Source organism: Larus michahellis, chromosome Z (assembly GCF_964199755.1).
Source record: "Larus michahellis chromosome Z, bLarMic1.1, whole genome shotgun sequence".
Classification (NCBI taxonomy): Eukaryota; Metazoa; Chordata; class Aves; order Charadriiformes; family Laridae; genus Larus; species Larus michahellis.
Window position 1 is genome coordinate 57912075 of NC_133930.1, and position 121896 is coordinate 58033970.

At 38.8% G+C, this 121896-nt stretch overlaps 1 protein-coding gene across 2 annotated transcripts; it reads left to right on the top strand.

The window, feature by feature from the left end:
* Positions 1-53568: 53568 nt before the first annotated feature.
* Positions 53569-118769, top strand: SLC12A2 (solute carrier family 12 member 2). 2 transcript variants are annotated; one of them, XM_074569190.1, is made up of 27 exons: positions 53573-54307; positions 72392-72511; positions 76299-76374; positions 76895-76990; positions 78803-78942; positions 80559-80669; positions 83689-83797; positions 84239-84366; positions 84454-84538; positions 88271-88419; positions 92054-92161; positions 93159-93282; positions 94680-94781; positions 98311-98466; positions 99524-99623; positions 102821-102932; positions 105041-105181; positions 105390-105496; positions 107449-107528; positions 108852-108992; positions 109678-109725; positions 111270-111392; positions 111570-111681; positions 112163-112249; positions 114432-114567; positions 116028-116095; positions 116992-118769. In XM_074569190.1, the coding sequence occupies exons 1-27, from the start codon at positions 53708-53710 to the stop codon at positions 117125-117127; spliced, it is 3495 nt and encodes a 1164-aa protein (XP_074425291.1). In that variant the 5' UTR covers positions 53573-53707; the 3' UTR covers positions 117128-118769. The 2 variants fall into 2 exon arrangements, with proteins under 2 accessions (XP_074425292.1, XP_074425291.1); XM_074569191.1 differs by lacking the exon at positions 109678-109725 and having other exon boundaries at positions 53569-54307.
* Positions 118770-121896: the final 3127 nt, after the last annotated feature.

Here is a 121896-nt window from a genome sequence, read left to right on the forward strand (position 1 = left end):
GGTATAGGGAAGAAATTTTTTTACAATGAGGGTTGTGAGACCCTGGAACAGGTTGCCCAGAGAAGTTGTGGATGCCCCATCATCATCCGATGTGTTCAATATTAGGTTGGAGGGGCCTTTGAGCCACCTGATCTAGTGAAAGATATCCCTGCCCATGGCAGGGGGGTTGGACTAGATGATCTCTAAAGGTCCCTTTTAACCCAAACCATTCGTTAGTTTTATTGTATGATACTTTTCTGCTTCTCCGTTCACAAAATTACAACCTGCTTCAGTTTGTTCCCTCATTGCTTTGTCTTGGGAAAATGGTTTGACCTGAAAAGTGTCAGATGAGTTACTGCTGCTGAGTTACAAGACGACTTGCCAGACTATGCTGCACAAAAGCACTTTCCTTATTTAATTCATTGATTGTCTGAATAATGAGAAGGCTGAAACAATCAAGTCTTTACTGAGCAGCATTGAACAATATGACCATTGAGTACATGTTTTCAATGTAAAATATCACCTGAAGATTCCTTGCCTTTTAACAAAACTGATCATAAATCACAAAACAAAAGACAATGCTTATTGACCTCAGAGAATGTTGAATTGCATGGTTGAAATAAAACATAGATTTGGCTTTCGTTTGAGACAATACTGAAACATGATATTACTCCAACCTTATGCTTTTGCACTTGCTGCTTAGATGAGAAGTGGCAGGCGAAGAAGAAAATTTCTAGCAGAGTTTATCACTACCTATGTAAACAGGAAATGTTAGCCACACAGGGGCACTGGTATGTTTACCGTAACAGCGCGAAGGACACAGATTTGCGACATGGAGAAAGATAGCTCTTTCTGTCAGGGCCTGGAGCTTTCTATGTGGAGAGTTTACATCACTGACCTTTATTTATGAAAATTTTGTTGTCTCATATACTCGGTGGTGAAATGTCCAGCATTTCTTATATGAAGCCCTGCTTCAAATGCTATGTAGGGAGAATACTTTACATAAACAGATAAATGTGGATTTTATTAAGCTTGAGTTTCCCCCTGAAGTTGATTTCAGCTGTAACTGTAGAGTTTTTTTCAGTTGGTATTAACAAAACCAAAGCAGTAGTGAACCGACTTTTTAAATAATAAACTGAAGTTTACTATAATTGAATTGTAGAGGTAATTGCATGTAGAAATATAAGAGGAAAATGTCTGGTAGACTGAGGGAAACTGTTTTTCTGTAGAATATGTTTGACGATATTGTCCCTTATTTCCATGCACCTATCCTAGTAGCCTGTGAACTCAAAAAGGAGTAGTAATCTGGGTTATGTTTTCTTGTCATTATTGGGATTTCCTGGTTTTATCTTCCCTGAGCATTTGCCTTTCTGCTATAGCTGAGTGACTAGACCAAATGTATGAACAGTCTTGTGGGTTGTCCAGTCCTGTTCTGGCTAACATAAACAGTAATTTCACATTTATTTGGGGGGTTCATAGGACACATAAATGTAGCACTAACTAGTTCCACCAGATTCACAGCATTCTTGTGCCCAGATACCAGCACGAGGCTCCTCCAAAGAGCCACAGAACCAGAACTGGTTTCTTGACTTTTCTTCAGGTAAGAAATAAAACAAAGTTGTTTAAAAATAAGCAGGGAAGTACAAAATTTAGAAATCCCCAGTCTCAAGGAATAAAAAAAACCTCAAAAAACTCGCTAGGATAACCTAAGTGGCCACTTTTCAAGGTGATTCAGAAGTTTCAGAGCAGGGGGGCAGACAAAAAATTGTGTTACTCCCATTGGTTTAGGTATTTAAATCCCTTTAAAAATCTGGCTTCAGTCATTTGTACTTGCAGCCATTATTTTTCAATCTACATTTTTTTCTGAATTTCTTTAGGATATACTGTGAATTGCTGTGAATTCTATACTTACCTCATTTCATACGCTTTCTTCCCACTGTCTTCATCCTTTTGTTCTATATTATTTTCAGGAACTGGGGAAAGGGGTGATTTTCAACAGTATGGAAAAAAGTCAGGTACTGGATTTGAAGATCTTAGAATTTGTCATTGTTTAAGAAGCTAATAAATCACCAGATATTCAAACTCATTCTACAGTGAGCCCCAGAGATCTTTCAAGCGCTATTCCAAATTCCTCTCTGTCAGTGTCACCATAGTTGTTATCTGTTTGCAGTAGCGATAACAAATCTGTCTTCACATACTTGGTATCAAAATATTCAGTGGTAAAAAATTCAGATAAAAAGGAATTTGAACTCTTCAGACACAGCTGGTGTAAGTTTAACTTCAGAAGTTTTCCAGCAGGAATCTATACTTAACAGCATCAATTGCAACAGTTTAACTGGTTTTTTTACTTTTCTAAGAATATTTGTAATAAAGTGACTAGAGTAAAAGGAAATTTCTCACTTACGTCAAGTGAAATTAAAATTGAACAGACCTTTTTTTAAAGTTTATTTTAAAGGAAAGCATGACAGAAGAGCCCTGTAGAGATCTCAGACCAGTGTGGGAGAGAGACACTATGCTTTGTTTGATTCTGGTGTCATCTACTCAAGTTTCACTGTAGCATGAGAAGATAAAGCAACTGGGATGAACTTCAGAGTAAAGTGAAAAGAAGATGCAGCAGCTGGTAGCAGATTTTAAGTCCAAGGCTATTCTGGTGCCTAAAATCTCTTAAAAGTATTTATCAAAAGTACCAAATGGTAAAAATGTCAGGATAAATCTTATGGAAACTTCTGAGAACTAGAACTTTCTTAATTGAAATTACTGAGTTTACAATGGGATGTCAAATCAGCTAACATCCACACAGTTCTCAGAAGCATAAGTACGATAGTATGTTTCCCAGCAATAGAGAGAACTTTTTCCTGATTTCATATATCATTTAGAAAGAAAAAAAAAAAAAAACAAACACAAATTTCAAAGCCAAATCATAAAAGGGAGCCTTCATGATAAGTTTAATCATATAATTAGCAAGGTATGAATAACCTTGGATGAGGGACACATGGTATCGGTTAAACTGGAAAGAATGCGGCAGTCACACTCATTAAAGAAAGCACTGAAAAATAAACAGAAAAACTAGAGTTCAAAGTTACGAAGCAACTGCATTTAAAGGAAGAAATGTCAAACTATGCATTTCTCTTTGGGAGTCCTAGTTATTGAACTGACTACAAAATTATTGCTAAGCAATAAATTAGCCTAGGAAGTTTCTTTAGATATTCTCTCAATTCCGTTGCTATTGCTTTTTATTTTTATCTGGAACACATTTAATTAACACTTAGTAAATGTTCATAACACTAAAAAAAGACAACCTAAAAAAACCTAAAAAAACTGTGGTGGGATAATTCCAGTCAAGTGGGCAAATTCCCTAGGGATGTTAGGATTACAAAACTACATGAGAAAGCATAAGATCCATACTTTCTCTCGTGTCTGTAGTTGACTAAAAAAGGAAATGGAAATGGCAATTAATGTTCCACCTTATTCAGACAACATGGTGGGAGTGATCCTTGGGGAGAGAATATTTTTTAAAAGGGAAAGAGAAATTTCAATAAATCTAGAACCACAATGTGTCTGACCCCTGTACAGAATGCCGACGAGCTGACCAACAGCCTTATGAATGTTATGGGTCGGTCAGAGTTGCAGTCTAAGCACTTTTCTTCTTCTCCCTCAGATGATTAAATCCCACAGGCTGGGCAGAGGTATGGTCCTGACCACACTTCATCAGCAGCTTAAGTTGGAGGAAAGGGGAGGCATGTTACTTCTTGCAAAGCAAGATCTTTTTATATATACACCAGTGGGCTCAGGGAAGACTTCTGATTCTTATACGATCTATTGTTTAGTGGCACAGTATAAAACATACTAAAATATGAAACCGTATTCATCCTCTGCGATGTAAGGATAATCCTTTTTCACAACAGCTTAAACGCAGTCTTTCTGCTACAAAGATTTCAGATAACCTAGAGTCTCTCCTACAGACTCTGCAATCTCTCCTACAGTCTCTCCTAGAGACTGATGTACAGTCTCTCTTAACTGCCACTCATTATTATACTCAAGTCTTTTTTCTAGGTCTATAGCTTCTTTAAGTACTGTAACTTATTTCATTTAGTGAACCATTTAATCACATTATGATGAAGAATGTTTAGGTAGACTTTGTATCATTTTAGGGCATGGAAAGTGAGCTGTATGAAGAAGGACATTAAGAGATATCAAACCACTGAATGGATCACTTTCATGTGGCAGTTTAATTTTGTCGCATGCCATGAGATGAGCTATCCATAACACCCCCTGGGCCCTCTGGACTTTGAGGCTGCTGCTACTGTATAGAATCAAACTTGGGGTTGGTAAAAAAAATATATATAATCAATTTTCCACTAGAGAAACCTGCTGTGAGAGAAACTTTGTTAGACAAATCACAGCAGTTTTGATCTAATATTTTTTTGTAAAAATAAAAATAAAAATTTGAAATGTTTAGAAAATATCCAAAGGCCCATTTTTGTATTTTAAATGTAAGTTTTATTGATAATTTCAAAATAATTATTTGCATTTGAAATTTCTTACAGTGTTTCGAATGAATTTGAAGTGCAAATGAATTTATCACATTTATTAAAGTAAAATACTTATGTTGATCCTGTTTGGTCTTTCCAGACATGACATTATTCATGATCTTGAAAGCCAACTTTCTGATAAGTGGTAACTAAGCTTGTGGTAGAAAATAAAAATTCATAAACTATAATAATTAGCAAGATTTATAATCTTGCATAAAACAGTGAGTAACTTCAGTTAGTCACAGAACAAACACCCTGTAGTCACGTAAGAATTTAGTAAATTCACAGGAAAGTAGAAGCTATTACAGAGTCAGCAAATCTCCTTCTGGAGTGATAAAGCATCGTTTTCAAAGACACTATCATCAAGTTATATGCACATACTCATATTAATGAAAGACTATAACCTGCAACTTCATTTCATGGATCTTGTATTGATTTCACTGGGAGTCTTGAATATCTATGATCCAAAGCAAGTGAAATGTACAGAGCAAACAGATCTTTACATTTCTACGTACTTTACAAAGACAAGCAAGCATTACAATTCTTATTTGGCAGATACAAAAGATTGTGACTTAAGTAAGGTTACAGAGGCAGACAGGCAGTTACAAGGCTGGGGAAAGAGCCCCGCTCTGACATGCTCTGAAAGCCCTGTCTTCCATGTTTCCCATCAGAAATTATCCAACTGTAGGAGAGTGGAGGTTCAGAACAGCCTCTGTCTACTTTTTGTACAGCATACCTATAAAAATCCTGCAGTGCAATATTTTAAATTTTTAGAACAACTGTACTATTGCCGATTATCACCCAGGTCCCGGAGCAAAGAGTTTAAGCATCATTGTTAAGCCCTTTGACTTCAATGAGCTTTGAGTCAGTTGCTTTTTTGTATGCATACCCTTTATTGTAAGTGTTTTCTGATGCAAAACAGAGTCTAAGCTGGTTGCATTGCCTACTTGCATACAAATCCTGGACTTGGTATTTTTTATGGTTAGTTACCAAATCCAGAATCATGGGACTTGTTCTAAGTATCAAAAGCAGCATCATATCAAACCGCTTATTAGCTAACATAATATATGTGATGATGTGATCCTGTGAGGAATTTGGTACCCTTAAACATCACTCCTTAAAAGTTAAGCTGAGCACTTCTGCAAGTCGACCACTATTTTATTTCACAGGCAAAAATAGACAAACACTAATATGAGGTTTTCTCTGTTTAGGATAAACAATTATTCTGATTGCACTCTACTCTTAATCATTTAGTTACTTTTTTATATCTTTTTGTTTCAGAAATGTTTAGTGTTGAGATGAGATCATCCCATACATACAGACATGCTAATGACTAGTATAAACACTTGCAGAAAGAAAATCTCAAATGAAAACATGGCACAAAAAGAAAAGGCTTTGGCAGTAGGTCTTAACTACGGCAATGTAGCTACAAATATATTTTGGGGGAAAAACCTGCTTTTCGTCAATACTTGGCTTATGATTGGAATGCTTTTCACATTAATTTCATTCCAAGTTGTTTACAAGGGAGTGCGAGTGAGAGTGAGAATGAGAGTGTTTTATCAGTGACCTGGGAAATAAATTAGAGTACTCATGACAACTATTTCTCCTGAATGAAACATAATAAAAAAGCACTATTTCTCAAAGATGTAACCAAATAAAGAGTATGTGGAGGGGATATATGGGAAAGGCAGTTGGGGGACACAAGCAAGTAGAAGAAATAGGGATGGTCTATGACACCCCGAAACTTAGAAGCTGCTGTCTGTGTTGAAAAATGAGCATTGTCATTAATATTAAAGTTGTAAAACAGGTTGTCAGATATGTCTGAGGACTATGGAGATAGTAAATGATTAAGCTTTTCCTAAACCTTGAATTAAAAAAATGTTAATTTTTAAAGAATGCGTCACTGAAAAGATATGTTTGTACAAGGATGCAAATAAATTTTCACTTCACTATGTTTTGGTTCCTTCTAAAGAAAAGTATAATGAGTATATATCAGTTATGAGAAAACAGAACAAAAGTAATACAGGAAGAAAAGACCTAATAATTGCACTGATGTGTGTAAAATGAATTGTTTGAATACAAAACACCACAAGCATATTGGTGGATTTCTGCTCACAACTGACAGTATGGATTGATTTACTATGTTATTTATTCATGTTTATGTATTTATATTAAAGGAAATGGGGCCTGATCCTCGGACTTTTGAAACTACTGTAAAGTGTTCCCTTTTCATTTTACATTCACTGTACGCATCTCATGGAGAATAAAAGAGCAATACTTGTATACATGGCTTATTGTAACAGATAACTATTGGGAGGGAGGACTTTTTTTGGTGGTGGTGGGGTTCAGTTTGCTGCACAGAGGACATGGGGCTTCAAAAGGAATTCTCATAAACCTGTCTAAAACAGGGAAAGGATTTGAAGCCTTCATTGCCCTGACCAGCCTCACCAGGCATCCAGCCTCCAAGATCTGCATCCATTGGCCCAGGAGCTCCATTTAAGCTCAGGCTCCTTACCTGACCTGTGGTCAGGTCTTTCCTGGACTTGCAGACTGGACTTGACAGGTTGATGTTTCCTTGCAGTTGTCTGATGATTTCTGGATTCTTGGTGGTCGCTCTTGTTGTCACTAGCTTGCCCTGCTCACCTTGCTCAGGTACGGTCAGACTGCAGCTTTTTTGGGACCTGTGGCTCCCATCTCACTGTCTGTTTTGGAGCAGCCCCATTCTTGCTGTTCCCTGGCATATAAGTCAGTCTGTAAATCTAGGGTGCAATATAATCTTTACAGCATGCCTTACAGAGAAAAAAGGAGTTATGAACATAATAACAGTATCATCTATTTGGCAGTTGTTTTTCCATAACTTATAATTCTTTATTCATGTGCCATGACATGTGAACACGGCATTGTGACAGTGAAAAAGGAGACTGCAATCAGAAGTCTTCTTCACCAGAAGAAGTGGGATGAGAGGTCAGGAGTCAGTCTTTGTGTCCATGTATGCCCATTATACCATGTGGCATACTGGTGCTCACTCAGAAGAAACAAGGCAACAAAGTCTCAAGGGAGACGATCATCCGGCTTGGAAACGGCATGGAAAAAGGAATATGTTTTTAAGGTGCCTTTATCTTCTTTGGTTAAGGGGATTGGATCTTAAATCTTTAGCCTTCCTTTGAAGTTATGGGTCATGAGAGGAGTACAGAACAAGGTAGTAGCCATCTTGGATAACAGAAACAAGACAGCCTTCATCTCAAAGGAGGGAATGTTCAGCTTACTCTAAGACAAAGATACATAAACTGAGGTGCTAAACAGAGAAGGAACTGCAAAACAGTATTTTTAAAGATCATATTGTTTTCTTCAAATCTTGCCTATCACCAAAGCTCACTGAGAAGTCTGGCACAAGAGCTAACATCTCATTTCCACAGGCATGCTGGAAATGAAAAACAGCAATACTGTGACCTCTAATCTAAACTGCCTCAGTGTATATGAAATGTAGAAAAAGCAGACCTTCATTCAAATTGCAGGGACTTGTTTGACGGCTGGAGAGAAAAAGGGCCTTGAATACAGGCTCTCTCCCAGACCATTTCCAATTTGGTTTAGGAGCTTGCATGCCCTTCTGCATGCAAGTGTTTGCAGTAATTTTCTGTAAGCATAGTCTCCTTGACGTTGTAAGTACAAACATAGGCATCTCTTGTGGAACTGCCAATGGAATAGCCAATGTAGTCGCTTGAACCACCCATACTTCAGCCAGCTGTATTGCTGTTTTTCCTTAAAGGCAATTATCACCTAGGGGTTAACAGTTTTTTCTTTAATTCATGAAAATAACTCAAGATGTGGATAGAAGCCTCAGTGGGACTTTCAAAAGCTGACATTTATCTTTAAACGAATTAGATATGCAGAGTTTTTTGCAAGTTCTGCACAGGAATGTAATCTTTAGGTGCCCTAATTCCTTTAAATACCAGAACCTTGAGGAATATCAATATAGGCTTTCAGGGACATCCTTCCAGTAAGTAATAAATCATCTTTGTAGAACAAAACTGATTTTTTTTCTGCTGTTTCTTTTATATACGTGCTTACTGATTTAAAGAACAAAGGGATAATATCAAGCTATAGAGAGGGGAAAACGAAGTGCTATAAACTCTAGCAGATTATGTAGAAAAGAAAAACTGTGTTTCAGAGGTGGTTTAACATCTAAGTACTTAAGCATGGCTAACAAATACAAATGATTAAAATGTGTATACTACCATTTCTTCAAATTAAAACAATGTGGCAATATATGCAGAACATATAGAATGATATTTAAGTTTTATTTTTTAACTCTTGCTAGAAGAAAAGCTCAGACTGACATTTTTGCCCAATATTTTGTATAGCTGTAGAATGGAAAGCTAACTAAATAAACAGCTCCCATCAAGTGAGAACTTTATTCCCGCTTGTCATCTTCGTGGGTCTGCAAAAATATTGCAACTTGCAGGCCATCTCGTCTCTCTGTAAACTTCTCCCCACATAATGTTCAAAAAGTTACGGTTTTGATATATTTCGTGTTTTAAACCTGCAAGTACTAATGGAATACTAACAGCACTTGGAATGAATGATCACTTCCCAGTTTACCCCTAGTACACTTGACACTATTTTCACTTCAGTCACTAGTGTCACGCAGTTCAATCACACACAGCAAGAGGTAAAGACACTCCCCTCTTGGCCTTCTTTTTCCTTCTTTGCCCAAAACACAGGAATTTCCATGCAGCTTCCATTCTCAAGAGACCACCCACCCTCAAGCGCTGACAACAGTTACTACATACTTGCTGTGCATTTCCCAATAAGGAATGAAGCCAAATTCTTTGACCTTTCATTTAGCTTTCACAGTAGTTTTGTTCCACGGACAATGCATAGTCCTGCCTAGCTATGTTCTGCAAGACTGGCTGTAAAACCAGTTTTAAGGGCAGGCATTTACAAACAGCATTGCCTACTCGCTCGTTAACCTCTCAAACAGTCAGAATCCAGAAAATGAGTGTGGTAGCTCTGAGTTTAAAAATAAACAATTTGGACTATTAGCATGGTCCCCCCGCCCCCTTCCCCTCTGCACCCTGCTTTCATGGAAAGCATCGTGGTGGCATGGCGTAAAGCCAGCAGCTGCCACATGCTGAATTCTGTATGTAGCTCTGAATGCTCCATATTGAAAAGCAGTAGGATAAGAAAAGGTTCACATAATCCCAGCAAAGCAGATGATCCACGAGCAGGAGTGGCATGGAGGAGGGAACACGTACACTGGAGGTCCTCGCTTTGGAAAAGGCTGAAAAGGATCCAGACAGCAGTCCCTAAAAATCGCTAGGGACAGGGAAAAGGCAAGTAAGCAATGACTGTTGATTGGCTCTTCAAATACAAGAATTAAGAAACATCTAACAAAACTACGGTCTGGCAGGTTCAGCTCAAACAAAAAGGAGGTAGGTTAGGTAACTTCTTACCACAGGAAGCGGGGAAAGATGAGAATTTTCATGTATTAAAAAAGTGAGCATACAAACAGTGGCAGAAAAATTAATCGAGGCCTATTAAATATGCTGGAGGAGTCCTCAGAGAGGCAGTTATGGGAGTCTGTGACTTTTCTGGGAAAGTATTATTACTAAGTGATGTTAGTATCCTCTGTTCTTATTTTAGGCACCCGATGTTGGTGGCCATTTCCTGCACACTCTTCACTACTCCAGTTGTTTTTGTGCTTCTTTGCAGATTTGAAAAGACAACACTGACACCGCTTGTTGCTGTGATTTTTTATTTAATTTCCGCAAGTATCACTGCATCTGTCATGGTGATTGCAGTGCTCCGTCACTGAAATTAAACTAGGTATCAAACTCTTTTCCAGACAGGAGGGATTCCCAACAGAGCAGGTTTGATTCACTCCAGCCTTTTGGCAATAGCTGTCCTTACCCCTCAGGATAACTGGGAAGTCCCCATTTTTCTCCCCCATTTTGCTACACTCCAGTGATACTCTGAATTTGACTGCTTTATGCTTATCTAGCAAAATCAGTGAGGCCAGCCTCTCAGACAAGAACTGTCAGTTACGTAATAGCTTCCCTTCACAATAAATCAAGTAGAATTTCTTTAGCATATTTACTCTTACACATTTCAGGGATTATTTAAAGGATTCCATGCAAGTAGCCATTTCTTTGTACGTACTACATAGCGGGTTTTCTCCCCTTTGCAGGTAGGGTGCAGCCAGAATTTGGCTTCTTGCTGGCAGCTTCCCTTCCTCACGGGCTGGAGGACTGCAGCTTGAGAGCCTACTGTGGAGTTCTGTCCGTTTAAAGTTGGTATTTATTGTGACCTTACTAATTTATTCTGCCAGGAAGGTTAAGTGAGCGGCTTTACAATGAGGTAGCATGTGTGCTAACCTGTCATATATGCAGTATTGTAGCCTAAGTGTATATATATTTGTATATATATAGTGACCTGAAAATTTTCTTGCCTGAAGAACAGTGCTTTGATCCTTTGGAACAGAAGTGGATCCTACATTTAACATTATGTAACTTTTGTGCAACTCCACAGTTGCTATGTTCCCATTTTTCAAATTTTCTTTGTCGTCTATGAACACGGTAATCAAGCTGATCACATAGTATTCACGCTTTTTGGTTCTCCTAAGGATATAAGGAAAAAATGCACCAGCTAACGGACTTAAAGAGTGAGCAATTCACTGTAGCTGCCAGGGGGAAAGTCAGAAAAGCCTCCTTAAACTTTTTTGGTTATGAAAGGGATGAATTACTTTTTCCACATTTCTGTAAGTAGAAAGTAGTAGCACTCCTCTCATTCATGTAATGCAAGGGGTACAAAGAGATTCCCAAAAGTCAGACTGAGGATATGTTCCAGAATTTTGACTTTGACCCTGCTCAAACTAACAGGAAACACTGAAAAGCTTTCTCACATACAGATTATTCTGTTCCTTTGATAAATAAATATATCTAACTATAACTAACTATAACTATATAACTTTAACTATATAAACATAAACATAAATAAATATCGTAAAACTTCACCACCATTTATAGGTGCAGTTTTGTGATTCCAAAAGTAGCTGCAAGCAGAGCCTCTAGAGCAGGCATATTCCCTACAGGGCCAAAGCAAAATTCCTATGGTGTGATCAGAAATTATCTTGTGCCTCAGAGTAACCTCCGCGGAACTCTTTTTTTCAGCCTTGCTCTGTTGTTGAGACACCCAGTCATGGGAAACGGCGATCAAAACCCTCCTCCTAACACATTATGGGAAGAGTCCTTTCAGTTGCTACCATGGCTACGAGATCTAAGCCAAGGTCATTGTTTGTTATGATTGTAGCTGTGCTGTGCTTGGTTTGTTTTTTTTTTTTTAATCAGCAGCTGTTGCATATCAGTGAAATTAAATCATGTTTGAGGCATATATAAAGTGTAGGATTTTTCTAAATCAGGTGAGTCACACTGATATTTCTGTCTTCTCTGTGGTCCAATCTCTGATCCTCACTGTCACCATACTTTAAACACAGATTAACACCTCTAATTCAAAAGGATATCAGAATGTGTACCTTCATATAGATAATTTGAAATAAACTGGTAGTTACTGAAGTAAGTCTCCTTGCTTGCAAACTTTGCCATGTTTTAGAGATGCATTTTCTAAAACTAATGACATTGCTGGCAATCTGTATTTGTGCTTTATTTAAGTCGTATTATCCCCTGAATTAATCAGATTTATCAGATTTATTCTGGGTAGATTTAGTATCAGCCATTCACAAGCAATTTCCAAAATAAGATCAACAAAGAGGCATGGTGTAAAAAAATAAGGACCCTTCTCTTTTTAACTGTAAGGTTGATTTGGCTATTTTTTATGATATTTTTAATTTAAAGAAGTTACTTTGAAGTATCTGGACTGTAAGAAAATCTGTCACGTATTTTAAATGAGGCCTCCATGCTAAGGACCACTTCCATATATCTGGTTAAACTGTCACGTAGGATGCGAGGAGCTGGTCCAATGCTACCTTCTTGTTTTTCAGCCCCATTCAGGCAGCAACAGAGGTAAACCCCAATTCCTAGGGTAAATTAAAGCAGATCCAGCATGGCTTTATTATATATGAACTGGGATTATTTCTTCAAGTAGCTCTCTAGTGACTTAATGCTTATAATGGTTAATATTGCTGTAGTAGTCTAGCAAGGGTTTGATACAGAGAAGAAGCCAAGGCAGTAAATGTGACATGGTGTGATATTAGATAAGACACTAACTTAATTGGGGTAGTATTTTCTAAACATAATACAGAGAACTAAAATATAAAAAGCACAATCAGGTAACATTTCGCATGTTATTTACTTTCTGTTTCTAAAAGCTGCTTTCATGAGTAACTTTACAAAATACATGATGATAGTTTTCACTATCAGGTATTTAGCACAGAAGAGGAATATTGCCAACAAGTATATTCCTCTTCAGAGAATCTTCCATACTTCTGCATTCTCCTTTAAAAATGGTGTAAAACAACATACTTGGGATCTCTGGATTAGTCTCTAAACATCCACTTCCTTAAAAAAAAAAGATATATATATACACACATATAATCAAAACTGTGTTTATCTTCCATTTCATGTGGACAGTCATCTACTACATGTTCTTAAATGCATCCATGACCTTAGTTAAACCTTACTATGCAGGCTTTTATTTTCCACCGTTTCCTTTCTGACAGTGTTGACAGTAAGCCAAGTGAGCAGAGAGGATTCCTATCTTGATACATACTGGAAGGTTCATTAAAGTACATCTCTTTTCCATGACTGAATTACTCAGTTTCAGAAAGGCATATGAAATAGAATACTTCAGAAAGAACATCTAAATATTTACTATCTCTTTACTCTCCAGCCTTAGCGTGTTGCAATATTTCTGAATGTAAACAGACTGAAGATTTGTTAGTAGGGAGAATACTGTATGACAAATTCTTGGGTAAAATTATTTACAGGAAGATAGGAAGTGAGTCAGGAGTCTCAGGAAAAAATAGCTATCTTACAAGCATCTGAAAAAATGTCCAAAACTTTTTTTTTTTTCAGATGGAGAAAGGAAGGGGAAATGTATCAATAGGACTTACAAATCACAAATTCCTAACTTCCTTCTTAGCTGCATTCCAGCTTTGTCTTAAACTTTTAGTGCTAGGCACCAATTGGTAAAACAGGCAAAGGAAAGAAATTGTTTGGCTTTATTCTGTGTATTTAATACTCCTTGATGTAGACGCTGAATAGAACTTGAATAAGTAATCTTCTCTGCTTCCAAAATTCTTTGGAAATATCAATAGAACTGCACTGAAAAGGTTTCTAAAAGCTGCTTCAGGAGCCTTTCATATGCTATGCAGAATGCATTTTCATATGCTAAGCAGAATAACAGAATAGTTGGTATGTAGTGACTACAGTTTTACACACTAGGAGGAATCCAAAAGGTTCATGAAAACAATATTTACTTATTTCTAGGTTTTATCTTGGTAGGAGCAAGTTTGAACACTAGAAAAAAGACAATTTTATACTCTTCCATTTGCTCTAAGGAAGGTATCAGGGCACACAGCCACTAAGTAACACAGTTTAAACTTAGATACTTCAAATAAATGGCTTTCTAGTTGAGGGAAAGAAGATTTAAAGACGATCATTAGGAACATTCTTTTGTGATGACCTGCCATTCACATGTGGCGGTACATGGGACGGATGTCTCCCTGTGTTCTCAACTATCTCCCTCTCCTTCGTGTCCAAGAGACACTAAAGAGGCTGTGAGACTCTTGCTAAGATAAGTGGGAAAAGTTACTTTCTAGTCAGAAATTTCAGGTGGGTGAAGGACAGAGGAATACTGAGGATACCTTTGATGGTGAATTTTTGCTTTGCTAAACAAGTGAGAGGAACTCTCACACTAAGACTCAAGTTTGCAGATGGCACCAAGTTGGGCGGGAGTGTTGATCTGCTTGAGGGTAGGATGGCTTTACAGAGGGACGTGGACAGGCTGGATCGACAGGCTGAGGCCAATTGTATGAGATTCAACAAGGCCAAGTGTCAGATCCTGCACTTGGGTCACAACAACCCCATACAATGCTACAGGCTTGGGGAAGAGTGGCTGGAGAACTGCACTGTGTAGAAGGACCTGGGGATGTTGGTCAAGAGCCGCCTGAATACAAGCTGGCAGTGTGCCCAGGTGGTCAAGGTGGCTGGTAGCATCCTGGTTTGTATCAGAAAGAGTGTGGCCAGCAGAACTAGGGAAGTGATCATCCCCCTGTACTTGGCACTGGTGAGGCTGCATCTCACCTACCGTATTCAGTTTTGGACATTGAGGTGCTGGATTGTGTCCAAAGATGACCAATGAAGTTGGTGAAGGGTCTAGAGCACAAGACTTCTGAGGAGCTGCTGAGGGAACTGGGTCTGTTTGGTGTGGAGAAAAGGAGGCCCAGGGGAGAACTGTTGTCTCCTCTTCCAAGTAACAGGTGACAGGAGAAGAGGAAACAGCTTCAAGTTGCACCAGAGCAGGTTTAGCTTAGATATTAGGAAAAATTTCTTCACTGAAAGGGCTGTCAAGCATTGGAACAGGCTGCCCAGGGAAGTGGTTGAGTCACCATCCCGGAGGTATTTAAAAGACATGTGGATGTGGAGCTTAGGGACATGGTTTAGTGGTGGAGTTGGCAGTGTTACGTTAATGGTTGGACTCAATGAACTTAAGATCTTTTCCAGACTAAATGATTCTATGAACATGAAAAAGAGAGAAAGGGCTTGTTTTTCCAGATAGTATAATTAAGTAACCCACACACACATTTAATAGGGGCAAGTTTCACTACTGGCATAGTGGCAGTAGAGTCGTTACTGCCCTACAGAAAAGTTTGTCAGTTCCTCCACGTAGAGGACCTTCCACGCTGCAGAGAGCAGCTGCTTTTAAGGCCTTTTCTCAGACTCAGAACATAGAAGGGGCGTGGATCTTTTTCAATTAAACTATTGCAATTCACTTTAAAAATCAGCCTTTTAACAGTAATTAGATCCAGCCTGACATCTTTATTTCCATTTTAGCAGGTCAGCTTGTAGTTCCACAGTTCACAAATGCACTCAATTAAATCAAATGGGGAACATCTCTTCCTCTTAGCCCCAACAGAGCGCATACATCCACAGCTCTAAACCATTGTTCTCAACAAAGCAAGCTCCTGGAAAAGGTAATGATTCCCTGACTACTCCAGTATCCAGAGAAATGGAGGTAGACAGCCTGACTGTCAGTTAATTCACACAGATTGAGAATGGATTGAGATATATTTGGAAAAAGAAGTACATGTCAATCAAATCCTAGTTATAGAGGCCTTTTTCCCCAGAGTACCTATAACTTGTTTTTATTGTAATCCTCAGATACACATATGTCAGCAGTAAAAAAGCCAGCTCAAATGGCAGTCAAGGCTTTAAAGAACAATGCATGCCTATATATTAAGAAAATGCATACACAGATTAGTAACAAAGTTTGGATTTTTTTTCAATACAGGCCTGCTTAGATTATATTACTAAGATTAAATTCACTGCTGCTCCCCAAAAGCAACATCAATAATTGAGGTATATGCATATTTAAATCCAGAGCTGCTCTTGCCTAAAATATCTCCAACTTTGATTGTGACAGAATAACTCTATTCCATTGTGCGATGGTCCCAGACTGTGATTTGGCAAAACAAGCACAAAATTACCTCATTGATTCTCTGTACTCTTCTTAGTTTATTTCAGACTTTTCAAAACTGCAGAAAATTATTTTAGGTGTGTAACCTATACATTAGATAGTATGTGTTCCCTTAGAAATATTATTCATTGAAAACAAGTATTTAAAGTATTTTCATATCAGAACAGCTGAATCCCTTCTTTTATAGTTCCCAGAACGGGTGATGATCACAAAATGAATAGCCAGCCAGTATTGATATGCTATCATTTGGTGCAAGACTTTGTGCATTATTTACTGCCCATTATTGAAATTATATTGTACATACAGAAAGATTAGTTTCCTCCTAGGTTTTCCTCCAGTGGTCTCATGATTTTAGGGCTTCTTTTAACATGATTTAATCCGCATCCAAGGTCCTGTGTCTATTTCCTCTTGCAAATTTTTAATATGCTATTTCATTCTTGGGTACTTATTATCATTAATGACTTGCCTCTTGGTTGTTTATAAATGTTGCTTAATAACATCCTGTGAAGATAGTTGGTAGTTTTCTAATTGGGGAGGGGGAGGAGATTAGGAAAACATTAAACCTAAAATTAATTCAGATTACACTGTTTTATAATGCTTAACAGGTAGGTTTTTTCAGAATGTTTAGCATGTAATAGATCATTGAAAAGTCAAACTCTTGACTTCAACTGCAACAACAATTCTCAAGTCTGCTGCAGATTGGATCCTACGTGTTTGAAATTTAGCTCCCAGAACGCAAGAAATGCACAGCATCTGGGAAAATATGACTTGACCAGCATTGCATACCATCTTATTATTCAAGGTGACATTCAAGTACCATGAATATGAAACTTTTTTTTTTTTTACTGGAATTTTTTTTTGCTTGATTTGTTATCCACCTTCGATTACATGCAGTTAAGTTACACAGTGAGACTCTAGATGTCTTATAACTTGAAAGATGGTACTAGCAATGTAACTTATGCATTATGCATTCTGGTACAGATTTACTATTTGTTGAGTAAACATTTCAGATTTTGGTCTTTTTAGCTTTGGATAAAACTTATAGATTAGTTCTGCTATTAGACTAGTTATTAATTATTGGAATGCATTTGAAAACTCAACGGCTCCCTATGGATTACTAGCAGTGTATGTTATTTTGATAACTGAGTTTGAATACGCTTACTTAAGCTTGCACCTCCAATTCTGTGATGTATGATTCCTGAATACTGAAAATGACTTAATGTGTATTTGTATGTACATCTGGACACAAATGCAATTGTATGGAGCCAAAGTCCTGGTCTCCAAAATACCTGTTTAAGCCAAGTATTTCACAAACTCTCCTCCTAAAATGAACGTAATGGATTATGCTGTTCTTTCAGCCATGTAGCTGAAACAACAGTAGGTCTCATTAATTAAGTAATGAGAAGGGAAAGAAAGAAAAGAATCAGCTTATCAGCAAATACATTCAAGAGTTTAATCATAATAAGGTGCTCTTACCACCTTGTGAACTTTCAGGATACAGGATTGAGCAAAATGAGTACAGCTTTCATTTCAAAGGTCAGTTGCTGTTGAAATTTCTCTTTCACAGAGAAAATAATTTATTTTACCCTCTGAATTCTCACCAGGCTGAAAATTGTCAGCCAAATCCAGTTCAACTCTGATTTTCAGGTCCTGATGGTCCAATATGTATGCCTTTTTAACTGTTGATTAGTGAGAAACTACAGAGTTTTAGAATCATTTATCTAAAGCTCCTTTGAAATTGGATAATTTCCATGTATAATCATATTTCAGTCTTAATTGCTCTAGGTGCCAGGCTCCTCTTTCCACCTTTGGATCAGGAGCATGCTCCATTATAATAGTTTAATTTAAAAGCCAGAAAGCCATTTAAGACAGATGATCATCCCAACAACTGTATACAGCTTGAAGATGGCGGTGAGGAGGGAAGGGGGAAGAGAGCTACATTGTAGTTTTAATTACATAAATAAGCACTAGCACAGTTTCCTGATTCATCTTTGCTTACGGCAGTGGGTTTTGAAATACCATAGGAGTATTTAGAGGACTTCAAGCAGGACTGAGTTCTTATTCTGTTACAATTGTGCAGACATAGTAAGAAACAGTCTGTCCACTGAAAAACCTCTGGTCTAACCTGAAACGATAGTAGAATCATGAAGACAAGATAAAAAGTCATAGCAAAAAATATGATATCTGATTTTTATATAGGCAGCTGTTGATTATCATAGTGTGTTTATATACTTGGGTTAATTTTTATTCATTGCATCTTTCTGTTGATATATAACAACCATATATGTGCGGACTCTTCCAATATGATAGCATACAGAAGCCCAGACTGCATCATCTATATTACAGAGTTGTTACAGACCTTCTCTTGTCAGCAACGACTGTCAAAGAAACTAAGCTCTTTTACAGATAACTAGTTAACACTAACATCCCATAACATCCTCACAGGTAAACTTAGGAAGTGTGAGTTAGATGAGTGGACAGTGAGGTAGACTGAGAACTGGCTGAATAGCAGAGCTCAGAGGGTTGTGATCAGCGGCGCAGAGTCCACTTGGAGGCCTGTAATCAGTGGTGTTCCCCAGGGGTCAGTACTGGGTCTAGTCTTGTCCAATATATTCATCAACGACCTGGATGAAGGGACAGAGTGTACCCTCAGTGAGTTTGCTGATCACACAAAACTGGGAGGGGTGATGACACAGCAGAAGGCTGTGCTGCCATTCAGCGAGGCCTGGACAGGCTAGACAGTTGGGCAGAGAGGAATCTAATGAAGTTCAACAAAGGCAAGTGTAGGGTGCTGCACCTGGGGAGGAATAACCCTGTACAGCAGTACAGGTTAGGGGTTTAGCTGCTGGAAATCAGCTCTGCAGAGAGGCACCTGGGAGTCCTGGTGAACAAGTTGACCACGAAGCAGCAATGTGCCCTTGCGGCCAAGTAGGCCAATGGTCTCCTGGGGTGCGTTAAAAAGAATGTGGCCAACAGTTCGAGGGAGGTCATCCTCTCTGTCTACTCTGCCCTGGTGAGGCCACATTTAGAGTACTGTGTCCAGTTCTGGGCTCCCCGGTTCAAGAAGGACAGGGAACTGCTGGAAAGAATCCAGTGGAGGGCTACAAGGGTGATCAAGGGAATGGAGCGTCTCTCTTGTGAGGAAAGGCTGAGAGACCTGGCTCTGTTTAGCCTGGAGAAGAGAAGACTGAGAGTGAATCTCATCAGTGCTTATCAATATCTAAAGGGCAGGTGTCAGCAGGATGGGGCCAGACTCTTTTCAGTGGTGCCTAGTGACAAGGGGTAACGGGCACAAACTGGAACACAGGAAGTTCCATCTCAACATAGGGGAAAACTTCTTTACTTTGAGGGTGGCAGAGCACTGGAACAGGCTGCCCAGAGAGGTGGTGGAGTCTCGTTCTCTGGAGACATTCGAAACCTGCCTCACATGGTCCTGTGGAACCTGCTCTAGGTGACCCTGCTCTGGCAGGGGGGTTGGACTAGATGATCTCCAAAGGTCCCTTCCAACCCTACCATTCTGTGACTCTGTGATCTGTGAAAAGATGTTTATCCCTGCTCGTTACAAAAAAAAAGCCTGAAAACATTCAAGGCAGGTTTAAAAGCTTATTTTAGTAAGAGTAGTAGTGTATGAATTCTGCAACATGTGTTAGCAGTTAACCCTCATGTTACTGCAGCAGATTGACTGGAGCATGAGAGTTTCATTTCTCATGTGAGTTAAACCAGGTAAATCTGTGCAGCTAGTAAAAACTACAAAAAATAGAAGTGAAAATCCCTTAGGTTCTCTTTGGCCTTCTGTCCATTTAAGGAGAAAGTAAATCTGGCAGCATGAATTTTCCACAGAATTAAGACAGCAAAATAAAGAGAATCCATGAGTCACAAAAGATGTAGCTTCATGTTTTATTATGCTTTCTTTTTCTCTCGGGACTACAAGGCATTGTGCTTCTGGAATTAAGATACTCTTGACTCAAAAAAGAAAATGTGATATTCTTCTTGACCCCCTGCACAGGAAGCTATTAGAATGGTATTTGTTTTCAGTGACTAAGCACTGGGTTAACCATGCCCTAGATTAGCAGAGCAAATCATCTGTTCTGGTTGAAAACGTTTGGCTTTTGCCTGTAAATAACCAAGCACATTTTCAACACACAAGAATCTTCAGTTGCACTAATTAATTCATGAGACAACACAGTTGAAGAAAATGTGTCCTGTTGATTAAGTTCTTGGATGGGAATCAATGGCTTCATTGCTTGGACGTATTAACTTTCTAAATATCATCACTGTGGGTTTCATTACAGAGGACACAATAGATTGCACATGGCTGAGTAAGATATACCCAGGAAGCCAGTCACTTAGAATTAATATACAGTCCTCCATGCATTAAGCTGTCCTGCTGGTGTTCTGCAGAAGGACATACTTGAAGGCCCTGATTCACAGCTGACATTCAGTCTGACCTCTCTTTCACGTCGCATGAAATAAATACGACAGGCTGGGTGTTTGTTTGGTTTTAGAATATATGCTACTGTGACAAACTGACAGGCAAGATGATCAGACCCAGGGGAGGAAATAAGGACGTGTGGTTTTTGTAGTTTTGGGAAAATCAGATGGTTTCACAAAAACTTTTTTCACTGACAAATGGGAGATTTTTGAAACTTAACTAGAAATGAGTTGTCAGCTATACTTTCCTCCTCTCTTTTTTTCTTTCTGTCTCATCATATTATTCTTTTTTCCCCACTGATAACAATGTAATGTAGTATTCAGGGCTTTTCTTTTCCCATTCCTATTTGAATCTTTTTCAAAGTGAGGAAAGTTTTCTGAAAGAAAAACAGATTACTTATATTTTTTCCTCTGATTTTCATATTTTTATAGCTCAGGAGTTACCTGTTCTGCCACACTCTGTTGCAAAAGAGAAAGAAAAACAGAGAAAACTTAATTTGCATTAAAATAATCAGAGCATTCTGGAATGAAAATCAGTAAATATTTTTACAAAAAACTCTTATCTTTTTTTTTAACCACTCCAGTTACAGGAGGTGTGGAGTTTCTAGAATACAACATAAGTATGAACTGTGCAAAATCTTGAGACACTCAACTTGAACTAAATGTTGCCTTCATTTACAAAAAGGAAGGCTCTTTGTTGGTGTCCCTAAACATGGTGATAACACTGATTGGAGCGCCTGTCAAGTGGGCTGTTATTGTGGAATTGCAGTGTGTTTGGGACACTCCAAAGCTACAGTGTGTTAGCGTATCACACTATCCTTTTTTGGCTTAGTGAGTCCCTTCCTTGGTTCTGTTTTTCTTTTCCTATCTGTTCTGTACCAAAAACTTAACTGCCTCAAATTTTTGTTCCTGTTTTCAGTGCTTTTCTTCTAAATTTTTGTTCTGTAAGGAGAAAAAAAAAAATCTTTCTGAAATAGAGATGAAATTGGTTGATAGTTACCATTCAGACAGACATGCCTGACTGTACAAATCACCTATGTAGCAGCTTCTGCCCTCCTATTTGGTATAAACTCGGGGACAAGAATGCTATGTAGTTTACTCTGGCAATGGCTTCAAATGACCATGCAGGGGCCTGCAGGCTCCTGAAATGTTCTCCAGAATGTCCTCTCTTGGCACACCACTATGTTAAAGTACAGACTCCCCTGGAGCTGAGCAACAGCCTACCTCCCTCAGATCTTCCCTCACCCTGTGGTGGGTACAGGACACAGCAGACCCCAAGCACTACCACTGCCTTAAAAATGTAAGCATTGCAAGCAGATTCTTTCCTCAGACACTCTGCAAGTCTACTGTACCTTTTTTACTGGTTTTTGTGTCAGAGTAAAAATTAGAACAGCAAAGATAACATTATATATTTCCTAAAGTATTTAAAATTCCTCTCCAAAGACTGCCATTTCTATAGCATCCTACATAGATTCCCATTTCCAGAGTTAGAAACAGTTCTTTCACTTGGCATTACTTGGTAGCTTGAATGGACACGCAGTCAAAAATTATTTTGCTCTAACTAACAGGGAGCTGGATTCCTGATGTTCAGAATATGAAGAGTGTTGAAAAGATAAATAACACTGCTCTACTAACATCTTAATGAACTTACTGAAAAGACCATCTGATGTCTTAAATCCACATTTCACATGTGCTCAACAGTTTTATGTTTCTTTTACATTCCTTTGAAGTCCTTACATGCAAAAGTTCATCACAGAATATTTTTTTTAAATCTCAAATATTAAGAGCAGTTGCATGTCTGACTCAAGGCATGTTACTGACTGCTGATATATGGCATATCAGAGAGAAAACAAAGTACCAGGCCTTTATCATAAACGCCACCTGCTTCAGAAACTGTCAGTCACCGGCCTTTTGAACTTCTTATTTCATTACAGACATGACATTGAGAAGGAGAAAAGGGAGCTGGGGAAGGACAGAAAGATTTCAAGGCAAAAGCTCCAAAAACAAACTGCAGTTTCCTTCCAGCCCAGGGAGTACACCAGAAATGTCCCTGCCTGAAACAAAGCGGAGGGAGGAAGGGTGAGGCCGAGTTTTGTGTTGTAAAGTCTATTTCAATTCCACACAAGCATTTATTATGTATCAGGCCTGAAACATAGCTATTTCTGCATCAGCACAGAAGAGAGCAACTTGTTTCAACATTTCCTTCATAAAATAGTTTTGCAGTTTTATAGGCACATGCTTAGATGGACCATTTGCATGGTCTGTTTAATTTGTGAGCCTTACAAAAATTATGAAGAAACTCAATTTTCAGTATAAGCCCCTTTGTCAGGGATTTTGGTAATACCTTAACAGGCTGGTTGGGAATTGAGTATTTAACTCAAATTTTTGAAAATTCTGTCCTTACATTGTAGTTTCAGGAACTGAATTCCAAACCCCATAACTCCATCAGGCTCACTGTTTAATAAAGTGAGATTGTTCAGAGAGGTTAATTATCTGTTAGATGATGTTAAAGAAATAGCTCATCCGTGATGTCAGTGTTTGTATCATGGTGTAGAAGGCTAGGAACAATTTTATGGAAATTTTATGTCATAACAAGAAGTTCTGTATCCTGGAAATATTAATACTGTGTATTGATATTTTTGTTCACAGAACTTCCCATGGGTCAAGCTTGAGAGCCATAAGCAATGTTGTTACTTACTCTTGATTTTTTCTGGGGCAACTTACGTGGTGTATGTAGTTTGAAATACTTCTCAGATAGTTTTTTGTCCTCTCATTCTGGTTATATGGATGCAGAGGCATATACTGAAGAGTCTTCAAAATAGGTCCCTATGAGCTGAGAGCAATATATGTACCTTCAGAAAGCTCAACGAACCAGGGTGCTAGGATTCTGGGAGAAGAAATAGGATTGATTTAATTGTTTGCATTGCTGTTGTCAATGTGCAAAGAAGCTTTCTGATTGAAGACTGTCATATCAGTAAGGTTTTTAATAAAATAGGAAATAGTATCTTAAGGACACTTGTGCTGTTTAAGGGAAAGTAAGTGTTGTAAGGCACGTTGGAGACCTTAAAAAGCAGCGTGGCTTGTGATGATTGTAGTTCATATTTACGTCACTTCGGTTGTCACAGACTCAGAAAAGCTAGACAAACTGAGTCATCCTGGATAATATCCAAAACCTCCCACATACAACCTGGAAAAAACCTGTCCTTTATAAGTATATACCTATATCTGTATCTTAAATATTCTACCCATTTTCTGGAGTTACTGCCTGATATCCTGTTGTCTTCATGTTGCAAGAGCCTAATTATGCATGGCAAATAATATACCATTTTCTACTGTTTTTCTAGTAAGAGCTTAAAATCCTTAAAACAGGTAGGAGGAACCTTCTTAATAACATACACATTACTGAGAAAACTAAGAAGTTCATAGGAAATCACCGCTGTTCTGGTACACGGAGCTCACATGTTTCTGTCAATTCTGGAATTCAGCTTCTGATATAAGCCTGAAGTGAATATGAATGAAATATTCTCGAAGTACTTAATACATGCCAGAACTGCCACTGAGCTACAACTGCACCTGACTGACAATTTCCCATCAGTAACTCCCATGAAAAGCGGGGACAGTTACACAGAATCAAGGCAAACTCTGAAAACCCTATGGACCTTCAGTATACATGACTTACAACTGCAGCAGGTCTTGAATCATACTAAAATAAAAGCATCATTTAGTTTTTTGCATCAGAGCTGTAGAACCCTATGCTCTGCTATGCCTTTACAATTCTTGGAAAAGCTGCTTTAGTCAATTTTTGCAGAATCAGGAATAGATGCCTTTTTTTTATGCTTCCCCTGTGCGTACCATGGATGATAAACCCTTCACTTGAAATCATCTCATAGATAGCTGATCTGTATAGTACGTAAGAGGGAGAGCTTTATAACTATACCCCTTATTGCTACCTCACTGGGTACTACTGACTGCCAGTCTAGCTTGTCACTAAAGGAATTTGAGTTGTTTAAATGTCATGATGTTTGGATTTCTTTTGTTGATGATCAAGAGGGTATTGTGTGCTCAGATGAAATATCGTGACCTTGGTAAAATTGTCACACCTAATGTTATCACCACTGCAACAAATTTCACATGTTGTTTCTGGTTCTAAACTCCAAATAAAATGTTCTTTTATGGTATCTAACAGACAATGGAGCCTCACGGCAGCTTATGAACTGCTGGATTCTTTTAAAAATTATGCTGGCAAATGTTTAAATGTGGAAAGTGCCCCTTTTAGAAACTTGTTTGCCCGCCTACTAGATTCTCATAATCTCCCTTTTAATTGCTGTATATTTATTGGATTCTGACAGAAAGTTGCAAAACATGCCTCTGATGATTGCATACATTCAAACACATTTAGATAGCACTTGCCTTAAGCAACCAGTGCTGTGAAAGCAATCCTTATGTAAAAGAGGCCAAAAAACCCTGTAAACTAAAAAAGAGAGGATGTTCTGTCATCTTCAGAAACACACAGTCAGTCAAACACTAATGCCAAGCATGCTAAAACAGTGGAAAAACCCCAAGCATTATACGTCAGCATTCCAGTGTCTTTCACAAATGGTTCTTGCAGCTTTATACTCATGCGACAAGAAGACACAAGACACCAATCTTCTCCCTAACTGTAACAATAAAATCATACGCCACTTGGAATACGTAATTTATTTTCTCTGTTTTATATGCAGGATAAATGTTTCCTCATGCATTAAAATGCTCTGAAATATAAGTGGAGCAGTGCAGTGAAAAAATCACTGGAATCATATCATAATCATACTGGTCTAAAGACAAGTGAGAAGTAAGGCATGTAAGGGTAGCTTTGTCTCTTATATTTTATTTAGCCAGCTGGAAAAAGATTTGCACAGAATGTTCTATCATCTAAACAGTTGACTTGACTGGTTTAACACATCATCATTTCCTTTTTTTCTACAAGATCATCGGCATTCACATATCACCTTGCCATAATAATTAATATTGGCACCTGGTTCCCTCTTACTCTAACAGTAGAAAGCAGAAGAGAAGTGCCAGTTATGCCAAGAGGAAAAGAAAGAGGGGAAGAAGTATAGCACAAATTATAATTTTAGGGAAAAGTGGTCATAAGCCACTAATATGATTAAAACAAGGAATTCCTTAACAAAAGAAAGTTCAGGGACCTGTTTCTCTCCTAAGTATTAATTATGACACTGGTGTGTCTCAAACAGAGCACTTCCAGTGCACGGCAGATTCTGCTTGCAAAATCCATTAAATAATAATACGAGAAAGTGTGTGACTGGCTACCCAGTAATTTGAACATGTGTGCCTTCTCTCCGCATGCTGGCACTGCCTCTTGCTCAAATTTAGTAATGCAGAAGATTAAAGCTGTCAGTTATATATAAGGGTTAAGAAGTCCAAAAGGATTTATGATCTCTGTGCAGTCTCCAGGGAGAATAAGCAGACTGTTCCCTGCCAAAACACTCCTGAGCTGCCCTGCAGTGAGGAGCGTTACAGGAAAAGTACCAGAGTTAGACAGGGGGAGGGGGAATAGCGAAGGAATAGGAAAAAGCAGCTCTTAGCATCTTACCTGCTATGTCTGCTCTCCATTCATACTTCAGTGTACCTCCTCTTTTCTTTCAGGAAATGTATTGCAAAATTGACTTAAATTTAATGTAAAGTTGACTTAATTCAAGTTCGAGAACATCAGTATATCTTTCGCTGCATATAGAAACTTCCTTAGAATAATGAACTTAAAAAAAATTTAATGAAATAATGAACTACTAAGAATAGTGAACTACTAAAGAAGGTTGCTCCTCTCTCTATTTGCGTGTTCATTGCCAGGAATCTAGCCTCAGCTAATACTTATAGTTTACAAGTCTATTGATGGCTGAGACAATTTTTTGGTGCTCTAGTGCTCTCCTGGAGAATAGTGCTTATCAGACTGTAATTAAAGATTACTGTCTTTCAGTGACTGAAAATCTGGAAATACAATTTGGTTTCGATTCCTATCCTTTAGGTATTAACTAAAGGAAAAACTTCTGGAATCATCACAGTCCAGTCTCTTGTCAAAACATAATCATATCATCTGCATCCCTCTCCTCCCCCTCAGTAACTTTTGCACAAATTTACCAGTCAGTAGAGGTCTTTCAATCACTATTTTTTTAAAGGCTTTGCGAATGGGTTGTTGAGAGGACAGAAACTGCAGCTGAGGTAAAAAAACTGTGATTTGACTACAGATCTGCAGTTGAGACAAACTGCTTATGTGCCCCAGCTGTGTGAAGCCTCCAGCTAGAGGAACACGTATCTTTTTAAACTTCAAAATCAAGCATCAACCATCCTATCGCTTGCTGAGCAGTTTGCTTTTCTACAGCTGCATTCAGATTGTGGCAAAGGTGAGGGTGATGATAAGGGTTTACAAGACCTTAAGCTCACCCATATGCTTATTTGCATGATTCGCGTCTTTTGGGTTAGCTCTTTAAAAGCTGTCCAGACAGCATCGAATCTGCTGCATACAAGCACGTTTGGTAGGGGTCAACCCAACCTTGAACGTGAAAGGGGGTGTTGTTTTTCATTGCACCGCTCATCCCCAGTAGTGATGGAAAAGCAGCATTTTGTCACTCCCAGAAGGAGAGGAAAACAAGCCAGAGGGAGGGTTTCACTATCTGGCGCAGGGAAGGGCCATGACGACTTCACTCGAATAGCCTTTTCAAGCATAACGTTGCATGTCCTCACTTGTGTAGCAATTTATATCTTGTTTGCATAAGGTGTGTGAATGAGATGCATCTTTCCTGTGAAACGGGAGCATTTCTGAACAGTTATGTAATAAAGGTATTAGTGTGCCCGTCTGCATGCATAATGCTGAAGGAGAATAGTGTCTGAAACGGTAGGGAACATGAAAAAGCTTAAAACTCATCTATAGCTCCAAATTAAATTTCTGTGCATCTTTGATAGGAAATTGCCAGTCTGGTGCAAGTTACGCACAAGCAATCTGACCGTGACTTTGAATATGCTATGCAGTCCTGAGTACTGCTAAAACTGGGTAGGCAGGGCAAGAATTCAACACCGCTGTATAATAGGTTGGCTCCAAAACACGCCTTAGTATATCTGTGAAGTAATTTTCTTGTAATTTCATTGGGTGTTTTAAGTAAATGAGCATCCATGTGTAACAAATCATAAACAGGAGAAAAAACCAGAATGACCACAGATTACCTAGAGATTCAGTCCTACCTGAACTGTTTAATTTGGCACAGTTTGTGTTAAAGTAACTGTCCAAATGGCTCATTGAATCTGGATCATTACATTGGAAAAGAACTGTTCTGGAAGGAAATTAATGACTTGAAGGTACAATCTAGCAAGCCCCAGGATACCGATAATTGTTCCAAGCAAATAGGCGGTTTCTTTATGGAACACATGTATTTTTGGATAGCACTAAGACAGTGCCATAAGGAACTGTAGGAGGATAGCAGATTACAAGCCAGTATCTCAGAGAAAGTCAGAGGCAGGAAACAAGCAGAAGAAGTCATGGTGAGTCTGTCTAGATCCAAAAGCCTCTTTGGAATGCCTCTGAAGTTAGGAACCGAGAATATACAGAAGAGAGACAAGCTAATATATTTTCAAATTATATGATGCTTTTATTGTTATCCCCATCCCTTCCATGCCAGAGGTAACAGCTTCATAAATTTTATGACTCTTTCTGTCAGGAAATGAACTGAAGCATCCCCTTTTTCTTTTAGTTCCAATGCTGAGCCCTGGTGTCAGTCCTGTCGTCCTTTGACACCTGACTTGGCTTCTCTTCCAGGCAATGCAGGATTTTTTAGCCTTGCCTGAATCCCTTGCCATCGTGGCTTCTCCTCCACGTGGGCCAAAAGTCCAAGGCAGATGGCAGTTGACTGCATTCTGCCTCTAGCCACTGACTGAAAATACATAAAATTCAAACGAAGAATAAATATATGAAATACAGTAAAGCCATCACAAAATTATCAAGAATACAGTTCCTCCCAGCACTTCACTGTTAGAAACTAAAATCAGAGTAAAGATAGCTGGAAAAAATCTTAATATTACTCCTTTCCTCAAGGACAGTCTAAGGATTTGTTGTTTAAATTATTTCTTTACTTTCGTAGTCTCAATCAGGTGACAGTAATTTCCCTGTATTCCCTGCCAAATTCTTCTACGGTTTTCCTGTTCTGGAGTATGTCATTTCTTGGGATTTCTTTCAACTAATTTCGCCTGTTAAATGTCTTGTATAAATTCAGCATCTATGTGACTTCTCTAATGGAAAGACAGGCACTTCCCGTCTATCTTAGATTTCTATCTTAAAGTGCCATGAATCATCCACTGGAGGTGCTTATCTCTCTCCATTAGTGTAGTGTGAGAATAGACAAATAATTTAAACTTGATGTTTAAATTTAGATGGACAAAGTTAGGGGTGATAATTCCCACCCTTGGAAACTTTAATAGCAGCTTAGTTGACACTTCTCTCTCTTATTTCCAAATGAGAACAGTTTAGGAGTATTTCTAATTGCTGATGCCATACAATTCTTGACGATGATCCCAAATCAATAGGATGTGAATCCAGTTTATAATTATCTGTTGAGAATAAAAAGAGCAAGCCAATTTTTTTTTTGTTCCGTGGAAGATTTTAGTGGCATTCATGGACAGAAGGGAAATTTGTTACTGATTTGGGGCAATTTCTTGTAAGAGAGGCAGATACTTTAATCTTCATTGGCATTGTTTTGTAGATTGAATCTCTTAACAAAATTTAGCACACCTGATTGCTATTTTACAGAAGAGGCCAGAGGCCATATTTTCAAGCTGCAGATACTAAATCTATGGTATCTTAGTGGTGAAGAAGCATGTGTTTAGAACTCAAATTTGCTGAAGTTAATTATGGGGGGGTGAGCCTAATTTCCAAACATATTATAATGTATTATCAGCAATTAAAATAAATCAGTCTGTAAGTGAATAGCTTTTGTGACCTCAAAAAAACCATTGTGGCCAAACATTGTTTCTTAAAGGTATTTATCATTAATTACATTAATGTCCAGAAGATGTTCAGAACACGTTCAGAACACACTAACTGACTTGACATTTTTGGTTTTTTTTCTGGTCAATATTAGGACAATTCTGCCTATATCAGTAAGGGTTAGAAAGGGGAATATAACAATTTTTCAATGACAGCTCTGTTTAATGGTAGTGCTTAGTCTGAGACACATGCCATTTAATTTTCTTATGTTGAGTTCTGATACTCCTACTGAAGTGCACAGGAGCCTCGATTATCACAGGAAAGTCAGTTCCTAGATATCTTTAATTGACTTTGCAGGAACAGGGAATGCTTTTGAAAGCTCTGATGTGAATGGTTATTTGAGGTTACCCTCAAAGACAGCAGCAAATCTAGGAACAAATCCTACTTATTCTCAATCTGCTGTTTCGAATATTTTTTCTGGTTTCTAGGATTGGCTTTCTACCACAAAATCAGAGCAATTATAATTACAAAATACCAAGATCCTGTGCCTTAAATGCAGTGTGTATTCAAGGGAGTCCTGGATCCATAGATGAAATTCCCAGAGAGATCCACAAATCGGTGCAATACTTGGTCTTGTTTACCTCCATAGTTCACACATTTTCTTCTTTTGCAAATCATTAACTTAAAGAATTAATTTCTTATGAATAATTAAAAAAAAAAAGCAAACATTATTTGATCATGACTTTGACTCATGACCTTGACTCATGACCCTGCTCAGGCAACAAAGCAAAAGCTGAGGGCTACATAACTAAATATGTACATAGAGAAAAGAAAGCTTCACGGAGTTATCATGCCTCTTTAGAAAGTGGCTGGCAGATAAAATTAATACAGAAGAGCTTCAGCAGTGAGTTCTGCAGTATGGCCTTTCAGGCCATCAAAAAGCATGTGCTTGACGCAGGTTTCCCTGCTTTTTGTAAGGCAAGGGCAAGAGAAAAGCTGATTCCTTGAACTTAGCTGATGCCGAGAGTGCAGCAATGTTTTTCTTCTTGTAGGTGGGAGAAAGCTTACCATCACTTGATCCCTAAAAGTGCACTTGGTGAGAAGCACTATAACATTTAGGAAATGTCCGTCCTTACAAATTCCAATTGTTTGTATTACTTTGGAGCTATCTGCCATCTTGCTAAAAAGTGATTTCATCTGAGAAACTTGCAACAAGTTACAGCCAAGTGTCAAAGAATGCAAACAGTAAGACAGAAAGCGTGGAAGTTTAATATTTACTTAGTGTTTTAAAATAGAACATCTATTCCCACATATGTAGGGTTTAGAAGCCATGGAAAAGGCAAAGCAGTCATCTGAGAATCAGTGCTCCATGCAGCTTCTTTTACTCTGTAGCTTTCCCCTTTCTGCTTTTCAGCTTTAATGAGATTTCACAAGCAATTATGTTTTCAGGTTCATTTACACATTGCCTTCTACTTGTATAAGTCCTTTTTTTTGTCTGGAATGTTATTGAGAGGAGAGATAACTGGAAGATGTGTGTAACTTCAAACACTTTCAGATTTGTACGCAGTTAAATAATTTATTTATGTTTCCCATGACTGACTGACAGAATTTGGAAAAGGGCCCAAATCAATACAGTTAAATATATGCATTGTGTAAATATGACCACATCCCAAAGAGAAACATTAATACGGAGGGCATTGGACACCAGATAGATAGGTTTTTGCTGATGTTTTGTACATCAGTACATCCTGTAAAAAAGAAAGATAACTATATAAGCAGGTACTTCTATGGCCTGTTTTTCACAAATTGGAAAACTAACAGTATGTTTCTAATTAATCTACTTGAGTGCAGGTTAGGCATTTGCTTTAGTCTTTTATTATTCAAAATCTTGCCCACAGATACTTAGAAACTGTTTTCTAAATACATGCCTTTATGTTCCAGGCTGCATTTCAGAATAAGGTTAGCCTACGCCTGTACCACAAACTCCAGGCAGTCCTGCAGGCACTGGCATTTCAGCCTTTCGCTGGGCGCAGAGGTTCCTACACACTACTTGGGAGATCTGGTTCTCAAAGAATGGCCTTTCAGAAGATAAAGCGAGCACAAGCTTGGAAGAAAAGCTTAGGAAGGGAATTTACTACTAACCTGATTCAGCCAGCTGATAGGCATGTGTCTTTCCCAAAATAATCAGCCTTCAAACCTTTCCTGGTGGTAGTAATCATTCAAGAAGCTTAGTTTGGATCTGCTAAACCCCCCTACCTATCACTTGCTCACACCAGCTTCTTCCCATGTATTCCTTAAGTTCCAGGTGTTTTCTGCATGAGTCCTCTGCTGTCTCTCACCTATTAGGGACCTGTCTTCTCTCATGATACTGTTATCAGGCATGTTGTAAGAATGCCAATGGTAAGGAAAGGCTGCCTGGGGCTCATGTTGTGAATAGTTCAACTGTGACACCCATAACGGTCTATCTCACATGGCCATATATGCTAGACTGAAAGCTCCCACCTAGTCCTAATCCTCAACTGTGCCAAGAACTATGTTATCGTGAGACCCAGCTGCACAGTCAGCCGCATCCAGTCCAGCCAACATCCAGCCTAAATCCATTGGAAGCTCTTGCCACCTGCCTTTAAAATCACAGAGCTCTTTCCTTTAGGCCCCTCCATGTGTTTTGTGGCGTCCAGCCTTTGTGAACATTTTGACAGATGGCTCATAACAAGAGGAAGATTGGCTTAGGAATTGTACATTTTCAGCCTAGATAAATAATCCACTTCGGGGGCCTTGGGACTTCTTGAAGTTGGGTTCTGCATAATGTTTTGGCCCTGGGGAGGCACACAGCATTTTCTAAATATGAAAAGGTAGAAAAACAAATGGTAGCGAACAGTCATCTGAGTAATTCTGAGGTTTTGTGCTGGACCAAGATGGGAATGAAACCTGAAATTGCTATCATAACTTGCATGTCAGCCTCTCTTCATCTTTCTTTTTATTAATTGTGTTTGTTCCAGTAATGACTAAAGAGTAAACACGAACAGGGCCTCACTTATCATTGTACAAAGTTAAATATGTAGAAATGTATACTGTTGCCTTTTTAGTACTTTATATCTAAAGTACCTTTGAAGGCTCTCTGAGGTACACGTTGTCCTGCTTGCAGCCAGCCAGTCAGTAAGACAAACAAGCATTCTGTGCTATGCAAAACTGCTGTTCTGATAACATTGCACCTCCTAATCATTAGACTGAAAGCAATTTATGAGTGTACAAACATGCATATCTTCAAAAAAGAAATATCTTGTAAATGTGGAAGTAAAATGATATGAAGATTGGGACAAACTCTAAATGACTAGAATCATTCTGCTCAACACAGGTCAGCATAACCCAAGTAAACTTAAAGTTTAAAAATGCTCGGCAACACCTTGCATGAAGTGATTCTCCAGATCCACCTTGTTCATATGAACACTTGATTGATCCTCCGGGGAAGGGTCCCTGGAACAGGAATAAAAAAACTGCTCACTTCTGCTCAGGCAAATTTTCAGAATACTTGCTTCTGCTTCACCTGTTAGTTTGTAGGGCTGTTGTGAGCATTTGGGTGACCCTGTCCATGCGCACGCAGTAAGAAGGGACTCATGGTGTTTGAAAAGCAAAGACAGTTGCACAGGTACAGAAATACTGGCAACAGGCTGCAAGGGAACCACCATCTGTCCAAGGGTGCAAGGCTCTAAGACCCTTTTATTGACAATGTCACTGTGAAAATACGAGTGTTGTTTCCAACTCGCCCACTATTGGACGCCTTCTGAATAGTTTATTACCTCTAATATCACTACACGTACAACTTCAAAAAACCTCAGCCTAAGGTACATTGTTTTGTCTCCCTCTGTAAATGTTTAATTACTGGCTTACAGCATAATGTCCAGTTGACACAAGCGTGTACACATCCTGGTGTCTACGTTTCCATTACCTTATAGTCACACAATATTTTATGAATGCTGTGTTAGAAGACATTTAAACATTTTGTATCACAGGAAAATCCATGTGCAGCATATTGGGTATTTTCACAAAGATATGCAAAAATCCATACAATTATCACAATCTTTTAGTGTATGATAATTAAAAGGCAATTTGATAATACTATAAAAATACTGATATGCATAGGAAAAATATAAAAAAACCAAATTCTCAGAATTCAGTGATCCCCTTTATATAAATTGGACACAGAGAAAAGATATTCCCACATTATAAAATATAACAATGCATGGAAATACTTATACTGCATTTACTTTAGACAATGTAACTCCAAGCTCTTCTGAAGTATATAACATTTTACCAAGATATGTCAAGTAAATTTTTCATTTTTGGATCACAGCAATACAGCAAATCTAACCCAATATTCAAAACACATCAGAATGCTTATAAAATCGTAACAATTATGCCTGACAGATATTTGTAAGTGGCTTGTTTGAATGTGAGATAGCGTGTTCCATTTTTAACATTTTTAGTAGAAAACAGGGTGAAAGAAAATGCGAAAGTGCTCATCAGTTCATGAACGTGTGGAAAAGATGGCACAGTCTCTGGCTCTGTTATTATTACAATCAGTGTTTCTGCATAGCCCCACTTAGACTCCTGCGCAGCAAAGTGCTTTAGCATATGCCAACATTTTTGCACCAAATAATTCTATTCCTGCTCACCAAAACATCCAGTCATTTCTAACAGAATTTAAATATGTATAAGAATTATAAGTTTAAATGTTTTGCTCAAAGCAGCTCTTCTGACGCAGAATTTTACGTTACCTGAATGGAAATGCCACGAATTAAACAGAAGCAGACTTCTTTCACTCTGGGGATTTTTTTGATAGATCGCTTTTAAATTAACTTTACTCATAGAGAACTTAGTTTGATGTTGCTCTACTGAAATTAATCAGTTTTGCTATCAATTACTCATGAAAGTTAGATTTATATTTTAAAATAAAATCATATTTCCATCCACTTCACAGTGAATGCCACACTAATAAAAACAGGTTTTGTCTGATGCAGATTTCTAACCTTTAACAATGTAGATGACAATGTTTTAACGCAATTTCCACCACAACTTAATAAGCAGCACATTCCAAACTCCAAGGAAAATCTTGTATTCCCTAAAGTGCAAGTTATCGAAGTACTTCGTAATGCTAATAATAGCCTTCTGGCATTAACTACCTAAAACGCAAATGACATCTGCTGGCTATTTGTTAATTATGTTTTTGAATTGCTTATGGCTACACTAGAGGATATATTCCAGGCTCTGATTTCTATTAATAGACGCCTGCTTTGGAAAGCATAAAAAACCCCTCTGTCCTACCTACCCTCTTTATAATTAAGACAGCAGGTCCCCTTCTTTTAGATCATTTACCCTGAACAAAATACAACAAATTGCTGCTCTCCCATAATATATACGGAATATCCACGTGAATGCAGAATGTGTAGTCCTCTAAGTTTTGTGAAACCATTCGTGAGCACTCAAGAAATGTGGAAGACTAATTAATTTGAGACGGCAGTTGTATTTAGTGCTTTCATAGACTTCAGTGTTCTGTAATCCTTCAGGAATAGGTTAGGTTCAGTTCAAAGGGATGTTTATCGTAGCTATCTAAATGCCTTAAGATTAGACTGGACTGTAAATAACATAAAGTGAACTTTCTTACTAGGCATCTATTAATTTCTCTTTTGATCACTCGGAAACAATTCAAGTGCAATCAGGGTCCGAGACAAAACCTGGAACTGTGGAGCTATAACATTTACATAACATTTTGATAATGACCATTGAATTTCAGAAAGTTCTGTCAAAAGCTCAGGTCTGCTTTTGTTTTACCTCTTCAGGTTTACTGAACTGACTGAGACAAAAGAAAGGCTATAGGTATATAAACTTTCATCCTGGTTTTAGGATCATTAAGAATGTAACAGCTAGTCCATATTACAGGAACTCAAATACTGTTCCACCATCACTGTTAAGTCCCCAACTCTTTCTACTCACAGGAGGAGGAAGAGAGATGATGAAGGGTTTCCAATAGAAAATGTAAGATATATTTGGAAAAGTAAGAAGATGTAAATGAGAATAACAACAATTTAATCCTGAAAATGCTGTAGAATGACCTCTTCAGGAGATGGAATATTGTTATTATAAAACCAGATATTTTAAAAGTTACAGTACTTATTCATAAACTATTATAACTATGTTGTAAGTAATATTATTAAATGAATTGTTCTTTTTGCATAACCAGGAGATAGCCTCTTAGAAGTCTTATCTTGTTTTTCCAAAAATGTCCTTGAAAAGTATATTCTCACTGCAGACACAAACATTTACATGTTGCAACTCGTGGTACAGATAAAAAAAATTCCACAAAAACATATTACGTATGTATTGACAAGTTGGATAAGAATGTAAAGACCGATCCAGGACCATGTATCTGCTACTTTTGGCACGGAATAAGCCTGACATTACACCTGCCCTGGCTAGGTGAAAGATTGTCTAGATATGAAAAGGCAGAACAAACACTAACAATGAAGCTTTCATGTGAGAAGCTGGAGAACTATGTGGTGTGAGGGTAGGGCAGATACAAACGTCTGTTCAAATGAGCTCTCCAAGGGCAGAGCATCAAAGCTAGTTAAACACCAGAAGAGAGTGAGCCGGTGGGAAGTCTACCGTTGCAGGTTTTATTAGCAGGTTAGGCAAACATACATCATGAAATGTCATTGGTGCAGGTGATTTATCTTACTCCAAAGCAACAATTACACACCTCAAAATCTATTTTCCTTCCTCCCTACCCTGCTTATTATTGTTCTCATGATCTTAGTCCACTGCATTTTTTTCTTGGTCAAATTTCTCTCTCTAGATCATCTTCAGCTGTTGAAACCCAGGGCTGCAGTAACTCTACTGCTTCCTTTTAAGAGAGAAAAAGAATCAAGAAGAAACCTGGACACACTGAATCCAGAGGCAAAGGTTTTATTCTCCAGTGGTAGAACCCTGTGTAAAACAGCTCTCTTCTCACAAACTGGTGACAAAAACCTGCCCTCTCCTATCCTTGCCTGACAGTCTCTGCCACCCTGAGTCTAGATGCAAGTACCAACATACCTCTTGGGTTTGTGTGACAGCTTCCTAATTTTACAAATTTTAAGAACTTAGTTGGCTTATCTGCTCTCCATAACCAGTAGAAGGAGCTAGGACCCCCCAGGGGGTGATTAGACCTTGGCTAGGCCAATTGCCTTCTAGAAGTGCTCTCCCCACCAATTTCAGGCTGACTCTGGGGAGACAAGGCACCTGAGCTGAATGGATTCATTCACTTCGTGTGAATTGACGCTTCTATGCACTAAAATAAAGGGATTTCCTCAGAGAATGGGATTGCAAAACTAAAGGTCTCTTGGAGTTAACCTTTAACTTGAATGGCTAATCCAGTGTTTTGTATACCGAGGATAGGCAAGTTCCTAGTGTTCCCATAAGAACAGGAGGAGAAGGCGTTTTGGCACAGTCAAGATGTAGGATGTTGGCATTGGGAGGCAGTTCAGATGGGAGGTCTGGAAGAGACTGTTCTGTTGCTGTCTTTGGGCAACTCTCGCTCAGAGTAGTCCTGCAATGCAGACTATCTGCAAGGAGAAATGAGGAACAGAAGCAGTAAATTTACACACTGAGAATGGCACTTTGCCTGCTGAAAGTTAGTTTATGCTAGAGACTTTGTAAGCCTGGTGTGGGGAGCAAAAAAAAAGACCTGGCCTTTAATGACTGTGGGGAGAGAGAGAGAGAGGAACCAAAGGAAGAAAAGGAACAGCCTTATCCCAGCAGGAAAAGAGTGGGGAGAGGGATGGGAAAGAATTTTCCCTGCATCTTTTTGCAAGTCATAACACCACTGAGGAACTGTCTGTTTGATTTAGTTCTCTGAAGGTCATTTGCACCCTGGAATCCTTGGCAATAATTTGATGGACAAGGTAGTTAGACCTGTATTTACAAGGTATGAAAACCAAAGTACAGCATTTCTTTTGTGAAATTAAGAAGATAACAAATGACTGAGACCTAATTAACCACATAACATTTTGGGCAAATACGTATGTGTACATATGTAATTTTCCAATACGGTACTGCCTAAATCAGAGTAACTGTCATACTTAATTCATATTTAACTAAAGAATCCCTACTTTCATGCGTAATAAATAATGAATCATTTTTTTCAGTTTGTATTTCCAGCAAAGTTTTAATGCAAAAATGCTGATGTTTTATTTATTTATCCATACTGCCTATGAGTTACTGGGATACATTTCAATTAGTGTATTGCTATGATGAACCGCTACAGCTATTTCTGAAAAATCACTACTTTGAAGAAATGCTAGTTCCTATTTAGAAAATAAATCTTAGGAAAATAAAGCTGGCATAAAGATATCATGTTACAGACCTACTAACCAAATTCAGAACAAAGCAAAAGGGTATCTACTACCAAACCAGTCTCCAAATCTGACAAGAATTTTAATAGAGGTTATAATATTTCACAGAAAGGGCAGGACTAAAGTAAACAGATTGATAATAAATTTTGACCTTAGATTTTGTGTTGGGTTTTTTTTTGTGTGTGTGTGGGTTTTTTTGTTTTTGTTTTTGTTTTTTATTAAATAATAAATTAGCCAAGGATTTTGGCATTATTCAATTTTTATCAATTGGATTAAAAAAAATAGCACAACATAATTGTAAGTTAGAATTGAAACAATCTCACTACAGAATAATGGAAAAATTAGCTAGCAGAATCTATGCTTTATCTCAGTACTGTGTTTGTCCCAATATCTGCAGAATGACTCCACTGGTAAAAAATAGTTCTGAAATTTGACCCATGTTCAATTCAGAATGCAGGTGAAGAAATCAAGAGTGCCTTCAATTGTGTGTGTGAAATGTTTAATGTTCAATATGACATTAGCCAGATTAAAAACATTAATTTTGGTACATCTGGATAGTACAGAAAGAGGGACAGCAACAGCTGCAAAAGTTTAAAATGTATTATGTACCGTAACTTTTTGTCCTGTATTTGTAAACTTTCTGCCTTTGGCCCTGACCTTTCCTTCCTGTGCATATTGTATAAACAAAAAACAAAATTCAAACTGCAGAACTCTCAGTGAATCATATTTGTATTTATAAATTATCTTAAAGGAATCTTCATTCAACCACCAAAAGAATATTATTTATCAAAAGAGTAACTTTTTTCCAGAAATATAAGGACTACCTTATGCAAAGTATTAATGGCTAATACAACCATTTTAATGTAAAATTGTTGTCTAATTTCATTTCCTCAGTGGTAAAATCATTACATTATATAATGTTTTAAAGTGACCCTGGTTTCTTTGAGAAAAGTCATCCCTTTTCTTTGGAAACTTGAAAAAAAACAACTGAAAAAAATTTAATGAAATATCATCAGAAATATGGTTGAAGAGAAGATGTCAATACATGCAAAATGATTAGATTATGAAATCAAAGTTGCAGTTTTCACAGAGCACTGCTCAATTTTCAGATAATCTTACTAGGGAAGGCCTTTCTAGTGTCTTCTATATATTTAATAAAGCCTGCACTTCCGTATGAAGATACCATGGTAACCTTTCATAAATTGACAAGACTGTTTATTTGTATACAGTTGCCAAATGCCTGACACGACTATACTTCATCAACCTATTGTCAGGGAATCAAGGAATGAGCGGAACGACAAGTGCTGCCTTCCAAAATGCCATATTCAGCATTCACCTGTTTGATTTGGTAAAACAAGAAAACACCTGCTTTCCTATTGGAACATGAAAATTGGCACATTAATATTCTACCTAAATATTGACAAATTAGCAAAGTAATGCTGGCATACATGTTCTAAGAGAAGTAGGAATTTTGAAAAAAAAAATTTTTTGGTCTAATATCATATTTCTGAAGTGTATATTCCCCTTCACACAAAATATGCTGTGTGTTATTTCCTGCCATATCTGTAATTAGAATTTAAAATTTAACAAGAGTATCCCCCAAATAATACGCAGAATATTTCCTTATACTTAACACAAGAACAAGCTACAGTGCCTATGGATGGACAGTTCTGTTACACATGATGGTGTATGTGTTCATCTGAGGAGCAGGAGTTGTAGGGTCAAGTAGAAAAACCCTGTATGAATCTTAAAAGAATCTTTTATGGAATTCATTGTCTGTGGCTCACAACTAGGCTCAGTTGATAGAAAATAAATCCAGGGAAATTCAATATAAGTGTCATTACTCAATTCTATTTCCAGTTTCTATTAAATACATTTCCGTACAAAAAAAAGAGCAACTAAATAAATAACCTCAGTGAAAACATTTAAACATGTCCGGTGAGAGGTGAAATATTTCAATCCGGAACTCTAAACCTCCTCATTAGCTTCCTTTTTTTTTTTTTTAATCTTTTTTTCCATGTACCAAACCACAAACTAATGTTCAATGAGGGATTTCTTTTAGCAATCTACGTCTGTTCGGCATGGCTCTTAAACAAACTGCTTGACCTTAGTGGACCTGGACAAGTTTAGTGCTGAATACGCTCTTCAGTGCCTTGCTGAATAGCAAAGGAGATAAACACAGGCTTGCATGATTTGCTAAGTAAGTTGGGCGTCTAGCTATGTATATAATATAGCTATTCAGTTGAATAGCTTTATTATACATCCATTTATTTCAATACAGTACAGGTCATTAAGCAGTTTTAAAAACTCAGTGGCCTCGAGGAGTACTGAAAACTACAATCTGGGATCCAATACCTTTCAGATTGCTAAAACCTAAGACAAAGCCCAAGAAGAAAGACAGAAGCAAAACAAGACAAGAAATTTTAAACAGAATACTAGCAATAGCTTTAGGAGAAACAATCAGATAGGGAGTCACATTTTCTCTTGTAAATGAGACAAGACAGTGACAGAATGGAGGCAAATTCTCTTCTAAGGTGTGTCTTTGCTATGGGAGGTAGCTTGTCACACAAAGAACAACCTTGTGAGGTTTGTCATTACGGGGCCAACCAGGAGGACAAAAGTAATGAAGAATCAGCTATCATTTCCATTACAAACCAAAAATATTTTTTTAAAAGATCATACCGTACAGGGAAGGAAGGAAAAACTACTGCTTACTGACAGAGCAAAGACACAAGAAGAAATACTGAGCAATGCAAAGAGACAAATTTAGATATTTTTGCATTTTGGCATTCTAGTTGAGAAGGATAACCAGATCTCACAATTAGAGGATGTGCAGAGACAGCTGCAGGAAAGTATTTCTACTGCATTTCCTTCCAGGCCATTCTGCAAGATTAAGGAGTGCTTATGATATTAATTCCCTTTGACATAAATGGGTGATGACAATAGACTGCAATGTGTGGGGGTGATGCTTGCCATATGTTTTTTGACACAGTTGAAGTAGCTATTTTTGAAGCTGGATAAAACAAATTTTACAATATGACATGCGGGATAGAAATGAGCTATAGTTACACTAGAAGTCTATAGTTACACTAGACCTCTTGGTCTAAATGAACTGTTTACAGAATGTTTTGAGAATATGAATTGGTTAACCAATCAAAGCAGGAGGAAGTTGGTATCTGTTCTGCTGGAATTTTATGTACCTTTTATCAAGGGGGAAGAAAATCAAAAGAGTAGATTCTCTTTTGAACATTCCTACCATAATTTTCATCAGATTTTGTGCCACCAGTTTAGTTTTCCAGAATTTATAAAGGTACCTGATGATCACTTTTGCCACCAGCTGCCTCTGAATCTCACTATATAAAGTGAGATAATGCAAACATCACCTGGAAACCTAGTCTCTAACAGTGATTAGGGCCAGAAGCAAGCATAAGGAAATTCAGAGCAACGATTAATACACTGATTTGGGGAGAAATTCTTCCTAATCCTTGTTAGAGTTCACTCATACTTTGACAGAAACTATTAATATCTGCAAAATTTTCCTCTCCCTGAAAACTGCTCCTGTTTCTATTGGTCATTTCAATGACTAGTCCTTTCTTCCCCCCTATTTAAGTCTATAGCATCTGCATCAACAAGTTAATTATGCTGTGTGTCATTACTTTTTAACTTAATTGATTGTCCCATCCCAGTAGAAAGATAGACTGTAGCTCCCTATTTTCCCTCTTCCATTGCTTTCCAGCATTTTGCACATATGTACCAAGCCTCTTTATATTTGACCTCTCTAAAGAACCACAGCCTTTTTAGTCTATTTCTCCACTTCTAAGTACTTTTATTCCTCTAAAATTGGAAACCTTAATCTATTGCTGGGTTTTTTTTACGCAGACTATTCAGACTTGTCTGTATGATTTCAAATGGAGATGAGTTACCTATCGAATATGATTATAGCATTTTACTGTGTTTTTATCCCTTTTTTAACTGCTGCTGCACTGTGGTAGGGGTTTTATTAAGCTTATGTTAACACAATTTAGATTTTTTTTATTTGAATCATTCATGTTTACTTAGAAGTACCATGTACATGCTACCTTTTCCACTGAATTTTCACCAACATGAAATTTCCTTAGCTGTCACAGGGACCATTCATTCAGTCATTGTGAACTTACCCTAGGAGAAAAATTCAAAAATATTTTTAAGGATAAGAAGCAAAATGTTTGGATTCTACCCTATATAAAGACATGGGGCTACATTGTATAAAACTCTGGTGTAATGATTTTCAGGGGTTAGTGATAAACTCTTTGAAAGGATGCATTTAAAGACTTCAAGAGCACATACAAAAATACACCAAGAAAAAGGAACACTTGACCACAGTATTTAGCATTGTTCAGGAATACAATAAATTATACAGCAACTTATCCTGCCAACATATCTTTAAAAAGCTACACAAAGGGCCTACAACTGATATCTGTAATGCAATCTGTAGTTCTAAGATAAGTTCTAAGACTGAAAGCAAGGGGAAAACAACTGCATTACTACAAACCTGTGTTTTCAGCTCCCACTACTTATAAGATTATAATGGATTTGACTGCCTTTGGTGTTAGTAATTTCCCAATGAATCTGTGGGTGGAACTAAAATGTGGAAATGAAAACTGAGAGGGTATTGTATGTTCAAAATATCCACCTCCACTCACACAGTAGATTTGATTCAAGCTGTCACCTTTCCATGCCTCAGTTTTCCCATTTGTAAAATGGTTCAAGTCAGAACATGGTCTTTTACCATTATTAAACTTCTTCTCCCCCCTTAGTTCCCTTGTATTCTCACATTAATTTCCTCTTCTGAAGATGAAAGGATAGAAATCATTATTAAAACTGCTTATGAGCAAGCTTACTTGATTCCCTCCCAATGGCCGTGCTCCTACGTGCTATCACTCCCAAGGCTGTACACATGCTGGGACATGAGTCCCCTATGCAGCCATCCTCAGTGATGCGGTAAGGTCTATCTTCCTTGACCCATCACCCAGGATCTTATCCTTTGATGCCCACCGAACATCATAAGCATCACAATTACGTATCATACCTTCCCAAGTATTTAAATATGAATTAATGTTAAATGAGTAAGAGAACATACTGGTGACATATGGGAGAAGTAATGTAATCTTCCTTTCCCATAACCTTAACTCCCTGGACACGTAAACTCTATAAACTCATAAAGCAACATGAAAAAATGTATAATGAGTGGATAAATAATATTTTATGCTGCTGGCATATGGGAGATGTTTAGTTTGTCATATCAGCAGTGGGTATAAGGATTTCCTTTAAAACAATTAGACTTCACCCTCCAGTCTTAACTACTCAGTTTTAAGCAGTTATTTTACTCTATTTTGTCGAATACCTTTATGGCACCAACCAGCAAGAGCCTGGAGTGAAATTATGTTTAGATTTCTACCCATCTTAAATAGCATCCTAGAATTAATTAGTACCCATGTTCCTGGCATAAATTTGGTAGTATAAAGGAATGAAAAATTCTTGCATTGCAGGAACACGTAGAACACATGAATCTCTTTGGCAGTGCCTACTCGGGTTCCCACTCTTGTTAAAATGCATGTTAGAACTTCTGTTGATGAGTGGTAGATCTCAAATCTAATTCAATTTGACTTAACGAAGATCGGCATACAAGACTTGGCAAGTTTAAGCTGCTGGACTGCTACATATAAGAATGATTCCACATGCAAAGAAAGTATCATTGAGACATGAATGGGATCAAATAACATCAGGCAGTAACCATGAAAAACTCCGTAAGAAACACTCAAGCTAGTAGTTACACATTACAGGCAAATCATGACAGTTTGGAACGTGAGAGGTAATAAAATCATTTGAACAGCCATGGTCAAAAAACAGTAAAATAAGTCTATACAAACCTGTCAGCATCACTTGGACTACAGAGGCTGTGAATGCAAAATGTCATCCTGTTGATTTCTGTACTTTCCATTAGTTCTGAATTATTGTTTACAAGTATAACCTTACTTTGGAATACTAGGATTTTCTTGTTTTCCTTTTTTGAGAATACTGCATTATAATCATCCAGATGTACAACAGCTGATCAATATTTAAATCATGTATTTGGCTTATTTTTGATCTGATAAAATACAAATCAAATCATTTCAGACAAAGGGGCATTGCTGCCCACGGCTGGGGGACATGCTGTGGGTACAGGGGAAGAGCAGCTTAGGGTCCCATAGGATTTATTATGGGATGTCTGGGGAGGAACCAAGGGTGGGAAAAGGGGGTTGAGGTCATCTGAGGAGGACCAGGAGTGTGAAAATCAGGGGCAAAGGGGCAAAAAGGGCCAGTGGCCAGTAAGTAGTTGGCTGTTGGGTACGCTGTCAGCCATGCCCTGCGCCTGGGCAGCACAGCCTGTCCCAGATCCTGGCTAGAGTCCTTCTGTCCTGAGTGGTGGCTCTATGTGTGCATGTGTGCGTGCACACATGTGTGCGTGTGCGTGTGTGAGCACACGTGTGCAGCACTCTGTTGCAGCAGTTGCTGTGGGGTTGCAGCCCTGGAGGCTTTATGTCCTGGTGCCAGCAACTGGGGAGACTGGGACCCCAGGGCAGCTGCTGGTCAGGCTGAGGGTCTGAGCCGGCTGCCAGAGGGACCCACCTTATCCACAAATGTCTTTGTGTTGTCACTCGTGGAGCCCCATCCTGCTCTGCTGGAGAGAGGAGCAGGATGAGACCCTTGGTGCTGCCTGTGTCCATGCGAGTGTTCTGTGTGTCTGTCTGATCCGTGTGTCCAGACACATGTATAGGTACATACGTGGTGTACACGTGTGCTCTGTGTGCGTCTGCCTGCTGGGAACGTGTCTCCAGCCTCGCTGCTGGTTGGAGCTGGGGACACGGAGCTGAGCAGCCTTCCCTCTCCCAGGCCCTTGGATCTGGCAGGATATATTTGCTCACATATTTTGTTTCCTACACTTTTTTTTAACTTCTGTCACTTCACCAACCAGTCGCTCAACAGTAACTACAAACAGTGCTGGGATATTTCTTGAAATTATTAGATGGTTTCCCATAAGAAAAGCTCAGAAAAAAATATTCTAAAATAATATATTATAATAAGGCAGAACAAAACCTAAAAGTTCTCCAAACACCGAATGAAGTAGGCAAGGTGAAAAAAACAAAAGCATGACTGCAGCAAAAATGATTGGTAACTTCCAGTCAATTTTGATAATGAGGGTTTATAGAACATGAAAAAAAGAATGGACTGACTGTCATAATACAAGGAGAATTAAATGAAAAGAACTAAAAATTAATTGTATGAGTAGAATGTGGTCAGCTGGCTTGAGCTTCTGGAAATATAGACATCTTCTCTGTGGGCACTGGTGGGCTGCTGGCCAATCCACTTCCTTAGGCTTCTTTACTTAGTGAATGTCTACTCCAAATCAGAAGCTAATGAATGGGATACAAAGGTATGGAAGTTATTTTACCTTCAAGAAACATGATTAAGCAACAAAAAAAGCCACGTCACTTTGAAAAGGAAAAATGAGAAACAGAAATCACTTAGATACACCCCTGAAGAGTAAACCAGGTCCTTATCCCTGTATTCTGTCTATCTCATCTCTATATCCAGAGAACAATCTCCAGAAGTTTAATGTTTGAGACAACTTCTTGCACACAGTTCTAAAGAGCAAAGAGATGAACAGAAGGAACAAAATCATGCAAAATGGACTTAGCTCCTGTAGAGGTGTTCTGGAAGGAAGTAGCAGAACAGGTTCCCAGCTCATGGAGAAATTAAACAGGAGGATCTCTGGTGAGAGAGACTGTGTGAGCTGTGTCCTGAGCTACTTGGCTGCAATCTGCATGCAAGGTTGGAATTAAAATTAGTACTCTGTGATACAGACTGAACAGTTACTGAGCAGTGATGAAATCCTTTCCTGTGAGGGTGGTGAGACACTGGCACAGGTTGCCCAGAGAAATTGTGGATGCCCCATCCCTGGAAGCTGGCTGGGTTGGATGGGGCTTTGAGTAACCTGGTGTAGTGGGAGGTGTCCTTGCCCATGGCAGGGGGGTTGGAACTAGATGATCTTTAAGGTCCCTTCCAACCCAAACCCTTCTTTGTGTTGGTCTGTCCACTTTAACATTTCAACAGCGCCTCAGTGCTACCCTACAGCTTCATCTACTATAAAATTCCTTAGAGACTGAGACACGTAGAAATGACTAAAACTAGAAACATAACAAAAAAATTCAGGAAGAGTATAATTTCGGTTTGAAGATACATTGGACTGCAAAAAAGCCCATTTGTTTTTTTGTTTATGTTTCCAGAATTGTTGCAATATGTTCATCTATATTCTCAAGATATTCTTGACGAACTGCCTCTAACCACAGCAGTTTAAGGTAACAATATCCATCTCCCCTTCTGCCTAACACATGTACATACAGACTCGATTTTCAAATACTGGGCAAAAAGAGAATGAGTCAGATGTTAAGTGCTCTGAATGATATGTGATAATTGAAGTCTATAATTATAAGGTCTTCACATTTAATCTCACTTGGTCACATGTAGACCTTGGCAATGGTTTCTAGAGCCCGTGGGGCTTTGCTGGTCTTGACTGGACTGATACAGGCACAGGATAAAAGGCAGTCTCTTCCATACTTACACAACCAGAACTTTAAAGATAAACCAGCACCCTAAAAGTAGACATGGAAACTCACAAACTCAGGGCAGGCAGCAGGTGCTCAGTCTCCTTCCTCCAGCTACCAAAAAAGCACAGCATCTTGCAAAAATTTCCATTTCTGGATGGAGATGAGATATAGCCTCCGCCTCACTCCTAGAGTAAGTATATTGCTAACATAGTATTAAAAACCGAAGTCCTTTGAAGAAGCTATCCAAAACCTATCTTGCGTGTCAGTCTTCAACCTGATAATGTTAGAAATACTCAAATACTAGAAATAACTAGACTCACTATGAAGGTACTCTTGTTACCACCCAGTCAATAAAAACAAGGCAGTGTTGTGTTAGGGCAGTGGAATTTTGAAGACACACACAGACACATCAAAAGCATGGTCAGAACAAGAAAGGCCCCTGAAACAGATTGTTCCACCAGCACATCCGGCTGCCAGCAAACGGGTTTAATTTCTGAGTGACTTAATCATAGGATTTATCTGGCAACCTTTCAGAAGTGTTGCTGCAATTACCTTTTTTTCTTGTAAGCTAGGATTAGTATAATACAAATACAGGTACGACACCACATGACAATACAGTATTTGTTAGGGGTTCATCCAGATTTCTGAGAAAAGAAAGACAGTATTACTTAAACACTGATTTGGATGAACACCTGTAGTAATTATAAAGAACACAATGAACAGCACAGTAGTAGAATACAAATATTAACTGTGCCTCTATTTGTTATCAAACAGGAAGGAAAAAAGAAGGAAGGAAGGAAAGAATAAAAAAGAAGAAACAAAGTGAGGAAAAGAAGGAAAGAAGAATCAGGCCAATTCCCAGTGCTGACTGGGAAAATGTGACATGGGATCACGATGCAGAAACAACACTTCTAGATGCTAACAATGACCATATCAAGGAGTAACGAGGTAAGTGGTAAACAAGAGGGGAAAAAACCCTCATTATGGTTTAAGCAGTGCACACACAGCACCTGTTCCAAAATTTTAGCACTGAAGAACTGCTTTGCAACAGTGACAATAGCTTGCCCTGCAGAAATAAAAGGTATGTAAACCCCCCAAATCCACCAGATCTATGCTGAACAACAAAAAATTACAAAATGAGTAAGCTGGTCAATGACAAAGCTGGAGAGGAGACCAAAAAGAGTTAGGTTCTTACAGGTGCTGACTGCTAAAAAATATAATTTTGGAGAGACAGAAAATTTATACCCCCAATCAACAGTGACTTGAGAAAAGTTGAGACGAAGCTGGTACCACTAAACAGCAGGAATAAGGCAAGTTACTAGAAGAAAGAAGTAATCCTTTGAAAAGCTGAAGTTGTTTCTAAATATATTAAATACAAAACAAAACAGATAATTAAGCATTACTGCCTGAACAGAATATGCAGAAAAAAATAAAAAATGAGTAAGAAATCATCCCTGACATGTATCCGGAACAGCAAGCCTATCAACAGTCTAAGGCCAATGGATAATGAAGATATAAAAAGAGCACTCAGAGAAGATAAGGCCCTATCAGGCAGGCAAAATGAGTTCTTGTCATCTGCCTGCACTGTGGAAGAAGCAGGAGATGTTCCCCTGCTGGAGCTCTTCTTTGCAAGGCATGAATAGGAGAGATCTGCCCAAACAGTAACAAGGCAACAGGTCCAAATGGCACTCAGCCCTAAGCTCTGGAGGAGTGCAAAGATGAAACCGCTCAATTATTAACTCTGATGCACAGCATCTTAAAACCAGCTTTGGGCCTGAGGACATGAACTTTGAAAATGAGATAACTATTTTTAATGATTTGAAGGGAGATCTGTGGATCTACAGGCTTATAAGTCTGATGCCTGTCATCAGACAAATCACGAGATACTGTAACAAAGCACAGAATCAGGGGACACATGGGCAAATACGATTTTTGGAGTGTTAGCACAGCTCTTGTACACTGGAAATATACCAGGGTTTTCTGAAGGCAATCACAAGCAAGTAGTTAAGATTTAGCTGAAACTATTTACATGGTTTTCTGAAATAATTTTGACAAGGTCTTTTGCCAAAGGCTTTTAAGCAAACTAAGGATCAATGAAATACGAGGGAAGGTCCGTGTTTTGATAAATAGCTGGTTTAAACACAGGAAATAGTTCTAAGTGGTGTGTTCACACACTAAAAGGAGATCCACAGTACACTCACAAGCTGAACGCTGTGTGCACATCTCAAAAAGGATCTGTTAGAACCAGAGAGGAGCAAGGATATGCGGAACAGTGTCCGCAGGAGCAAGGACTTAACTAGAATTCTGCTTGGAAAAAAGGCAAACAGGACAGAGATGTAGTCAAGGTCTAAATGTCCATGATAATCATAACACCACAAAGTGGATGCATTTTCCAGTGTTTTGTATTGAATATCAAATGAGCACTACAGAGTATCCAGTGAAGCTGGCAAACGGCAAATTCAAAGTAGAAAAAGGAAGCAGTTCTTCACACCATGGGGAAGTCCCTGCCACAGGACACGGGGGAAACTGCATAACGCCAGGAGGAAACCAAACAAGTCCATGGAAGAGAAAGCCCCTCTCGCTTGCTTAGCCAGGTCCTAACGGCAAAGTGTTGGAGGCTGGGAAAGTACTGGTATGACCTGTGCTTGCCCTGTTCTTACGTGGTCTTTCCTTTGTGGCCACTGCTACAGGCTGGGTACTGGACTAACTGAACGCTTCGTTTGACCCAGGACAGCTGTTCTGTTCTGATCTTCTTAGGTGGAGTTTCATACATGTTAAACTCATTTTACCAGTGCTGGCAGCCATTCTCACAGACCCTTCTGATGCCCTGCCGTGCCAAAAGGATATGTCTGGTGACGAAAGATACCGCTAATAAGTCAGCCATCGAGCCAACTGCATCTGATATTTTCTCCAGTAAGTATACATAAATATTAGTGTGTAAAGTGTAAATAAATATTAATCAAATGTATTGAAGTTTTGAAACTTCAAAATTTAAATTTAGAAAACCAAATTTAGAATTTTCAGTAGTGCTTTTGCATCTTTGACAGGACATTGAAACCCTCCACAACTCCTCCTTCCACACTTTGTAAAGAAAAAAAAAATTGTTATCGTTCTGTGGTAAACAATTTTAGCTAGAGTAATTTATTACTCACTTTTATTTAATATGTTATGTTTTTGATTTGCTCACTAATGACACCCAGATTCTACTGTGTTAATGTTTTAAGTAGTGGTAAGTCAGAAACCAGTTAACTAATTAAGAGCTTACAGTGAATATTCTTTTTGGTGTTTTTTTGTTCTTCAACATGTAGTTTTCAGTACCAATGGCATTTTACCTGGCAGTTAATGGGAGTTTGTGTGCCTTTTGTCTCCTTGACTGTTACAGATTCTCTTACCCTTCTCACATGAAGGCCATGTGAAGTCCCAGGACCTTTATGAAGACTTGGTTCATCTTCCTCTTATTCTTGTCAGTTTTCCATACAGTAGTATTTCTTAATCTCCCTGGTGCTTTTGGTTCTGAGAGGTGTACACTTTTCTCATCCATCTTCTTCTTATTCTTGGGTCCTCTATTTCCTTGTCTTTCATGGGGACTGTGGTAGCAGCCTCAATTCTTTGCTTTCTTCAAAGCCAGTATTTAGCATTATCTCACATTACATTAGATGGACGCACATCACAAAGTTTACTTGCTATGAATGCTAAACCTTGTCTTTTTCTTTCACTTCCGTAAGGTTTCGCCTTGTGTGGAATCATGTGCCCCTACTGTCTTTCCACTAGGATGATAGACTCTTCTCTCTTAGGGCTTCTCTATGCCCCATTTTCTTCCTATTAGTATATTCTTCCCATGCAGTTCCCTCTTCCTTTTTCTAAGAAGGAACCTCTTCTTGAAGTCTGAAGTGCAAGGATACTCCATCTGCCACCTCGGTATGAGCAAGGCCAATCCAATCACTGAGTCTGGGAATGCAGAACTGCACCACACGTTAAATGTTTGAGCATTGCATTCAAGTAACATAAACAAAGACAAAAGAAGAACTGACATGAGGCAGTGTGGGCTCCACAGGTGTAGCCAATACCTATCAAGCTGTACATATCGAATGCTGTTTGATTTAAAATGCTGTTTTGATTTAAAATAGTACAATCCCATCATCACCAACTGTATCATGAGTATGGGATTTCACAAGCTGCTTCACTCCTCTTTCCTGTTATTACTTATCTATGCAGGAAATGCACAGAAATAACCATTTTCAAATCTGTTGGTGGTGGACCATACTCAAAATGTATGGTGGTGGATTTTCTTTCGGCATCATTTGCCATTCTAGTGCTGTTTGCTTTCAATTCTGAACCACAGTCCTTTATTCTGAGTTGTTCTCTTTATAATCCACTGTTTTTCAAGTCCTTACTCCCTGACAAAAGTAAAAATTTTGCCGTGGTTTAATATTTTATTTTCCAGTTCACTCACAGATTTTTACTCTTTACACTCTAAAAATTTGCTGAATCATATCTTTTTTGATTTGTTACTCTTGGGAGTTTTGGAGTCCATCAAGGAATTTCTCAAACAACTTTGAAGTATATGATTTTTGTTCTAGAACAGTGTTTGAACAGGATCCCTGTACCCACCTTTTCAATCTACTAAAGTGTCCTCAGCTTTTTTACGCATGTACACATCCATTAAAATTGAAGTACTTCTTCCTTAACTGTTAAAAAAAAGCAAGCTTTGTTTTATAATTCCAGTCCTCTTCTGTTGGATTATGTCACCAAGTTTGTTGTTAATTTAAATAATAGAGATGTGGTGAGCAAAAGAATGGATGTTGGCGCTGAGAGTTTGCTAGACAGAGGGGAAAAATACACAAAATTGTACATCATTAGGAAAAAAGATTTGGAACAAAGAAGTACCAACCAAAAATGTTTTTGAAATAAAGAGATGCCATTGCTTGAAAGGACTTACTTAAGTGAATGTTTTCTTGATGCTTTTTAGCAACTCAGTAAGATAAAACTGTTTTGGCAACTGTTGCCCAACTCTCCTGCTATTCTGTGAACTACTACCTTCAAGTATAAAGACAATAAAAATACATCATGGAAAATTGTTGGTGGATCCCTTTCTAATTTCTTACTACGGAAGCAGAAGGATTTTACTGATGTCTGAGGTTTCTTTTTCACAGCCTCAGAACTAACCTCCCATACTTTAATGGATTATCCAGACACCTATGCTCCACTGAGAGGGGAGGCAAGAATGACTGCATTTTTTAAATTAAAGCACTGCTGGAGCGTGTCCAAAGAAGAGCAATGAAGCTGGTGAAGGGTCTAGAGCACAAGACTTACGAGGAGCAGCTGAGAGAACTGGGGTTGTTCAGCCTGCAGAAAAGGTTGAGGGGAGATCTTATCGCTCTCTACAACACCCTGAAAGGAGGTTGTAGCGAGGTAGGGGTTCGTCTTTCCTCCCAAGTAACAGGCAATAGAGCAAATGGAAATGGCCTCAAATTGCACCAAAGGTTTAGGATGGATATTAGGAAAAACTTCTTCACTGAAAGGGTTGCCAAACACTGGAACAGGCTGCCCTGGAAAGTGGTTGAGTCACCATCCCCGGAGGCGTTTAAATGACAGGTAGATGTAGCACATGACATGGTTTAGTGATGGACTTGGCCATGCTAGGTTAACGGTTGGACTTGATAATCTTAAAGGTCCCTTCCAACCTAGATGATTCAATGATTCTATGTATCCTTTGGGGGAAATAATGCAATTTATGAGAATAAGGGTGAAGAGCTGCAACACGGGACACAGAAAAAGACGTATCACTGACATTAGATCTACTATGAGAGTAGAAAATTACTTTTACAGCACACTCAGAAGAGATCTGGAGGCTGGAAGATTAACGTAGGGCTCAAACGACCGCCCAACTTCTGCTCTCCTTCAAGGTATCCGCGGGCAAACATTCCTGAAGATGCCGGGCATTTACCGGTCCTCGCTAACCCGCAGGTGCACATCTCCGCTGCGTGTTTACTCATCCAAGCAGCACATCCGGACCCTTTACATCCGGACAACGTTACAGAGAGCAACCAGCTGCCATGCGGCAAACATCAACACGAGGCGGCTCAAAGCGGGGCCGGGGGTTTTGCAGGGCTGTGAGCCGACGAAGGGCCGGCGGACCCAGATCTCCATCCAGGGCCACCTGGCCTCCATCCCGCGGACCGCCCCCCGCCCACGCAGCGCCGGGGGGCGAGGAAGAGTGCAGCACGCCGCTCCTCCTGCCGACCACCCGGGGGCCGCTGGGCTCCCGCCGCGATTGGGGCGAGGGGGACGACAGGCGGCCCGCGCATCCCCCGCCGCTCCTCTCGCGAGATGTGGCGGCGGCCGGCGGGCTGAAAGGCTCCGGCAGTCAGGCAAGGGCCGGGGCGCCGCGGCGCACCACCCCCCCCCCCCCTTCCCCGGGTCGCCGCGAGGCGGATGCCGCAGCCGCCATACTTTGAGCCAGTAGAAGCCGCCGCCCTCCCCACCAGCGCCGCCGGGGAGCCGCTCCCGTCGCCGCAACAGCAACCAAGAGCGGGCGGAGCCTGGGGAAGCAGGCGGCGCTGGCGGCCCCCCGCATCTCGCCTCCGCCCGAGCTGGGAAGCGAGGTGGCGCTGGCCGGTTAGCGCCCGAGTTCCTGCCTCCGCCGGGCGGGGATCAGGTGGACCGGTCGGAGGGCGGGCGCGGGCAGTCGGAAGACACCGGATGGTGGTGGGGAGGGCTGTTTCCTTAGCGGCTCCGCCGCCCCACACCGGCCGCGGCGCCGCTCCCTCCCGCTTGCAGCCGCGGGCGGCCTCGCCCCGTGCGGCCGCTCCTCCCCGGGCGGCGCTGTTAGAGCGGCGGGCGGCGCCTGGGCGTAGCGAGGGAGGCGGAGAAGCGTGAGAGCGGCCGGTGCGGGGCGGGAGGGCGGCGGCGGGGCCGGCTGCCGCTGAGGGGGCGCGCGGCGGGGCGGGGAGCGGCATCACCACCACCTAGCGCTGCAGCGGGGCGGGGCAGGGCGCGCGCGGGGCGACTGGCGTCGGCTGCCGCGAGCCGCAGCCCCGGGCGCTGGTTGGCGGCTTAAAGCGGCGGAGGCGCAGCCGCGAGGGGCGCTCAGAGCAGCCGGCGCCGCGCGCAGTGCTGGATCGGGCAGGCATGGAGGGCAGGCAGCAGCAGCCGCAGCAGCAGCGGGGGGAGCTGCTTCCGCCCGGCCCCGACGCCCCAGCGGCCGCGGGCTCAGAGCGGCGGCCGGAGGAGGAGGAGGAAGGCAAGGATGTGGCGGGCGGCGGTACGCTGGGCAGACCGCTGGGTCCCACGCCCAGCCAGAGCCGCTTCCAGGTGGACCTGGTGGCGGAGGGCGCCGGCCGGCCGGCCGAGGAGCCCCGCAAGGCGAGCGGGGACGGCGGCGCGGCGGGGAAGGGCAGCGAGGAAGCGAAGGGCAGGTTTAGGGTGAACTTCGTGGACCCGTCGGCCGGCGACGAGAGCCCCGGCGAGCCAGGGGGCGGCAGCTCGGAGGGCGGCAATGTCAGCTTCCAGAACGGCGGCGACACGGTGCTGAGCGAGGGCAGCCTGCACTCCGGCGGGCACCACCACTACTACTATGACACCCACACCAACACCTATTACCTGCGCACCTTCGGCCACAACACCATGGACGCCGTGCCCCGCATCGACCATTACCGCCACACGGCCGCCGACCTGGGCGAGAAGCTCATCCGGCCCAGCCTGGCCGAGCTGCACGATGAGCTGGACAAGGTGAGCGGCCGCTGCGCACCATCCACCCCCCACCCACCCCCCCACCTTCCCCGGCCGCCCCCTGGCGCCGGGCGGGCCGCGGTAGCGGCCCCGGCGTGTGTCCCCGGTGTCCGCCGGCTGTGGTGGGAGGAAAAAAGCCAGAAACTGGCTGAGCCTCGGGGAGGCGCAAACAGCGCGAATGCACCGGGTCGCTTGCGTCTTTCTCCCCCCCCCCCCCCCCTTATTTTTTTAATTTTCATGACGCAATGGGGGTTTTTGCCCCCCTCCCCCGTATTTTTGGGAGAAGGTCCCCGTGCTGAGAGGTAGTTACAGCTGTAGGTCCGCGGAGCAAATGGGTTTTCCGCAACCGAGGGAGGATTCGATAACAGGCGCAGCGGTTTTCCACCGCCGGTCCCTATCCCCTTCAGCACACAGGGAATTCGGGATCTGACAGAGGTGTTAGCCTGGGAAGGGGAATGAAAGCGTTTGGAAGAGGTGGTTAAAAAAAAAAAAATAAGAAGGATGTAGTCGCTCTCCGTAGTGGCAAGAGGCTTGTCGCCTAAGCCGCTGAAAACGCGTGCCCGTCCCTGCGCAGGCAGCGCCGGAGCAAACCGCCGCCTGGCGTGATGCTGAGGGCTGCACAGGCACAGCCCAGGCTCCTTCTCCTCCTTACGGAGCCCTTTCTGTCGTGCTGGGTAGCCCGGCGTGTGAGGGCGTCGTGATCGAGGCTTCAGAAATTAAGAAGCTGTGTGTGTGTGTCAAGCTTCTTCTGTTTTGGACTAGTCGGTATGTTACTGGAGACGAGTTACAGTGAAAGCTTATTTGCATCGTAGGCTGCCTTTATTAAAAGGCAAGCTTTAGCTGAACCTGGTATTAATTTGATGTATTTTTTTTTTTTTTTAGATAATGATTGAACGATCATGACTGAACTAAAGCCAGATCAAACTTGCAATGCTGTTTTCTTGCAGTCTGAAAATTGCCTCTTGGTGTTTGGCTGTGCTCTAAGTCCATGTTCTAGTGGTTTTTTTTTCTGTTGGGTTTACGGAAATAATGGAACACTTGTGCCATATCCTAATGAAGTGAAAAATATCCTGTTTCTAGAACTTTTTTCATCCTTGTAGGCGGAGTTCCCTGAGAAAATGTATGTTCTTTTGAGACTGTCCTGTTTCACACCATTACTAGGCAGCTTAGTGCGTCTGCACTGCTCTGTGGGGTTTTTTTGGGGGGTGTGGTGTTTTTGAAACTGACTTTTCATCTGTTCCGGTAGAAATAATTGTTTGGTCTGTTACAGAGGTACTCCCTTGCAGTGTCAGAGGTTAGATATAAAAACAATTACTAACCATAACAGCAAATTACTCTTGCCTTTCAGGTCCTCTCCTGATGGAGTTAAATTGTGTTCTGCAGTCTGATTCTAAGTTAGTATGGAATGAAAGTTGGCAATTACTGTCTTGTGCATGGAGTTAGGTATGCTAAAAATAAACCACGTAACATATGTGAAAACACTGGGGGAGGTTGGTGGGTTTTTTTTTTTTGTTTGTTTTTTTATTACGCCCATCCCTCCTGATTCTGACTCCTGGTCCGTGATGGGATGACCAGGTTCTTAGATTGTAAGATATGCTGTTCTGTAAACAGAACATTACTTGAATTTCTAAGCTTGGCAGATAGGTTTGTGTTAATTGCAGCAGTCAAGAAAGCTCTTAGTGACACCATTAAGACGTTTCAGTGCAGAATCTACCTTATTCTGGAACTATAGTTTCTCCAAGTGTAGTTTCTTCGTATTTCATTACAAAGCATGGCAAGCAATTTTCTGTGGTATGTTGTGGCATTGAGGAGCTGTAGACGACCTAATTACAGGATCATTATCAGAACAGTTTCATTGTGAGCATTAATTAACTCAGATTATTCGTTTCTCAAATGTCAGAAATTTGCTCTGCAGCATGGATAGGTATCTACATGAAGATTTTTTCTTTTTAAAGTGGTGTTCTGTTTGCTCTGCCCCTACCTCCCCACCCCTCCCAAAAAAAAGATGGGGGGTGGAATATGCTATTTCAGTTACATTTGATAGTATACCTCAGTATTAATTTTAAAACCTGCCGTGATATAAACTTCGGAAGTTGAGTTGATAGTAACTCTGCTGTTTTGTCAGAGTTATGTGTTAGCAAGCATTTAGGCTTGTATGAAGATGGGAAGCAATTATTTTTGCTTCAGACTTAGGGAAGCAGTTTGCAAGATAAAGTTGAGAACACAAAAGCTTTTAATAAGGATGTGTCATGCATACTAATAGTATTGGATAGCTACATTTTTCACAGTCTCTGGAGTGTAAAATATACCACATCTATGATTATGTACTTGATTTCTGGCCACAGAGTGCTGATAACTTTTTAAATCCTGGTGGCGCTGTACTTTTATATGAGAGATGTTCACAAAGCTATTGTGCTTTTTTCACTGTGTTTCAGGGGGCGTATTGTTTCCATTCCCAAAGTCACTTCAGTTCCTGCTGACTAACAGTAAGGGTCTCTAGCGCTGAACAATACTATGCATTAAAGAAGATATTCCAGTAACTTTGAAGAACTTGAAAGATTGTGCTTGCTTTTTAGCTGTGTTTTTTGTACTAACTTAACTTGTACAGCATGGATGTCAGACTTAGTAGGGCAGCTGGTATAAACGTCCTAGTACCATTACATAAAATTTGCACTACGTAAACCCCTGCTTCTTGACCCAGTGCATCAAGGTTCGCAGTTACTTTGTGTTACGACTGATACCAAAATTTGTTCACCGGCAATGTGGTTCATTGCTTTGGTGGTGGCATTTTCATCTTGCAGTTGAAGTTTGTGCTATTCTTTTTTTTCCTTCTAAGAGGTAAATAAATGTTGTGAGACAGTGTAATGTTTATGCTAGTGCCAATTATAGAACAGATTTTTTTTTTTTCCTTAGTTTTGTTTACAAGCTTCGTATGTCTAACTCTGGTACTGATTCTGTTCTCACATAAAAGCACTGTTGGAGGAAGATGCACTGTTTGAGGAGGATGCACTACACATACAGAAGGGGTACCTTTTGACAAGGGTTTTTCTTGCTTTCTCAGTAGGATAGGTGTCTAACCAGCTCAGGTTTCACGTGGTTGTTCCGACAGTGGCTTTCCTAGTAGTAAAGGAGTTGTTCCTGAGACCGGTTGTGGAAACACAGCTGGATCATGCTGCACTACCCTGAAGTAGATGAATTGTAGACTACTGATTTTGATCTACCATGTTAAATTTCAAGTGAGGGGTCTTGTCTCCATGTATCACTGGCTGCAGATAGCAAAGGTGATCAAACTGTTGCTTACCCAATTGGTGTGCATTAATCTTACTCTGCTTTAGAGGGAGGGAATTTGGGGATGCTGTTACAGTTGCTAATCTCACAGATATGGCGATGCTTTGCAGGAGCATTAGTCTCCAGAGATGTAGAGGTGAGAAGATGGTTATTAACAGGGCGGTGGGAGGGAGACAGCATACCATGAAATGTAGGGTTTTGTTGCAGTTGCAGCAGTGTCCCCTGCCCTCTTGAGGAGATCTGCCTTCAGGCAGTAGGAAGATTAAAAGTGTCCTAGCTTTTCTTATTTTTTTTTTCTATCTTACGGTTTAGGAATATTTGTTTTGCCTAGGTCAGCTACATCTCTAAGTAAAGGTATAGCCTGTAGAAGACATTCCATCTGCCTTTATGGCTTCCTCAGTGTAAAAATTACCATGCTGTAATGTCATAGACCTTATGATTCTGGAAGGTAAATACTTTTAAATTACTCAGAATTGGACTGTGATTTAGTAATCCACCACTGTGCATTAGTTTGTAATTCTTCTGTACAGTATTGCCTTAGTTGGAGAGCTTTTTTTTTTTTTGAAGAGTAAACTTCACAGTATGTGAGGGATTCTGGTTTGATATGTCTTTTGTGCAGTCATTTACAGCTGTGGTAAGTAGATGTTATGTGAACCAAGCCCTCTGCTGGTAGCTTTGTTCTGTTTGTTAGATACTCACTAAGAGTAATAGTTGGTTCCCTTGGCAGGATAGAAGATAGTGATCTCAAAGGAAGATCTTTACACCACCCCCCCTGCCAGCCCAAACTAAAAAAGCAAAACAAAAAACCTGTTTAAAAACACAAGTGTGCTTTGCGTCATCCTGCACAGAAAACCACACAGCTGTCCCCTACATATGGAGATAGGAGTAAGAAAGAAATTACTGATAGTCTTCATGCAGAATTGAGGGGGTTTTGTTTGTTTTTGCTCTAGTTGGATGACTGATTTTTATTTTTTTTAAACTATCTTTCTAGCTTTGGTTTTTATTTTCTTGAACATTGCAGTTTTTCCTCTTATGTGACAGCTTAAAATGTTTATCTTACAGAGCATTTTCACTGTGCTTATGGCACTGCTTTTTAACAGAGAATGTATTCTCTCTTGAAGAGAGAGACGGCTGCACCTCTAACGTTTGTTTGTATTTTTTTATTTTCAGTTCTTGGTTTGTGTCTGCCTAGCCTGTAAGGAAAACAGAGCTCAGCTAAAGATGCATAAAAGGCTAAAAGATGATTCTAGATGATTCTAGGGATCAAGTTAGATGGCCGTGTTATGTAAGGTATATCTCCAAACACTGCTTCCTCCCCGGTCCCTCTGCTGGGAGACTGAGACCCTCTTGCAGATAGTTTTTATTGTACTACCTTGCTGAATCTTGCTCACAGTCAATAAGTTTCTTAGTTCTTGAGTCATTGTGATTTATTTGGATAGCTTATTTTCCATCTTGCCCTCCTTTATATTTGTAAGCAGAACTTGAATTTTCTTTCTGAACTTCATTGAACTAAAATAAGAGAAGCTCTCTAGTGTTGGTGTCTGTGCTTTTGGAGACCCTAGAAGCCTGTGATTTGTAACTGTTCTCGTTCATCCCTGTTGAAGAACAGTGAGCTCAATGCATCTTTACTCAGATGAGGCTTTGCTAGCATCATGCAAAGTGATGGTTATATGCTTTTTCAATCTGTGTGGAGAATCCTCACTTTGCTTATCCTGATATCCTACGTAATTACCACCATCTTCATCAAGGGAAAAAAAAATTAATATACTGCTCCATTTGCAGCAGTAAATCATGTTAGTCCTTCAGTGTTTGTATTTTGTAAGGACCATGTGTATTTTGTAATTTTACGTTGCTTAATGCTTGAATCTCCCTTATCTTATCTCTGTGATGTTTTTAGTCCAAAACACCTATGGAATACTGAAACTCTGAACTGTCTTCAGCAAACTGCTAATATTGTTCTTACTACTTTGTTTTTGTTTTGTTCTAGAGAAGCTGGAAGTAACTGAGCACTGTTAATAGGTTATATAGTTCGACAGCACAAGTGTGGGCTGCTGCTGAAAGGGATAAACTTTTGTGATCTCTGTTGTGGTGATGTTTGTATTTTTGAGTTGGATCTGGGAGCTGATCTGGTTTACAGAAAGCAAACACCCCCTGCAACTGCAAAATTTTGCAGTGGGTGTGATTAGTTCCCTGATCCAGTACACCAGTGGTCTCCGCAATCTTTTGACAGCATGGTGGTATCAATAAACTATTTTCAGAAGAAAAGGCATTGTAATTTGCCAGAATAGTACAACTATGGAAGGAAGGAAGGAGGGAGTGCCTGTTAGGAGGAGCTTGGATGTTGTTGTTTGGTGGGTTTTTTGTTTGTTTGTTTTTTTAATAAACTGAGCTTAATTGACAGATTGTCAGTATCAGTGATTAGTTCAATACCGGTAACTGAAAGAAGAGCAATAACTTATCTCTAGCTAGGTAGATTTTCTTTCAGCAAAAACTATTTCAGAACTAGTTAAAGAGGAGGGTGCTGCAGAATTAATCTTGAGTTTAACTTTTTTGCCTTTTGGTATATTGCATTTGATTAAACCTCAGATGATTTTCATTCTTTAAGAACATTCTTCCAGATGAGGAGGTTGGCAAGATCAATATCTTGGAGTAATTCAAACCAGCATATTACGTCTTCTGTTGCAGCCTTTGGATTTTTTCCTAAAGCCGCATATAATATTTGTACATGAGCAACCACAAACCCATTTTACCCCCCTTTTTGATATAGGTAACAGCAATCGCAATGTGGTCACTTGTTCACTGCTGAGAACTTTTATAAATAGTTAACTTACACTTGTTTGCCTTTCAGTATTTTCGAAGCTATCCAGTTATTACAGCTTGAGTGCATGGAACATCTTTGATTTATTTCTACATTTCAGCATGCTGATTAGGCCTGATAAAGTTACTGAAATTTCTTCTTATGCATACAAACTAATGAACATGCATTGTTTGTGCCTGATAAACTTGCAATTATTTAAAAAAGTAAGAATTCCTAAAATTCCATTTTAACAAGGAAGCTTATCTCTTGCGTCTTCATCTTGCTAGTTAACTTTCTTTCTTCAAATAAACTGCTTTTATTTCAGATGATTCAGGTTTCTCTTTTTTTAATTCAAAGAAAACGGCAACATCTGTTTCAGCTGTAAAGAAACTGTGATGCTAGGTTAATGTTTCAGCTTACTCTGAGGGTAGAGACGGTAGAGAGACTCCTAAGACTACTCTGCCTAATACTGCTCTTGAGCTGTAAGCAGCTTGGCATCTTTGTTGTGAACATAGTGCTGTGCCACTACAAGTAAGTGCTGTGTTGCATGAATAGACCTTGGTGCTGGCTCAGGGGCTGTGCCTGTAGCTGTATCCAGCTCTTCCAGCCGTGACATTAAAAATTCGGGCACTGCTTAATTGATTTTCAAGATTATTTCATAGAACCATAGAATGGTTTGGGTTGGAAGGGACCTTAAAGATCACCTGTTTCCAACCCCCTGCCCTGGACAGGGACGTGACCCACTAGACCAGGTTGCTCAAAGCCCCATCCAACCTGGCCTTGAATACTTCCAGGAATCCACAGCTTCTCTGGCCAACCTATTCCACTGTTTCACCGCCCTCACAGTAAAGAATTTCTTCCTAATCCGTAATCTAAATCTCCCCTCTTTCAGTTTAAAACCATTACCCCTCATCCTATCACTACACTCCCTGATAAACAGTCCCTCTCCACCTTTCCTGCAGGCCCCCTTTAAGCACTGGAAGGCTGATGTAAGGTTTCCTTCTCCGGGCTGAACAACCCCAACTCTCTCAGCCTGTCTTCACAGGAGACGTGTTCCAGCCCCCTCATCATCTCCATGGCCTTCTCTGGACTCACTACAACAGGTCTATGTCCTTCTTATGATGGGGGTTTCAGAGCTGGTCACAGTACTCCAGGTGAGGGCTTACCAGAGTGGAGCAGAGGGGCAGAATCGCCTCCTTTGACATGCTGGCCACGCTTCTTTTGATGCAGCCCAGGATGCCGTTGACTTTCTGGGCTGTGAGTGCACCTTTCTGGGTTATGTTGAGTTTCTCATCAGTCACCACCCTCATGTCCTCCTCCTCAGGGCTGTTCTCAATCCATTCTCCGACCAGCCTGTACTTTTGCTTGGGATTGCCCCAATTCATGTGCAGGACCTTGCACTCGTTGAATTCCATAAGGTTCGCACAGGCCCACCTCTCAGGCTTGTCAAGGTCCTTCCTGATGGCATCCCTTCCCTCCAGTGTGTTGATGGCACCATGCAGCTTGGTGTTGTTGGCAAGCTTGTTGAGGGTGCTGACAGCTGTTCACGTTGCTGATAAAGATGTTAAACGGCACTGGTCTCAGTATCAAACCCTGAAGAAGGCTAATGAACAGCCCGCTTGAATGGGCTGTTTAGCCTATTGTAAGACAATAGGTTAAATGTAATTTTTCATGAACTTACTACACTTAGAATTAATTAAATTCCCTAATTAAAGTGGGCAGATTTATTAAGGTTACTTGCTTCCCCATCACCCACCTCTTAAATGGAAAGTGCATCTTTCTGTTTTGCAAAAGTAGATGAAAACTGAAAGGTGCTAAGAGCACGAATGCTTCAAATTATCAGTTTCTCTGGGGAGTATAGAAGACTTGGGAATTTGCTGTGTTTAAAACAAGTTCTTGAGCAAGACTGAAATGCATTCTTTTGTACTTTTTCTTTGAACACTGTATTTTTCAGACTATACTTGAATATGCAAGAGGCTTGCCAATAGGATTTAACTCAGCTCTTAAGCAATCAAATGCTGCATCTGCTTCATTCTGGATAACAAGAAAATTGTATGAAATGCTTAAAACGGCTCCAACCATTAGAGATGTATTGGGGTTATGTTTTTCAGATAATCAAGTGGAAACTACCCATGTTGAGAAGCTGGATCTGTTTTCCTGAGAAGTGTGATTTCTCTTTTCATGCCAGTGAATATCAAAATGAATATGATGGTGAATGCACAGTAATGAATAATTGCTTTGATAATCATTCACAGTACAATGGTTCTTCTGGAAAGGATCAAATACATTGGTGCAGTAGGGAAACTAGTAGTTTGGTTCTGGAGAGGGCGGGAGAGGACTGATCGATGAAAACCAGAACTGACATGTATTCTTGAGGAGTGAAGTAGACTGACTACATGTATTTCTTTTTCTTAAGCTGGATGGGTTGGTTGCCCCTACGTTTCTGCAGCAAGTCATGCCTACTTTTTTGTGAGTAGATGTTAATGGTGCAATTTCCTGTTAACTAGAAGAAGTGGAGGGACTAGCAAGGGAAGTTTGTATCTTTTTTTATGGTGGCAGACCACCTTGAGTGTTCCTTGACAGGAAGGCCTGCCTTTACCTACAATGTTTCTGGGAGTGCAGAGCATAAGCATTGTGGGTCTGTCATAGGGTAGCCTCACTGTATAGCTGCTGAACAGAGGTCTTTTCTCATTTGTCTCTAATTCTCCTGATCATCTTGCCTGGAGTATTCATAGTGTCCTGTGCTGAAGGAGGGATGTACAAATGAAGATGTAGAGAGTTTTCTTTATATTGCTGGTTTTGCAAAATGCTCTTGTTCTTTAAGTCATGTTTTTGGTATGGAGAAAAAACCCCAACTATTTATATTTCAGATAGGATACTGCTCTTGCATACCTGCAGGTGTCAACAAAACTACTCGAAAGGATTCCATTTGGTCACACCATTCAGGTTGCAGGCTTTCAAATGCCAGCCTTTGCATGGCTATCTAGACTTCAGTGCTTTCCTCTGGAATTTTTCTTATGTAAATAAGGCTAGTGCTTCTCTGTTAGGAATACAGAGATTTGAATATGAATTTCCTATGCGATGTTATGACAGCTAGATCAAATGGTGTTGGCACTTGCTGTTTCCAGAGGCACTGATTAATAATCTACCTTGATTTTGATGTGATGCTTAGGAAAGCATTGAAACTTTTTTTTTTTTGCTTATAAAGGGATGAAAAGTCAAAATTCCTGCTGATGCAGTAGAGAAAGCAGGTAGAGGAAGGGATGAGATCACCCTTGGAATATTATGCAATGTTCTAAGGCCTGGATTACTTAAGTGACATCACAGGTTAGTGGCTGTGGAATACTGCTGTGACAAGTTCATCAAGATCAGTCAAGGACCAGATTGTGTTTATTTTCACCACTTCAAGTAACTTGTTAAGTATGGGCAGTTTTGCTGTTGTTTCATTTCCAAATTGATTTCAAACCTTTTCCTTCAAGTGAAAGTCCTATCAGATTGCAGTTTGTATCCATTCTGTATTAGGAGGGGAAGATCATAATCACCTCCTTAAAGAGAGAAGTCCATAGCCTTCATGTAGTTAGTAAGCTTAGAGATAGGTCAAAAATTCGTATGCATGTAAGACATTAAGTGGTGGTGAGCTTTATAAACAAAGTTCCTATCTGTCCTTTGCAGACATGTTACCTTGCAAGAACAATTATTTACTCCTAAACTTAAATCAATTGCCTGAGTAAGCTTCTTGATTAATAGTCTTGCTAGCCTAGTTAATAGCTAATACCACTTGTAAGAGTTAGGAGGAAGGATGCATGATTTTCTATCACCTTAGAAGAATTAAAGTAAAAATGTCTTTTAAAATCAGAATATACACACACACACAATATTGCATAATATTTCTCTGTTAAAAGCAGTATTGAGTTGCAAGACACTGAAATACAAGGTGATGGCAGAGACATGTAGCTGGCTAACTCTTCAGTTGACATGTTAATTGTAACTATAAATTTCTTCTTTTTAAAATTGTTCCACTCTAATCAAAGTACAACAGACTTTAATTTCAGTTTAAGATAACATTAATGCTCTGTGTTTTAGTGCAATCTCTTTCAAAATCTCTGGAAGTGGATGCCAAAAGCATTTGCTGCTGTATTTTAAATTTGTAATTGTAGAGAAGGTAATATAGTCAAAAGCACTTAAGTTTTGGTCTCTTGGCTGCAAACTTGAAAAGGATTTCCTTTCAATGAGGCAAGTAACCAATGGTTGAAGCTGTTCATGCTTGATTCCAAGGGAATCCCGAGTTTTAAGAACGGATCATGTTTTATCTGGGTAACTTATCTCAGGTTGCTCTAGGTAACTGCTGGGTGCCATTTAATGGGTTAGTAGGCTTTTTTAGCTTATGACTGTAAAGATACTGGAAAGTAGCAGCATTTTATGTGTACTTCAAACAAGGAGTGGGAATTATAAATTCTATTAGCAAATTTGCTATAATTCATTCCTGGTTTAAAACCAAGCAGTAAAGCACCTAATAGGACTGCTGAATTTTCTGAACTGCTGTCAACAGCTCACCATTGCACAATAACTAGCAGTGTTCCCTGAAAGCATGTGGGTTTTGAGTTTGTTTTATAAAAAGAATGCTAAGAAGGTGTTTAGGCAGACTGAGACATCTTGAACTTGTGTACTACCATGTCTTCTTTTGCGTGTGCTACCTGACTGGGTTTTTCCACTGGTAGCAATACTAAGCACTGAAGCTTCCCATCTAACTCCTGAAAAATCTGAACACCTGAATCTGTTTTGCTAGTTTGGCAAATTTGTTTTTAAATAACCAATTATCAGAAATTTGTAAATTGTTCCAGGTGTCTGTGGAAGATACTCTGAGTAGCCATCTTTAAGTGAAATGTAACTGTGTTCACTTGGATTACCACTCTGTTGGAAGTACCAAAGATTTAGACTATTACATCTCTTGGTGACATGTAGATTAGTGATGTAATTAAGATGTAGAAAGTGGTGACCTGCTTTAGTTTTACAATTCGCAATTTCACTGCTTTTTCATCAGAGTGAGGGCTGTTACAGAGCATTAATTGAGAATTTGACACACTAGTTCTCAAGTTTCCATACTAACTCATTATGACCCTGTCATAATCCTTATGCCAGCTGAGGACTGGTGAGGAAGAAGCAGAACTGCAAGCAATATTTAAAGTCCAGGTGTATGACATTTATTTTTTTTTCTTGATGTGCTCATTACAGAATAATTTTTCTGGTTTTATAATCTTTTCTCTTTCAAGTGTTACTGTGTAATGCAGTGATAACTTTATGCAAGTATTTAGGCTAGGCCAGAAAGAGAATTCTTTTAAGGCTAGTGAGAGATGTAGACAGCATGTATTTTTTTTCCTTGTTACTTTGCTTTCATAGACATTGAGTTTCAGTTGTGTTAATTTCCAGTTCCTAGGTCTAACAGAATTGTTCTGCGTTGTTTGATAGGTCTAAATAGCAAATTGCCTTTCTTAATAAGTAACTATTTCACTCGGAGATTGATATTTTCTGGTGGATATTGATATTTACTGGATAATTCTGGGGTTTTAATGCGAAGGAGGCTTAGGTAAATTCATTTTGGCATAAATTAAAGCAATGAGGATATCTAACAAAGCTTTATAGTTAGCACTTCTGATAAAGATCAGTATAGGGAAGAAAATAGCTGTTTGTCAACAACAGTATTGCTGGTGTTACTAGCTTACAAAATAGACTGTTCCTGCCAGTACTGACTGTCCCTTAAGAGTGTGTTATGTAGAGTAAAATATTTTAAAATACTGTATTTATTTTAAAATACCTTTTTAGAGCTGTTTATTTCATTTGCAAAAAAAAACCCAAAAAACTTGGAAACTGTGAGAGCCGGCAGAGGTATTTTTCAAACTTGGTATAAAAACTTGCTGTGATTTTTTTTTTTTTGTTAGTCTACAGAGCAAAGTTAACAACAGTCTCTCAGCCATTTTGAACAGTGGTTGGTTGAAAAAATGGTTACAAACAATAGTCAGCATCACCAGATGAAGTCCAAGACTGGTAAGAACTTATTTTTCCTCGCATATTTAGGTACTGAAATACTTTGTGTTCTCAGTCAGACAACCAAATTTGAGACTTCTCTTGATAAAGTGTTAATCAAAGGACTCTCTTGTGTCCCTGGACAACAATATGCTTAAAACTATTCTATAGAGTTGTAAACATTTGGGAAAGGAAACTCACTGCTTTTGGTTTCTCTCACCACTGGTTAGATAAAAGTATTAAAACAAAAACAGCTTATCAAAGACCCTTAGGTACAAACTGTGAATATCATGACTGTGAACATTAGCATGCTGCAAAAGCAGTGTTTAAACAACAGATATGTTTGTTACAGTTTAGTGTCCTACAGTCAACATTTAATAGCTGGCTTATTCTGTGGTAGTACAGTATCACACTTAAATATATTTGTACCAGTGCAAACTGTTGTCAAAAGTTGTCACTGTCTCATCAGAGCCAAACACCTATGTCAGCAGGACTATTCTATGTATACGATACATCTACCACTTTTTAAACCTTTTATTCAGATCATTAGAAATGTCACAGGTGAGGTGGGAGGAAGAGTCTGAAAGTTCATTGCAGAAGGGAAAGTGGAAAGCTTGCTCATCCAAGAAAAGATACGTAGTCTTTAAAAATCATGGGAAATATTAGCATCTTCTGGGGTAAAACGTTTAGTAATTCTGCTGCTGTTTGATAACTTCCTTTAATCTGTCATTTTTATTTTATCCACACTTTGGCTAAAGTACATTTGAATTAGAAAAGCAAAAGCAAGTGTTCAGAAGCTTTTCCTCCATGTATGTTTTGAGCAGTGTTAACTCTGAAACCCTTCTGTACTGCCAAGTTTTGTACTTGAGTAGCTGTAATCTTAACTGTGTGCAGCGATGGAGTTGGGCTGTTTAGGAGTATAATCTCTGTGAGTACGATTCTTCCACTGTTGAGGCAGCTGGCATGCTACAGCTGGATCTATACATTTTACTGGTTGCTTCCTTCTGCAAAAAGGAATTTCTTAAAAATGGCAATGCCTATAAAGTTAACCTTTGTGAGTTGAAACAAGAAATGGTTATGGTGAGACGTAGTGAACAGCTTGGCAACGACACTGGAAGCCGCATTGAAGGAGCGCAGAAGGTGTGTGCAAGTCTCTAGCTTTTGTGAAGGAGGATTCCACTGTTCGTGATGATTGCTGCAACGCCTTTAACAACAAAGCTCCTGTCAGGTAAAAGCATGATCCTGTTGTTGTGGCTTCGACTGTAGCTGGTGAGAACAGAGATGTATTGCTGTACAGAATTGTTCTGTCAGTATCTCGGTTGGTGAAAGATGGTTCTCAGGCAGCTTCCCTTATTTTCTGTTCTCAGTAAGTGTTTTAAATGACGAGAGCACCATGCTCAATATCAGAATGTGTACGTACAAAGCAGTTTTAAATGTAAGGAGCTGTTCTCTTAAGTGTAGTGGAATGTCATTTTTATATTTTCTTGCAGAATTTGGAGCTTAAAAAGACTAGGCTCTTGATTTTCTTTAACATTTTGAACACTAGCTACTTAAACCAGCTTCAGTGCTGTAACTTACTAAGACAAGTAAAAGCTACTGTTGTGAACCCTTTCTATGGAATTTGCATGGGGAGAAGCCCATACTATATGGCATGTACCAAACCCATAAATGGTCAAACTTGAGAGATTGAAAAAGAGTCTAGTCTCGAATGCTTCTTTGGCCTCTTCTCTCTTCACAAGAGCAATGGCAATAGGGAGGATTAGCTAAAGAAGTTATTTACTACTTGGGACATGCCAAATCAGGCAGGCTGCAAAGAAAGCAGTCAGCCTGAAGGAGGGCTGTGGAATCTTAGATACAAACTTGCTGGTTATCATGCCCTTTACTTGGGGCTTCTGTGTTGTGGTACTTGAAATAAATACCTCATACGATTCAACATGGCCTAAGTATGTTGTCTTTACGATAGATAAGTTTACCACAAATAAATGTGCTGCATGACATACACCACTATTAAGAACTCTCAGTAAAACTAAATAGCCATTTTTACCAATGAGAATCTTTTCCATGAATCGGTGTATTTCAAACTGTGTGTGAAAAATCTCAGATCTCTTCTAGCTAACAAGTCTTTTCTCATTATTAATCCACTTCTAATAAATGTGGAGGCTATTCACAGTTGGCACAAATAACTTACTGTTATGATCCAGTACTGGAGATGAAGTAGTAGATTATCTGTGCTTTTCAGTGCACTAGTGTGATACAGCAATAGAAATTCCTGTGTAGGAACAGAATTTAACCGTTTCTTGGCTAAATTCCTATCAGTGTAAGATAGAATTGTCAGCATGCAAGTGTATCTTACTTTTTCTTTAACAGTGCAAGTGAACACCATAACTCTGAGTGTTCTTTGGACTGATTAGATAAAAGACCACATTTTGATTAAAAAATTGTGCTAATAAGAGCATTTCTGATCTGAAATGCTAAAACCTTCTCTTTTCTTTCCCCTTTTGTTACACCCCCTCCAAATCCACAGTGTGTTAGTGTTTTTTACTGTTTATGAAGATCTTATCGTACATGTATTGCTGTTCTAAAATAGTGCTAGTGTGGTTTTTTCCATTCAGTATGTGACTTGAGTAGAAGCATTGTTTTCTAATGAGCACAAGCATGAAAAATACTATGCCTGCTTTATTTACAGCTGAGACCACAGTGGTGCTTTCTTAATCTTGCATTAAAGGACTGAACTTGGAGCTTTGTGTAGTGGAATTCTTTTGTGCCCACACTCTGTAATATCTGTTCTCACTGGTACTTTATCGGGTACCCACTAGCACTGATAACCGGCAATAACCTTTCAGTTATTACACTTTACGTGTGCTTCAGAATATTTTCCTAAGAAATATTGCATAGTGTGGAGAGACAAGACATACAGAACAAAACTTTCTTGTGTTTGTAGTGTGCATGTCTTGGAGCTGATCTGGTAACTGATAACTCAAAATATCATTTGCGAGCCACTGTCTCCTTCCCAGAACACAACAGGCCGAGCTATGCGCTTTTTTGAGCACTGTAGTGAAATGTGTAGCTATCACATAATGGTTGAGGTTAGAAGTGACCTCTGGAGGTCATCTTGTTCATGGGTGCAGGTTCTAGCAATACCTGGCCAGCCATGGTCATATGCTGAAGTATATAATTGTCTGTTATGCTAGATACTAGGATATTCTCCACCTTCTCTTAAAACCTAAATGTGCAGTAAACAAAACCTAGCTTGTGGAAAAAAAAAAAGTGTTGTGACTCAGTATTGCAGCATTAATAGTTGCATATAATGTGTCAATATTTTAGGACATGAAGATACAGATTTCTTCCAGCTGTTCCTTGATCCTCCCTGACCAGTCTTTTCAAAGAACGATTTTATTGTTTTTTATTAGAGATATGGCATGCCTTTTTGTAAGACCAGAAGATGTTATCAAATGTTGGCAGTTTTTTTGGCCAAAGCATAAAAACTGCTTGGGTAATATAATTGTGACTCCCCTAATGCAACGTCATTAAATTGAGTTTGTTGCAAGTATAATGTGAAGCTTTTCTATGAGAAGTAAGAATGGATTTTATATGAAGGAATTGCAATATACAGTTACACTGTTGCATGCTTGACTGGAGGTTTTGTTGTCATGGTTGTGAATATTTATTAATCGGTCCCTTGTTTTAATGTTTTTGTTGTGGTTTTTTTTTCTTTTTTCCTCCCCACTTGTGAAGGTGGGTGGGGGAAAAGTGGGGAGAAACTTATGGTAAGTGCCGCTGGAAACAGCAGAATCTGATGAGGGAGACATTAATACCTAGAAGGATTTTGAGGTTTATTTCAGCATTTCTGGAAAGTTATCTGAAGGACAAGTACTCAAGGGTATCAGAACAGGGCGGTACGTCGGCTCATTATTTTCTGTCATGAGCTTCAAGTGCATCCGAGTTGGATGAGGAGCCTGATTAGAGGGCTTTCCATTTTCTTAGTTCCGGTTTAGGTAGGTCAGCATAGGCTCAGCCAATGAGTGGCTTCTGGCTGTGTGTTTTAAATTAAAACTAGTTAATTATTATTCTGCTTCTAGAATGATAGAATTAATTCTATGTAAAATCTTAAATGTAGCAGCATGGTAGTTCTCTTTTTTTTGATCCTTGCTGTTTTTCTTACCGCTCTAAATGGATCACACACCACTTCTTGCTTGATTTGGTTTGAGTGCCTGAATACATATAATCAGCAAATCAGTAGATTCATCTGGTCAAAGGCTGTGCAAATTTCTCAAGAAGTCACAGCCCTTAGTTCTCTTCTATTCAGAAGAGTTGCAGTTCAGCAAACTGGGTAATTCCCTGTTATGTTTCTTTTTGTTCTCTGTTTAATGTATATAATACATTATATACATATATATATATACACACAGACATATAAACAAATATATAACACATGTATCTACTTTTTTAATTCCTTCTGGAGACAAGAAAGCCTATTTAAGAAAGCTGTCTGTTAAAGGTAATGATCTGCAAACTGATCATGAGTCTGCCTGGTGGTGGAAAGCTTATGCCATAAAGGATCTCCAGATGTGTTGCACGTAGACCTGTTTTTATGATAATTTCATAATGCAGTGGGAGAAGCACTGGCAAGAGTCTGGGATAATGAACTTTGGATAAGGTTGATATAATCTGATTATTTTTTTTTAAATCTGTTTGCATGTTTACTGCTGATTGTAAAGGGCTATGTATAATACCCTTCCTAAGTGACAATGCTATAAATATTTCCTCTGGATTCCGTGCTGATGATATATTTGGTGTTATTGTATCAGGAGGAGGAAGAATTTAATAATGTATCTCACAATAAACTTTCTTACTGTGTTCAGAATGGGACATACTTCTTGAAAGCATAATTTGGGTCCAGTCTGTTTTGTGTTTTACTTAGCGGATGGGAGTTTTGCCCTTTACCTCATTGGGATTGAACCTCTAATTGCATAAATGTTTTCTAAGCCTTCTGGGATGCAGGCCGCTTCACAAATACTGCTTGAACTGTTTTGTTGAATAGTATTCTCTGAATGGTATTTGGGGTCTTTCTAGTATATTCGTTCTTTGTACTTGTTGCCTTGGATAACTAACACACTTTGCTTAAAGTGCTTTCCTGCAGGTTTCCTGCACCAAGTCTAGAAAACCTTTGAGTTGAAATGTTTAGGTGTTTGCCTGGCTTAGCAAAACAAAACTGTCTCTTGAAAAGCAAGCATGCAACAAGTATGTGTATATACACGTATACTTTTAACATATATCGAACAGTTGAGATTTCTGCATTGTAAGTCTGAGAGTTGAATTGTAAAGAAAAGCCACACATTGCTCTTTGTCCATGGGACTGATGTTTTCTGCATTTTTCATCCTTCCCTTTTGAACAGGGAAGAGACTTTTCTTCCCTCCTCCCTGAAATGACACTCTCCCACTCTCCTTTCTACCAGCATCATCTTGCAATGAATAGTAGAATAGTTTGCAGGGAAGTGAATAATTTATTTCCTGAAAAACTGATCAAATGACAGCTAAGTCTGAACTACAGAAAATGCTATAGCTGAGATCAGTAACGTGGTAGAAAAGTATATGCTTCAGATTAAGAAACAAAACTTCCTGTGCTGTAGAAGTTGCAGCATTTGAAGTCTTCTAACTCTTCTTGTAAAAGACCAGATATGTGTTTCTTAGGGCTGTAGAACTGATTCTTTAAAACACTTATTACTCTGACTGCTAACAGTTTGCTCTAACTGAAGCAGAATACCTAAGTGGTCTGTGTAAATTTTTTTTTTTTTGTTCCTTGAAGTCTGTGAGATGGTCCTCATGCAAGGAACATAAAGGAAAATCTTAAAACTTCTCCTGTGTCATTCTTTAATTTTTCTGTTTACACAAGTAGACTTTTTCTTTTTTTACAACGTATCAAATGCCCTTTCTACTCTGTTAATCACATAAAAGATCAATTTTTTTTTATTTCCCAGGAGCCTTTTGAAGATGGCTACGCAAATGGTGAGGAAGGGACACCAGCTGGAGAAGCAGCTGCCACTTATACACCTGATAGCAAAGGGGTGGTCAAGTTTGGCTGGATAAAAGGTGTACTGGTATGTTTGATGTATTGTACTTCAGTTTCTTAGAGATACAATCTTTCTAATAACCTTATTTTTTGAGAGGAATTGTGATACTGCTGTATAAGGAAAAGATATGTATGAGATGTGAAAAATGCCATAAATTTAGGAAGGGTTGCTCTTACTTGTACTGAATTTTAAGGATGCAACTACTTCAGGACTTCGGGATTTTAAGGGATCATGGTTTTATAGCACAGGTTTTACTGTTTTGAAGTTGCATAATTTCAAAGAAGGAAAAAATTATATAAGTATTCATACGTAATAGAAAAACTGCATATTAATCTTAAGTGACAAAGACAAATGCAAATGTAGAGAATACATTTAATGTGTGTTCACTTTCCATCTGTAAAGTTTTGGACTGAAGTGTTAGAAAGCTTGATTTTTATCTATTTATTTTTAGAGAAGCAAAAAATACTGAATTGAGGAGAGTACCTCCCTCTATATGGCAAAAGTTCACCAGGATTAAGTATTTAAATTTTGTTGAACTATTACAAAAAGTCATCATCTTCTAAGCTGTGTAAGTCTTAACACTAAATACAATATACTCACGGTGGAAAAAACTTGAGTCTGTCCTCATTTGCAGTTGTGAAAAATTAAGGGTGACATGGGGGATTTTATTACAAGTTTGTATTAATTTATTTTTGATATTTTGGAAACAAGAAAATGTGATTAATATGTACTCTCCAGAGCTCTTAAGAACTTAAAGTGGTGGCTGCAAGTGCAACACTTGGTTAAACTGTTCTGAGCATTCAGAATACCTGACTTTAGTTCTGCAAGCTGCCACTGTGTATTAGCAGCTTCCTTACAAGTCTTGAAGTAGCCATATTCTCTACCTTGAGGGAAGTCGGGTGCCTGTGGTAGCTGTGAAATGGGTATTACGGACTTCTACTGATGTACCCCAACCAAGGACAGCGTTGTTAATTTTAAAGCAGGTATGAAGCTGACTTTGAATTTTTTCCAAACCCAAATTCTGTATTGGACTATTTTTTGAAGCAACAGTGCAAAGTATTAAAGGGATAAAAATTGCTGATCACTTTCTTCCAAAGTCTGTTTAAAAGTTTCAAGAAGGATGATCTCCTTTTCAGTGATTTGAAAGTTGCAGTTAGCATTTCCTAGTAGGCTTGAGCCACCTTGGTGAATATTACCAGCTCAGGTGATCTGCATTTTACAAAAGCCTTTTTAAATCTCTGAAAACTTTTGATTTTTGCCCTTTGGAGAGGTGCTTGTCTCACTTCTAGTCCTAATGACCAGCTGAACCTTTTGTAAGTACTGTACTCTTTAGATAAGAGAGAGCCCTAAGCCCTTGTTGTGGTTTAGCCTCAGAAGGCAACAAAGAACCACATGGCTGCTCTCTCGAGCTTTCCCTGCCACAGGGAAGAACTGGGGAACCCCTTATTCCATACTATCTGCATCATGTCCAGATCTTACAGATTCTAATGAATTGCCACCACTTTCCCCTGTCTCTTATTTTTTATTTACATGTATTTTTATATATGTACATACATATATATGTGTATATATATGTACATATATAGTCATACAGATATAATGCCCTTAGTCTATGGGCCATCCCTTTAAAATGTCCTTTAGAACAGCTTCTCAGGGCAGGTGAGATAGTGTATGGTGCTGAAATGTTGCATGCTGTATTTTTGGATCTTGTGGCTGGTGTGCCCAGTGTGGCTCATGCCCATGGTCCATGGGCTGAAGGTGTAGATCTGAATGAAGCTGCTGGGCACCAGCTGCTGAGGTCAGTTCTGATCCCATCACCACTGCACTTTACTCGTTTTTTCATCAAAGTCCATCTGTCATCAATTTAGGTGATTCTTACTGTAGTACAACTGATAGCAATTATAGTAATGAGGACATACAGTGGCAGGGTTATTTAGCAATTAACATCACACAATTTGATTTATCGGCTGTTCTCATGCAAAATCAGATCCCCATGAGTACACATCGAGCTTCCTGATCTTTATACATCACCCACCACATGCCCCCAGGTCCTTGGGCAAAAGCAATCCCATGGATGGGTTTGCCTTTGCCTGAGGCAGGACTAACCCAGACTGTCTTCCCTAGCATATTCTTCATGTGCACTTTATCCCGTTCTATGGCACATAGCTCAATTAGTAGAGCCCCTGGTGTTAACTAGCCAGGTAGCTTTTGCTAAATGTGTATTCTAATGTTTTAAAAGGTGCACCACCCATTGCCCTCAGTGTACTTTTCAACAGTCTGTTGTATTGTTCTGTCGTCCCAGAGGTTGGTGCGTGATCGGGGATGTGATATACCCACTCGATACCATGCTCTTTGGCCCAGGTGTCTATGAGGCTGTTTCAGAAATGAGTCCCGTTGTCCGACTCATTTCTGTCTGGGGTGCCATGTCACCACAAGACTTGTTTTTCAAGGCCCAGGATAGTGTTCTGGGCAGTGGCATGGGGCACAGGGTGTGTTTCCAGCCAGCTGGTGGTTGCTTCCACCACTGTGAGCACATGTTGCTTGCCTCAGTGGGTTTGTTGCAGTGTGATATAATCAATCTGCCAGGCCTCCCCATATTTGTGTTTCAGCCATCGCCCTCCATACCAAAGAGGCTTTAACCTCTTGGCTTGCTTGACTGCAGCGCATGTCTCACATTCATGGATAACTTGTGCAATAGTGTCCATAGTCAAGTCCACCCTTGGTCATGAGCCCATCTATATGTCGCATCTCTCCCTTGGTGGCCTGAGATGTTGTGGGCCCATTGAGCTATGAATAGTTCACCCTTATGTTTCCAGTCCAGATCCACCTGACCCACTTCAATCCTAGCAGCCTGATCCACCTGCTGGTTGTTCTGATGTTCCTCAGTGGCCCTACTCTTGGGTACATGGGCATCTATGTGATGTACTTTCACAGCCAGATTCTCTATCACAGCAGCAATATCTTGTCACAGTTCAGCAACCCACATGCGTTTGCCTCTGCGCTGCCAGTTTACCTGCTTCCACTGCCACCATCCATGAATCAGTATAGAGATAAAGTAGTGGCTGTTTTTCTCGCTCGGTGATGTCCAAAGCCAGATGAATGTCTCTTACCTCTGCAAACTGGCTCGATTTACCTTGTCCTTCACAGGCTTCTGCAACTTGTCATGTAGGACACCACACAGCAGCCTTCCACTTCTGATGCTTTCATACAATCCAGCAGGACCCATCAGTGAACAGGGCATATTTCTTCTCATTTTCTAGCAGTTTATTATATGGTGGGGCCTCTTCCATGCATGTCACCTCCTCCTCCCACCCCGTCTCTATCCTGTTAGCGTGTAGCTGTGTTGTAAGATACAAAAGTTTTAGGAATGTTTTTTTTTCTTTAAAAAGAATAAATTATTTAGTAGGGTATTGCTTTAGCTCTTTTTTTTAGGGGAGATTTGTGGGAGAGCTGAACTAGGATTGTAGACCTCACAGTCTTACTTCTAGTCACGTGTTCTGTAGCATGAATTTTTCAATAGTAAATATTGGGGTCTACATTTTTTTTATTATTCTGTCTAGACGTACTACAGGTGTCAGATATTGAATTACTGTAACTTTACGTTAGTAACTTTTTAATCATATTTAGGTCCCTTTTTTTTTTAATCAAACCTATCTTGTCTAATTAAAAAAATCTATTGTCACGAAATAATTTGAGAAGTGGTGAGGAAAGACTGCAAGATGATTTCAACAGGATTAAAAACTGAAATGAAGAATTAGTGGAAATGACTGCAGGTGTAAGACCTAACCTATGTAAAATTTCTCATTTATCTTAGGTACGATGTATGTTAAATATTTGGGGTGTGATGCTGTTCATCAGACTATCATGGATTGTAGGACAAGCTGGGATAGGTATGTGTACTGATGCTGTAATTTTGTTTCAGTGACTTTTAAACATGATCCTAAAGACATGTTGATCCTGAGCTTACACTTTAAACAAGTAGAAAATGACCTTAATATTGCCAGTTTTTAAGGTAGCTTACCCGTATGAAAACTTTACGCAGTATGAAGTTACTTAGACTTTTTCATTTAGCTGTAAGGTATGTAACTTAAAATTGACATCTGTAAGTTTTTTTCAAAGGCTTAACTGCAGAAAATATCTCATCTGCAAAAGGCATGTGTTTCTTTAAAGCTCTAAGATGCAGCTTTTACCTTGCTGATTAAAGAGGACATTTATCCAGTTTTGTTTGTATCCTGTAAACTTCTCAGTACAAAAGGGGAGTGAAGAAGCCTTTTGCTTGAGTGTCTGGAACCACACACAGTAAATTTGTGTTGTATTTGCAAGACTAATTCTGTAAACCAAGTTAAGTTGAAGATTTGTACATTTTAATACTGCTTGACTTACACCTTTTTTCCCCTCTTTTTCCAAAAGGTCTGTCTGTTGTGGTTATTGGAATGGCCACTGTTGTGACAACTATTACAGGACTGTCTACTTCAGCAATAGCCACAAATGGGTTTGTAAGAGGAGGTAAACTTACTTTCATAAAGCTTTTAAAGCTTTCATTACTCTGAAGCATACACCTTAAGGATGGAACCTCTGACTTATTTTCTATTTTTTTTAGTAACAGGGAAAAAACAGTGTGGCTAAAATGTACAGAAGAGTTAGTTTTCTGAGAAGCAGAGTCTTCCCTGTGTTCTGTAATTGACTGAGCAGTCATAGAATTAATGAAACATCAATAATTAGCCTACTAATTTGATTTGACTAGTGGCTTTCTTTGTCACTGTGGAAGAAATGTTACCTTCTCTCAATTTTTGGAATGACAAACATTTTTAGAGAACGCATATCTGGAAATGAATATGGTCTTAATATGCATCTGCACTCGTTGTTTAAGAGTGTGCATGTGTGCTTGTATGTGTTCATGTCCTGAAATAAAACTTAGTAACGAAAAAACACATCTTTTATTTATATGAGAGCATACAAAGGGACATGTTCTTGTTCTATAGTGATTTTTTTTATTCAAGAAATCACTTAATTATCTCCAGCTTTCCTGAGGGTGGTGGTTTTCATTCTCTTTCATGGTTTATGTGCTGTTCGCAGCAATTCCTACAAAATAGTTTAAGTGGTTGGTGCCTTTGACATGCTCAGACTTCTTCAAAATATTACAAGACTGCTATTAGTAGAAAATGTGGTGGAATTAAACGAGAAGTTTATAAAGTTCTGTTGATTATAAGTGAAGAGAAAAAACCTCATTATCACAAACTAAACAGACCCAATGGGAAGGATCAGCTATGAATCTTAGCATTTTACCAAGTTTAGTTACCCTTTCTTTTTTTAAATTGCGTTATACAGATTGGATTTTCCTGTTCATATCAGAGCCTTTATTTTTTAGAGTCACTCTTGCAAAGTAATACTTCATTAGAAAATTTGAAGTGCTGAATGGGAAGAACTATAGAATAAAATCACAGTTGTTCTAAGAAAATCTTCTTACATTACAGTAATGTTTTTCTTATGTTAACATTCTCATTTGCACAGTGTGTCAAAGCTGTGTACCTATGTATGTTTTGCACAAGAACTGTAATACAGTGAAATTTAGGATTTCTTGTTAAAATTTTTAATGTGCACTCAGTTACTTCAGACTGGAGTTGGAGAACTTTGTTGCTTGGAAAAAGCTTACCCTTAAATTGGAGGAATGTGCCTTTCCTACATTTTTTTTTTAATTTTACTCTTAGCTAATGCTGTAGATACTCAGTTTTCCATTTGCCACATGTGGGCTTTGAGATGTTGTATTTGTCAAGCTCAAAAATAGAAAGAATAGGTTCTGAAAAAGAGTGTCCATGTGATTGTTTTGAGGGTCCCATTGTGGGGCAGAAAATTCCCCTAATAAGCAGAGCTTTAAGAAACAAGTCATGGAGGTTTGGAACTTGAGTGGGTTTATTAGACTGCTTTGCCAGTTTCTTGAGCTATAGCTAATGAAAGTATGTAATAGTAGAACTAGGTACAAATGCTTTGAATAGTTTGAAATAAAAACCCCAGTAATACTGCTGTTTGTGTTTTACAATTTGTTTTTTAACTATAGAACTGGTTGCACAGCTGAAAAATATGATATGGTGCATAAGTCAGGTGATTATTTCCAACTGGTGTCTTTTCTTAAAAACTTTAAGTGCATTTCTGAAACTTCAGCGTGCCTGTCCCTAAAATACTGAGTTTTAGGTTATTTTCCAGTACATCAAGGAAAATGCAAGAATAAATAGCATCTCGTTCATGCAAACTTCAGACTGCTGATGACCGTCTATTCTTAGTCTCTTTCACATAATTTTTTATTTCCTTTTTTTCTTTCAGGAGGAGCATATTACTTAATTTCCAGAAGTCTGGGGCCAGAGTTTGGTGGTGCTATAGGTCTGATTTTTGCATTTGCCAATGCTGTTGCAGTAGCAATGTATGTTGTTGGCTTTGCAGAGACAGTTGTGGAGCTGCTCAAGGTATATGGATGATAGTGGTTATGTTGATTACACCATCCTTTATTCAAGTTTGAGCTGTCATCTAATCATAGAATGGTTTGGGTTGGAAGGGGCCTTTAAAGGTCCAAACCCCCTGCAATGAGCGGGGGCATTTACTAGATCAGTTTGATCAAAGCCCTGCCCAACCTTGCCTTGAATGTCTCCAGGCATGGGGCCATCCCTGGAATGCCATCCAGGGACGCCATCCATGGGAAACCTGTTCTGGTGTTTCACTGCCCGGGTCGTAAAAAAATCTCTTCAGTATATTTAGTCTGAATCTTCATTCTTTTGGTTTAAAACCATTACCCCTTGTCCTATTGCTGCAGGCCCTACTAAAAAGTGTGTCCCCATCTTTCTTATAAGCCCCCTTTAAGCACTGGAAGGCTGCAATAAGGTCTCCCCGGAGCCTTCTGCTCTCTAGGCTGAACACCCACAATTCTCTCAGCCTGTCCTCATACGAGAGGTGCTCCAGCCCCCTGATGATCTTGATGTCCCTCCTCTAGACGCACTACAGCAGGTCCGTGTCCTTCCTGTGCTGAGGGCCCCAGAGCTGAACATAGTACTCCAGGTGGGGTCTCGCCAGAGCAGAGTAGAGGGGCAGAATCACCTCCCTCAACCTGCTGGCCACGGTTCTTTTTATGCAGCACAGGATACAGTTGGCTTTCTGGGCTGCAAGCACACATTGCTGGCTCATGTTTAGCTTTTCATCCATCAATATCCCGAAGTCCTTCTTGTTAGGGCTGCTCTCGATCCCTTCGTCCTCCAGCCTGTATCGATACTAGGGGTTGCCCTGACCAGTTCAAAGACACAGAATGAAGTACAAGATTACTAATGCTACATCAGTAAAATACTACTCTAATTTGGTAGCTTTTTGGTAAAAAAACAAATTATCATTGGTGTAAAATGGAAACTTCCCACACTGTTTATCTCCCTGAAAAAAAAAAAGTGTAACTTGTGGTGAAGTCCAAGACAGCAGTTGAGAAGAGTGGCAGTACAGATATAAGACAATGAATTGTAAGTTGTTAAAGCTGAGATTCCTATTAGTGAACTGTTTCTTGTAAGTGATAATTTATATGAAGTTTATACTAAGTTTATATTAAGCTCAGTTTCAAAGGAGTTCCGCTTATTAAAAACAATTCCTTAATTTAAACAGAACCATGTATTAGTTTTCTGATGGATGTTTTGATTAAATGTAATACTTGGATGAACTCAACCATACTTTTTGTAGATGGGAAGAAGTTTTGAATACATTAAAAGAAGTAAGAGTAGTATTAGAACAACAAGTAACATACATGTATAGGTGCAAGATGGTATCAATTGCCTTGCTTGATTAATTCTCTGTCAGTTGAAGACATGCTGTTCTCTCTGGGGATGGGCTACAAATGGAAATGATCACTTCCATTTAGATCATTATTTAGAACATTATTTAAAACAAGGCAGAAACCAAATTACTTGTGTCCATACAGGGAATTTAAAGTGAGTAAATTTGTGGTATAAAGGTTAACTCTAGTAATAAATTACAGCCAATATTCTGCAGTAGGGAAGATACGTTCTTGATAAAGTATATGACTGTGTATTTTTTTTCTTTGTTTTCCTAGGAAAATGGAACGTTGATGGTTGATGAAATGAATGATATCAGAATTATAGGAGCTATCACAGTTGTTATATTGCTGGGTATTTCCGTTGCTGGAATGGAGTGGGAGGCAAAAGTAAGGAACTATCACGTTTTCTTTTATTTGGTGCTTCATAATTTTCATTCCATTTTCTACCTCAGCTTTGTCATTTATTTTTAACATGTTTATTGCACTCTGTATTGCATGCACGACCTGGTAGAAGTCAGTCAGTGGGCAGTTTTTATGTAACAGCTCTCTGCCTAGCACTAGCATGTGCACGTCTGGACAGCATTTCAGACCTTAGGTCACTTACTTCCACTGGAAGCTCAAGCATCTATGAGAACATAAAATCCAGCATAATTTACTCCTGATGACACTGTTAAATACGTTAATGGTATTACCCTCTTCTGGGCAACTACAGCACAGTAAGAAAAGGTAAGAGCAGTAGCGCTGGAATCTTCCTCACTGGGAACTTCAAATGAGCTCTGTGGATGGAAAATACAGGGCTGGAGCTGAAGCCAGTCTAAAGTTGTATAGTTTCTGCTAACTCAAACCCCGTATTCTCACCTTCCCTTCCACTCCCTTCTGGTTTTGTTTTCACTTTGAAGCAGCTAGGGTGTGATGCAGTCACTAGGCCAAGCATTGAGGAGGGTTGTGAACATTGGTGGTGATGACTGACTCTGTAGGAGGAGTAACCTGCTTTCCTTACCTTGTGGCTGCACAGTCGTAGGTCAGCTCTTGATTGTGGAAACAAACACGTACAGATGCTAGGATACCTTAATACAGAGGTTACCTTATTAACTTTCTGCTCTGCATTACTAAGCAGTGTAGCTTGCTCACTGTTTTCTGTACCTGGTAGGGTTTTTCTGAATATCTGTCCATGGTATGCTCAAAAATAATTGAGAAGAGCCTCACTTGATCTCCCTTCCCGTTTGATATTTGGTTCAGAATAGCTCCCATTTCCTGCAGTGAGAGGCAACTGAAGAAGCATCTTCATGTAAGTGATAAAACAGGTTATTACGCTCCTGCATCAACATGGTGATGATATTCGTAATCGAAACGAGAGAGAGAGTTAGGGATTGTAGAAAAAGGAAATGAAGATCAAGTGCATTACTTGGATCTACTACAGGGAGAAAAGAATCTACAGAAATTGACTTTGGCTTGTACTTGTAAATTGAAGAGCACACTTCTGTAAAAATAAAAATGGTTTACCTTTCTCAGGTAGTCCTTCACTTTTTGTAAATTCAATTTGTAATGGTATATTTATGAACCTGACTTCCAAACAATACTGTCCATCTTAATCTCAACCATTTAGTTTTTCCTTTGAATGAATTAGTTGTTATTAACCCTCTGGCTGCTGTCACTTAAAATCATGAGAAGTATTTTTGTGCTTTTGCTCTGTAGCATGAGCAGTTCTGTAACAATAGATTGCATAGAAATACTCCTGTTATTTAATGTCAAACCTGAACTGTGGTATCACTGCAGCATCATCCTGATTAGGAAGTAGGTAGCTTTCAAAAATCCTGTGCTCAGTGCAAAAATCAAGGCTTGTTGGCTTGGTTTCTGCATCATCGAAGAAGACAAGTAGGAATGATGGTAAGCAACTGAACCTGTCAAACAAGCACTTCACGTGGGTTAACATACAGCTTAGCATAGCAAAACGCTAATACTTCCCTCTTGATTAAAGTATCTACGTCTCCTGTGTCTCCCCCATGACTTAGAGAATGCCTTGGAAAATGGGACGAGGGGAATCTATAATAATGCCTTTGAAGTGAGCTAAGAGAGACTGGGATTCCAGGGAAGCCTGCTTAAAAAGTGACTTTTCAGAGTTTGCGATCTCTTGCCACTCAGCTCCTTGTGTTGAAGTCTTAGAAGCCCATTCTTTGTCTGAGAGTTTGAATATAAGGAAGGTATTCAGAAAATGCTCTTAGCTTCAGGGAGAAGCCTGGATTTGTTAGTGGATAAATCCACTTGTGGCAAGTGTTTTGTGGTAACTTCATGTTGAATTCCATGGGCTTATTGAAGACTTCTGTAGGCACCCAGCTGCATCCTTACACCTTTCACCTATTCTCTTGGCTTGGCAAAGGAGAAATTAAATATGATGGACAAACTGGTTTCTTCAGGTTTTCTTCTAACTCTGCTCTTGGCTGTCATGCTCTTGTTTATCGCTCTACTACCCTGTTTTCTTGTGAGGCTATGAGAACTGAAAACTGTTTCGTAATAATCATCAGTGCCACAGTGCTATTGCATATTAAGTTCTGATCCTAAGCCTGAAAAAAACGGTCAAACTACAAATAGTTTCGCCATTAGCATATACCTTTATAAGGAATCAAATAATACAAAAGGTAACAGGGCAGTGTGGTTGCTCATTTAAATGTAAAAATTGAACCATCTCTTCAATGCCTGGATTCATCTTTACTCGTGCTTTCAAGGCCTTGGATGGTTTAAAGTACTTCTTGTTCCAAGTGTAGGGTTTTTAATGGTTTTATTGAACAGTGGATAAAAATCTAGGTTGTAATGAAAAAAAGTCTCAAGAAGACTAGAAATAAACAAGTAATTATGGTAGTCTGATATTTAATTTAATAAATAAGGGTTAAGAACATGAGAATGTAACAGTCTGTTGCATAAAATAGCAAAAAAAAGCTGTTTAATTCCTGATGTAATAAAATTCTTAGTAAAGTAAATATCACATACTAAAGTATAAGGCAAAGCATTATGATCATGGTTAACAAGGCAATACTCCTAGCATTTGTGTGCATTTAGCTGTTTTCTTGTGAATTTCTTCAGTCTCCTCAAATCCATTCCTTTTGGAAGGTGTATAGAGAAAATAGTTCCCTTAAGTATGTTGTTCTTAAAAATATAAATTTGAGAGGTATGGTTATAACAAATCCTCTTTTGAACGGTTGTTAAACTTAGAAGTTATTCATGTTCCTTTATTAGAAATCCTGGTACATGTTATCTCCAGATTGCCTTATTTATTTGTGGAAAACAAACTGAGAGGACTAAGCAGAATTTGGAATCCCGTAAATATTTACATTTTTGAACCACAACATTGAAGCTTGAAACTATGAAAAAGGGAAAGTTGTTCTGTGTAACTGCAATTATTATCTTTCAGGCCCAGATAGTCTTACTGGTGATCCTCGTACTTGCTATTGGAGACTTTGTCATAGGAACATTTATTCCTTTGGATAGCAAGAAGCCTAAAGGTTTCTTTGGTTATAAAGGTATGTTGGAACAGTTAGTAAGGTAACAATACTTTTGGAAAGAGGAGACATGTTATCTTAATTTAAACATCTAAAATAGCTTATAGTCCTATTTAACTATAGAGATATTTTTTCCTGATTCTTTCAACTTCTGCAGTTTTGCTCCTTAAAGCGGTTGGGCCAAAACTTGGTCCTGCCTGCTTAATAGAAATTATAATAAATTTTTAAAAGCTGGATGATACTGTAAGTACTTGTTCTGGTTTTAAAGGCTATTTAAGTTTACTGTGTTGACTTTTATTTTGCATCAAAGTGACGAATTAGGACTTAAATGTTCTACGCTTAATTTTCAAGAAGGCCATAGAGCTGTGACTTTCAGCTTTTTCACGGAATTAATAATGGCTGGAATGGACTAATACTGTAGCTTCTATATGAATATTGATAGACTTAAATCTTTTTCTACAGCTGAAATATTTATGGAGAATTTTGGACCAGATTTCCGACATGAGGAAACTTTCTTTTCTGTATTTGCTATTTTCTTCCCTGCTGCAACTGGTATACTTGCTGGTGCAAATATCTCAGGTGATCTTGCGGTGAGTATCGAATTAGCAAATCTTGTTCACAAATACTGACTGTACCTTTGTCTGTGTCATCACTGTCCACTGACATTTTTCTTTCAGGATCCTCAGTCAGCCATACCTAAAGGAACGTTGTTGGCCATCTTAATTACTACATTGGTTTACGCAGGAATTGCAGTATCTGTAGGTAAATAGAGAATGTTTTTAATTTTATCCTTTCACATTCATTCTGAGGGAGTGTTTTGATATGGTTTATGTAATTAATTATGTAAAGTTGTTATGTAATTGACTTTAATGCATGGGGACATAATTGCCAGAGGTTTCTAATTTTTATTGTTGGAGGTTCAATTTTCAGCTGTTTTTACAATTTCCTAAAATGAGTAATATTTTTCTAAGGCTAGTGACTGCTTCATACTACACATGACAAAAGACTTTGTAGGGACGTTCCCTCATCTGTTGCAGCTATTTATTATAATTTAGCAGTGGGATAATCCCTGGATTAGAAAAGTGTGTTTTCAGAAAATATTTGCTGAACAAACACTTGTGTTAGTTTGAGGATTATGGTAGTCAGCGACTTACCTGAAGTGAATTGTGGGATGATCAAACAGCTCTTTGGTGAGGATGCATGAGCAGTAGTTCTGCAGAGGGAGTAGTACCTTCATGTGACCAGCCCATTTTCCGAAGTGTTGCCATGTTCAGAAACATTTTCTGTAGTTTTGTTTTCATGTGGAAAGAGGAGAAACAATAGTAGACTGATCTGACTGAGTCTTGTATAACCTTTCTCTTCCTGGTCTTCCCCACCCCAAGGTGGTTTGAAATTCTCTGTAGAAAGTGCCTCAGGGCTTGATACTCTCTATATCAGTTTTACTCTAGAGCAGCAATGGTCAACCAGGTTTGTCACACCCATAAAATGATTCTATTCTAATAACCTTAAGAACATAAGATTGTAATCGTATTTCACCTATTTCTTGCCTATGATTGGAAATGTTCTTATTTGTGTCATGTAAATTAGCTTCTGGCAGTACTGATCAGTCTTCTTACATGAAAGACCTTGCCTTATCTTAGCTGTGCTGCCTTTTGAATTAAATTCTCATTTATAAAAGTACCATTGATCTTAGCACTAATGATAACTTCCTTTCCAAAGATACCAATCTCGCTAGTCTATTGGCTAACATTGTACTGTAGTTCTGCCAAATAGTTGCTCTGAAGTGAGTGTGCTTTATGCAGGATAATGACCTACACTTGTTTCCTAATTAGATTGACCACATAGACCTCTGCTACCAAATTTGAATACTTCAGAACTTGAACCCACATGAGATAAAAAAGCTCATTAATATTCATTTATTAATGGAATACTTTGATCATCTTTCATACATCAAAAACCTAATTTTTCCTATTGTGAAAGGAACAGTTGGCAAAATGGTGAAATTGTTTGATGCATCAGAAATGTCCTGCCTTAGTTGCATCTCATAAATTACACTCAGAATTTGGCTAGTTAGAAAAGGCCAGTGCTATTGCAGAAGTCAGAGATTATGACACAAGTGGAATTCAGCTATTTTAGAGGCAGTAGATCAGGAACTGGGCAAATACAAATACTTCTTTTCCTTTCCCCACTGTAAGTTTCCATAGTGGTGATAGGCAAGTCATTAAAACTTTGAAGGGGCTAGTAAATGGCACTGAGTAGTCACGTCTGGGGTACACGATGTTCTGAATTTAACTCAGTATTTGCATGCTCTGTAGCAAGTAAGAGGGTTAAGAAACTGAGTAGAGAAGGCTCAGAAGAGGAAAATTGCTAGTCCTACTGGTAGAGCTAGGCAGCCTATTTCAAAAAGATAACAGCTTTGAGGAGAAAGTTTTAGCAAGGGACTAATTCAGATTTGCAAGTGGCAGGATGAAGATTGCGTAAGCAACTTCTGTGTCAAAATTCTTGAAAGATGCATTTCAAAGAACTTCTATTGCTTTAAAACCAAGGGAAGCTCAAATAAAAAACCCCAAATGCCGAGTAGGGTTAATACACAGGGAAGTGAAACTAATTAGTGAGAGCCTAACTATAGCTGCTTGTAGCACCACAGAAAGTTAAGCACTCCCAACTGCAGTCTGAAGGACTCAGGGTAGTATCTCTGAGTTCTTGCTGGTTGCGTGTAGTTAGGTGATAATTTGGTACAAATGGTCTGTTAACCTTTCCAGGCTTATAGTGTGGCAAAACTACATTTGACTTTGGCAGGAATGTGCCTATGAAAAGGTGAAATCCTGTTTTTACAGGAAAGAAGACCTAGAGGTTCTTAGGGAAAATGTTGCCAGAATCTTATAAATAAAACTTTTCTGAATGAGGATTAAATAAAATGTCTGGATTCTTAGTTGCATCTAAGTATCTTCTGAGAATGGAGCCTGCACAGCTGGCTTCTGTTCTGTATTCTCTCGTAGTAAGGCTCAGATTAAGTTTGTTCATAGTGCCATTGTCCCTTACTGTCATACTTTGACTCCGTGTGTGAAGAGCTGCCAGCCAGTGGGATCTGAACTATGAGAAAGGGAATGAGGAAGAGGAGGACTGTCACAGTGCACTGTAGCTATTTAATGGGCTGCTCAACTGAATGGGTCTGACACTGCAATCTATTACTGACAAAATGGTATCTCCAAATGGTTCAGCTGTTGTCAGTATCTGTTGCATACTGCTTGAATGGCTGTGGTAAATACCTGCATAGTGGAAGAGAAGGAACTTTTTCTCATACAGAGCTTTTAATCCCATTTAAAAGAGAACAACAACAACAAAAAAAAAACCAGCCCCTCCACATACCCACAGGAAAAGCATAATACAAATGATCAATATAAAAATTTACTGAAATTGAAACAATTCGGCCTAATAAGTAACTGAAAAATAAATCTGAAAATTGGAAAAGACCAAATTAAGGGAATTCTACTAGCTACTGCTCTGTAGACTTACCTGTTCTCTTCCCCACTCCTTATTTAAGTCCTGTTCCTAGAAATATTTGCAGGTGTCCAAACAATTTGACTATTTCAACTATTAAACCATAGAATGTTAAGTAATACTTAGTCTGCTCTAGTTTGTTTTGTCCTTTTTGAGACAAAAAATCTTGAAGGAGAAGACATGTGGGCTTTTTAGTACTTTTTAGTTTTTCTTAGTACTTAAGGGCTGAAATGCCGTGTCTCCAGCATTTTCTTGACCAGTGAAATTATAAATAATCATAGATTAATTGAAGACAGCAGTTGAGGATAATTATAAAAAATGTGGTTGGAGTGGGACTGTTGGAATGGACTTTGTTTTCCGCCAAGAAACCAACTCACAATACCACAATCACATAGGAGGTGGCTTGTTTTAAGTATTGCAAAATGTCTTGCAACAGTCTTTCATGACAAACTAAATTTTTTTGAATGCCTGAGCCATATTGACTGGAGAAGAAGTAACCGCAATACTATGCGCACCGGTCTGTATGTATCTATACATAAACTACAAAAATGCATTCCTCTAGGAAAGTTGACAGAAAGAGAAGCTACCAAATCAAGTGATGGTGCATAATACTAACTTCAGTTAAAGACCTGTGTGGAAACTCATGATTCGGAGAAATAATATGTTGAGCTAAAATTGTGCTTTTAAACTTCTTGTAATTCTGTTGACATTGTTCTCCTCTGTGTTCAAACTTTCCTTTTCTTACTAGACTCAGATGTATTCAAAAGCTGAAGATCATCTCAGGCAAGAGAGCAGTTAGTTTGCTTGTTTGTATTTGTTCTTCATTGTGAAGATATGCTTAGTGCTGAAATGTATTAAAAATGTAAATGCCATATTTTAATGCTGCTCTGTGAGAATATGCTTAGATAAAAAGAGAATTGAGGTTGACACATGTACTTCAGTTTAGATTCAGTCTGTTAATACTTTTTTTTTTTGTGATTGTGTCCACTCTAGGTTCCTGTGTTGTGCGAGATGCCACAGGGAACGTTAATAACACCATTGTCAACGAGCTGACGAATTGCACTACTGCAGCTTGCAAATTAAACTATGATTTCTCATCCTGTCAGACAGGGTGTCAGTATGGGCTGATGAACAATTTCCAGGTATAAAACTTTTTCCTAAATCTGTTTGTTGGCTTTTGTGTTACTTCTTTTTTTTGAATTGCATATAAAGAAAAATCATAGTCTAAAAATGCCTGTCTCCATAAATACAAGGTTTATCTGGAATAGTGGTACACTCTAGCTAGTATGTGGAAGAACAACGTAACTATGCTAAAAACTTTAGGGTGTTTATACACAGGTGGTGTAAATATTTACTCTTCTTCTGAGTAAACTGCATAGGTTAGGTGGTGTGACTGCCAGTTTCTCTCTTCAGCTAACAATGTCCTCATTCAGTGATATGGATAGAAGTACTCTTCGTTCAATAGTGATGCATAGTAATCATAGGTAGCCTCTGTCAATAACTTGTTGCTTAACTTTTTAAGTTTCCTAGAAAATATGCTGACTTTTAAAGAATGTTTTCTGTATTTGCCACAGTATCCTCTTTTATGGTAAGAATCTTGTGAATTTTCATAAAACTTAATGTTAGTGTATTTAAAAATCCTCTAGAAGTCATGGGGTAATTCATAGTCTTCAACTTGTACTTCACAGGTAATTGGGATGTCCAAGAACTATTGGTAGGGGTTTTGAAGAAACCAAGGAAAACTTATTGCTGATTAACTTAAACTTGCTTTGGGGTAGTCCATCTTTGCCCTAAGTTTTTCTAATAGCCATGCAAGAAGTTGGCTAGAGATCAAGCTGAAATCCACTAATGAAAACGGTGTCTGGCTTGTGGGTTTTGATAAGAAGTACACGTGGTACACGTACTCCTTACATGAACAGCTCACACGTTAGGCTGACAGCCTTACCTGCAAGGCTGGGTGGAAAACTGGTTTTGTACATGCTGAAATAATGCAGGCCACTCTATTAGAGTAAAATACATTTTTATAGTGGAGTTATTTGAATATCTGTGTGGTGTTATTTTTTTCTGGTTTAGAGAAAGTGTGTATTTAGAAACACTTCAGAATTGCTCTTGTGGGAGTAGTTATTGTGCAAAATCTGATTACTTTCTTCATTTGTTTAAGCTCAAAAGAGCCCAGCAGGTGATCAAAGGTACAGCTGAGAATAGCATAGAACTGGTTTCCTCTGTTTGTTTCTTTTCTTTTAAGTCATAAGTTCAGTAAGGTGGCTTACCATAAATGTTGCTTGTACTTCTAATAAGTTAGTAATGTTCTAGTTTCTTACCGTTTGGTCTGAAGAGTACTTCTAGCTCCAAAATTATTATTGCTTCTCTTGGTGGAAAAAGTAATGTGTTCTTGATAGGAGAAGTCACTTTCAAGGCCAGGGGCTGCATAGAAAATGCAGTGCCCCTCACGCCCCACTTTTTGTTGGGGTTTTGAGAACTTTGTCATGAAGACTGAACAGCACCTCTGGGCAGCCTGCTGCAGTGCTTAGCCCCTTTCCCTGTGGAATTTTGTTTTTCTAATACTCAGTTGGACTTCCCTTGCTGTTTGTTTTTTCTCTCATCCTCGCAGCTTTTGCTATGCATCTCTGAGAAGAGCCTGATTCCGTCTTCTCAGAAGATGTCAGAAGGATATTATTTGCATGAGAGACTGCCTACCTATGGATAAACTGTTGTCCATTTTCTAACTGAACTGCCCTCCACGTAGTAGCTTTGATTGGTAGCTGTAAGGAGAGAGATTTCTTTTTTTCTTTTTAATATGCAAGGCACAGTGTGGGGGGGGGGGGCTACAAGCTTGTGTACCTCTCAGACCCTTCATGCAAACATGTAACTTCTTTCTGTAGGTTAAATAACTGAGAAGAAATACTTCACAAACATAAACGAAACCCTAAAAGATTGTTGTATTTATCTTGCAGCTTGTAAGCCAGCAGGTTCTGAGGCTGAAAGTGCCGGTTTACTCATGTGCACAGCCTGATGGCTTTATCCGTTTTGTACACTTTGTGCTGCATTCAGTTCTTCTGGCAACGAATTGGTTTGAAGTTAGTGCTTAGGCAGCTCAGGTTTTGGATGTGTTTGGGCAGCAAATCATAGAACCACAGAATGGTAGGGTTGGAAGGGACCTCTGTAGATCATCTAGTCCAAACCCCCTGCCAGAGCAGGGTCACCTAGAGCAGGTTGCACAGGAACGCGTCCAGGTGGGTTTTGAATGTCTCCAGAGACGGAGACCCCACCACCTCTCTGGGCAGCCTGTTCCAATGCTCTGCCACCCTCAAAGTGAAGAAGTTCCTCTTCATGTTTAGGTGGAATGATGACTGATGATTGACTTGTAGTATGATTTACCTGTGGAAAGCTTAGATGATGCTAAAATGTTAAGTTGTTGAGACAGGCTTAGTCAGACTTGCATAGAAAGACCATCTTTAGTTTCTGTTGCAGTCAGTGCAAATGAATTACAGGTCCTTGCGGGCTTCAAACATTTCTTTGCTCAGTCATTGACAGTCAATGACGTTTCTGTGCCCAGTGTGTCACCTGGTAGAAGAGTAACTTCAGAAACTTGTTTGGGGCTCTGTAGCTTCAGCCTGGAACTTCCTAGAGTAAGTTATAGCTTTGGATAATTTAAATGCAGAATTTGGCCAACTTTGGATGAAAAGTTGAAAGTACCATAAAGCTCCATTCCAGAAACAGTGTGAAAGTTCTGCTAAAACATTTCTCCTACAAAGGAAGGCATCTGTAAAGCATTTGTAAAAAGTTAGGGGGAGGGGGAGCTGAACAATGCTTTGTCCATATTCATTATGAAAATGTAACTTTAAAGGAGCTGCTGCTTGTTTTTTATGTGGAATTTTTTTCTTTCTGCACAATGGCTGGACCAAAGAACAGAAACTGTAGTCAAAATATGGTATTTCATTATCCCAAATGTTTGAAATTTAAGTAACTATCTAGACAGTAAATGCCAAGCAAACATAATGAGTCCCTTATCAGCAGGAACTATACGTCTGTCTCACTACACCAGTGCTAACAGGGCAATTCTTACTAGATATCTGTCCTTCCAGTTCTGTGTGTTCTTTCAAGGATGAAAAACCTCAGTAGGTTTGCAGATGACACCAGGCTGGGGGGTAGTGTTGATCTGCTTGAGGGTAGAAAGGCTCTGCAGAGGGATCTGGATAGGCTGGATCGGTGGGCCAAGGTTAAATGTATGAGGTTCAACAAGGCCAAGTGGCAGGTCCCAGGTAACAAGTGATAGGAGAAGAGGAAACAGCCTCAGGTTGTGCCAGGGGTGGTTTAGATTGGATGTTAGGAAAAATTTCTTCACCAAAAGGGTTGTCAAGCACTGAAACAGGCTGTCCAGGGAAGTGGTTGAGTCAGCATCCCTGGAGATATTTAAAAAACATGTATATGTAGAGCTGAGGGACTTGATTTAGTGGTAACTTGGCAGTCCTAGGTTGATGATCTTAAAGGTGTCTTCCAACCAAAACAATTATATGATTCTATGACTTGAGAATTACATGGTTGGACTATATGTTGTGTGAGAAGCCACCTTCGGTTGTTCTGAAATTAGGGTCCATTTATATCCTCTGATTTGTCCCTAGTTCATTCGTTGGTATGAATGCATGATACTTAAACAGCTGTTAAGTGGAGGCTACATAGTATTTTATTGATCTGGTTTTGTAGTTAATGTTGCCGTCCATTTGTATAGTACACTTTTTCATACTCTTTTTAAAAAAATAATTATTTTGCTTTCAGGTAATGAGCATGGTATCAGGATTTGCACCACTGATTTCTGCGGGTATTTTTTCAGCTACCCTGTCTTCTGCATTAGCATCTCTTGTGAGTGCACCCAAGATCTTCCAGGTAAGTATGGAAGCAAGCCCATAATCTTTTAAAGAATAATTTCAATTAACTTTTGAACCAGAATTTTTGGAAGGGGACTCTGACATGCTGCCATCATGATTCATACTCCTTGACATGAGTAGATTGATCTAATACTTGCCTGTTGCTTAGAATGGGAAAATACTGTGTTACTGTTCCTAAACGTAGCTAGGCTATAGTTTGCTCATGTGTTTTTGGTTAGTTTAGAGGTAAGTTATGGTATAACTAACATTATAGGAATCTACAAACTCCTTTAGATGTTTCTTGTTGTACATAACAGTGGAGTACATACAGAGATAACAGATTAGTTCACTTCTCAGAATAATCATAGAAGGAGACAGCATGAAGTAGAACCTGTAGCTGTGGAATCTTAATCCTCAGGCAGTACATTATCAAAATAATTATGTATCGGTTCTCATGTAAATCATTTACATTGATTTTGTGTGTGTGTGTTCCTGAATGCATTTTGCTTTACCTTCTTTTTTAGCCATTTAATCTCATTCTTTGTCTTGCAAGTTCTCTTTAATTGGGTAAAACTTTAGTGTCCTCAAATGACCTTCTTTCCCAGAAGTTCGGTGTAGAGTCAAACGTAGAAGGGGTTTTGTTGCAGAATAGAAGCACAAATATTGATGCAGAGAACTATTGTATACATTGGGCAAATTTTCCACTTTCTGAGTAAACATTGTCTCTAAAGAAAGACTCTTAGTGATCGTAAGACACCAGTAAAGTAAAAGAGTCAATTACTTACAGAAGAGCAAAGCTGCTTCTTACAGATAGAAATTACTGAAGGATAATAATAATATTGGAAATGTAAAATGTCAAGATACAAAGACAGTTGCAAATAGAATTAGTACATGGTGGCTGTAAACCTTCTACTTTCATGAAGATAGTATCCAGTGGAATATAGCATTTGTAAGCATTAGTAAGAATATGTTTTGATCAAAATGCATGCTGACTCTTGGATTTTATGTTTTCGTAGGCTTTGTGCAAGGACAACATTTATCCAGCATTTCAGATGTTTGCTAAAGGCTATGGGAAGAACAATGAACCACTGAGAGGATATCTTCTAACATTTTTAATTGCTCTTGGATTCATACTAATTGGTTAGTTTGAAATTATAATAAATCTCAATATCTTTGTCCTTTACAAAGCATTCTATTCCATGTCATGACTTGATGACAGTGTCCTAGAGGTCTAATGCACAGCTGAATTCTAAGCCGGCATTTTAAATCTGTTCATTCTGAGGGTTACTTTCTCTTGTCTTCTATATATAATTCTGTCTAGAACTGCAATAAATTTGAATTGAACAGCAGCAATACTGCACTTTTCTTAATAACTGCAAGGTAGATGCTATCAATCAATAAAAACACATCTTTTGCTTGTGGTAGGGAGATTTTGTATCTTGTAAATATGAAAGCTTATTTTCAGATTTTTAATAATTACAAACAACTCCAGTAAATGGCAAGCTTGCATGAACAATACTTTCAGTGTGGTTTTCTGTTAAGTCACACAGTAGAGATAAGCGCTGATTCTGCTATTGCTAAAGGTAGTCTAGGTAGAATTACACATGTTCTGTGTAGGCAGCAAACTAATTGTGCTCTGTCCGTCCATGAGTCCTGTACCAGTGCTTTTAAACTTCTTTTCACAGTTTGCTCTTTCATACTTCCCCCCAAGTCTGCTTAAGGCACAGGTATACCCATGATGTCCCTATTGCAGCATGCTGACTGGAAGCTTGATTACAACAGGTAGAAACTTGCAGAGTAACATGGCACATCATGTATTTTGATCACTTTTTTTTTTGTTGATGAGAGTACACATCTAAATGTTTTTTACCATGCTGCCTCAAGGAAGGGTTCTTCCATCTCTTTCACTAAAGAGGGTGTACTCGTTGCTGTTGTTGTGATATTCGTCTACAGTAATGCACTATACTAGTACCATTAATGCAACTTTTCATTTTAAATGCAGGCAGGTGAACGAACATGGTTGTCACATTACTCACACTAACTTTGCCTGCTATTGTCATTTACCATAGTTGATTGTCTCTTAAACTTAATAGTGCCCTGTTCTTTGCTGTTTGAGAATTGAGCTATACATACGGCAGATGTAGTAGTGCTGTCTGCTGTTTCTGACATTCTTCTGAACCCCAGTACTGGTGCACTGGTGTTTGAGCAAGCCATGGTAGGAAAGAAATTTTCTTGATGAATTAGTTTGAGAAAGTATGTAATGCTTCAAAAATGGCAGTCATGGAATACTTGGTAGGGTGGGAAAAATATAAATACTTCTGAAACTGAAAGTTACACTTCATGGCTCTTAGAAGATAGCTTAGTAAATAAAAGACCATTAGGATAACAACTCTGTCTGTTGAATAAAATAAACAAACTGCTTCTCCTTAGAGTATATCAGAAAACAAGGTTGTTTGTAGCATGTTTTTCACTCTGGAATTTACAAAGCCTTTGGATGATATCTTTCTTAACAGCCTGCTTTGTTTTTGATTTTACAGCTGAACTGAACGTCATTGCTCCAATTATTTCTAACTTCTTCTTGGCCTCATATGCCTTGATTAACTTCTCTGTATTCCATGCTTCTCTTGCAAAATCTCCAGGTAGGAACTACATTTTGTGGGTGAGAGTGTAGCCTGTAATTTCTTTATGCATAAATACAGTTTAAAAGGTATTAATATAAATTAATGTTTAGTTCATTTTAGTTACTAAGTATCTATTTGACTGTCATGGTGCATCTGAATTACAAGTGTAATATGGTGTGTACTTGGGTCTTCTGAAATTTTGAGGGCTGAGTGATCCAGTAGAACTTGGGAGCTACTGATTTTGTCATCTTTGCTGAGGGAACACAAGATACTCAGTGCTTATTCAGAAACTCTTGAAGAAACTTTTTTTGCTAATTCGATATCTGACATTCAAGAAACCATCCTTTTGCCTTCTTTGGATTTCTCTGTTAATATGTTTTTTCTCCCAGTCCAGAAGAAACTGGAATTGCAGGTGGCATTGCCACATTCTTACAGCCTTTGGTGTGGGAGGCTAGTTAGATTATAGGAATAAGCCAAAACCCAGATGATGTAGAACAGATGTAGATCATATGCAGTCCACTATGCAGTTGTACGGAAGTAGTACCCTTTACAGTTTCTTAAGTAGCTGAACTGAGTGGCTGAACTGGTAGATATTGTGATTTTGCCAGAGCATGTGCATCACTATTTACACAACAGTTCTACGTCTAATCTTTTTTTTCTAATCACTTTTTAATCTTGGGTGTGTTAGTGGTGATGTGTATGTGTATTTACCGGATTTTGGATAAACTTGTGGCAAACTAGAGTTGCATCCCGCTTCTACCAGTATGATGCCAGTACCAGTAATAGATGCTCAGAGCCAGAGGAAGGGTCGCAGGTCAACAGGAGAGCACCTGGAGTGCAGCAGAAATGCATACTAGCTACTCCAGTAAGTTAGCTTCATCAGAGGCCCAACTCAAATGCCTCTATGCAAACGCATGTAGCATGGGGAATAAACAGGAGGAGCTAGAGGCGCATGCCTGCAGGGCTATGATCTTATTGACATAATGGAGACATGGTGGGATGGCACCTGTGACTGGAGTGTTGGAATGGAAGGATACAGGCTCCTCAGGAAGGGCAGGCAGGGGAGAGGAGGAATGGGTGTTGCCCTCTATGTCAATGGCCAGATGGAGTGCATGAAGATGGACAAGGAGCCAAGAGCTTATGGGTCAGAATTAAAGGGAGGGCAGGGACAGGTGATGTTACAGTGGGGGTCTGCTACAGGCTACCCCACCAGGAAGACCAAGTGGATGAGGCCCTCTATAGACAGGTAGGAGCAGCCTCATATTCGCAAGCTCTAGTCTTCATGTGTTACTTCAGCCACCCTGGTGTCTGTTGGAGGGACAATACAGCAGGGCATAAGCAATCCAGGAGGTTTCTGGAGTGCATTGAACTTCCTTCTCCAAGTGGTAGAGGAGCCAATGAGGAAAGGTGCTAAGTTGGATGTTGTTCTCACCAACAAGGAGGGGCTGGTGGGGAACGTGAAGCTCAAGGGCAGCCTTGGCTACAGTGACCTTGAGATGGTGGAGTGCATGATCCTTAGGGCAGCAAGGGGGACATTCAGCAAGCTCCCTACCCTAGACTTCAGGAGAGCAGATTTTGGCCTCTTCAGCAATCTGCTTGGTAGAGTGCCATGGGATAAAGCCCTGGAGGGAAGAGGGGCCTATGAAAGCTGGTTAATATTAAAAGGATCACCTCCTCCAAGCTCCAGGGCAATGCATCCCAACTAAGAGGAAGTCGGGGAAGAAAGCCAGGAAGCTTGCATGGGTGAACAAGGAGCATCTGGAGAAACTCAAACTCAAAAAGGAAGCCTTTGGAGGGTGAAAGCAAGGACAGGTACCCTGGGAGGAATACAGAGAAATTGTCCAAGCAGCCAAGGATCAGGTTAGGAAAGGTAAAGCCCAGATGGAATTAAATCCCCCAAGGGACATGGGGGAACACAATGGGATTGAGTCTACCCTCAGCAAGTTTGACGATGACAACAAGCTCTGTGGTGCTCAACACGTTGGAGGGAAGGGATGCCATCGAGGGGGACCTGAGAGGTGGTCCCATGTGAACCTCATGAAATTCAACAAGGCCAAGTACAAGGTCCTGCATGTGGGTCAGGGCAATCCCAAGCACAAATACAGGCTAGGCAGAGAATAGATTGAGAGCAGCTCTGAGGAGGACATGAGGGTGTTGGTAGATGAGAAGCTCAATATGAGCCAGCAACGTGCGCTCACAGCCCAGAAAGTCAACAGCATCCTGGGCTGCATCAAAAGAAGCGTGGCCAGCATGTCAAAGGAGGCGATTCTGCCCCTCTGCTCCACTCTGGTAAGCCCTCACCTGAAGTACTGTGACCAGCTCTGAAACCCCCATCATAAGAAGGACATAGACCTGTTGTAGTGAGTCCAGAGAAGGCCATGGAGATGATGAGGGGGCTGGAACACGTCTCCTGTGAAGACAGGCTGAGAGAGTTGGGGTTGTTCAGCCCGGAGAAGGAAACCTTACATCAGCCTTCCAGTGCTTAAAGGGGGCCTGCAGGAAAGGTGGAGAGGGACTGTTTATCAGGGAGTGTAGTGATAGGATGAGGGGTAATGGTTTTAAACTGAAAGAGGGGAGATTTAGATTACGGATTAGGAAGAAATTCTTTACTGTGAGGGCGGTGAAACAGTGGAATAGGTTGGCCAGAGAAGCTGTGGATTCCTGGAAGTATTCAAGGCCAGGTTGGATGGGGCTTTGAGCAACCTGGTCTAGTGGGTCACGTCCCTGTCCAGGGCAGGGGGTTGGAAACAGGTGATCTTTAAGGTCCCTTCCAACCCAAACCATTCTATGGTTCTATGAAATAATCTTGAAAATCAATTAAGCAGTGCCCGAATTTTTAATGTCACGGCTGGAAGAGCTGGATACAGCTACAGGCACAGCCCCTGAGCCAGCACCAAGGTCTATTCATGCAACACAGCACTTACTTGTAGTGGCACAGCACTATGTTCACAACAAAGATGCCAAGCTGCTTACAGCTCAAGAGCAGTATTAGGCAGAGTAGTCTTAGGAGTCTCTCTACCGTCTCTACCCTCAGAGTATAAGCACATGAAACATTGACAGTTTTGACATATTGAGGTTCTACTTGGATATATCTGTCCTTTTGCTTTTCACGTGGTGAAAATTTCTGGCCAAATAGTAAAAATACATTACTAGAAACAGTAGTATGTGAGAGAGCAAGTCAAGAGCTGATGATTCATGTTATACTACTTTTGAAGGCAAAAATGAATTGTCAGGGGAGCTATTGCCAAAGGTTCCTGATTCAGTAGACGTATTGGCACAAGCATCTTCAAGCTTTCCTTTTGAGATTGCTTTTAGAGGGCAAAATTAGGAACATTTAGGTAACTATGTAAGGAAGATGCTAATTCATTTGAAAGCATAAATGTGCTAAAGTCATTATTTTGTGTATTAGTGAAACTATCACACGTTCAAATGAAATGTGATGCAGAACATTAGGGAAGGAAAAGAGGAACAGCGCCTTCCTTCTCTTTGAGTAGTGATTAATTAATTTCCCCCCCTCTTTTCTCTCTCCAAATTATATTTTGACTAGGTTGGCGCCCTGCTTTCAAATACTACAATATGTGGATTTCTCTTGTGGGAGCTATTCTGTGCTGCATTGTGATGTTTGTCATTAATTGGTGGGCAGCACTTCTAACATACGTCATAGTCCTTGGACTTTACATTTATGTCACTTACAAGAAACCGGGTATGTTCTGGTGTTTCTCTTGGTTGCGGTGGGGGAAGAGGGATGTAGAAGAAGGGAAGAAATTATGGCCTTTAGGGAAAAAAGAAAAAGATAACTTTTCTGTTTGGTGACTAGTTCAAACTTCTGTTTCATAATTTTTAGTTGTAATGAAATGTAATTATGCCTGTATAATCACTGCTGTTGTTGCCCTTCCTCACAAATTATTGAGATGCATGCCTTGTGCTTAGACATAAACATTTGAATGAAAATTGTAGGATAAGGTGCAGCAACAAAGGCACTAGGAAAGCATGTTATGTTTTGATAGGAAGTGAGAGAATGATGTTCCCTTACCTTTTCAAATTGAAAAAGGTTTTGAGTGGTGGTTGTTTTTCCAGTAAACCATTCCTATAGTGATAAACAACAACTTGTACACTTTGTTCCTTTTTCTAAGAGCACTGTATGATCGTAAGTGCAAGATGGAGTAAACTTAACCAACAAGTGTTCCTGAAGTTGAAAATAAGAAAAACCCTACATCCTGAGCTAAGAATATTATGAAGTACTTGGATGATAAATTAATTGTAGCTATCAAAAGATGTATATGGGAACAAATAGAGAAGATACTGGGATCTTTCCTTCCTTTTAGATTATTACTTTTATAAGGATGTGAAACTGATTATCTAGCAGTTTTTCACTGAAAATATTTGACTTCGGTTAGGCAATGTTTTGAGGTTACTTTTTCCTGTGTTGTGATACAACATGTTTTTTCCTGAAGTGTTGTTTTTTTGACTCTGAAGTTGTCAAAATCTTTGAAATGTTGGGGGGGAAAAAAATCTCAATTCTTTCTTCATATAACTGTACAATATCAAACTCTTAACTTGTTTGCTAAAACTTATACAGCAATGTTAACTTTAAACAGAATTGTCTATTTAGCTGTAGGGTTTGTTGACTAGTATAGCGTAGAATGTTCCAAGATGTAGCTTCTCTGTTTTCAGTTGGCATTCAACATTCATTTTGTGATCATGTAGTTTTACAATGAACAGCTTTAAATAAAATATTGAAACTTCAAATCTTCCAACAGATGTGAACTGGGGATCCTCAACACAAGCTTTAACTTACTTGAATGCACTACAGCATTCTATTCGGCTCTCAGGAGTGGAAGATCATGTGAAAAACTTCAGGTAACACTTAATATTAAAGACATAGGAAATTACTTCCATGTATTCAGTAGGGTGGTGTCATGATGTTTTCATGGTTTCCATTAAATGCCTGTTCATCTCCTGTGGGTTATAACAACTTTGATTTTCACCCCTCTGGACATACTATGTTAGGATTTTATTTCTGTCTAAGAGTGCATTTTAGAAGCAGGTCTGTGGATGATGCCTGCATATTCTTAGATGCCTAAACGGTTTGCACCATTGCATGTACCATTGCATTCCTCTTTGATGAAACTACATTGGAAGATATGCTCGAAAGTGCTAGTGAGCATTCAGTGCCCATACTTAAGAGAAAACTGATACAACCTAAAATCCCCAAGATGTGTATACTGTGGATGTTGTCCTCAACACCAGCTATTTCACATTAGACATATTCTCTCATTGCACTTCAGTACTGGCAAACAGGCTATAGTTGTCTGATTTGTTGTCAGCCAGCATGGCAACCCAGGAATGTCCTACTCAAGAAGGCAATTTTCTGTCCTATAGTATTTATGACACTTTCTGGAATAAGCTATTGTAGAAGAAAGATGCATCAAAAAATTTTAACAAAAGGTATTGACTTCAACTAATTCCTCCAAATAAATAGAATCATAGATTGAATGTGACTTTACCATGTGGTCTTGTCCAGTCCGAACTCGGCTGACTCACCGCAGATCTGGCTGCAAAGTTAGATCCAACTTTGATGTTACATCAAATTGCTCAGGGCTGTATCCAGCCAAGTTTTTAGTATTTCCAAGGATGGAGGTCATGTTGACCTGTCTCTTTTCAAATCGAGCAGTTATCTCCTACATGCTGCCTTTTTTGAACGAAAAGATCTATGGTATTACCTGTCAGTTGGAAAAATACTCTAATTCTGACTCCTGGCCTCTCTTTGAAGTGACTATATTTTCTTGAAGTAGTACAGGATAGGTACTTACAATGTCTATAGTGCATACATACAGACAGTTGAAATTAGATGTGTCAGCCAATTATGATAGGTACCAGCACAACCTTGAAGAATGTGACAGTAAAACTAAATTACAAGTGTATTAATATGAGTATTAATGGGCATTCCAATTCCAGACTAAAAAGGCTTGGCTGTTCATAGGTATAAACCGCAAAACTTGAAGTTTAATTATGAAACAGCTCTTCTTTCTGAAGTCCTAAGTCCTAATGTGATATTAAAATCCCTGATTTATTTAAAAACATTGTATAACAAAGATCAAGCTGTGTTGTTAACAGGAAAAGTAAGTCTACGTTCAGAAACTTGTTTGTTGCTTAAGTATCTCAAGAAGCAATTTTAAAACCTTCCCTAGTGCAAATCTAAAGGCTGGCATTAACTAACTGTGATTAGTGTGGCAACCTCATTTCTGTCTGCTGTTAGTCTATTTTGGGTTGCAAACTTTGATGTAGGAACAAGCTTTATAGGAAAATTCTTGCCAAGTGTAACTTCCTGCTTGTGCTGATACAGTAAAGAAAGGCTTTGCTGATCAGTATGTTTTTAGAATTGCATTGGAAGTACTTCAGCTCTTTTGTTTGGGAAGCTAGTATATAGATTTCTGAGCTTTAGACTTTGTTAATTGTTATTCAGAGGAGATACAGATCTTAATGTAAGCCACTTTTAAGCACAGTGGCTTTAGGAGAACTATTTTTGGCCTGCTATTAGTTTGTAACCTGTGGCAAAAAATACTTTGAGTTCTATATTCTAAACCAGAGCAGTTCAATATTTATTTATTTATATTATAAGTTTGCAGATGACACCAAGTTGGGTGGGAGTGTTGGTCTGCTTGAGGGTAGGATGGCTTTACAGAGGGGTCTGGACAGGCTGGATCAATGGGCCGAGGACAATTGTGTAAGATTCAACAAGGCCAAGTGCCAGATCCTGCACTTAGGTCACAACAACCCCATGCAGCGCTACAGGCTTGGGAAGGGTGGCTGGAGAGCTGCCTGGCAGCAAAGGACCTGGCGGTGTTGGTCAACAGCCAGCTGAGCATGAACTGACAGTGTGCCCAGGTGGCCAAGAAGGGCAATAGCATCCTGGCCTGTATCAGAAAAACAGTGTAGCAAGCAGGACTAGGGAAGTGACTGTCCTCCTGTACTTGGCACTGGTGAGGCCCTACCTTGAGTACTGCGTTCTGTTTTGAGCCCCTCGCTACAAGACAGACGTTCAGGTGCTGAGTGTGTCCAAAGAACACCAACGAAGCTGGTGAAGGGTGTAGAGCACAAGACTTATGAGGAGCAGCTGAGGGAACTGGGGTTGTTTAATCTGGAGAAAAGGAGGCTGAGGGGACACCTTGTCACTCTCTACAACTACCTGAAAGGAGGTTGTAGTGAGGTGGGTGTTTTTCTCTTCTTCCAAGTAACAGGTGATAGGAAAGAGGAAACAGCCTCCAGTTGTACCAGGGAGGTTTAGATTGGATAATTTCTTCATCGAAAGGGTTGTCAAGCATTGGAACAGGCTGAGTCATCTCCCCTGGAGGTATTTAAAAGACATGTAGATGCGGAGCTTCGGGACACGGTTTAGTGGTGGAGTTGGTAGTGCTAGGTTAACGGTTGGACTCGGTGATCTTAAGGGTCTTTTCCAACCTAATAATTCTATAATTCTATTCTGTGATTCTAATATGGAAAAGGAACTGGAACTGCTGTAGAGATCGAGACAGATGACTGTACGTGGTTTTTATGAAAAATTATTTCCTGATAAAAGTCTGGACACTTCATCTTTTAAAATTGCTTAGAAAGTTTTCTAGAATAACTTCCTTGCAGTTGTTTGGCTCTACCTTCTGAGTGATAGTAATTTTCACAAAAGCATGTGATTCCAGTTTTTCTATTGGGTATGGAAAAATCTTAACCTAGAAAATGCAAAGGGATGCGACTTAGCAATGGGTGAAGAAATTCATCCCTCTGACCTAGTCTTTTCTAAAATCTGTTTCTGATCTTGTTAAATGTGTAAATTTTCATATTTGGTGGGATTACTAAGTTTGGAACCAATTAATCATAGGTTTGATGACAGTCATGGAAAAATTGATCTTGTAGGTGAGGTTACTACCTCTCCAGCGACGATTATGTTCTTATTGCCAATATTTGGAAGAAACTTCTTTCTGTTAATAAAAAACCCCACAACTCCGGATGAAATGAATTCTCATCATCTTTTTTTTTTCCTCCTCATCTATTCACAAATCTAGACCTCAGTGCTTAATTATGACAGGTGCTCCAAATGCACGTCCAGCTTTGCTTCACCTTGTCCATGCTTTCACCAAGAATGTGGGCTTGATGATCTGTGGCCATGTGCATATGGTAAGTACTCTAGCTTTACTTCAAAGTTACCTTGTTTTATGTTTTGTTTGTTTGTTTTTTAACCTGTTTGCTTTTTGTTTGTTGTTCTTGCTTGTGTGGGGCATTATTAGACATGGAGAACTGCAAAAAGAGAGATTTACTGGTAGGATCCACTCGATGTATGGGTCATCACTATTCCAGTTAGGTATACTACAGGGGAAACTTTGCAAAATTAATACTTTTGATCATTTGATGCTTAAATGCTGAGGGAGGAGACTTTGTAGGAGTAAAGTGAACATGGGATTACAGCCTGCGTCAGTTTCTGTCCTTGTGTCATAGTCTCTTGTACTCAGGCTTTGGACAGAGCAGTTGGTCAAAATGATGCACAGTATACAGCTAGATTTCCTCTCAAGGGTCACTGTTTCAGGGAGATTGATTCCTGTGTAGATTTCTTATAAAGCCTGGTCTAAAACAAACCTCCTTGAGCAGTAAATTCAGTATCAGATTAGCCAATAGTTAAAAATTGCTCTTAACCTTTCAAGTAGTTTTTATTCCTTCAGTTACCAGATTCATTTCATCAGCAGGTGAAACAGTAATGTGAACAGATTTTTCCATTCCTGTCCCCTTTCTGACCAGCTTCACTAACTTCACTAACTTTCCCTGTTTTTTGCCAGGATATAAGGTGGTGGTTTTTGGGGGGATTGGGGATGTGTGAGGGCTATTCTGCAAGGACATAATTTCAACAGTTCTTATTTTTTTTAATTTTTTTTTAAGCAGTACCTTCTGTGGCAGACCTGTAGACATTTTGGTGTAGGGGGAAGGAAGCAAGCAAGCTTCAAGTAACTGTTCTTCAAAATCATGCTTGTTGTGAGTTGTGTTAACTGTGATATAAGGTGGCTGTCGTACTCTGATCTGTACCCAAACTTCAGTTAGCTACAGAGAGGCAATTGTGTTTCTGATAAACATTGGTAAATGCATTTTAGCATATAGGGCTTATATAGTTTAGCTTCATATTTTAAGGCCAAACTTTTTCTGTCACATCACTTAAGAACATTTAACAAGCATAATTTAAATACAAAGATTTATTACCCTTAAATATGTTTAAATTTAACACTCTTACTCAATATGATTTGCTTCTGCGCTAATGACAGATAAGAGCAAATCAAGTTAAGGCAATCCACAGAACATACATAAGAACATAAACAAATATTGACCAGTTCGTTCTTCAGAAACTTTAATTCTTTTAATTCCTGTCTATACAAACTTAAAATTTCAGTGAGTGCAAAGGACAGAAACTAGACAAGTAAGATACCACTGATGGAATTACAGTCTTTCAAAAGTAGGGCTGTGCTGAAAAGAATAAGATAGTGTCATCCTTGTAGGAAAGCAATTCTGATAAGAGATTTTCTGGGAGCATATCCTATCACTATTTAAAATCCCTTTCCTACAAGAAGGATGACACTACCTTAGTCTTCACCAACCCTGACCATCAGAATCTGTATCCTTCTGCAAAAACAGAGCTACTGTGTCCTTGACTGTCCTTTATTCTGCATTTTGATGTCTAGGGGGAACACAGTAATTCCTCCTGATGGAAGTAATAAAAAGAAAGTATTTAAAGAGGAGATGAGTTTGACTGCAACACAGAACTGCAGAAGTGACACTACTGTGACAAAGGCTTTCAGATAAGGATTATGTACACACAGAGGCACACTTGTACAGCTTGAAACAAATATTCCCATAAAGCCTAATATTAAGTCATCATGTATCTGTGTATGCTTCATTACAAATCCCTTTCCTTTTAAAACTCCGTTATTCTTTGAAGGATGAGCTTGTGCCGCCTGCTGGGGAAGTGGGTTGTACTCTGCAGGAACAAGATTGCTAAAGCTTGAACAGCTCTCTTCCTAACTATGGGAATCTGGTCTGCTCTTTGCTGCTGACAATGCCTGGTATTTTGTTATTTTGGGGTTTTTTGATTGTGTGGAAGAACGTTTTGAGGTTCTTCAAGTTTGAATTGTATTCTAGCAGTGAAATTAAAAAAAAAAGAAGGGGGAGGGGGATTTATTACTACTTACACTCATAATTCTTGTGTTCTTGTTCCCTCTCCTCTTTTTGTTTCCTTATTTTGAAAGGGTCCTCGGAGGCAAGCTATGAAGGAACTGTCAACTGATCTGGCTAAATATCAGCGATGGCTAATTAAAAACAAGATGAAAGCTTTCTATGCACCAGTGCATGCGGAGGACTTGAGGGATGGAGGACAATACTTAATGCAGGTATACCTCTCTCTCAAATTTTATTTTTTTAAATGAAAGTGGTGAAGATGAACATCAAAATTGGAAGCATTTTTATACTTTGAAATACTTTCATTTTGCAGTTATCTTAAAACTTTGATGAAAAATACTTTGTTTTCAGCTTAAGAAAATAGACCCTTCAGTTGTTACAAAGACATGGTTTTAAAAAAATAATTTTTGTTCTTCTTAGGCTGCTGGTCTGGGCAGAATGAGACCTAACACCCTTGTTGTTGGATTTAAGAAAGACTGGAGACAATGTGACATGAGAGATGTTGAAACCTATATCAATTTATTCCAGTAAGTAGAAAATGCGGAGGTGCAGCTCTTACGTTTCAGTTCAGTATGTTTGGTAATATGTCAAGAAGATCTTAGTTGCATGAAGTCTCTTTCAGGTAGACTGAGATTTTCCATATTGCTGATCCAGCAGTCTTCAATACCTTGGGTTTTTCTGATATGGAAATGAGTAAGCAAGTCTGTATAGTTTAAACAGGTTAGATTTCTATATAAGAACTCTTTCTGTGTCTAGAGGTGTGAGGTTCAAGAATTACGATCTTTAGAGATGGAACTAGTCTCTTATGTGCCAGTCTGCTGAATTCTTTGAAGCATAGCTTCTACTGAAAGCAGGATTTTTTGCACACTAGTTCTGTAGAGATTAAGTGTAGTAGAGAATGAATCAAATTTATCTGAAGTTCGATCTTCACTAAACCTTGCTCTCATATAGAAGAACTGTTTTACTTACTTTGGGTGTCAGTGCTGTGTATCTTACAATATCGTAGCCAAAAAGGAGATGGAAAAGGAAATCACAGGGTAATTTGACAGTACTGAAAGGCAGACCAATTCGCACTGAAAAATACAGTAGAATAACTCATGCTACAAACAATTAAGAAAACTTGCACTTAACACTGAGCATTTTTTGTTTTCCTTATGTGCTGCTTAACCCACTTCATTTGTGCTTTACACTTCTTATTTACTCTGCATTTAAAAGAAAGAGAGGATGGGGGATTACAGGCAGAGATTAGAAAAGGAAAAAAACCATACCCTCACACTCTCCCAGTTCCTTAAGACAAAAGCAGGAGCAGCAAATGCAGAGAAAAATAAGGAAACATGTTGGTTTGTTCTTGGTCTTTCTTTTTTTCCTATTTTATTTTGGAATGGTTTGTGCTGGAAGATCTGTCAAGGCCAACAAATCATGTGGTTCTCCACAACCCAAAAGAGAGACCTCTGGAGGTAATAACTGTAGGTCAAGCGTATTTCTGGAAAATTTCTGGAAAATTGAAAGTTTCTAAAGCACACAATAAAAACACACCTAATCTGTACACATTTCACAAATTAAATAATGAATTAAAAATGTTCACTAATGGACAAAACACTTTCTTCTTGAATCAATCTCAGTTTTTCTTGCATTTATTATAGAATATGTCGATACTTTGAATATTTCTAATCAAGTCTTACTGCTTCTAAAGAGAAGTTTTTAATGAGTGAAGTCTTGAGAAATTTCTGTCTGTGGAAATGACATGGGAGGGAGTTCTCTGATTTATGGTTGTTTTTAATGAAACAACTGATGATTAATGGCTAATGCAAACTGTATGCTATGGTTAAGTTCATTTTTATCTGCCTTATATCTTGTGGGGGGTTGCCGTTCATTCTACTTCACTTTTACTCAACAATTTATTCAAGGTTTTCACTTGTTCCTATAATAATGAAGTTTTCTGTGTTTATTTTTTAAAGGAACAAATGCCTTCCCCATCAGATATAATGAGAACAGGCATGTTATAGCTAACGTACAGCTGATTTGATTCTAAATTGCAGCTTCATAGATTTTTAATACCCAAATGTTTTGGAAAGATGTCAGAAATTTTTGGTTATCAGATCAAGGATATCTACTCAAAATAAATCCCTTTATTGTTGGGGAGATAAAAAATTAGATTTCTCAGAATATCTTGTCATCATCTGTGCAGAGCTTGACCGATCTGTTCATGTACTTTTACTTAATCTCTGTTTATGTAGGGGCAAGAGGGAGGAGACAGACCAGATATCCTTTCTATGTGTTGCTTTTCATGATATGGTGAATGGTTCACTGATGCAGTTGATGGTTTGGAATTGAAACTGAAATTGTAACACAAATTGATGATTTGGGATTTTAAATGACAGTGTTTAATCACTGGAATTTCTTCAAAGAGGGTGTGTCAAGTTGGTCCCTTGGGGAAGAAAAAGTTGTAAAATATTTCATTTTTGTTCGTTTTGTTTAGTGATGCCTTTGATGTTCAGTATGGTGTAGTTGTCATCCGTCTAAAGGAAGGCCTGGACATTTCTCACCTTCAGGGCCAAGGTAGGATTTGCTTTGTTTCATCTGGTGAACAGCTGTTGTAATTCCCTTTGAATACTGTTTTCTGAAAATCTTAAATGAAGATAAGTTATTAAAAAAACTAACAAACCAAAACACCACTCTTCTTGTAGAGCAAAAATCACTGAAATTAGCAAGACTGAAATGTAAAATAAGAATTACCCGTGTTCAGAACAGAACTTGGTTTTCTGCGTGTCTCAACTTTCTGTACTTGTAAGCTGTATATAGTTGCTTCCCAAGGATTTACTATTTTACTGAAAAACACTAAAGAAGCTACCAAATTGGTATCAAGTATTTGCGACCTAAGTCTAGAAATTGTGAAAATCACAACAAATGTTGCATGATCCAGGAATGCTATGTGTCTGGTGTGGGTTGCCAGTGCACCCCTATGCACACCAGTGTAGAGTCCTTAGCAGCAGTCTGTCTCAAGTTTGGAAAGGTTTTCTATTTTCAATGTAGAAGACTTGGTTATGCTTTGTAGGTAGTGTTCTGAAGCCAAATGGTGTAATTTTAGTTAAATTTTGAGCAGACTAATGGAGGAAGCACATGAGCTTTGGCAGCAACTGCCTACTGAGTTGATAATGTCTAATTTGCTTGTTGTTACAACATTGCTACAAGGGGGAAGAATGCTTGTGACACCAGCTCTGTAGTTGGGGGATCCTCCTGAAAGCGGGGAGAATTTTCCTGGAAACATATGAATGTCTGAGGATTTGGGGAGAGGCAGAGAGCCTGTCACTGTGTGCAGGAGGGCAGAGGAGTATGAGAAACAACTAAGAGTGAACCTGCACTGTGAAAACAACACTGCTGAGAAGACTAGGAAATAAAACTCCAAGGTGTCAGAAGAGTCTTAGTGACTCAGTGTGAGATTGCTTTAACTCTGACAGCTACCAAGTATCTCCACTGAAGCCAAATCTGTAAAAAAACCTAGGCTGTGAGACATACTTGGTCTAGACCTTGTCTAAAGCTCATCTGCGTCTTGGAGTTACAGTGGAAATGGAAAGCGTTTCACCAAGTAATTTTTTTCCCTCCTGGTTGTACTTCCTCAGTATTAGCTAACTCTCTTTTATGTTTATCCCATGGTAATGCAATCAACACGCAAAATCTGGGAAGGAAGTAGCAAGAAATTACAGCTCTGCTAGGAGGAGCAGCCTCTTTGTAGGCATTTCATAGAAGATTTCTTTGGTTGTTGTTTTTATTGCTTTTATTTATTTCTCCAACTGTGAACCATCACAGTATAGTCACATACCTCTCTTGATACCATTTGGAACAATTAAGTGGTTTATAATGTGTTTCTTTGCTTTCTTAAAGAAGAGTTACTGTCATCCCAAGAAAAATCTCCATGTGCCAAGGATGTCATAGTAAAAGTGGATTATAGCAAGAAGTCTGAGACAGACACTTCTATAGCTTTTGCTCCATCATCTAGCGAAAGAACTCCCACTCTACATAAAGGTAACTTGTTCGTTAGCAGTGAAACTTGAATTCTCAGTCTTTCTCTCTCTCATTCCCTCTTCAGTTCCTCTCTCCCCTCACCAAGGAATTATGTAAGGGATTTTTTTGTCTGCAGAACAGGTGTGTGTCATGCTTTTCCAGCCATTGATGTCTAATCACTTAAGTACTTTGGTTTAGAGCTTACCCGTATGTAAAATAAATCTTTCATGTCTAGTCCCCAGAATAAAACAGATAGTAGACAATGACCTACAATGGATTTTCTTTGTTAATGAGTTTGACAGGCATGAAAAATTGCTTGAGAATCGTGTCACACATGTAAGTGTGATTTTAAGGCTGCCAAATTTATGAAGGTTTTTTCAGTTCAGACTAGAATATTATATTCATGTTAACAGACACAAATCGTTAAGGATACTTCGACATGACAATAAACAACTTAACTACTCTTTTTAAATAAAAGCTTGGTGTGACTTGATAGTTAAGTGAGCAATGTATGCTTTTTTTTCTTTTTAAGGTGCAAATAGATGTCAGGGTCTTGTAGGCTGCATTTGTGTGCTTTTCTTTGTATGAAAATCCATTTCATTCTACATCTTTGTTTTCTAATTTTTTTTATACACACTAGTAGTGTTTTCATTAACATCATAAAGGAAATTAACCTTTTTATTTTGTATCTTTAAAAATCTTCCAGAGGAGGACGAGGATGGAAAGACTCCAACACAACCACTGTTGAAAAAAGGCAGGCATTTTCCATGTTTTTTGTGTTGAATCATTCTTTCGCATTGTTAATTTCAGTTTTCCTTTTGTACTCCTTTCTACATATATACATATGAGAAAGAGGAAAATACCAGCCATGCAATGTTAATTAGCTTCTTCATATCCGCTTTGGAATTGCTTCATCTTTAAGGATTAGGCTGTGGAAAAATGCAACTTTGTGGAAATTTCCCAGAACAAATTGCTACTGCAAAAGAATTGTGCATGTGTCTAAGATATGAATGTTGGATAATTGTTATTTTTTTAAAGCTTTTGTTCTTAAGTAACATTTGAAATGTGTTCAGGAGCTTGCTTAGTTCTCTTTGTCTCACGTTTCTGTCTAGATCCTTACTTGAATTAGGAGGAAGGGAAATGCTACCTAATGGTATAGTGGAAGTGCTCCATCAGACTATTCAGTAGATCTTCTAAAGCCATAGTTGTTGCTTTGTTATTTGGAATTGTTCAACAACTTGCAAATTAAGGCATAATACAGACACTCAATGAGATTAACACCTGAAATAACGTGAAGCATTTTGAGAGATGAATTGAGCAGTTTTCACTTCCTGGTTTATTTCAGACTTTTTTGAGTTAAGTAAAGATTTTTGCCTTAACTGAGATTCATCCTACCTTTTTTTTGGACATTTTCTTCATAATTTCAACAGCTAGAAGCTGTTATGTTTTAATAATGGAAAGCGAGATTACATCTTGAAGCACAAGATGGCAGTTTGGAAAAAGTCCCAATATGCAGTAAAGTAGTATATTAATGTAAATCAGTCACAGATGTACTCAAAATTTTAAAATTCCTAATAAAATAATGACTGAGATGAGTATAAAACTGCTGGCTTTTGTTCAAGCTGAGGTTTTAATTAAGAGAAAGGGGGTAGTTTTTTCTGTAGTTTTAAAAAAAATAAATTTACCTCTGTTAATCTAATTGAAAATGCCATTGTTGTCTTGGTCTCAGCCAAATCCAATAACTTTGTTACACAAAATAGTCTATATTGTGCTTCAGGGCCTTGCACATGTAAAACAGTACTTGTTACAAAAGACAGAATTACAATATGCAGAACTAGCTTTTATTTTCACCACATTTTTAAAGAAAAATGGACTTAAAGAGGGAATAAAAGTGCTTAGGACATGGCGTTTACACATACATTAGTATCTACATCTTTACATCTTTTTAGGGAAGTTTTGTCGTATGCAAGAGGTAGCAACAATGATCTGAAGTATGTATGCAAAGCTAAATTGTCCAGGCAAATGACTGTAAAAAGATCATACATATCTGTTATTTTCACGTGTCTGCCAAATGACTTAAGATTTAAAACTTTAAGTTCTGAAGTTGTGAATTTGCACACTCCCTAAATACAGCTCAGTTTATATCCATTTAATCGAGGTTTGGAATCGGGTCCGGGGAGAAGAAACAATTTTTATTTAAACCTAGAGATACCACAAAATATTAAGTTGCATTTGATGAATTTCAGGGTGATTAAGCAAAACACTTCAAAAATGAAATTTCCTCATCCTTTTTTCCAGATTCAAAGACCCCATCTTCTCCTTTAAATTTGGCTGACCAAAGACTTCTTGATGCTAGTACGCAGTTTCAGAAGAAACAAGGCAAAAGCAATATTGATGTCTGGTGGCTCTTTGATGATGGAGGTAATGTGTTTTCTACTTAAAAAACAAACATATAAAAAAATAATACTGAAGTGATTTTTAACTAATTGTTAATAGGTATGTTTCAGTTAGTTCATATATGGATTACAAATTTGTACTGTTAAACTCTAACATGATAATATGTTTTCTGAATGTTCCCAAATCCTGGTCAAAATGCAGGTTTGACACTGTTGATTCCGTATCTTATTACAACTAAGAAGAAGTGGAAAGACTGTAAGATCAGGGTGTTCATTGGTGGAAAAATAAACAGGATTGATCATGACAGAAGAGCGTAAGTTTACCTTTAAAAATTTTCATTTCAAATGCTAATAGAGCATGTTACATGGTAGATGACTTTCACTTCCTAGTAGCCTTCTTTCAGTTGTTCTTTGGTTGAGGTGTAATCATATTTGATTCTGTTTCTCCAAAAAAGTTCCATTTACCCCCAGATTATTTTGGATGGGATACCTCAAGTTAAACTAATTTATCTGCAGCATTGTCTGACACTAACATTTTCTTTTTCAAATATTTTCTGAACTTGTCTTTGAGGGAGAGCTCTTCTCTTAGTTTTCTGGTTTTAAAAATCTATTTTTTTTCCCAAAGCATGTTGTTTTATATCCATATGCCAGGTAAGTTGGATCAATTTTTTTCCTATCATATTTAAGTTCCTCTTTTTTATTAAACTAGTGTTTTTATTACCAAACACCTACCTGTTTACCCTGTGAAATAATTAAAAATCTGATGATGTGTAAAGGCTTGTTTTTCTGATACAGGATGGCTACTTTGCTCAGCAAATTTCGGATAGACTTCTCGGACATTATGGTTCTTGGGGATATTAATACTAAGCCAAAGAAAGAAAAGTAAGTCTCAAAAAAACCCAACTTGTTTGTTAGTTGAATTCTTGATGTCTTTCATGAATTTATAATAACCTCATTCTTTCCTACATAACAGTTTTGAAAGAGTATTTCCTATAACATCCAGTGTTTCATGAAAATGCAGGAAATAAATTAAGCAATAACTCCTACATCGAAGAACATAGAATTTTGTATTTTTTAAATCTCTGGCCCTTAGGCTGTAATACTAAATGTAGAAAAATACATTTTAAAAAATCCAATTTGTCTGGAACAATCTTCTTTAAAAAGAGAAATGCTCACAAAAACTTAAATGGTCTTTATCTGACTCGGAGTCTTAGTTTAATGTAACAAAGCTTGGTCTTCAAATAGCCTGATTTGTTTTTTCTTTTTTAAAAAATTGCTTGGACTTGTAATTTTCACAGGAATGATCATACGTGTGATGTTTCTGATTTTTGAGTTTAAAAAATATTAATTTTAGATGGCTTTCAGTACAAATTTATAACAGAATGTGTAAGATCTTAAAATAGTATCTTCCTTTCCCTTCAAGTCTTCTTTAGTACTTTGAAGTTGTAAAAATATTTTTTACATGGATATGCATGTATCTGAATAATTTGATAAGTCATGCAAATTAGGAAATGTTGTTTTACAACTTACATTTTTTGTACCCTGCTTTTTAATCACCTTTTCTTAAATGTATAGAATATATGAAGCAACTAAAACAGTAGAGTACTTCTGGAACTCTGATGCTTTTGGATGTCTTTGCTCCTGGGAGCCTGCTACTGAGAAATGTGTAAGCTTAGAGGTAGCAGGCATTTATGCATTAAAAAGTTGAGACTGTAGAATTACATGGAATTATTTTTATTTCATAGAATTGATCCATGAGTTATTTCTTCTGAGAGCATTTTTTCTATCTCTGTGGATATGTGTAAAGCCTTTTTAAGATATCAGTTGGCATTAACGATAGCTGTAAACTAAGTGGAGGAAGACAATTTATTTTTAACAATTGTTGTGCTGTATAATAGAATATTGTTAATACTTCTCCTTTTTGTTCAGCCAAAAAATAGCAGATCACATTTGATTGTTCCCTTTTGAGGAAGGTGAAGTCATTGTATCAACTGACTTCAGTAAAGACCACCAAGGGTGGAGAAAAAGATGGGTTTTTTAGTAGTGTGGGATTTTCCTGGAGGTAAATGGGCATGGGGGGAGTGTTTAACTATATGGAAGCTAACACATGACACATACTGATATTACAATATCAGTAATACATCCCAAGAGATATTCTTTAAAGTTTGTTAAACTTCCCATACTGTAATTTGCAACCACAGGAGATTGGCAATACCTTGCCATCTTTATAAAAAAGCTCATTCAAATAGCATCAAAATGCATTTATTTCATTGGATGTAAGGCATATATTTCAGTATGTTCTGCTAAAAATCTTGTTTATTTTTCTCACATCTCAAGGGCTGGGGCTATTCAAAGACAAGTTGTTTTCATAACTTGCGGCCATCTTAATGTGGGTAGAGAAGGAAGGGTCATGTAAGTTGTTTTTTCTAGTAGAAATGAATGCCTCTTTGGTCTTCAGAAGGTTTTCTTTTTAAGTTCTTGCTAAAGTTCAAGTACATTAAAATTAACATCTCATATTCTAAGTGCAACAGGAAGACTATACAAGATGGCTGTGGCTATTTGCATTTGAATGCGCTCTCGGAATGTATTGTAAAGATTAAAAAGAAACAAAATAAAAATATCAGAGCCAAAATCCTAGTGGTACTAGCATGAGACTTGATAGCTATTTTTTTTCAATGCGACATGTAAACTTCTTTTTCAAATTTAATTCAGACGAAGCTACTGTTAGTTACTATACATTCTCTAAGGTAGTACTCTTCAACTTTCTAACAGTTCCAGTAAAACTCTAGCAAAAGTTGGTTTTGTTTTTTTTTTTTTAAACTGGCTAAAATTTAAATGTAGTTACATGAGGAACAGGGAAAGCTACAGGTGTCCCTAATTGTTTATTGAATCATAATGTCTTTGTATACAAATAGCTGATTTGATGTTCTAACTGCAATTGGCAGTAAAAAAATTTCAGTTCACTTTAAATGGTAATAAAACTTACTTTCTGATATCATGAAAGTCATTGCTGACATACAGACGCGTATCTGTTCTAATATGGCTGTTCACTTAATCATTACAGTATTGCAGCATTTGAAGAAATGATAGAGCCCTTCCGACTTCATGAAGATGATAAAGAACAAGAAGTTGCAGATAAAATGAAGGAGGATGAACCATGGAGGATAACAGATAATGAACTTGAGCTTTACAAAACAAAGGTTCTGTATTCTTTAGGACTTCATGTTAAAAGTTGTTAAACTCTTTTCTCCTGCTGCATTTGTGGATATGATATAAATGAGTTCATTCTTGTTATTCTCCTTTTATAGCTGTTTTACGAATGGCTGATGGAAAGCAGCATCTGAAACCATTTAGATGGTTCACAAAAAAAAAAGAAATGTTCCAGCATTTGAGGGGGGTGGATTAAACTACTTTCCTACAGTATTTCAGCAGTTAATTTAAAATACCATTGTCTATATTCAGCTGCTTGTCTTTTTTGACCAAACTAACACTTTTGCTTCATTATTAAAAAAAAAAAAACACCACATGACATCTAATAGTGATGTTAAGGAGCAATTAAATGCTTGACATTTTTCACAAGCAGTTGTGTGGTGTAGAGATGCCAGAAGTATTCCTTCTCAAGTGCTTCTATGGAGAAGACTCAGGTAGCATCCTATAAGAGGATGCAGATACAGACCAGGACCTAAAGAAAGACTCGTTAAAGTTTCAGTGATCCTAAGTCCTTCAAGACGGTCCTGAGTATATTCCACCCTTATCTTCTTTTTCCTGCCTGAGTTTTTACAACTTCTGTGAGGATTTGCAGTAGAGAGGAAATGGGAATTGTAGGTCATTCTGCGCTGTAAGTGTGAAAAAGGCAGGAATCTATTCAATGGGTAGGTACAGCAGCTGCTGCTGAGATCTCTTAACAGCATATTACCAAGGGGCTAAGGGGGACGATTTTATAAAGTACAGTTACTTTATAGCTAAGGAACTGCTTGATGCCTTGATGTTCCTCATGTATACAAACACTGCCAAAATTCATTTCAGTGAGGTAACTGAAGTGATGTATTCTTTTGTCTGCTGATAGGTTAATTGTTTCTGCAGACACTAGCCTGCAGATTAACTAGACTTCATCTCATCTGAGAACAACAGAACTGTAAGAAATGGTTAACTCAAAATCTTTGCCAGAAAGTTAGTTGACATAAAAGAACTGAAAATTACTGAGGAAGCTACCTCAGACGTTAAGACAGGATAGGGTAGTAAAAAAAGGCCTATTATGAAGGTAGGCTTACCAAACAAAGATGGGGCTTTACTTCTGTAACACCTGCCCACTATGAGCTTCTAGGATATAGTTGAAAGAACCTTGAAGAGAATATAAGGGGCCCGTGCTTCTAGGAGCTACGGAGGATGGTATCATTATTAGAAGAACTGTCTTAAATTTAGCTTTCATAGTACTTACTTGGCTTATTTGCACATTTTAAGCTTGCTGCTTTCTTCTCTCCAGCCGGGCAACTGTAGGCATTTAGGAAAAACGAACAAGTTGCCAAACTGAGGTGGAAGTACATGCTTTCTATAAGTGACTCATACGAACTGATCTTAACTGGTTTTCATTTTTCCTTGCATAAAGGAACTTGGAGTTTTTTATAAAAGATCTTCCTAACTAGTTTCTTTTTAATTACAGACTTACCGCCAGATTAGACTAAATGAGTTGCTGAAAGAACATTCAAGTACAGCTAACATAATTGTCATGTAAGTAAATGATTTGTGCTCTTACCTTAATTGATACAGAACTGTAATTTGAAATACAAACATACATAAATGCAGGTTAGGAAAAAGGCTGTGCTTGGCATTAAAGTATAGAAATATCCAAGAAGGTTTCAGTGCTGAAAGTATTTATTAGAAGCATGGAGCTACTACACTGATGAATGAAGAATGTCCTGTGTAGTTCTGTGCTTCTGACACAATGTTTTAGGTGACTACCTCCACATTTGTAGTGTGGCTCAGGATTCTCACATTCCTTCTGCTCCCACATGCCAGGTACTCCCCTCTCTTTTGGGTCCTTCCTTTCAGTTATTTTTCTAGGAAATCTCTATAGGTAAGTTAGATCATCATCCTGACAACGAATTTCCATGGAATTACTTTGTAGGTTTCTTTGCTGTGTTTTTCTTCAGGAACCTGCTTCAGAACTCCGTGAAGTAGTACTACAAGTGAAGTTTGAGGAGGGCAAATAGACTTTAGTGTTTTCAAAAGAAAAGAGCAAGGCAGGTTTTAGGAAGGATTGTGAGAAGCAGTGTTAGACTGCACCACCCCTAGCATCCTAAGAAAAAGCTGTATTTTAAAATCTTGAAGAGTCTTTCAAGAAATTATCTCCAACTGAGGAGAATTCTTCATGAAACTACCTGAATTACAAAATGGTGGTAAGAGGCCAAAAGTGAGGGGTAAATAGATGTAAAGGACTGTGGTGCTAAAGATACGAATTCTCAACTCACGAACTGAATTCTGAGCAAAACCCAAAAACCAAAAAGGTTCCAAAATTTTACTTAATAGCTACCTCTTCGCAGAATCATACTTTTGTATTTATATGATATGACTTGTACTCCACCAGGTGTTTCTAATTGAATGCTTTTTTCTCTTGTGAATTATAGGAGTTTGCCAGTTGCACGAAAAGGTGCGGTTTCTAGTGCATTATACATGGCCTGGTTAGAAGCTCTTTCTAAAGATCTGCCACCAATTCTCCTTGTTCGTGGGAATCATCAGAGTGTTCTTACCTTCTATTCCTAAGAGTACTGCACATGGGACAGCTACGATGAAATGGTACTTCAGTGCCCAGGGGAGAGTGACTGACATGGTCTGTAGTTTATTAACATTACAAAGGCAAAAAGTGACTCTTCTTTCACTATTTCACTGACTTGAAAGCACACAAGGAAAGTCACTGTATTTCTAAAGTTGTGACATCTTCAGTTTTATTCTATATTTTCTGTAATTTAATCTTGCTTAATGGGGGAGGACTCCTTGTTAGACTGAAGAACAAGACAAGCTTTTTGTTTGCTATTTGAATAGCAGCAATAAAATGTTTTATTTTTGATCAATGAAAGGATTATAGATTTATAAAAGCCTTTTAGCCTTGAGGTGCCTTCTGAAATTAACCAAATCTCATCCATACATCCTATTTTGTGAATTTATATAGAATGTCAAAATCTGCCTTCAACTAATAGTTTAGATCAGACTTCTTTTAGTTTCTAGTCTCTTCCATATTACAATAAAAATGAATGCTGCTTTTCAGTCTTCCATTGAGCTATTAGTTTTTAGTACTGTATGTTTTCTATTGTCAGAAAGTTTTTGGTTTTTTATTATTTTATCTGTTAGATGTAAAGGTGAGAATTCGGGCAGGTCAGTTGAACTAAAACAAATTCCTGACGTTATTGTCAATAATTCATGCTACTAAATTTTGTAACATGTAAAATAAAACTAATTTTACCAGCAGAGAGGATCATTTTCTCACATCTGACAATGTATACTTTGGCACCAGTCTGAAATATACAGCTAATATCAGCTGCTTTGGCGAAGGATAGTGACCAGTCTCTGCTCTGTAGCTCTAATAGAAAATCAAATTCATCTTACTGGCTAAGGCTTTTTATCTTACTACAGATTTTATCTTACTAGAGACCTGTCCTAGTTCTTGGCCTATTATGTTTTGGTGTCACTTTCAACTTATTTTGAAACAAAACTCAACTTAAGGCTTGAATGGGGATAATATAAGCAATGTGATGCTATCTAACAGAAAACAGTAAACACTATGTGGAATCTTGCTATCCAATATGAAATGTAAAAGCTACAGTTCTCTCGCATTTTTCAACAAATGGTTAAAAGGACCACTAGTTACTAGGGGAGATGTTTTTAGGTCAATTCATTCAGTTGTCAGAAAATATATTCAGTCTTATTAAATAATACTCAGGTTTGATTGTCTAGCAGTTTAGATCTATTCCATACTTCCTACTTTATACATTTTCTATGTTCAATAAAAAAACTGCCAATCTTGTGTGCCCTTTCATTGTGTATTTTGAAAACTTCATAATTTAGTCTACTATGAACACCTACACAAGAAATTTCACTTGAGCCTTTGTATAAAGGTTAGTAATGTGAACTGTTTTTTAAATTCCTATTATATTTTGGATAGAAAGGATTGCCTAAAAACATTTCACAAGCTTTTGATATTAGCATAGGAGATGCTACTGGATCAGTTTACCAGTGCTTGAGTGACTTTCATTTAAGGATGCACAGAAAAGATGTATTTTTATGCTAAATACATAATCAAATTGAAATGTAACTGTTCCTTTTGAAGGACAAAGCATAATCATTGTGTGGCAAGGTAGAGCTTCGAGTTGTTGTGAATAAAGATAAAAACATTCTACACAGTGCAGTAGACACTTGTCAAGTTCTTGGTAAACTGCAGAAAACCTTTTTGCTGTTTCTGTCAATTGGATTTAAGACTATTGAATCATTTCACTTCCAAAAAAAAAAAAAAAAAAAGAAAAATAAACATGCATGTTTTGCTGCTAAGTGTGAGATAACTGATGCCAGCATGAACCCAGCTTGTTATGATAAACATTGTAAGACAAGACAGTTTGCAGTAAAAGTGCTGTTTCCTTCCAGGTGAGGGGGTGGTGATCAAACTTAGCAATGTATCGATTACAGGCTTTACAGTGTATTTTAGGGTATAAGGATGTCACATTGTGAATGTGTGGAATCATTGCCATGTTTCTTCTTGTTTTGTGGGTTACATTCTTTTGAACAGATGGACAGTAAGGCATGGACTTAGTGCTGCTATCTTAAAAATGTGCACAGGTACACTTATTTAAAAGGTTTTTTTGCCCATTCAGGAAAACATTGCTTGTGATCTGTAACACAGAAACCAAATGAAGTGTGTGTATACATGCATATATGTGTATAAAATTATATAAAATATATCTAAATATGCATATGGGGATAGTTAAGGTAATGTCTGTGAAATAACGTAGAATGCTTTTCACATGCACTCTCAGAAGTCCACTAACGCTAGGCATGAGGTCAAGTTTCATGATTATTTGCTACACTAAAATTTCAACAGCTAATGGTAATTGTTTGCAACAGATGTCAGTTAGTGGCAGTCACTCCAACTTCTGCTTTGATTTTGATGCCAAATTTAGTTACGTTCCAATCACTATTAATTACTTGAAAAATGAAATCACTTACACATGGCAATTCATACCTTCTATAGATTAGGTTTCTTTGTATGGGTTTAGAAAGACAGTAATAGCTGGTGAAAATCAATTATTTATTTGTTCACTTGTATTTAGGTTTCCTTTTACATACATTCTTTTTATATGCTTTTTCTGACATATTTAAAAATAACTGAAAATAATTTAAAGATTTGAGCATTAGTGGGTAATGGCCCACTTGGTTTGAAGATGTAAGATTTGATACTGTACTGTAACTGTCACACACAAATGCTTTTCTAATGTTTTAACGTAATTATTGCAGTTAATACTTTGTACCAGGGGGATGTCACTGCAATAAAAGGAAATGAGTTCAATACAACTGCCTTGTCTAACAAAGCCTTTTTTATCGGTGGGGGATAGGGAATGATGTTCCTATTTCAACAGATAATGCTGAAAATAGTTCCTGATATGTGAATAAGCTTATTGCATGCACCTGATGCTTACCTTTATTGTAGAATTTGCATAGGACCATGAGTAGAACTTAAAGCCATTCAGGTGTCTGGTACAAGGGGAATGTTTGCTGCTACTGGGCTAGGAACAGCAGTGGTTGCATAAGAAAAATAAACCTTCTTTTGCTGTCTAAAATTTGTCATGACTTGACAGACAATGCAGACCAGTCCGCAACACGTGGTATGATTAAGCTGGAACATTAGTATCTGAAAACTTGTTCCTATTACATATGTAATTTGTTTTGCCTCTTAGAATAGCGAAGGACTGTCTAACTCCTCCTTCCTGAAAACAGTAGTCCACTGGGATATGAGGAAATACATTGGGAAAATAATTTTTAAGACTCAGTTGCAAAGCTGGTTGTAAGCAAGACAAGCTTGGCGTTAGCTCCACTAATGCACATTCAACTAGAAAATAGCTGAAAAATCGTAAGTTCAAGAGCATAGTGAGAAATGGCAAGTTGTTTTCTCCTATCAAATGATAGATACTTAGAACCACTGAAGAACTTTTTAACCTCATCAATTCTGGTGTTTCCCAGTGTAGCTGGGTAACTGAGATTTTTTTTGTTTTAAAACTAACCTCAAATCAATTCAGACGTCTACTGTATATCCTTAATTTACTAAATAATTGATGATTAAGTTTCTTCATGCATTTAAGTCTAAGCCCTGAGAGTGAAGTTTGGAGGACAGTTGAAACATTTGTTAACACTGCCAACTTCTATGGCATTGGCTCTAACCTGTTTCAGAATGTAAAGAGGTAGAGAAGAAAGTATGTAGCAGTTTTTTAGATCCTCCTCTTTGCTGGAGAAGTGCTTGATAATGATAGAGTACTATTATCTGAATTCACTGATGAGTGACTTCACGTATGCTTTCAAAGCTAAAAATGAAAATTGGATCAAGGTTGATCTCATCATGTGACTACACAATCAAACAGTGAAGGTTCACCCTGCACAACTCTTCTTGGTTTTGTTTTGAAGCAGGAAAGCACGACTCCCATCACCTTGGTGAATATTTGTCATTAGTATAGTTACACTTCTTGTATAACCTCTGTGGGATCCTGTGAAGCTTGCCACCATACCTAAAACCTGGTTTATGTTCAGCTGGCACAGGAGCTAGGCTCCAGGTCTGTGAGACTATGAAGGCATTGAATGTTGTTCTGCTCCAGTATAAGTGCCTTGCTTCCCTTTGGTGCTGGGTGAAAATCATCAAATCTTTCTTGCTACTCTGCCTCTTGACAGCATGGTGTGGAACAGGTTTTCAGAGTTAACAGTGTGGATTAAGTTGATGGAGCCTGATGCCTGCATTTAGGAGAGGGAAACAAGCTGGGGAAAATCACCACTTTCTCAACTTCTGAACCGGAAGAGTTAAGTGTTGCAGCACTAGCATGCACCTTCTCCAAACAGAACATGAAGACCTTTCTCTTGAAATTTCGTCAGGCATCTTATATGCCCAGAGGCCCAGCTCACAATTAACAAAGAAATTGTACTCTATGCTTTAGGCTGTATACATCACACTTGGTGACAAGGTGCACAACCAGAAATTATCTGTGTGACACGGCGCAAGTCAAGCCTGCGTTGACTGCTGACACCCCTGTTCTCATTGGTGTCAGTGGGCACAGAACTGAAAGCTGAACAAGGAGTCTGAGAACGGTTTCTTTGCTGGTCTCACCCTTGATCTGCTTGCTCTCTCTCTTCCAGAAACGGTTGGCTTTGCAGCTCCAGAACTCTGCTTTCACCCTGCCCCCTGCCAGCCTGTCTCCCTTCCCTGTCTGCCCTGCTTCTGCAGGCCCAGGGCTGAGAAGCTGCCCTCACGTAGCCCGCACAGCCATCTTTGTCACAATGTCATG

What these genes read in the sequence shown, in the direction of transcription:
- SLC12A2 (XM_074569190.1), top strand. Translation starts at nt 53,708, where the DNA reads ATGGAGGGCAGGCAGCAGCAGCCGCAGCAGCAGCGGGGGGAGCTGCTT. An exon ending in TGCACGATGAGCTGGACAAG is followed by an intron (nt 54,308 to 72,391) that starts GTGAGCGGCCGC and finishes TTTATTTCCCAG; the next exon opens with GAGCCTTTTGAAGATGGCTA. An exon ending in ACTAAGCCAAAGAAAGAAAA is followed by an intron (nt 112,250 to 114,431) that starts GTAAGTCTCAAA and finishes TAATCATTACAG; the next exon opens with TATTGCAGCATTTGAAGAAA.